Consider the following 133,392-nt stretch of genomic DNA (forward strand, 5'->3'; position numbering starts at 1 on the left):
TTCATCGTTCATAAAAATCCACAATTATAAAATCCATAACATCCACAATAAACATAAAAATCCACAATACATGATGACTCTCTTAAAGGAGAAGGGATTAAGGCACTGAGAACGGTGCTGGAACGTGCAGAAATCCCACTGTTAAAATGTTTGAAGTTTTATAAAGGCGTTACTTTACTTTGTTTTTTTTTTTTAATATTATAGTGGCACCATTGCGGCGATGATGGCTCATTCATGCTGTAGAAATGTCTTTACATAGGCTCTTGTTAAAATTGGTTAATTACGGTTGTCACTTATCACGCGACTTCGTATTTAAATGAAATCATTTTACCACGTTGTAACTATTACAAATAGTTCCAACGATAATATGTACGTATTTCGTATAAGCTTTGATCCTGGCAGCCATACACGTACACACTACACACACGTACCCGTGCATACACAGTATATCATACGCGTAAGGTCATCTGCCCTCGTTAAACACTGATACCAAACACTGAGAGACGTACGGAACCTACAAACACAATCACCCATATTCTAACATATAGTAAATAATTGTGTCAGACAGACAGTAATAGATATCGCGCATCATTTGCGCTCGAATTAGATAAATAAAGTCTCATACAGAAGGGGAAATGTTACAATCTTCATTCAAGCACCTTCCCAATCGGCCATTATACAAGTAGATAGCGCACCGTCCTACCGCCAGGCGTCAGGCGTGAGCCGTCAGACGTGAGAGGTGAACCGTGAGCCGCACGCCGCCCTGCGTCCAACTTCAGTGGAACTCAAGTTAACAACGGCGACGCCGGCACGGCGCGTAAGTTACCATACTTACCACCCGCCAAGAGAGCGGAAGATGCGCCGCCCGCGTCGCCGAAGCGAGATAGAGATAAGAAAACGGTCCCGGAATGCGGCGCACTTAATTTTTGTAACGGACTACAAGTCGAAAAGCGCGCGTCGTCGCAGAGGAGCATGTAGTACGGGCAGTACGGGGCCGCAGGAGGGGGCCGGGGAACGGGGCGGCGCGCCGCGGCAGGTGGGGGGATTGGCTGTAGTACGACGGTACGACGGCCCGCGTTTCTCGTAAAGGAAGCGACCCTGGCGCGGTCATTGCTCGCCGCGACCGCATTCCTCTCCCGCGCCCCTCGCGCCTCCGCGGCGCCTGCGCATCAATGAACGGCGCGCTCGCAACACCCGCGCCCACTCCTCCTGTCTCATTCCCGCGACACACGGCTCATACTCTTCCTACTCCTTGAAAAACATCACTACTTTTGTCAATTTCACCAATCCGTTAATTGCGTTAAAAACGCACATTGTTCCTGCTCTAACAGAACAGACGACTAGCAATTAGACACGACATTTTGTTTTTTTACGTTGGTTCACGTCGCGTCGCAGCGCGTCGTCGTCAGCCTAACAAAAAGGAGATCGTGATAATAAACCAAAACGTTATTTCACTTTCACGATACATATGTTTACTGCAGTAAAATAACACACTTCAGATTGTAGTGTGCCGCGTGGTGAAATGAGCCGAATAATGCAGACAAGGATGGCGCGCCGTAAAGTGACAATAACACACATGAAGCATAATAATGGTAAAAGCTCATTTCCTTATAATAATACGAACGTGGAGACAAAAGGCGAGTTATATTAAGTGCCATATTCAGCAGGTAACAAATGATACGCAGCAGCAGGTAACAAATGGTATGCTCATGGCATAGTGTTGCACAAGCGCCGTGTCATGTATGAAGTACGGTACAATTTGTACCCGACGCGTCCATCACCTCTTGTTCTGCTACGTCTGACAATGTTGCGCGTTGTTACGTCATGTTGCCAAACATATTTACCATCGGGGCATTCTAATAAATCGCATCGAATAAATACTTATCACGCGTACAAAACCTACTCTAAATTGTATTTTTGTACCAACATGCCATAAATATTTTTATTTTACAGATATTGATCATAAAACCTGCCAAATACGCGCCAACTGTCTGTGACGTAAATGTGATTGATTTGTTTCCTTAGTAAAGATTTCCTGAGGCCCAGTAGAGACTCTTTTGAATAAATCTATAGTTTGAAACTTGATATTCCGCATAATTGGATTTTGCGATCTGCTGCAGAAAACGATGCCAAGTCAGAGATCTCGCCAAAAAATCTCATGTTTCTATCTTGAACTTGCGCTAGTGATTAGTGATTACATAATGTATAGTATTTGGCGGTTACGTATTACATATTGTTTAATGTGCAAAATCAAAAACCGAGAAATATAAACATTTGGATGATAGCAGCAAGTAAATTATGTTTAATAATTGATGTAGGAAACAATAATATTTAAAAAACGCATGTGTGGTATGTAAACAGCGGTATACAATGTCTCTGACACATCTGTGACGGCAATCTCCCCACGTTTTCAGTCATTTCACTATTTACACTCATCTAATCTTTATTTTCATTTGATAATTATTATACCTTCTGTTACATTTCGAGGATTTTACTTTTTTCAATGATTCATACAAATCCGCAAAAAAATATATATTTCAATATATTATTCATAAAATGTTAGTTGGTATTGACATGTTGGAATATTAAATTTCTTCGCTACCATTTCTTGGTTTTAGTGAAGATTCATTTCTTTTCCAGTTTTTGTAGAAATAAATTGTAGGCACCGTTCGCCCGATTCAATATCCGTCGCTTGATAAATGCCAATAAAACAAACTTTTTAAAGAACTTAGAAAATTCGAGTGTACCGGAATTATCCGCATACATGAAACACGTTTAACATTTTATCCCGAATTTTGTAAATCGCGTGAACAAATTCAGGTGTAGATTTCAATAGCTTATCGAAAAAATGTTCAAAAACATAAATAAAATAAAACAAATAAATAAAAAAGCCTTATTATTCCTTGCATTATTACAGGATTATCTTATTACTAATAGGGGTGTTATTTTGTTAGTTAAACTTAAATTGATGCTTAGTTTTGTTAGGTTCCTTTTATGCAAGGACTCCCTTATTGATTAAAGGCCTCCTCCAAAGACGTCCATATTTCTCGGTCTTGTGCTATTTGCACCCAATTTGGGCCGACAATCTTTTTGATTTCGTCTTCCTATCGTGTCAAAGGTCTCCCTCAAAAACATATGAGCCATAAAATTTACAAGAAATATGATAGAAAAGTATCGTTAAGTAAATAAAGTACCTCGCAAAACCGCTGGCAAAAGTAAAAGATAAAATAGGTACGTCTACAACTCTATCTTTTCGTATTTCGTTAAAACTTTTAACAATCATCGTAACATAATATAAGTTTTAACGAAATATATAGAAAGCTAGGCATTCGTAAACAAAGCAATTAAAATATTTAATTATACATATACTTATTCAAGAACATTATTACAACAAATGTGACAGCGAATAATAAGGAAACTTACGTTACCATTTACATCGATATTGTGAAGGACATTTAAATGTTGCCGCGCAAAAACTGCACTTACTCCAATGGATTAACAGTAAATATATTATAAATAATAAAATAATATTCTATCCCGAAATCATAATTATCCCATACCTAGAAGCAGTGTAGGCACTGTTGTGACCCGATTTGGACATTGTAGTCAGTAATTACTGAGCATGATGAAACATCTAATGTTTCAGAATCACGTGTACACTTTAGTATCTTTGTAATACGATGTTATTAACGTTATCTCCAAATTTAAGATGACCAATCAATAATACATAAAAAAAAGCTGCACAAATTGACATATTTGAAATTATATGTTTCTTTTAATTTTTCTTATTACAAATTATTTTCTTCTCCAGCCACACGAAAAACTTACGCAGAACTAACCCGAACAGCGGGGCCCTAGACAATTACAATATTTTTATATATCGAAGGCATATATACACATACCTATTATTTTTTGTTATTGTATAAATAACAAACAGTAAATCATACAGAAACAAACGAATTACAGGAATCCGTATTATTCCAATTGAAACTAAATTGAATAGTAACCATTGGACCGGAAAGCATTTCTCTATTGATGGCTAGCTATGTCGACAATTTTTGATTAAAACATTGTCGATACTCGATACTAATTTCCACGGCATTACATTTTCAATACTAACTCAATATGACATAATTAAAATTAATTCACAATTCCGATTAAAATTTAACATTCAGCCACAGGATTGCGAGGTCAAATATTTGTTTTGATTGATACCGTCCATTGCAATGGATTACCGCAAATATTAATTAATAACATTGATCCTATAAGCATTCTAGATATCTCGCGAGTTCGCCTGGAGAGGTGCCTAGCGCGTTTTTATTTCTGCCACCGAACTGTGAGCCAGCACTGTTGACTTGATAGTACCTACAGCTGATCTGATAATATTAGATTTGTAATTCAACATTCTTATTTACGTCGAATATGTGTATGCCGCATATGGGCCGCTAGACAAGTGTGGCTTTCTATTTATTGAAAAAGTAAAATAAGCACGTTGCATGCCTTTTATTTTCCTAAATTACTAGATGAGCAAATCCCCCGCCTGATGTTAAGCGGTACCACAGCTCTTAAATACGTATTAATAAGTGAAACTCGCCTTTGAATCAGATCTCAAGCAGGCATCTAATGTATTGAACTATTGAATAAACAATTGAGTTGCCATTTAAGAGCTTGTTCTGAGCTGAGTAGCCGCTGGTAAATAAACAAATTTCAGCTGTAAAACCTACTATCCTACTAATATTATAAATGCGAAAGTTTGTAAAGATGATGTATGGATGTATGTTTGTTCCTCTTTCACGAAAAAACTACTAAACGGATTTGGATTAAACTTTACAGTAATATTGGTCATACATCAGAATAACACATAGGCTACAAATTATAATGATTTTGTGTAATTTGGTCATAATATAACTATACATATCAAGTAAGTCGGAACAACATTTACCCCAGAAAACTCCTTCACGCGAAGCCGTGAGCAAAAGCTAGTCCATTATATGTGTGACTTAAAGATATCGTTTGAGATGTTTTTGATATCTAGTTATTAAATTGTAACGATGCTGACTTTAATTTGACAGCGTCTCAGCTGATACCGCATTTTAGAGCAAAATTGAATAGCATCTATTTATACAGTTCATAAACAGTAGCAACATCTCGTTGAACTTATAAAGAGTATAATTGGCCTTTACCGGGCTCAAATGACCCATACTCATTATTCCTTTGTGACATACACAGCTGTTTCTTTATGTTTTGTGTGAATATAACCTTAACAGTGAAGGTTCAGCGACATATAGGGCCGCTCAAAAAGAACAAAAATAAAACAATTAAGCCTTGAACATGATTTCTCTTTATATTCACTGCCGCAATGTTGTTATTTATCCAGGTATTATTGGAAAATAAATTTTAGCTTGATTTTTTTTAATATAAAAGCATGTTTCAATAATATACATATAAAATACAGCAAATCGTGGGCAGTTTAAGATGACTAAGATAAGATGTTTTGTCTTCGTTATTCTACTACCCACGACGAAAAAGCACTTGATAGAATAGACGCATAGACGCAGAGAAGAAACTGCACAATATTCTTATAAAATGAACCGCAACGTAGAGAGCAAGACAGCGGTTGTGCGGCCACTACCTACTTGTCTCTTGTATTTAAGTATGTAGCGTAGTTATTCTCGTATGTATTTATAAGGCGACATGGCTTTATCCTCTCACACTTTTCCGTCCGTATTCACTTGATACCTGTATAGGGACATAGTGAATTTTTTATATCTGTCAAAACTTTACGAATAACTGATCCAGATTATAAACAGCAGATGTGATGGCCACCAAAAGACAAAAAGGCGCTCTTGTGTTTTACCGAACAGTTTTCAAACACCGTAAATTATGAATAACTTAATCCTAATTATCGATACTACTCTATAAAACCGTGCCTCGAATTAAATAAAATGTTTACAATAAAATTTCTATTGCAAAACACGCGGAACCAAAATAAATTCCATCGTGCAGCACGCGGGCCGCTTCTCAGCGTAAACTCAAGGACAAATGACCCAACACATACATTTTATCATTAAAGGTTTACGGGAGCCGTGGAAAGCGTCCACCATAGGTTGTCCAACGACTTTGTGCTTGATGGCAAGCCGCGCGGTCAACGCACGGCAAACTGCCGGACTTACAGGTTGGACATGGGGCAATGGAATCCGCGGGGGACAAAAAACAAACGGGCGGCGGCCGCGCTGCCCGCGCACTGCGGCGTGCGCCTCTCGACTACTAAACAACGCGCGGCCTCACCGGCTCACGCTCGCGCCGCCAGCTCTTACAAACGGAAGGGCGGATTCAAAAGTCAAACTAGCCCAACGTTGGACACTAATACTAGCCCATTTATAAACACTTAACTAATATAGCTTTTCTCGGTCGTCATCGTTTCGTATGATTTCAATTTGTTTTTATATTTTATATTATGATTATTTTATGATCGTATAAAAAATCTCGATACCGTATAATTTTCCCCAATCACGTGCATATTTATCCCGCCGCCTGGCAGAACGCAACACGGGCTTTGCAAATCGGTATCAACTAGTACGCCCAGCGCCTCACGTTCACGCCTTTGTGCTTACTACGCACCAACCGCTATGATAAACTACAATATGTTTACTATTCCAACTGTATTCGGTGCGGGCCAAATACGTAAAGTATTTTTTGTTATTGACAATTTCGATTCTTAAATCGCCTGATTAACGCGTGTCTAAAAAATTTGTTTTTAGTAAAAAAATTAAAATGAGATAGTGAATTTAAATGGAAAGTGATCAACACAGACTAAAAGTGATAGCGAAACGAGGCAACAAATTTGATTACACTACAATCAATGGCACTTAACTGTTTCAGTAAATTAGGAATAAGTTAATTTAATTGTAAACAACAATCTGCACATGCCAAAATCGCCGATGCATAGTTGACCTTTCATGGGAAATAGGAGTGGAGTGCACCCACCGCCCTGCACACAATGTTCGTGACTCAAGTTCCACTAACCGCAAGAAACGGAACCGCAAACCAAAACAGGCTATGGTGTGGTTGTGCCACACTTGAGTTTTAGTTTTAATCTTCAAAGTTTCACTTGACCAGGAAGCATTTCTCGACCAAATCTCGATTGCCTTGAAAATAAAGTCTTTTTCCATTGTAATAAGGAGTAAATATGCGAATATAAAGATTGCGTAAGTTCTGACGGGTTTGCATCATTTATACAGTGGTTTGAGGTTTTTGCATATATAACGGGATGAAACATGAGACAGATTCACCTTCCAACTTTAAGTTTCAGGAAATATAGATGTGTGATGTGTGTGTTGCACGGTTTAATCTCGAGTTAGTAAAAAAGTGACAAATACGTTTCTTTTTTCATTCCATTGTATTATCCCTAGTCTCCGAGACGCTGACGTGTATCGTTACTGTACTTATAACAACGTGAGACATCAGACCGGCCCGTCCCGTACGGCACAGAATAAATCACGTCACGTGTACAGCGAGCCCCGAACACGCGAGATCACGTCGCGGCGCCACTGGCGACAGTTTCTGAGAAGCCCTTTTCGGACCGCCGGTCTTCTCAGAAAACTGGCCAGCTTTTTACTCACAAAATTCTTATTAAAGTGAACCACCGATCCGACAGAGCGGTGTCTCACACTCGCCGGTCGCAAATCTGGAACACCTGCCGAGGGTGGCACTGGACGGACATTTGTTATTTGATTTATTCATTGCATCGCTCGCGGCGACCCCTTTTTGCCCGGTTTTCGATAAAATCCTTGTTGGACTGTAGAAATTAATATTTTTTTTAATTTAAAATAAGTGTTTCTAAATAGACAAGATAGTTTTTCAACGAACAAATTAAACGAAATACCGTACATACGTGTAAATTGAAGTCGGTGTTTCGAGACCAATATTTTTTGTCGCAATCAAAACATATTTCAATTTTAATTTTTTAAAGAACTTCGTATTGCCAAAAACCACTCGTGATAACACCAAAAATAAATATTAAGCGGTAACTTTTATAAATAACGGAACTAGAAACGTGTTTACACAACTTATATTTTGAAATCATATGCAAATGTATAAGATTTAGAGAAAAAAATAGTAAATGGAGACATTAGCGGACTCCATTATAAGTCAATAGGAAATATAATTCAAGAGTTTTGAAAAAAATAACGGCCAGCGGAAACGACTGCAACATTACAAGTATTTTTTATAATAAATATTATATGTAAGTAATTGTAAAATTATATCCTTATTTGTATATACAATTATTATAATATTTATTGGAGAGCATGGTGAAGGCAACGTTTAATAAGTAAAATATTTTTTTTGAGTTCGTTTTATTTGTTAATACTGTTGTACGCGGTAATGATCAAGGTTTTCACTAAGTTATATTAGTTTTATGTTCAGCTGACATTTTGTTAAGCTATATTATCTTGTCACTCGTTGATAAGTTTCATAGTGAACCTGTTTGTTATTATGTGCAATATTCCCAAAAAGACTATTCCTTTGTTCTTACCTCATACAGAATGCCACATTTTGTTGTAGAAGACGACTGTTTCATCAAGAACCTAAACCCAGTCTGTGTATTCTTGACGTGCTAATTGCAAACACTTGCACAGATGAACAAAGCAATGTAAACTGCAACCGATCCGGCTCCACGCCTATTTTAACAGTGCAGTGAAGTCTGTTGGTTGTATCGACAGTATGGTAGAAATGTATTAAGTAATCTACTCATTTTGCATGGTTTACGCCAGTAATTAAAGGAAATAAAACCAAATCGATGTTGCTCACATCGGGAATATAGTCGCGCAGTAGATTAACTAAAACTTCCACTGATATCAACAGTATAATTATAACCAATCATATCAACATAACCATAATGCCGTGACTGCCTCATTTTAACATTATGTGCAACAAAGCGAATACCGCAATTGATTACCTCCAAAACCGTAACGCGACGTGAACGCTCGCGTTCGGCGCTATCGTAAGCGACGCGTTTGCCCGAAGATGAGTGCCAATTGTCAAGGCACCCCACCTAATAGCTCGACTATGGTTCCGGTGTCATTGACCGACCGCCGTCGGAAATAGATACTCCCTAGTGCACTTCCGGTAGGGTTCTATATGCATACATTTAACTGATAAACGCTAGACATTGCGTAAGATTGTAGTTTAGACTTATACCTATGTGTGCTCCATTCATTAAAATCAAAGGCAGCTGACAGATGGACAGTCGCGGGCGCTCAAAGGTCGTACAATGTACGTCAGTCTACGTATTTTCACATATAATTAAGTGTAGGTATACTAACACAACAAGAAGTTATGAAAATATAAAACAAATCAGTTTATTTTGTTAAAACATGTGAACAAATTATGATAATTATAATACATATACCTATTACACGTGCATTGTGCGTTGGGCATCCTCTTTTACTGTTTCAACGGCGTGCTAAATTTCATATAGCTAGAATCTAGCTACAAACAGAGTAGGTAGCTTCACATTTTATTTATATCGATTTAATTTGTCAATTATTAATATTTTAACACAGCACAATACAAATTTACTTAATTATCAAGATAAAGTTACTAATTATAAGTGAAATGTGATATCATAAAGTTTACAAAAGTTTTTAATTTGCCTTATTTTTGAACGCGATTTTATTTTGATTTATAGTAATATTCCAGTCGTGACTTTTGTACTACACTCCTTAAAGTTTAAATGCTCTTTTCGTGAAGATTTCAGTATAGTACCTAGAAACGTAAACAATGATAGACAAACATGTAATTCTCCATTTCACTCGTCAATCACTGCTCCTTCGGCTGCGCGTCGACTGTGTAGTTAGCGAGCGGCCTTATTAATGGAATCGTTTGATTTACTACAGTGTAGTAAACGTAAATACAGTTGTAAAAAGCAATCTATATCACACGTAAATTGAGATAAGCTGATAACAGTTTGACGCAGCGATTCTGTCGTAAGTATTATAGTAATTACATAACTATTACTATGTAAACAAATTTATTGAGTTCATTTCTATCAATGAATTAGATATAGATTTTAATTTGCATAACTAAATGCTGTATTGACTGAAATTCAATGTGCATACGAACATGTATTTACATTGATTATAGTATTGTAAATGTTTTAAATTCCTTCATTTTGCCAAACACTTACCGATTTCTGATAATATTGTTCGACAAAAATGTAAAATCAAGGACGTAAGAAACATTATACCCTTAAAAATAGTCAATCTTCCTTAATCCCGTCAGCAATTAGCAGTTTCGAATTACGCATTTTCTTTTTCCTCCATAAACATACCTTCTTGCCTGAGGATGTAGGCGGAGGGAAGAGGGTGGAGAATTCAATCAATATTTTGTGTAGTTTTTACTTTATCGTAAACATCGCACAAGTTGCGCATATCTTAATGGCCGGTTTCAAGGTAGTCTCCAATTACAAGACGTTATTGTGGTTTTAAAATTTTTCTTAAAGTTAATTCAAAAAATCATGAAGTCTAAATAAAAATCCTTTGTTACCTTATATTCGTAAAACTTTTCATTTGAACACAGTAATTAAAAAGAAAGCTTATATATACATTTTGGTACAAAACCTTTTACTTTTACATTTCCACTAAGCATCGTAGGGACTCCGGGGTTCAAACATTTTTTCATTTCTTTAGACAAAATGCCGATCGCTATTTTGACTTTTTATTGGCATTTTTTTTGACCATTGAAGCTCGAATATTTTTCACGGAGTTTTCACTTCATGTACAGTCAGCCAGAAAAGCAGCAGAACAAATTAAAAATTAAAACCTTTTCTACACATAAACAATCACAAATTTATTTTTTCTTTATTTAAAATACATTAAACCCTTTACATTTTGTTTTAGTGAAAAAAAAACGATAATTGATAAGAGCAGAACCGTTTAAAGGCGATTTGAAATTAGTTAAGCCTACTTTGTACGAATATGCATTAAGTGCTTACTTATTTGTTATTGATGCTAAAACTCCTTTTAATGAACTACTTTGTTGCCATTTAATTTTCTTTATTGAGGCGTTTTGGATATTAGGCTGTACTGTTGTGCGGTGATATATAAAGTTATAATTAGAGTATTGGTATACCTAAATCAGTCAGTTATTAAATATATTGTCTTTATGACGTAATTCATCAAAGCAATCCAAAAACCTACGTGCCTAACACATAATATTACGTATCAGGTGTACACTATTATTAGTTAACTCCCACTTAGATAGATTTAGAGAGTTACAGGAAAAGCGAACAGAATCAAGGGTGGGCAACTAATCACCGGCGCGGCACAATTGCCCACGTGTTTAACCTAATATCGTGTTTCATTATTACAATTATCGTCTAAACGGACTGCGCAAAACCTCCAAGTTACAACTAAAGAGGAATCTGCTGAAGCACACGTAAAATACTACTTAACAATGACGACTAATGATTTCAATAGTGTTATTGTGTATGTTTTAGATATTTTATATAACAGAATGAATGTGAGCGGGATACTAGGTTTTAGAAAAAGACCTGCATGAAAAATTTTACTATTTTCATTTGGATTTACATTAAGATCAAAATTTACTTTTTAAGCTAGGATCTAAATAATATTATTACAAGCTATGGTCATCGACACCACCCTTATAATATTTTCATAGATTTCTAAAATTTTTGTACTCGTTAAAATTTGTTTAGCTGCATTATATGACGCGCGTTAGAATTATCATGCTCTAATGTTTTATTATATTATGCATAAATAGTCTCTGTGTAATGTCATTCATTGTTAAAAATTTACTGGCTGCTTATAAATAAATAAAAAACAAGTTGTTTATTTGTAACCAGATGACGTTAGATGTAATAAGAAGCTGGAACTATGAAAATCTTGCTGCCGTCATCAATAATCCCGCTTGTCAGCGCTGTACACATGGACAGAATGCAATCGGCAAACTTCATTCTCCCACGGGATTATGTCTTTTAAAACGTAAACACGGATAATTAGTTACCATGAGTGCGTTTTTAAAGTATCTACCTTCGACTGCAGCTTTGCAGGATAAGCTGCGTATAGATCGCGGCCTCGCTTTTTTGTGTAGATGTCGATACATCGCGGCTGCACTGCTCCGATCGCACTCCTTAAAGACGCCTAAATATATTAACACGGTACGTAACATACCATTGAACCAATTGTGAATGTACACCTTTAATAAATAAAAATGTAAAACTTTAATAGAGAATTAGTAAAGTGCAAGAGAATTTTTAACGCAAGAACAAAACTGACACTTAACCGTGGGACGGTACCACTACACGAGCCACGGCCACAGAAATCAGATTTCAAAACAAAAGATAACAGGCAACGTGAAATTTCATTTCAGAGAGTACTTCCTACCCGGCAACTTGTTTACACACTCGAGTTCTGTTGATAAATATATTACCGTCCAACGTTGTCTTTACTTATTGTACTGGTTTCAGTCTCAGTTCGTTTTACAATCGGCAAAAAAAAACATTCAAGTACTAAGACATTTTTCAATAGTACTTACAGATGTGTAAACAAGATGCCTGGAGGTCAGCAAATACTCCCCTGCCATCCCCACTCCGCTCTCCCTCCTTCCAAGGCCGGCGACGGCCCGCTGTACCTCTGGTATGAGTGTTGACGGGCGGGGATCACTAACCATCACGTGACGCACTTGCTCGTTCGCCTACATTCCAGCGGCGAAGGGTGATCATTTTTAAAAGGGAAGTCGACACTTTTACATTGTTATTAGGTGTTTTTACTATTTTCTTTCGTTCTTAGTGTGCTTAATATATTGAGCAGTTTCCCGGTTTGTTTCTAACATGCCATCACTAACAATCTTTCGGGTTTATAATTTTAAGTTGTTAATGCAAAGAGTAATAAACACCATAGTCCTTATTCAACAATTAGTTCATATTAACATATTATAAATTTCACAATTTGTGTAGGTTACAAATTAAAAAAAAAAACTTTATAATAACTACGACCGCGGAATATGAAGGTGTAAATACAAGACCCGACGAATCAAAAGAAACACGAGAACAAAAACGACACCGGTAAGTTTTCTCACGATATCATAAAAAATATTAAACATTTTGAACAACGCGTCAATTCTTCGACAGAAAGCTTTCATAAGCTCCTTAACTTGTATAGTTCTTTTTACAAAGACATCTTCAACACTATAAGAACAAAGAAGTCTGTAACATTCTTTGAAAAATTTCTTACGAGCTTTCAGATATTCCGGTAAAAAGAATTTTTCAATAACGAATGTGGTAGTTCTGAGTATAAATATTAAGTATCGTTTCGGTGCCCAGTTGTTCACAAGCTTATAAGGGAAATATATTTTTTTTAAAAAATATAATATGTTTTGCATGAAATGGGTAAGTGAAATGAACAGCCTCAGGCGGTAACATCGGTCGTGACTCGTGTGATATCGCGAGAGCATAAGCCTGGAGAAGGGAGCAAGTCGGAGAGCACGTATATATACATCGCTCAGTGTACACCGCACGAACGCGTCGGGCGACACCAACATCTCGAAAACGAGGTAAGGTAACTATGTTACGTTTCCATGCGGCAGGCGAGATACCCCAGTCTCCCTTCCCACAGGTCGACAACGCATTTCATTTCTGGGCGTTCATGGGCGACGGTTATCACTTTTAACCGAGTGACCCACATGCGCGGTCAATGCGTAGCGGCGTGTGTTGTAAGAACGTAACGTGCGGATACAGCGCACGGCTACCAGCCACAGTGGACACACTGGTGCATACAATCATCAGAGACCGTGTATGTGGTGGTTCCGAGTAGGTGGGCCGGCTGATCTCTCCGGCATTGCAATGCACATCCGGGGCGGTCGATACGGGCGTCGACTTGCGCGGTGCCGCGGCGTCCCTCGCCGCCCCGCGCCGCAATACGGCGGCCCCCCCATGTCTTCGAGCCCCTCCGCGACTATTCACATCGATTCGCACGCTTTATAATTATCAAGAGCTAGTTGCGAAAATTTATCATCTTGCCACGCTGAGGACAGATTTTGCAACAAAGGATTCGCTAGCGTGGGAATTTTGTATTATATGATTTATTATGGAATATAATGGATAATATTGTCTGTTATGCGTGTAGAATAATGTATGAGAGAGCTTTTAAAGCCAAGTGATATGATTATTATTCTAACAAAATTATGAAGAAAATGAATTCATGTTTCAGAATTGTACGACCTATTTCATCGTTTTCTGTGAATCATAAGCGACGACTTTGTTGGCGTTTCGCAGTATTGATCATAAACTAACCGCCCGTGCCGTGTTGCGAATGCTTGTCTACAAATCTACTACAGATCATGTATTACATGTTAATGCAGACCGGGCGGTAAAAAACACGCACTCACTGAAATAACATAAAATTATTAAGTGCAATTTAACAAATAGCAATAAGGGCATTTTAGATTCGATAATGAATGCAGAGCGTCAGAGCATATCCGGGCTAATCGACTACGGCGGGCATGAATCCGAAAAGCCGCGCATTTTTCTTCTTCTCACAGAAGACGGTTGTGATAAAACTTTAATTGAAACAGGGTGTTCAGGTAACGCGTGTCGCATGTTCTGCGACGGACATCTGCTGGGCTGACAATTGCAGAATTGGCAACTTTATTACATATTCAATCACCTTTAATATGATCATGGTAGCAAATAGGAATTAATCCAACGCCTGCATCGCTCCGCTAAGTGTGAGCCGACTCGAATCTAATTCACAGAACATCACGTATGAACACTACAACTTCAATTAAATACCGAATGCAGCGGGACGTTAGTGCCTCACTTACCTTTGACGTGGAAATAATCTCATGAGAGTCGACATATTACATTCTATGGTTTTAGATATTATTGAGCTAGTAAAATACCAAATTACAATCTATAAAAACATTTAAACGTTCGCAATGACGTTTAATTTTATTTTTATAATATCAAAAATATTATGTAAGTTTTTTCATATTATAAATATATCTTGTATAGTACACTAAAATCGTCTTTACTATATTCAGTAATTGTCGTCTGTCCAATCGTCTTATTTTTTATTCTAAATCACATATAAATCTCAAACAAAAGTTATGGCTACGGAAGATCTGCGAGTGGAAAGGGATTGCGAGCACTACCACCACCAATTGGAGAGGCGCTACAAGAAGAAGTTTGATACTCATAGGTTTCTAGAATCCACAAATCGTTTTTTATGTCCAACGTGCCAAACTTAAAACACGTAAAATATATTGTTCTAGAAGACCATTGCTTATCGAAAACATAAACCATAATGAACGTATGGACGATTAAGAACCACACACACCTGCATCATATTTTATTTTTGAATGTTTGGCCTTTTATAGGAGGAAACGAATGCTGTTTTATCGAAATCATGATCTTTAGACGAGACAGCAGTGGTAATAAGGTCGAAATTCAAGTAAGTCCGATTAAGCATCAACATTATCTAATTGAAATATACTCTCGATGTTCTTGGGGACAGCGAACATTCAAAATCAATTTCCCCACGGAATTATTTATCCAATCTACTTTAAAAATTTGCACATTTCAAATTTATTCCTTTGCAATATTTGTCAAAGGCATATACTTACAATTTAAAATAGGTAAACAAGAAACAAGACTGTAACAAAGAAAATCCTTGCGTTGCATATTACATTACGTCCATAAATGTCATGCATTTGATTGGCACAGAAAGTGGCACAAACAAGTGGGACACCATCTATTATGTATTCCTGTAACGGATCGATGTTATTGATTGTAATAAAATTAGCTTCCATTTTCGCTATTGGTTTAACGAAAATCGATTTTAATAAGTTATTCAGTTGTGGTGGAAGTCTGCTAGGACGGTTTACCGTTGTCGGTAATATGCATTATGTAAGAAGCGAGAGGCTGGTATCTACGCTACCTATTTCTTTTGCAGAGCAGAGTGTCACCCTCGTTTGATGGATATTTAAACTATTTGGAATCACTAGCTACGATGGAACGTATAATAAAAACCTCGTCGGAAAATTAGTATTCGTATATTTCTAATACCAGTCCAAAGCCGAGAATTCAGCACGCGTTATTTGAGCAGCCAATCTATTCACAAGCGTACGGGCTCCGGTGACACACGCTTTGCTCTGCAAATGCAATGTACCCAGTCGACTGCGTTCATCCTTTTTAAACTAGCAGTATATGGGCAGCTTACTACACGGCTGGCCCTCGAACGAATCCGAAACGACCGCGTGCACGTTTTTCGTTTGCAACAAACATAAAAAAGAACACAAACTAATTGCTAGTCGCCTCGTTTGTACTCTCGAATGAAACTTCAGACTAACTTAAGACTCGCGTCTGAAGTTTTAAGAAGTACCGAGTTGTAGCGACGTCTCTGTTAGCTGAAAGAATACGTAAATAGTTAAAGAGACTTTAACAAGCTTACAATATTGCATCTGCAAGATGGCGACGGAATAATATCCTTTTGTGTCTCCATCGGCCAGTTAAATATGTATTGGATTAAATAACAGCTCAACAGGAACATTGAGACGTTGCACGCTCCAAGTAGCTTAAACGCCGCTATTGTGGTGAGCAAAGTCTGCTCAGAGCCCGTTCGGTGCATATGCACTGGTGCTATACAAAAAGAATTATAATCATGTGCTCGCTAACTGCATTGAACGTGAGGTACAATAGAATTCAAATATAAAATCGACCAACGGGACCAACGAGTTTTACTTTACGTCGACCCTCGCCAGGATTATGCCTGTTTTATCGTATGCCTACCGGTTCTGCCCAAAACACGTCATACAGACGAACCTTCAGAATACTTCGAGTCCCTCAACCAGTAAACCACTATAGAAATACCAACGCCAAGTTTAATAATATATCACCAAAAATAAGTGAGCTTCAAACATTATAATGCGGCTTGTAGTTTCAAAACAGTACGTACTCCCTGAATGTTTCAACTTTCAAGATGCGTTCCGTTTTGCAATTCCACAATTTCATATCGCAGAGCGGTCCGCAAATACATACAAATATTGTTTGGTACAAATAAAATATGCTCTTTGCACGGTCAATAACGGAAGATGTGGTATGAATACTGTTTCGGTCCGAATAAGCATATTTCATGAAACGTATCAACTAGGAACAGGAGTAAGCGGTGAGTAAAGATAAATATTTAAATTGTTTTTTATATGGAGACTAGTTGACCCGACAGACGTTGTCTTGTCTTAACTATGTATCCACGCGCGCATTCTGTCGATCGCTGACAGTTATTTCAAACCACTGAGTTATGTAAAATTAATATTTTCGTTAAGTTTTCTTAAATTTTCAAATTTTCCACGAAATTTTTTGTTTTTTTTTTCTTTCATAAGAACCTTCTCATGACAATAACGAACACAAGAAAAAAAATTTGTGTAATCGGTCCAGCCGTTCACGCGTGATGGCGTGGCCAAGGGAAATAGGGATTCATTTTTATATATATAGATAAACCGGCTAAACTCTTGTCTGCTTCATTTTCTACCCACCCTAATATATCTACGGGGTGAAGGTCAGTCCTCTTAATCTAAACTTCAAAACAACGCTACACACGAGTAATATTAAAATATGGATTTAATTAATGTAAGGAAAGATATCGACTGATAAAAGGCTATTTGACTGAAGCGACATTTCTTTATGACACTAAGTTTCATACATATTTAAAATCAGCACTTTTTATGTTTTCTTAACCTAATTAAATTTAAAAAAATCGCTTAAGTCAATTAGCCTTTCAACTGACTATATATAAACAAGGAATAGTGACCGTCAAGAACACTATGCCCGCACCACCCAAACATGTTAGATGCGAAATGCCTTTTTCACAACTTCTGAGTATAAGCGACAAAAGACACACTCTAACCTATGCTCCCAAATATATGGTAATAAAATTATTACTATCTATATTACATGTTTAAATCTGACGACTATAAAATAAAATTTACTTGAAACTTGTCAAACGGGCCCTTAATAATCAATAATTATTACAAGATAAATATAAAGTGTGGAAATACCCTGTTTCAATTCATTAGCTATAATAAATACCTTTCAAATGATACGCAATAATTCAAACACATTTCTGAAACGTGCTTCTGTTCGGAATACTGAAATTGCCAAAGTCGACAATGTAGAACCAAAGTTCACACAGTGATCAATTAATTAACCTCAGAATTTAACATCAAATACAATTTCATATGTGCGCGATGCATGCGGTTGACGCCGGCGGTGAATTTGGTGAAACTTTTCAAGCCAGAGCGCACGTTGGGGAAGCCGAGGCGATATCAGACCCAACAAACCGACCATAATTGAATGTTTCTCTATTATTTTTCACTTACACGGCCATGCATCAATGTCGGACAAAGTTTCGACAGGGACTGTGGTCTAACAATGTTTTTTTGGTATTTGTACCCGATTATTGGATACATTTCGAAGTGTGGCTTTACGAATTTTGTAATATCTTGAAATTTGTGTGTGAAAGTGATTACCAATATTGTCGCGGTACCACTAATGGTGCACTAGTTATTGCAAAAAAAAAACCTATAATATGTAAGGTCCGTTTACTTAAACCTAGTATCTGTTTTTTGCAATCGAAAGACAGCTCTATGGCCGAAGAGTTTTTTGGCTCTTACCTATACGGCTATCCAAGCTGTTCTTCAAAGAGAACGCCCATAATTGCAAAAAAACAGATTCACCCCTAGACCCGGCATAGAGCCCCTGACCTTACTCAAAAAATCAATTAAAAGGTAAAATAACATTCCGGATTTTATTCCGCTTTATTAGCTTCTAAAATAGCGAAGACAGTTAACAGAAAGCGAAAGAATGCACAATGAATTTATAAACACTGCTTAGTGCTGTTAGAGGACTGCAAAAAACATGAAATTCATCTGCTCTCCACTTTAATGCGACGATCGAGCGAAACTTCGTTAAGGGGACGAGATTTCCTTTATTCAATTACATGACAATCCTTGTTTGCGATTCGAACGATAGTACTGTAGCGGCACTTATCGATAACAAGAATATAATAATCGATAAGTTATGTTTTACTGAAAATTAAACTGGTTAAAGTATCGAATTTATATTGACACAATATAGCCGATTACCAGTTTATGTTAAGGTCATTACGAAATTACTATTTTTATATATTCGTATTACAACGATAGTAGAATGCATTAATGAAATATTTGCGAGTTAAGCATAAAGTATAGACGGAAACAACTACGACTAGGGGTTTTGGAAAAAATATTCTTCAGGAAGGATTTCGTTAGACACTCGATGGTGTGGTTACATAAATATGTTATTTTAAAAAAAACATTTACTATTTCCACTATAACATGCTAATGTTTTAGTGGAAATAGTAAATGTAAAGCAGGCACATTTACAATATTCTATAGTGTCTAATAAGTTAAAGCAGTGTTTCATATTATTAAAATTGAAGCGTCAGATACATACATCCAAACAAACCATCACGCTTTATTTTTTACTAGCTTTTGCCCGCGGCTCCGCCCGCGTTATAAAGTTTTTCAGGCTAATGTTTTCCGTTATAAAAGTCACGCTATATATTTTCCCGGTAGCCTATGTTCTTCCCAGGGTCTCAAACTGTCTCCATACCAAATTTTATCCTAATATGTTGGTTAGTTTTTGAGTTTAACACGTTCGGGCAGACCGATGCAGCGGGGGACTTTGTTTTATGATATATTTTAGTAGAACTTTTTAAGAGGAACAATCCCGTCATACATTATTGTTGCATAACTTTAACCGTTTATGCAGCGCACGCAACAGAAGCTCTCAAAACTAATAAATTGTCCCCGTTTTTGCATCATGTTTCATTACTGCTCCGCTCCTATTGGTCATAGCGTGACGATATATAACCTATAGCACTCCAGGAACAAAGGGCTATTCAACACAAAAATATTTTTTCAGTTCGAACCGGTAGTTCCTGAGATTAGCGATTACTGCTCCGCTCCTATTGGGTATAGCGTGATGATATATATAGCCTATAGCATTCCAGGAACAAAGGGCTATCCAACACAAAAAGAATTATTCAGTTCAAACTCCTAGTTTCTGAGATTAGCCATTACTGCTCTGCTCCTATTGGTCATAGCGTGATGATATATAGCCTATAGCACTTCACGAACAAATAGCTATCCAATACAAAATGATTTTTTTAGTTCGAACCGGTAGTTCCTGAGATTAGCCATTACTGCTCTGCTCCTATTGGGTATAGCGTGATGATATATAGCCTATAGCACCCCACGAACAAAAGGCTATCCAACGCAAAAATAATTTTTCAGTTTGGACCGGTAGTTCCTGAGATTAGCCATTACTGCTCCGCTCCTATTGGGTATAGCGTGATGATATATAGCCTATAGCACTCCACGAACATAGGGCTATCCAACGCAAAAATAATTTTTCAGTTCGGACCGGTAGTTCCTGAGATTAGGCATTACTGCTCCGCTCCTATTGGGTATAGCGTGATGATATATAGCCTATAGCACTCCACGAACATAGGGCTATCCAACGCAAAAAGAATTTTTCAGTTCGGACCGGTAGTTCCTGAGATTAGGCATTACTGCTCCGCTCCTATTGGGTATAGCGTGATGATATATAGCCTATAGCACTCCACGAACATAGGGCTATCCAACGCAAAAAGAATTTTTCAGTTTGGACCGGTAGTTCCTGAGATTAGCGCGTTCAAACAAACAAACAAACAAACAAACAAACAAACAAACAAACAAACAAACTCTTCAGCTTTATATAATAGTATAGATTTAGTTTATACGTCAACAATGCGTTGTCTTGTGCGACTGACGGATCTTCATTCACAGAAAACAAACACACACAATTTTTTAAATGTGTTATACGCGCAAGCAGCAACATTGTAGCCAGTGTAACTATTGGACATAATAAGACTTAACATCTCATGTCTCAGGATGGCAAGCCCAGTGGAATACCAAACAACACTATGAAATTCAAGGCGTTGGATAGTATTTCTACTGTTTATAGGAGGTCGTATCGCTTACAATCAGGCGACAATTTCGGTAACCGACCTGTAACAACCACTTTCGTTAAAAAAGCGTTTAGGATCATTTATGGAAAACGGCGGTATGGGTGGATAAATCTTACACTATTGGCATATTCTCTATGTCAGTGTAAACTTATAACATGACTATGGTACGTTATCTTCGCGAAATTAGCGTGGAATAGTATTCTGTAAGCCAATTTCTGTTGTCTTAAACGCAACGCGGTGCGTTACGAGCTTGTTACGCACTATCAAATTATCGAGTGGCGTAAAGAATAACGATGGAGATCCTTGGGGGAGGCCTATGTTCAGCAGTGGACTTCCTGTGGCTGAGATGATTATGATGATGTAAAGAATAACGCTCCAAAATATAATCGTACAACGTATCGATATCGAGTATTCGGTACGTATACTACCATCCCTACTCCTGCATCTAGACTGTAAGCGCCAATAATCAGTCTGTTAATATAATTCGATTGAATATTGTTTGTGCATGCGTGAGGTTTAGTGGTTTATGTCTAAGCATTAGTTAATGCTAGACAGAGTTCTGAATCAAACATGATAATATTAATTAACGGGTAATTAGTCTGCAACAAATTGATCATTAGCGGTCTTGTAATATAGATAGCTCTATAATATTACAAATTAAGGCATTGTAGCCAATGTAATTTCTAGGGACGGAACTTATCATGTATCCGGTGGGAACGCCGCAGCAGTGCTTTTGTTATTGTAAACGACACTATTTAATAGCATTTACTCTCAAATGGAAGGTTTGCTAATTTCACCATACATTTCCCACAATTGTAAAGCAGAAAATAATAAAACGTATATAGAAAATCATGCAATTTGTAATCACATCTCGCGCATGCATAGCATGTTATGTATGGATGCAAATAACCAATTACCACATTAAGTGCATCACCAATCGCACACGAATGCCAATGAATGACCGGTCAAATGTCTTCTGGATGATTCTTGAACGGTTTATAAAAAAATTGTAAAGTGTGCGAGAAAGTACCACCTCTTACAAACCTCCGCTGCGGAGAAGGAATTTCAGGACGCCGTGGGTTTATCAACGCCTTGATAACATGCAACCCCAACTTTCCCGGAACCCACGTCACAACACCTTGTTACTACGTTAACGATATTATTCGACAGTAGCACTCCACAATTGTGGAAGTATCTTTGAGGAGTCCCCCACAACATCACGAAAACTCATGTATTTAGTACCTTACGTATTTCTCCTCGCATTGTCCATTGCAGTACACTATTTACCGCACGACAATCAATTAATGTAATCATGTCACTGGGACATACCACTACTGAATTTACATGAAAATAGGCCCAATTTTAACTGCATTTAAATTTTATTCCGCAATATATGAGGCGACTGGCGGATAGCCCGACAACGCCTGTCAATGTCAAATATCTGCGCGGAAAAACGAATTGTGTTTTTGCGGTGTACCTCGTCATGTGTTGACAAAAATGTCATCATTGTATGGGATGGTAAATTAAATAATATTATAAGAAAGGTATAGTGCAATACGTCCCGATAGTTTCTCACGCTCATATCTCAAAACACATAGTTTTACAGATTTCAAACATAAAATATGTTTTAGTATAATTAACAGGCTACATTCAAATACACTTGTTGGAAACTCGTGTACTTATTTTTAGTATTCTATTATAAATAACTATGTAGGAAATCGATTTCAGGTAATCATATTATATTTGAGATATCTTTACAAAAATATTCATAACTAGCTTTTGCTCGCGGTTCCGCCCGCGTTATAAAGTTTTTCAGGTTAAAGTTTTCCATTATAAAAGTAGTAGTTTCCCGGGAGCCTGTTCTTCCCAGGGTTTCAAACTGTCTCCATACGAAATTTTATCTTAATACGTTGGGTAGTTTTTGAGTTTAAGACGTTCAGGCAAACGGATGCAGCGGGGGACTTTGTTTTATAATATATTTTTTCACAACTTTTTAAGAGGAATAATCCCGATATACATCATTGTTGCATAACTTTAACCGTTTACGCAGCGCACGCAACGGAAGCTCTCAAAACTAATAAATTGTCCCCGTACTTGTAACATGTTTCATTACTGCTCCGCTCCTATTGGTCATAGCGTGATGATATACAGCCTATAGCACCCCACAAATAAAGGGCTATCCAACACAAAACGAATTTTTCAGTTCAAACTGGTAGTTCCAGAGATTAGCCATTGCTGCTCCGCTCCTATTGGGTATAGCGTGATGATATATAGCCTATAGCAATCCACAAATAAAGGGCTATCCAACGCAAAAAGAATTTTTCAGTTTGGACCGATAGTTCCTAAGATTAGTAAACAAATATAATGAGAAAGCTTCGAACTGCTAAGATATCGGGAGTTACACGTGTCATTGTGAGTCAACCATAAAAGATAGACATATGCTGTCGTGGGATATTTTTTACATAATTTTAAGGAGAACATTTCCGTCGTACATGATTTCTATGTAGCTTTAACCATTAAGGTTGCACACGCGACGGAAGCTTAAAAATGGAGTAACTTCTCCCGTTTTCCCAACATTTCCCTTCACTGCTCTGCTCCTATTAATTGTAGCGTGATGAAAAGTATACTATAACCAGCACAGGAGTATGAAAAATAATTGTACCAAGTTTCGTTAAAATCCGTCGAGTAGTTTTTGTTTCTATAACGGTTATACAGACAGACAGACACACAGACAGACAGACAGACAAAAATTTTACTAATTGCATTTTTGGCATCAGTATCGATCCCTAATCACCCCCTGATAGTTATTTTTGAAATATATTTCATGTACAGAATTGACCTCTCTACAGATTTATTATAAGTATAGATATAGATAGAAGATAGATATTTTAACAAAACATAAACTAATGAAATGAAACTATTTAAACAGTTTTTTATTATTGTTTTGATTGACGACATGAGCTTGCCGTTCGCCTGATGGTAAGCTATACGACCGCCCATAAATAGTAGAAACACCATCCAACACCTTGAATTACTAAGAATTGTTTGGTATTCTACTGCGCTCGCCATCCTGAGACATGAGATGTTAAGTCTCATTATATCCAGTAGTTACACTAGCTAAAATGTCCTTCAAACGGTACACAACAGTGACTACACACTGCTGCCAAAATAGACATTGCCGTGGTACCACCAGTGGGACCACCACCATGGATTCTATTACATTTTATAATATATAAAACCGCAATAAAACCCGAATATAGTTTTAATGACTAACATTTAAGTAAAAGTAAGAAATTAATATAAAAATATACACTAAACAAAATCGCTGAACAAATACTCAATTATACTTAAACGCTGCTTTAAAACAGGAAAATATATCCGTGTAAACAAAGTGACAACGTTAACGAAACATGCTTTTATTGTCTTAACTAATGCATTTTACCTTTTTAAATGAAAATTCATTTCGCTCAGGTGAAATGACAATTGCATTTCCACAATCCAGTTTCATCCGACTTGTACAGCGAGCGTAACTTTAGCAAAACATTTTCCGCAGTTGGACAATAATTTTTTGAATGTGTTATGTGGTGAAACAAGCTTACTTTAGTCTAGCCATTCGGGATACGGTGCGAGGAGGAATGCGCAACGCACCCCTCATTCATACTCCGTGTCACCGCCGTGTTGCTTTTATAAAGGAATATTTTTTTATTAATGAGCGACCGGCTCAGTGATAGGTATATTATTGTAATTTACCCTAAACGTAACAATCATAATAATTATACAACTACTGTCGATGATATGATTCACGGAAGAACTCACTGCAGTGGGTGTGTATGTTTTAACAAAGATGTACATAATAAATAAAATATATTGATAGTTATACTGGAGTACCTGGGTTCCTTACTAGCTATTTTACGGGGATACCTAAGAACCTAATTATAGTTCAGTGAACACAGTACTTCACACTTTAATCCGATTAGTTACTTACAGTCTAACTTTAAGGAGTATATTAGGCGAACAAACCGCAGCCATCTCGGCCCTGTGCCTGCACGTTGTTGTGGCCAAACCTTCATTCTCTACTACTCACAGCGCAATATTAATATATGTCGTCTACGTACCGTATCAAAGGACCAAAGAGCAACATAATTAAACTAAGCTTTTATTTCTCTGTTTGATATTTTCCAATTAAGTTCTGTCTGATGCAGCAAAGTGCACTGCTTGCATACCTTTAATAGGCCGTATATTGTGACGGTGTTAAAGACATCCAGTTAACACAACTTGTGTTGTTGAACTTTGCTGACTTCATTAATTTTACCATGTCTTTGTGTTGAAGGAAAGATCGTTGGGTTTGTTTGGAGATTAACTTGATAAAGAATCCCACAGCGTAATAGTGATGCATCTTTACAATAGGAAAATTATTTTTGTATATACATGCGTTATGTGTTTTATATGTTATCATTGCATTTTTAAGCTAGTATTGACATTGTATTTTTATAAGATGACTGTATACCACTTTTAAATAAACGACATTATTTAAAAAAAAAATAAAGTAGGTTAAAAAAACGTAGAAAAAAGTGCCGATTTTAAATATGTATAAAACTTAATGTCCCAAAAAAATATCGCTTAAATAAAATAGCCTTTCAACCGTCGTATTAAAGTATACATATTTTTTAAAACTTCCTCAATTTGAGTAAAAATAGAATAGTCAACTTTCAAACTATGATTCCAACTTCACAATAAACATTGGCAATATAAAATCCAAGTGCCATCGAAGTACTAAGATTTTATATTGCCAATCAACAAACTATAACTAATAAAAGTTCACACTCTTGTGCACAACTTTGTGATAACGACGGGGATCAGGTAGATCTTTGTACAAATGCAAACTTCGTTAGATTTTGTCCGATAGTTTACTATGCGTCTTGTGCTGCGTTAGTGACCACTTCTTGGGAAATAAAACGGGACAATTTTATTGATGAAATAAATTATGTATGAACAGAGGATTAGCTTCTATGTATTTGTTATTATTAGTGGTAAATTGTGATATTTTATAAGCGGTTACAAACAGACCTAGTTTTACAATCACGATCATCAATATGTGTTTTTAGTTATTACAAAAATTACTGTGATTTTATTTTAAGTAACGCTTTTAAGGAAATACAGGTTTTATAGCATTATTATTTATTACTTAAAAAAACAAGACAAAGTATTAACAGGACAGTCTCGTCGAATACGGAACCCATGGTCACCCAAATTACACCTCACTGCACAATAGCATAACTTTTAATAATGTTGAAAACTAGCGCACTAGAACTACTCGATAAATTCAGTGACTCGTTTAATTTACCGTGTTATTGACATCTTATTAAATAAATTAGGATTTAATAATAGATAATGACACTGATTAACTAAATGACCTAATTAACTACAAATTATATTGTTATTAACCAACATATTTTGATGACACCTCTATGGATTGTGTGACACTATTCTAAATATTCATAATATCAAAATAATAACCCAGATAACACCTGTTCCGGAAAGCCCCGTTAAACTCTGGAATCGTGGACAACGAGCTTACAGCTCACTGCACGGGGGACATAACTTTTAATAACTATGAAATCTAACGCTAGACTGCTCAGTACAATGCAATTAACTTGCAATGCCATCCCATCTTCCTTTGGAAAATAATATCATGACGTTATTAAATGCTAACTGGACACGAGGATTACGGGTTGCTTACAACTTCTGACATGTGAGGCTTTATTACTTAATAATATCAGCCCTGTATTATATACTTGCCCACTGCTGAACACGGGCCTCCTCTACTACTGAGAGGGATTAGGCCTTAGTCCACCACGCTGGCCTAGTGCGGATTGGTAGACTTCATACACCTTCGAAATTCCTATAGAGAACTTCTCAGATGTGCAGGTTTCCTCACGATGTTTTCCTTCACCGTTAAAGCGAACGATAAATTCACAAAGAATACACACGTGATTTTTTAGAAAAGTCAGAGGTGTGTGCCCTTGGGATTTGAACCTGCGGACATTCGTCTTGGCAGACCGTTCGACACCCAACTAGGCTATCGCCGCCGAATGTCAACTGACGAGTAATAATTACCCCTCGTGGTCGACACAGCTATACCGACCTTTTGGAACCGGATATACACAAACTGATCCCGGAACACGACACACTTACGTGAGCCACTATGGCGCGTTTTAACATCTTCTGCACGATGGTCGCCAGAGCGGTCGGTCGGTACCACCAGATTATTTCCAAGAATTCAGTCGCGGCATTGTTTTTGGAATGAGCTAAGTCTTACGAGTCTTAATGAGGGGTTTTGCGGATGGTAAGACAGCGTCCACCGTGCATAAGGTGTTAAGCAGCCATAGTGTCCCACGTGAGTGTGCCGCGTTCCTGGATCAGCCTGTATAATATCCGGTTTTAAACAGACCGGCATAGTTGTGTAGACTGGCGTGGGATAAACATACCTACAGGTAAGATATATTAATTATAGGGTCAATACGACTTTTGACTATGATATCATACTCTATATAGAGTTAAATCTATGTTGCATACAAAATGGGAATATGTGATTTTGATTAAATTTATCATATTTAATTCCAACTGAAATAACCAATATCAATTCCAATAATCTTAGCTATTTATATGCTAATTGATTTATCATGTTGCAACTTATAGATAATCTATTAAGTTGAGATCATGTATGCCTTTTATATAGTTCTTTTAAAAAACTAAAATATCCTTAGATAATGTAACTGAAAAGGAACGCTGACTTTTCCAGTTTATATTTTATAATTGCTTAACACCCAGATTACTTTATAATTGAGTGTGTGAGTACACATGAGTTTCAGTTTGTTTTATATTACCATTGACAACTCTTTATTAATCAAACAATATTTCGATTAAACAATACTATCATTTAAAAGAAGTTTGTTAAGCATATTTATCTATGGCAATATTATTTCATGTGTGTAATATATTATTTACCTTGTACATAAAATTATTATTTGTGATCTAGAGAAATGAACTATAATATGTTATTACTACTACTTACCTAAAAACACATTTTTACTGCCGGTACTGCATTCAGGAATTCTGAAATTATAAATTTATTATTAGTTTTTATTGTTGTTTATTAGATTCTACATATACTTATATGAAATTATTTAAATACCATATTCATGTCATATTTTTTTTCCCAATATTTTTCTTGACCTTCATTTCACTTAACACCAAGTATCCAGGGGCAATAATTACTACAGTAAAAGCCCAGAACCCTGATTGGTGGCTTTATTTTAGGTCACCATGTGTGAGAACTAACAAAGCATCTCTCATACCAAAAAGTGTAATTAGGGACCTTTTTCCAAAGCCACTGCCCTGTTAAAATAAAAAAGTATGCTTGTACCGAGATGGTGTCACATCTTTTGAGAAAACTAACATCAAGTGGCTATTTTACAGTTTTTTTTAACTATAAACACTAGGGTCTTAGAAGAAAAATGTCATGCCCAAGATTTGGACAGTTAATGCAAGACCAGGGTATTATATATTTGCATAAATAGTAAGTTTGTTTATCTCAATTAAGATGGTCATTCAAATGTTTTTTTTTGTGTTATTACTTTTTTATATTTATTACAATACTTCACTATACTGATTATCAAAACCTATTCATTAGTGTCTGTAGTACTGATATATTATATTATGCTGATTATACTATTTACAATCACTTTTTTTATTTATTAGCATCTTAGGCAAATTCCATCATATAATAGTTGAATATTGTTACTTAAATGCATTCTCACTGCTTTTTTTCATATCTGAAGGTTTTGAAGAAGAGTAAAGTAAACCTAAATGATGCTTTAGTGATCTACAGTGAAAATATCTATATGAAATTGTAGGGCCATCTTTTTCACCTTTCATTTATAATTTGTTTAAAATCTCCTAGGAATTATTATAAACAGAAAATATTTCATTAATAATGTAATCCATGGATTCTGCAAAAAAATGTAGATTCAATAACAAAGTATACAATACTGAGACACCCATACATAAATAGTTGAGAATAAAATACAACATTGGTGCTCCTAGAAGTTCTTCCATTGCCTAAAACTTTGACTTTGAAAATGGAAAATAGAGTTCTCTGAAAAGAGATTATACTTACATTGTAAATAAATATGGGGTTTTCTTTTTTAAATACAAACTTAAGTGTAAATATATAAAACTTTTAAATCTCATAAATATTTGTTTTAATGCAGCACTTATCTGATTTTGCATAAAGTAGCTACCTAATAAAATGTATAGTATAAAATTAGATATTTTTCTACAAATAAACTTCGTTTACAGTTTGTTTAGTGGTTTAAAATATACTAAACATATTGTCGCCACATTGAATAACGTATATAAAAGCTAAGCTAAGAACATAAAACCTGATTTATAACGTGGAAAATAAAATAATTATGTAAATATTTAAATAAAAAATGTTATTTACGCGTAATTGACGAACAGACAAAACAATAAAAATATTTAAGTCAGGCAAAAATAAAGAAATGTAACTGTAATTTAGTAACTCACCGTGTCACTATAATATAATATTCAGCAAATGTATTGATAAAATTTAAATTTAAAACGCAGACAGCGCCATTCTGCAGCTCTTCGCCTCACAGAAGAAACCATAGTACAAATTTGACAGTTGAAACACATAAGGAATAACCATTCACGATGAAATTGTATTGACAGCAAAACTGATACAAAACTAATTATCCATGTGGAATAATAGAGATTTTCTATAATATCTATTATATTGACAATAATAGATTAAATCTTCTTTGAAAAGAAAATAAATCGAAATTCCTAATCGGCGTGATAGCGAATATTCTTACAGTAAAATAAGAATAACGCGAGTAATTTGAAAAAGCTGTGTACTCTTTGATTAAGTAAATAATGACAACAGAATGTGATTCAAGTATGTTATAGTGAAAAAAATGGGTATATTGTTTGGGAACCTTATTTAAATAAATAAATGCATAGCAAGTAAAACCGTACCGAAACGCGTCACCGACCCGCGTTGGTGAAATCAGTTATGGTAAAATGCTTAAAGATGATTTGATAAACAGGGTAGTGGTTTAAAAAAACCCCTTCCGTTTAAGCGCGGGAGCAGCTCGTGTATCCTCTCAGCTGGAAGCCCAGAGATTTGCCCAATTCGTGTAACCTCCCTCCCTCACTAAGGCCGCCACTGCGTCATTGCAATAGTCCTTGCGGGCGCTGTCTTTGTTTGTATGTCCTTTATAAATACAGATTGAGAATACCTGCAAGGTCTACACATCCCAACTAAATTATTGCATCGGGCGTCTCTACATGTGCCCCTTTTACAATGCCCCTTTCACAGTGTGTGTATAAGTATACGTTGGGAAACATTTTATATTCTTAAAATCACCCGTATGCTGCCGGCTTCCCTTTCGTTATTTATATAGAATCTAAGTATCTTTGAACGAATTGCAGACCACATTTACGCATAAATAGTACCAATACGTTGTGTCGGGTTCCCTTTAGGAAAACTTTACCCTTCGCCACTGGTACATAAAGACTAACAAACCATACAAAAACTGTGTAGTCATTAAAAAAAGTTGTGTTTGCGAGAAAAGAAAATTTACTGAAAGCATGCAAAATCACGAATTGAACATAAATCAATTATTGGATAAGCGACATTTTATTAAATGCCACTCGACAGTAGTTAACGATTGTGTTGCTATTCAAAAAATGCAATTTCTACTTAGAATATACTATCCTTTGATTGACTGCGTCCCTGTCCTTAAAGTTGCTTCTTTCTCTCCCACATTGCACCATTCATTTTAAAATCTGCAATAGTATAATATAAAATAATATATAATTTTACCGCTCATTCGGACCATTTTTTTTCATCTATTTAATATATTTACTTTTTGTTTACGGGTTACCTACAACATTAGATTATAGTAGCTATTGTCTACAATATTTTAAAAAGGTAGTATTAGACTAGATCTCTGTGATCATATCGTCCTGTCAAACAATATTGAAATTAGATATTATCCTGTGAATAGCCCACTTTTCATGTCTTAATGTTTTTCATTTCTCAGAAAATCCATCTTCGGGTGAAACCAACTGACTACTGCTATTTTAAGTTAATTACAAATTGAGTACATTTTTCAAGACATATATATTTTTAAATGTACCCATGTATTGTACCTACGTCAACAACAATCAATCTGAGCAACCAATATATTGATTACTTTTATAATAATTTCCATATAAGTACATAGAATTAAATGGACATTACAAACCAAAATGGCGCTTTTGTATAGTAAAAATCAATACATATATTTTTGTCGATAAAATGTTATAAGGTATTTACACGTGTTTGATTGTATATAGGCACATCATTCTACATTTTATAATAACAAATCATTCCGTGTAAGGAATACTATCTATATTATCCCGTGTAAATACAACAGTTCATATGAAATTAAATATTGCTATGAATAATATTCTAAATATAAAGCATGCTAGCTTTTATCTCGCTAATCAGTATTTTTTTACGTCTAAGTTATAACAAGTAACAATTAAATAATAACACATATAGTTTATAGCCTTCCAAGATAAATGGACTAACCAACACTAAAATATTTTTCTTATTCGAACTAGAAGTGACTAGTAACGTGTTCAAAGAAACAAACAAACTTCTGTTTTATAATAGTATAGATTTAATATTGTATTTAGTGCTGCTCTAAAGCAAATTCTTATTTCAACGAAGAAGATGAAAAATTTAAAAACAGCGAGCATTGTATTAAAAATTAAAAAATGGTTTTGTTTTCATTCCCAGAATTCCGACAACGGTTAGTCCCGTCTCCGCACGTTCAAAACAATAGAATAAACTAATATTATTTATACCACATTATATACACAGAATAAAATGTCTATTATAATTTGTAGATGGAAAAATATCGATTAACTTGAGTATCTATGTTGAGATTATCACGCGTTGAATGTAATATTTGATGTACCGTGTGCGTCGTTTGTGACAGTATATTTTAGAGTCTGGCAACATCAGACGCGCGGCGGTCGCCCATTTCTATGAAGTTGTGTAATGTTTAGTATTTTGATAATATAAATATTAAATATTTTATGACTTTATTGCTTTACGAAAATAGTTTTATTTTGTTCGAAATTTGTTTGCTTTTGCATCTCTGAAAATGACTTGGGGTTTCGTTACTTGCGGACCTAACGAAGCACTTGTGGTGTCCGGTGAGTAATTTCGATCTGATTATTTTTCCTTGTTCGTTTGTAAAGACTAATAAGATTTACGTGTTTTTGTGTAAAACTATTTATAATGCGTTACTACACGTTTTTTAAATGTGTCGTGCTTTTGAATATAACTTTTAGGATAGTATTATGATTAGAACCAGCAAATTCATTTCTTTTTATTGCATGTAATGAGCGGAGGCACATCGTGTCGGCTATTTTATTTTGTCATTGTAGTTACATAGATTGAGTTATCATTTAAATATCTATTGTATTATGTTATATTCAAGTTGTTTATTCGAAAGCAACAAAAGATAAATTCAAAATTTATTTTAATTTATTAATAATAAATTGTTTATATGCTAATGCCCAATGCCGATACAAAAAAAAATTTTACTTTATGACTTACTAGCATGCTAGTTTTTTTACGACATACATTTTATTTAACTTTGTTATTATACTGCTGAGCAAGTGTTTAGTGGTAATATAGACATATTGGTTTATTAAATATTGATACTTAATTTAATACCAATCCCGTGCCATGGTAAAATTAAAAATTATAATTTGCAAAGTATAAAAATATCTATAATTTTTAACATGTTATTTGCATAATTTTTTTTTATACAATTCAACATTATATTATTACATTTAAGGTTATTTGGTTGTATGTTGGTGCCTATCTCTAATTAATATTATTGCTTATATCAGAATATCAAAATGTTGTCCAGACTGCAGGAGACCAAACATGAAGGGTTTTTTCATAAACTGTTATATTAGCAATGATTCTTAAATTATAAGTGTATCACTATTATGCTTGTAATAATAGCAACCATATAATGCAATAAAATAGCATCAAACAAATTCTGTGTATGAAATACGCATTGATAAGCAAAATAATATATAAATAACATTGAATGGGAAATCAATTTGTTTTAATCAATATTCATTATTTATGACCAATAATAAAAAGGATGTATTCATAAATTAACAACTACATACAACATTAATTGAGCGAAAACAGACTGGCACCATGCCAGGGTAATAGCAGCGAGGCTGCATTGACTTATCAATTTATACATTTTTTTATTTATCATAATATATGCTAACTTATTTTGTTGATACATAATAATAAATTAAAAGACAATTGGTATTACTAAGAATGTATGTTCTTTGAGATCTCAATTATAAATTATTAATTAAATTATTAGTATTAAACAAATTTCCCTAAAAAAGCTTAACAGCTTGTAAAAGAATAATAAATGAGTAGGTCTCATCCGTCAGTTATTTTGTTTTCTTTACTTAATAATTGAACATATTCTCAGCAATCTATTAACAGTCCAAGAAATTTTACTACAGGGTGCTTATGTATTATATCTGTCATAATATAATTACATTATTAAAATGGATAATTTAAAACACACACAAATAAGGAAGTGCATTGCTATGGAAACTGTAGCACAAAGTTAGGAACTTCGATGGTCATATCTGATAAATAAATCATACAATGGGTATTTTATTTAGCAGTAATGCAAATGATAATTAATATTATATTTTATAATTGGGAAAGTAATTTAACACATTAAAACATGCTTGGCATTTGATCCACAATGTTAGTTATAATAATCACTTCTTGTTTCCTTTGAAGCTATCAATATAAAACCAATTCCAAATACATTAGTTCTGTTTTATATCAGAATAGCGTGTGGTGGATGCGCGCACGAGTTTCGCCTCAATACCAAAACATTTCATAATCCATATTTATATTGTAAATGCGATAGTAATTTTGTCTGTTACGCGTTCACGTTGTGGAACTACCGAATTGACTTGATGAACTTTCGTATGGAGATAGTTTTGGCTCCTGGGAAGGACATAGCGTTTATACCCGCAAAATATATAGCGGGTCTTTTATCTCGGAAAACCTTATTCACCGACACTGCGAAATCTGTTGCTCTGATGTATTTGTATTTTTAACACATTCGTATAATGTAATGTTGGGTTTATCATTATCTAATAGGGTCATTTTCCGGCTTTCCAACCAGCAGTTTTCCGACTTTTATTGTCATATAGGGAAATGGAAAAAACAGTTACATGGCTACAAGCTTGCTATTGAATCTCGACGTACCGTTGTTGCATATTTTCCTACCATTTTTGAAATACAAGTGATCGTTTTCAATCGAGGAATAAATTTTAGGGCATCACTTTGTAATTGTCATGTATAATTATACTGTGGAAATCTTAACAATGGTTTTTCTGTACGGATGAATAATGGGACGAAGATGCCTTTCTACTGCTTTTATTGGGCTTTTGTAAATCTCACATCAGCCCAATAAAAGCAACACCAACCGAAACTGAATTACAGATCAATAGTTGATATCGTCATCTGGGGCGATTCCGTCTACGGAGGCGACTCCTTGTTTTTGCAATAACGGACATTCTAATAGTAGGACAGCTTTAAAAGCCGTATAGGTAAAGGATTCAAAAAGTCTTTTACCTATAGGATTTTCAACTGTTTTTGCATTTGAACGTCCGTAATTTCAAAAATACGATAATGCCCCCGTACACCGTTTAGTGCCCTCTGACTATACTATACTGCTGTTATAACCCTAAGTTGTTAAGGTATTCAATATTAAATCACAATACAAAGTAATTGTACGTGCTAAACTCATACGACCGATAATTATTTGGCGACTGAAAAGTCGGCCATTATAAAAATCACGCATAAAGACTTGGCTAGGGGAATTATCTCTTTATATTTAGGTCACGCTTTGCTATGCGTTTTAAAAGCAGGGTAAATGCATTCCATTTAATCGGTGCAACGAGTACTAGCGATACACGTTGCTATTAAAAACAAGACCTAATTATTTGGAGTGACTCTAACGTTATAATTGGCCTAATTGTCGGTTGACGTAATCTGCGTCGTATATAGTTACCACCACGGGAATATGGGCAGGGCTAGTGACTTTCTGCGTTATAGGATGACCTTTAGAAGGCGTGTAATTATTGTCATCATCGCTTAGTACATTAGATAAGATTGAAGTATTATTTTTAAAAATAGTGGACTATTACTATATATGTAAGAGTTAAATAACGTTTTGAATTCCGCAATTTTGATCAAAATATGGTCACAGTGAGGTTGTAAAGGATATTGGCATTGTTAATATCGTAAAGACTTTGCAATAGTAAGAATGCTTGTAATCAAGTTACGTAGTGTCCCACGTAAGTAAGTCGGGACGTATTCAATTGTCACTTTCATTCGTTTTTTCGCTTTGTTCTAACAGTCTATTGGCGCGCCCTATCTTTCTAGTTGACATTTAATTGTTCTACACAGCCTATAGTTAAGTTGGGAATGGCTCGGCAGCAATTATTTATAAAGACAGCTATTTATACGTCTCCATTCTTCATGTATTATTAACCACTATTTAGCGAGGTCAAAAGAAAATAAGCTATATTTTTTCTCTTTGGCCATGATTCATGGTATTTTTTTTTAATGTGGCCATCACTGTTTTGTATACTGCTTTGCGATTTGTTGAATGCGAGTCCTGTTTTGCGAATTTATTGTTTTGCTAAATAGCTAAGCGATATTAAATGTTAAGCTGCAGCAAACCGTACCGAGTCCCCTGTGCCAAGGTTCGTAAACATGTGTAATAAAAAATTTGGCAATAAAGACAATAAATAACCAGGCGGAACACTTACGTCACGTCTCTGTTTTGTATTAAAAGTCTATTTCTATTATAGGCTCATACGAGATGACTTTTATCCCATACATTATAATACTGATGTTGTCTACTAATGTGTGTGCTGTCAGGATGCTGTTACTCGAAGCCGCTTTTGGTGCCGGGCGGCCGCGCGTTCGTCTGGCCGGCTATCCAGAATGTCCAGCGGATATCCCTCAACACCATGACGCTGCAGGTGGAGTCGCCCACGGTCTACACCAGCCAGGGAGTGCCGATATCAGTGACCGGTATTGCGCAGGTTAGGAAACATTTTTTATTAATTTATTATAACAGAATACCTGTACTGGTTTTGATGGTAACCGCTCTTTGATCTCAAAATGCGACATTGGTTCGACCTACTATGATAGGATGTCTATGCCTATATTATACTTCTACCAGCTAATTTCAGCTTTATGAAGGTCAGCCATACGGTCTTTATTCCCCTGGTAATGTGGCTGTACTTCGATTGAAATTTATTCATAATTCACCAAGTTAAAGAATACGTACCAAAACCAGTACAATGAGTTCTTTCACATTGCATCAATTATTCTCGATATAAATCATGTACATTTTTGGATCGAAGCCAAACGTTGTCCAGACTTAAGGGCAGTTCAGACCGAGGCCAATCCCGCAACGAATCACTGTTTACTCTTACTACCAAGGGATATGTGAAAAAAATATAATTCTCTTTAACAGCCGTAAATTCACTTCAATATGTTTACAACGTGATTTTACAACGAATTATACAAATACTTTTTTGATATCAATTGACAATAAGCAAGTTCACTCCCGTTGAGTTCCGACATTGTTATTTTTCAGCGTAAACAAACCTTCATACATACGTTAATACGTTATATAAAATAAAGTCACAACGCAGTATAGCTCTATTTAATACGTATTAATCATAACGTTACGATAATTATATAATTTCATTATTATAAAATAAAGTCACAAGTAGCTCGTAATCATAGCTTATTATAATTATATAATTCAGTCTGTTAACGTGGCCGTACTGGTCTGATAAGTTACTAATAAGTAAATTGTACGTGTATGTCAATCCCGCAAATGTCCCCATCCCGCAACGTAACCGTACCGGGATTCGTTTCGTTATACACTGCTCCTTATCCGTCAAGTATATTCGAGAGGCCCGGCGTCTTGCCTTCAATGCCCTCTTAATAACCAGACGTCTGAGTAATCGATGTATATACGTATGCGTTGTATATGATAGCCTTGTATATACACCAGGCAGCGAAGTTGTTATTCATAACATGTTGAACAGCGCGCTGCAATGTGCCGAGGAACGTTCCCAAATATCGTTTATATTCAAGGACGTCTCTATTTTTCGTTTACATACATAAATAAGTATATATTATTGTTAGTTCAAATTCACGTTTGCCGATACCTTAGTCCTTATACGACATCGCTAATTTGTTTACTTCACCTTGTATCTTTAACCAACTTCAAAAAGGAGGGGTTCTTAATGCGACGTTTATTTTATTAATCCTCGGTGACTAATTATAAATAAACGGCATGCAGGTTTTTAGTGCTTTTTGAAAGCTGTTTAATTTGGTTGTTGGGAAGATTTAACTAAAAATATGCTCAAAAACAAGCCATTAGCTTTCAGTTGCGATCAATACGGCTACAGGTCAACGTCGACAAACTCAATGACGGTAAACCTTATTCCTCTTTTATTGAGTTATTCGCGAACCTGTCGACTCTTATCCGAGCCGGGACGGATCACCGGATTTAAAATATTTAGACCGTCGTATCGAGTAAATAGAGGTTACCGCAATACCAACAGGACGACAGCAATCCCTGGGGTACAGTGGAATTTAATAATGAACTGTATCTTCCGCGAATAGCAACGTCACCTCTATTTCCAAAATGGTATACGGTCTAGAATACTACAGTCTAAATTTAGTTATTTGGCGCTATGGCTAATGTTATATACCACCTAAATCCAATCCCCTGGATAATATGTTTCAGAATGTTAACCGGTTTATGTTATCAGTGTGGATTTCTCTCTGAAGGGATATCTGTCGATATTAAAGAGACGTGTGGGTTGTTTGTGTGCTTGACAGAGCAAGACAGTTAATAAACAGCGTTAAAACTGCTTCAAACATTGAAAATATTGCATGGTACTGGACTCTGTGACGTTACACGAGCTCTTTATGCTCAGTACACTGACTCCTGTCTATTATAATCATCGTCATCAGCCGTAGGATGTCCACTGTTGAACATGGGCCTCTCCCAAAGATTTCCAGAGCGCCCTATTGGAAGCGGCCCATATCCAGCGAACTCCTACGACTTTTATTGTGTATTATAATAGTTTTTTTTTATTTATGGTTCAAATTAAAAATAAAGATGTACTACCGTCCGGCCTTCTTCTCAAACGCGTCTTGATCGCGTCTGTTTGTGTAAAATGGATAAATATAATAATAATATCAGCTCTGTTCTATATTATTCTATCCCTCTGCTGGGCACGGGCCTCCTCTAGCACTGGTAGGGATTAGACCTTATTTCACTATGTTTGCCTAGTGCGGAATGGCAGTCTTCACGTACGCTCAAAATTATGATAGAGAACTTCTCAGGTATGCAGGCTTTCTCACAAAGAATTTGAATTTCCTTATAAAGCAAGCGATAATTCAACAACGGTATTTGAACACTATTTAACATTAAAGTCAGAGGTCTCTTGGTTTTTGAATATGCGGACAATCGTCTCAGCAGTCCGTTCTAATACAATTACTATTGTATATTATATAGTATTATATAGTTTATATAGTAGGCTATCGCCGGCTTATAAATTGTAAATGTGACTATAAAAGTTTGATACTCAAAAGCGTCTTCCTTTAGCGCCAGTACGTGCAAATTGCGAATATTATAATCCAGTGTCCTTTAGACCGCAACAATACACACTGCTGGACGATAGCAATAGACAAAGCGGCAGTACCTACTCACAAGCCCATAGACAAAATATATATTTATATTCTTCTTCTTTGTCGCTGTCACTCTTGACAGAGCGGTCGTGGTCATCATCTCAGGTGATGGTGGCAAGCTTCGTCGCCACTCCTCTCTGTAGGCCGCCTTCCTGGTGCATTCGTCATATATTTATATATTTACAGCAAAATACGTGTGTAGAATATTGAGTGCAGTACTTATCAGGCCTTGATTGTGACTCTCTTCAGTGCGACTTCAGGCCGTCATCTTGAGGTGCCGGGCTCATTGCCCGAGTGAGGGTTAACTGCCTTTCAATGAAGCTATGTTAATAACGATGATAATTACTATCAGCGTACTCAAAACGATTTTACTACAAAGAATGATTTTTTAAAACTACTTATTGCTCGTCTGCGTTATGTAAGGAACTTGCGTGTTTTAACATGCGTCTGTGGCGTAATTGTAATAGTACACTGTACCAGTACGACAACTGCGCTGAGTTCTCGGGTTCGACCCCGGGTCGGGCCAAAAGAATTGTGACTGGGTTTTTTTTATCTTTAAAATTACTCAATTGTAGCTCGGAGTAAGGAAGTTGGCGGTGTGATACTCCCGTACCAGCGGAAAGCGCATAAAGCTTTGGTCCTGCGTCTGATCTCTTTCTGGACATGTCAGATTGCCGTCTCACCGGACTATGAGAATGAAGGAACACGGAGTGCATCTGTGTGATGCACACACATGTGTACATTATGTATAATATCTCCGGCGTACTTGGCTGATCTCGAGTGAGATTGGCCGCTGTGGCCGAAATTCGTTTAGGAAGGAATCAATCATCGTTTTTACATGTTGCCATTGGTTTAGTCTGTTTTTGTTAGTTATTAGATTTTATTTCGAAATATATGGCGGGTGAAAATGAAACTAATTAACTCATTAAACAGTGGCCAGAAAAATGCGATACCGTTTCAGTAACAGTTTTTATTTCCCGGCCTAAATCCATCCTTATTCCTTTCCTTCAAATTTCAAAATGCGTCAATAATTCTTTGTAATTATGGGCGTCAATGGGCGTTGAAGATCACTTCACGTCAGGCGAGCCAGCCCGTTTGCTGGCTTAAGCTAAAAAACCGCCTTGAGTGCCTGAGAGTATTACCGCTCGAGTCTTAAGTCATGAACAAGTGAGAGGAAGACAAATCTATAACACGATCGCCCATTATATATACTGTCTCACTGCTCGGCTTTCCTTATTAATGAAAAGGTATAGGCGTTAGTCCACGTCCACAATTCCAATAAAAACAACGTGCGCTTACGTTATCAATAAAATCCCATCTCACTCATTTACGCTGTAAAAATAATGACGCAAACATCACGCATTATCTTATTTGTTCATTCGTATCAGATTACTTCTCTTGTTATGATAACGGCATATTTCATGCATATTCTAAGTGCCGCACTATGTTGGTATGCCGTTCGTTGTATATAAGTTAGGGACTCGGTCAAGCGGTCGTCCGAAGGTCAGCATCAAATCCGGGCGGCTCAACGCCGGGTCGTAAGGCATTGTGACCCCAACATAGTCGCCTGGTCGCCCCCAGGAAGGCTGGGCGGTAGTCATAAGGCATTCTCTCCGTGAAAACAAAAGATAATCTAGTTTATAGCCTGTGTGGATCGGCTTGGAGGGACTTCAAATAAGTGTAGGATGGTATCATTAGTTGGGATATCGTGAGAGACCAGGGTGGGGGCCAGCTGTATTGGTTTCCAGCGGTTAGTAGGATAGACGTAACAATCCTCTTTTAAATCTAGGCGTTGGTGGCATGAGTAACGGTAATCAAGAAGTTACCGTCAATGAGTTCAACGTCAGTAAGATCTCTACGAGTCTCAAACATCCACAATGTCAAAAATTTGTGGATTCTCAGCGGGCCTCAAAGAAAAGGAACATGGTTTTGGAAAAGAAGGGGTTTTTGAACCACTAGAAGTCATAGTCATCTTATGAAACGCAACAAACATGTCGATAAGTTTAGTTCGAACTAAGCCAGTATTTTACTACAATAGAAAGTAATTTAGTAACTTAACTTGTCAGTCTCTTCTCGACAAAATTTTCAAACCCTTAATTACTAGCTACTCGATTAAAAGACCAGCGTTGTGGTCGTGTAGACAATTTCTACGCCATACTATTTTAAAAATGGTATTATTATTATTATTATCCATTATCCATTTCTGTGACGTAGTTAATGTCCATTGAAGGACATCTGAATATAAAATAATACAACATAAACAATAGATAGACATGTATCAGCGCAGTATAAATTTAATACGAATGTTATTCATTGAAATTAAACTAATTTTCCGGATTCTATCGCGGTTAGTATTTTATTTTTCTCCCGACGTTTCGAAGACTTTGCAGCCTTCATGGTCTCGGGGGGGGGACTGAGGTGTTGTTCATCCGTAAAGTCAAAGTTACAATATCTACCTACATTTTACAAATATTAAACTTTTTAAAATTTTTAGCTGTTGGTGGTCCGATCTACGCAGAATGAGCTCACAATGTCTTGAAGTCTGGCAGCCGGTCTTTTGGGTTCCTATTTAATTAAATGTAGAACTGAATCCCAGGCTTGTGCAAGCTTCCAACCATCTTCCCTATTGAAATTAGGATGTTTTTTAATTTCAATAGCCTCGCGAATCATCCTAGGCAGGAATCGGTGTTCTTTGACGTAAACATAAGAAATCATTACGAATATTATTATTGTATTGGCTATAATGTCCCAATGTTGGGCAAAGGGCTATCTAAGGTCACTCAAAGAACAGCGATCCCGCGCTGACCTGACCTAGGCACATTTAAACAAATCCAGATCGTCTCGCTATTTCTTCTTTATTATTATGAGAAAAAAAATAATTAGATCCAAACAGCGCTGTCGTCCCGAAGCGACTTTATCGGTGTATCGGACACAAATTCCAATCTCTTGTGGTAATCTTTATTTATACTAGTACATAAAGCGCTATAGCTTACGGTCGGAATTCGATCAACTGGGTAGCTGCGTTAAGAATATAAAGACATCTTAGCTCATACCTACATGAAGGTTATCGCGATGTTTTCGTTTCGTTGGTTGAACTTTATTTGGTTTACTAGCTTTTGCCCGCGGCTCCGCCCGCGTGATCAAGGTTTTCCGGGATAAAGTTTTCTGTTGATAAAAGTTACGCTATATATTTTCCCGGGATAGAAAGTAGCCTATGTCTTTCCCAGGGTTTTAAACAATCTCCATACCAAATTTTATCGAATACCGTTGGGTAGTTTTTGACTTTATCGCGTTCAATCAGGCAGGCAGAGGCTGGGTATTTGTTTTATATTATATTTTTAGAGGAACAATTCCGTCATACATTATTGTTACATAACTTTAACCGTTTACGCAGCATACACGGAAGCCCTCAAAAGTTATGAATTTTCTCCTTTTTTGCAACATTTTTCGTTATTGCTCCGCTCCCATTGGTCATAGCGTGATGATATATAGCCATCCTCGATAAATGGGCTATACAAAACTAAAATGTTGTTTAAATTCGAAACGGCGCGGCAGTTCCTGAGATTAGCGTGTTCAAACAAATAAACAAACTCTTCAGATTTATATAATAGTATAGATTATCTCTATAATTGTACAACTGCAGTATCATGATCATGCGAATTAAGTTTTACTCTCCTGTGGTACAATTTTGCTGAACATAAGTTTTTTGTTTGTAACTTAAGTCGCTTGTTCGTCATTTTCCGAATTAAAGTCTCATTGTACAGTGTTCCGAGTTGTAAACATACTCTTTATATTTGTAATTTATTTTAAACATTTTTTAAAACTTACTATTATAGTTGTAGTATAAATTTTAATATCCTTATTAATTAAAACATTCCTTGCAGTAATACCCATTGATATAAATTCCAGGTGAAGATCCAAGGCCAGAACGCTGAGATGCTGCTCTCAGCGTGTGAACAGTTCCTCGGCAAATCCGAACAAGAGATCCAGCACATCGCGCTAGTCACCTTGGAAGGCCATCAGCGCGCTATCATGGGCTCCATGACCGTCGAGGAAATATATAAGGACAGGAAGATATTCTCAAAGAAGGTTCGTTATTCCGTAATTACATTTTTATACGGTGAAGTGACTTGTATACATGTATGTCAATGCGATCCCATTACACCTGATAGCAAGCGAAGTGGAGTCCAGATAGAGTGTCAACTGACGGGAGATCATTACCCTTCGGCAGTTGACATAATTTTGTTGGCTCGTTTGAAAGCGCTGACTGGCTGATTCCTGAACGCGACACTTACGTGGGCCACTATGGCGGGTTTTACACCATGTGTACGGTAGTTATCCGTGCAGATACGATAATCCTACCACTGCCCTGATGGTAAGTGGTAGGAGACCATAAGCATCGAGTGAGCAGAGGTTATTGCTCCGTAGAGTCCGCTTAATTACACGGGTCAGATCGAATACATGCAAAGTATTAGAGTTAGCGGCGATAGCCTAGTTGGGTGTGGAACGGACTGCCGAGACGAATGTCCGCAGGTTCAAATCCCAAGGGCACACACCTCTGAATTTTCTATAAAATCATGTGTGTATTCTTTGTGAATTTATCGTTCGCTTTAACGGTGAAGGAAAACATCGCGAGGAAACCTGCACATCTGAGAAGGTCCTCTATAGGAATTTCGAAGGTGTGTGAAGTCTACCAATCCGCACTAGGCCAGCGTCGTGGACTAAGGCCTAATCCCTCTCAGTAGTAGAGGAGGCCCGTGCTCAGCAGTGGGCAAGTATATAATACAGGGCTGATATTATTATATATTAGAGTTAACGTAATGAAGGTGGATACTTCTCAAATAGAGATATCTTTCATTACGTCATTCGCCGAACAATCTTAATATTTATTGCTGCTTCGCTCGCGTTAACTTATTAGTGACAAGGTGTTTTAAGATTCTGGACGCTATTTTCAAGAATAACCGAAGCTTTTTTAAAAAATATGTTAGAACTATATTATAGAACGCTATTAACATCCCCTATATATTTAGTTCACAATCCGTTCTGTGATTATCGATCGTAAAACGCGAACAGTCCGTTGTGTCGTCGTACGACGGTAATTACCCACAATAGGATAATTTGCGACAAAGTAAATCACGAATAATGCGGACGTTGCGAAGACTGCACTTAACTAGTATACATTAATGCTATTACAGCATTTTATTGTGACGCAGTATGACACATTAATAATATGTTTGAGGAATCATAAATAATATTGGCCTTGTATTATAAACTGCCTCACTGATGCCACGGGCCTCTTCTAATGAGAGGAAAAAGGCCTTAGTACACCATGACCTAGTGCGGATTGATAGACTTCACACACTGTCGAAATTCCTATGTAGAAGTTTTAAGGTCTGCACGTTTTCTCACGATGTTTTATTTTAATCGATAATTCATAATTTTAGAAAAGTTTGACAAACTTAAAATAATATTGATAAGTAAATAAATGAGTATGAAAAATTGCTGCTGATTGTAAATTGCACTGGTGATCTGAATCTAAGACAAATAATTTCCTTGAAGTATCTATACATATTATAAAACAAATTCTCCTTTCTGACTATCAGTATGTTATCGATTTTTTCAAAACCTACTGAACGGATTTTTATGAAATTTGGTATGGAAATAGTTTAAGACTCAGGGAAGGTTATAGGCTATTTTCCATCCCGGGAAAATATATAGCGGGATTTTTATCCCGAAAAAATACTTCACGCGGGCGAAGCCTCGAGCAAAACTAATTTAAATAAATAAATGTTTAAGTGTCGCGTCAAACCCCACATTAGAAGAGTGTAAAAATTGAAATAGCCATTGTTAGAAAATCGTTAAATAAGGAGTTATAGTATAGTTTATTGCCTTGTAGTTTATAGTTAATTGTATTTTAATTGCCTTAGTAAACGAGATTATAAACGATGTTATTGTACCAAATAAAAACAAACTTTACGCCTATTATAATACGATACTTCAAAAGAAATTGAAAATTTTTGAACTGAAATATTAAAGATATGGAATTGAAACCTTGACAAGTATAAATAAAACAATAAACTAATATTAAACAACATCTATGCGTTGTATTATTATAATCAATACAATGGATATAGCATTATTGCAATCTTTTCGTTTGCTATATATTTTTTATATCAGGATATAACTTGTATTACATTGGGCCTTAAACATTTGTGAATAAATTGGGCCTACGGCGGAGCAAAGCAAGGACACGTTAACTTTTTTTTCTGGGCTTCATTTCACAGTAAAGCTATATCGTGACCTCAAAATAAAACTATTTATGTATTTGGCCGAAATTAATGAGTTTTAAGGAAACTTAGAATATAAAATCTCTTAAAAAGTAGCTCGTTTGGAGTTTTCGCTCTTAGGGTCAATTGCATTGATAGTAAAAGTCAATGTTACTGTGACCGAAATTGTGATGTTTGTGTTGTGCCACTCCTATGGATATTACTTTAGCTGTTACTTCCAAATTTCAATAAAGAAGATGTTTGGAACCTTGCAATAGCCTATGATCATACTATTTCGATTTATATTTTTAAATTTTGATCCTATTTCTTTTTTATTTTGTATACTTCCAAAACGAATGTAGCTATTGGTCATTCACTTTTCGAACGACCAAAACTTCAGTCCGTCCCGTGACCAACAAGGCCTACAATTCTCTGGACCATCGGTAGCAAAATTAAACATAAAATCAAGGAAAAATGAATTCAATAGTTTTATTAAAATGTTGGAACATTTTCAATATCGTAAGAAATCATTACGTTCTCCTTATAGGTCGTGAAACGGACTATTATTTTGCATAGTCCTCTGGTGCCATCACAATGATACGTTGTCCTTAAATACTTACAATTAAATTGTCCAATGTCAATTGAATAATGATAATGTGAATTCATCGTGTGGACAATACGGGTTCAACCTTGAGCAACTGACCGGCATGTTTGTAGTTAACACATAATACGTTAGTAGTTATTTTTTTATATTCACCCGCCTTATAAGCGGAAGATTTGGATAAATAGTGCCTGTATTACTCAGGCATAATTAGGTTGCTACAGGTAAAATATTTTTAGATTTAGATCACCAGTTTCATAGTTCATCGTGTATAAACGAACTAAAAATAAGTTAATGTTGGTAGCTATAGATTAAAAAGAAATGACGCTTGACTAAGGCTAAAACTTATACTTACTGTACTATGACACCATTCGTTATGGTATTGAACTTCGTTCATCAAGTAAACATTATATTATTATATGTAAACTAGCGACCCGCTCTGGCTTCGCACGGGTGCAATGCTGATACTAAATACACTACAGAAAAACTGTGAACGTTGTATATAAAATATATAAAAATAATATTGATAGAGGTCTTTAGAGGCACGGTGACCCCAACATAACCCTCCCGAATGGTTAGGCGATGATTGTAATGCAATTTCATAGCGGAACCTAAAAAAAAGTTCCACCGAAACCAATCGTGGAAGGTGTCTATGAGAAAACAAAGTTCGGGAACCTGTGATCCAAATAATCGATTGGACGCCTACTCACCACATGTAAGCCACGCCTAAGTAATCTAGGCTAAACCATGGCCGTACAGACAGAAAATAATTAGGTTAATACCAGAACGAACCGGCCAGCCATTAGGGAATTGGGTCGTTACCAACATAATTTCAAAGGTCTATCCTGGAGGGGGTGAGCATGGTAACATAGAATTCGATAGGATTTTCTACGCTTTATTTGGGTGTATTTATTTCATGCACAGGACGATTTTTACTTTACATATGAATCCATATACCCTTCTTTACTTCTACTATAATTGTGCCAAAAATTATCAAAGTATTGCAAATATTTTCATAAAAAAATTGTATTGAATTAAATTTTTGTATAATTTTGTAGCTTAGTACGAATATAGCTTGTTCGTGAGTGCATTTCTGGCTAAAAGTGTGATATTGCCGCCGCGACAAGCCCTGTTATTAGAGGATGTAAAATTAAAATGACTTTTGTTTGATATTTATTTCGTTCTAAACTTAAACATTTTTCATTTACATCTACGGATCAATTAACTTACTATAAAGTATTATTTTCAAGAAGATATGTATTTGGTTTAATTTAGTAACCCAATGGTAAAATTATCATGTATACTTGTTGATATGTTGGACACTGTTATGTACTTACATTTTAGTATATTCAAATAGGTTCTTGCTGCAGGAAACTCATAATAATATTACATCAATTTTGTTACGCCTTAACATAATATGGCTACAATGGAGCTTAGAACTGATAGAAAGTATGTTTCTGATATATATTTGTTTTCATATTCTAGGTGTTCGAAGTGGCATCAAGCGATCTAATCAACATGGGCATCACAGTGGTCTCCTACACGCTCAAGGACATTAGAGATGAAGAGGTGAGTTCGAATCCTGTTTGAAGCATAGCATTGCTATAAACGATTCTTTTGTGGTGGTACACCTATATTACACAATATTTTTTTCTGAATGGAAAAGGTTAGAATCAATTTTATTGCCTCATTGGTAACATTGGACTTGGTGTATAAACGACGTATTTGCTTCGATTACTTGGTCGACCAAAATGACTATGGGATGTAATAAGTGACGAGGTGGGTGTGGCGACCCCTACGCCTGCCCCGGGAAGGGCATTTATACATATGTATGCTGCTTATTTAGTGTTCACTTTATTTTGGAACAGCAGAGTGCGATATTACAGCTAGTGTACTACATTAAGCAGTAAATGATGAAAGTTTTGTATGGGTGTGACGATTATTTATGTGAGAAAATTGCTCTCGTCTCTAATTGACGATCTCAATACTTTGTTATGACAAATAGATCAAATCAAATGTTTAAATACTCACTAGTTACCACCACGAAAACATCTCGTTTAGTTAATAACCATTTGCATAATTTGTGTTGAATTTATTTTATCTAACAAATTTATTAATAATTCTCTTATCTCCATATGTCACACAATTGGTACAACTGTTTAAAAAGTTAAGCTGCATTCACAATATACAAAGCATATCATTACAATCTTGCACATAATGTTATATGATATAGATATATGTAAAAATACACGATATTTTTTTTAACGTGACCACAGGGAGCTAAGGTACGTTCGTGTTACGAAAAATTTTTTTTTAATTTTTTATGATTGGCGCAAAATTGACAGATTTTTTTGCATGTCCATGTCGTTATTTCGCTTTGTCTTTGGCGAAACGATTGATATTAAAAATGATTACATTATCCCTTATATAGTAAAGCGGTGTAAAACAACGCAAAAGAGGGTCATCATACAGTTTTGATAACAAATCGCGGTCTTTAGAGATCAATTAAACGTGAACGAAGGCGGCGAGTGTGTAAAAATTTAGCTGAATATATTTTTAAATACAATTAACTAGGAAATTACAAATATGAGAGTTCATAAAACTTATGATGTAGTGTATTGTGTAGTTGTTAACTCGAGAGTTTTACGATTTTCAAAACGACAATACCATTTATATATGGACTTGTGTAGGTGTATTATAATGTTGTTTTTCTTAATTAATCGCCATTATTAAAAAACAAAAATAATGTCATTATTTTTACGGATTTATGCTATAGAACGTGTTGCAGCTTTGACAAATCTAACTGTTCATGCTTATTTAAAAAAAAAGTAAACATGAGTGTGCGCTTCGCTTTATTTAACGGCTAATTGCATATCATATACTATGCAATATGTGTGGAAATGCACAGAAACGCACATTTAGCGACGGTTTTGTTTTCCGTGGTAATGTTGGAGTGTTAACATTTCAAGCACTGAATTCGTTAGTTTCATCATGTGCAACGTCAAAATGGACAGCCTCTTCCCAAAATTTTAAAATATGTACAATAATATTATGAAAAGTGTGTAAATGTTATAATAATATATAATAATATCAGACCTGTATTATATACTTGCCCACTGCTGAGCACGGGCCTCCTCTACTACTGAGAGGGATTAGGCCTTAGTCCACCACGCTGGCCTAGTGCGGATTGGTAGACTTCACACACCCTCGAAATTCCTATAGAGAACTTCTCTGATGTGCAGGTTTCCTCACGATATTTTCCTTCATCGTTACAGCCAACGATAAATTCAGAAAATGTAAAGTAAATGTTAAATATCAGTTATTAAAACAATATGTTTGCTATTCGTTAATTAGAATAATCTTTACCCAATTTATCTGTATTTCAATTCTTCTTTCACTGACTGTGTTATAGAGTTATATGCGTATTGTTATTTTTTATTTTAAAAATATTTATGATACCTTAAAATTTTACAAAAAATAAGAGCTTTACTGACTCTGCATAAATTCGTAGAAACATATTCAGTCTTACTTTTAAAAATTTCGCTAAGCTATGCTTAGTTAAAACACAAATTTACTCGGTCAGCTGTAAGTCAAAACCCGCCATCTTGCCTCTTAATAAGGTTCAAACTAGGAAACCGGTGATGTTTTTGACAGCTATTTAAGCAATTCTTAACCACCTCTTAACGCTAAAACAAGTTAAGAAGTAAGACTGTGGGAAGAGGGGTAAATAAAAATTTGCAACTCGAGAAAAAAAATATTAACATTTAGCATAGTAATAAAGAGCGCTTGTGTTTATGCTTATACAATATTAGCTTTTGCTCGCGTCTTCGCCTGCGTGAAAGAGTTATTCGGAACAAAAGTCCCGCTATACATTTTCTCGGGATAGAAAGTAGCCTATGTCCTGCCCAGAATCTGAGATGTGAACCAAATTTCATCGAAATCCGATAGTTGAGTTTATAGCGTTCAGACAGGCAAAAAGATTCGGCTGATGCCTTTGTTATATTATAATATAGTTTTAGAGCTTTTTAAGAGGAACAATTCCGTCATATATGTTTGTTGCGTAACTTTGACCGTTTACGCAGCGCACGCAAGGTAAGTTCTCAAAAGGAATACATTTTCCCTGTTTTTGCAACATTTATCATTGATGCTCCGCTCCTATTGGTCACAGTGTGATGTTATATAGAATATAGTCTCCCTTGAGAAAGGGGATATCACTAAAATAATTTTTCAATTCGAACTAGTAGCTCCTGAGATTAGCTTGTTCAAACAATCTTTTCAACTCCATATAATAGCATAGGTTCCGTGTATTACATTATTTAAAATAGCCATTATGTACAGAATATTATTATTATGTCTATTCTACACTATATTTCTATTTCTGTTGGAAGCACTTTGTCCCAGAAGACCGATTAATTATACATATTTAAGTCAGCCACAAAGTAACTTATAAATTAAAAGTTCATAACGCCGCTGTTAGTCGAAATATTTATTTGTTTTATCTAAAACAAGGTAAATAATTAAAAATATATTACTAAGAAAAATTCATTGTTGTTACGGAGATATAGGTTGAAGGCTATTTGGTTTTTTTATCGTCACGTGCTGGCTAAGAGGAACAGAATATTTTTAGTTCATGTGTGCTATCAAAGTGTATACATAATTTTAATTAAAATATTTATATTTAGTGTTGGTAAGAAAGCGTATGATAGTATACAATCTTCTGACGCTATTTATATAAATCAAATGCTCATTTCTATGTAAGTGACGTCATTTCGACAAGGCTTCGTGTCTTCATGAAGAGCAATGAACACTTATCCGGTCATACATTTGCCGATCTATTACCAGCTTTTGTTGGCGGCTTCACCCACGTGAAAAAGTTTTTCCGGGTTAAAAGTTCCGCTTTATATGTTCCCAGAATAAAACGGTGCTTATATTTTAAGTAGGACTTCTAGCAATATATCCGTGAAAACCGCTTTTAATTCCATGAAGCAGTTTTTACGTGATATATTTACAAACATAAAAAACAAAAATTCTAAAAGCTATTGTTTTGGCTTCTGTTTCTCTAATAAAGTCATTATCGTCGGTTTTAAACAGCTCACATTAGTCTCGCATATCACTTGACCGCTGCGCCCGCATTAGCTATAAGTACATAGATATAGGTTTCTTAAAAAAGCCACTGTCTTTGTCTATTGTTGCCGTCAAGCAGTATATAAGCAGTTTCTGAAAGGTATAGACAACGTAAATACTGAATATAATGTCCTATCTGTCGTCTCAGGGTAACAAGCAATATATCAATAACTAGCTTTTGCCCGCGGCTCCGCCCGCGTTATAAAGTTTTTCAGGCTAAAGTTTTCCGTTATAAAAGTAGTAGTTTCCCGGGAGCCTCTCAAACTGTCTCCATACCAAATTTCATCTTAATACGTTGGGTAGTTTTTCAGTTTAACACGTTCAGGCAGACAGATGCAGCGGGGGACTTTGTTTTATAATATATTTTTTAGAACTTTTTAAGAGGAATAATCCCGTCATACATCATTGTTGCATAACTTTAACCGTTTACGCAGCGCACGCAACGGAAGCTCTCAAAACTAATAATTTTCCCCCTTTTTGCAACATGTTTCATTACTGCTCCGCTCCGATTGGTCATAGTGTGATGATATATAGCCAATAGCACTCCAGGAATAAAGGGCTATCCAACACAAAAGATTTTTTCAGTTCAAACACGGTAGTTCCTGAGATTAGCCATTACTGCTCCGCTCCTATTGGTCATAGCGTGATGATATATAGCCTATAGCACTCCAGGAACAAAGTGCTATCCAACACAAAAATATTTTTTCAGTTCGATCTGATAGTTCCTGAGATTAGCCATTACTGCTCCGCTCCTATTGGTCATAGCGTGATGATATCCCCATAGTACTCCACGAACAAAGAACTATCCAACACAAAAATATTTTTTCAGTTTGAACCGGTAGTTCCTGAGATTAGCTATTACTGCTCCGCTCCTATTGGTCATAGCGTGATGATATATAGCCTATAGCACTACACTAATAAAGAGCTATCCAACACAAAAATAATTTTTCAGTTCGAACCGGTAGTTCCTGAGATTAGTCATTACTGCTCCGCTCCTATTGGTCATAGCGTGATGATATATAGCCTATAGCACTCCACGAATAAAGGGCTATCCAACACAAAAAGAATTTTTCAGTTTGGACCGGTAGTTCCTGAGATTAGCCATTACTGCCCCGCTCCTATTGGGTATAGCGTGATGATATATAGCCTATAGCACTCCACGAATAAAGGGCTATCCAACACAAAAAGAATTTTTCAATTTGGACTGGTAGTTCCTGAGATTAGCGCGTTCAAACAAACAAACAAACAAACAAACTCTTCAGCTTTATATAATAGTATAGATTATACGAAGCTGTTGTGTGTAGTAGCCATAACGCTAGTGAAATGCTTTCGTCATTAAATTGCAAAAAAACACCGCTAAATTTCTATTACCTTCTATTTCCCCTTACTTGCCAGCCCGAGCTGGTTACTTCGGTTTGTACCTTGTTTTTATTATAAATTTTATCCCTAATTTAGAATGTCCATAGTTATATAAGTAATTTTAATAGTTGTTTAGAAATAATACATAATAATTATTCTTATGCTTGTTTTGACGTATCATAAGTGCAACTTTGTTCGCCTACGTGATAAATAAAGTGTTTTATTTTTTTTTATATCACGTGCAGGGGTACTTGAAAGCGCTGGGCATGGCTCGTACAGCGGAGGTGAAACGCGACGCGCGCATCGGCGAAGCGGAGGCGCAGGCGGACGCGAAGATCAAGGAGGCCATGGCGGAGGAACAACGCATGGCCGCCAGATTCCTCAACGACACCGAGATTGCCAAGTCGCAACGGGATTTCGAACTGAAAAAGGCTGCTTATGACGTCGAAGTACAAACTAAAAAGGTGAGTGTTTCATTCGTTGTGGCATAAATAAGAATCATACACCAGGTATATAAATGTAGTTTTATGTTACGATATTTTTTTATAAAATTAAATTTAAACTGTGTGGTGTGTCGATATCTAACAATCCGTGTGGAAAGTGTGCTGTTGATAGTGAAAAGGACAATTGTTTTCTGTTAATATTGTAGGTCACAAAGTCTGTGAACTTACATGGTTGTTTGCTGAAATATACATAAAACCACTGAGTGGATTTAGATAGAATTTGGTACACCAGAGACAAAATTCTGTTTTTACATACCGTCTACCATTTTGTCACGGTTCTACTACGCAGTTGCATATTGATTATCACATAGGGGGAACCACAAGCGAAAGATAGTGTACCAAAAATGCTTACCTATACTAGGTGTGCTCACGACTTCGTCCGCGTGAAAAGTCGGTCCCATTACAAGCGACGTGCAAACAATGTAGCGATCCATTGGGCAACTGACAATGCGATCAATCTATTTAAAGAAACCGATTAAAAATTATATTATTTGTCAATGGAGAAATTATCGGATGAAACTATAACATATATCTACATAAACGTAGTTTTCGGATCGCTGTTTTGTTGTTTTTATTATTAATTTCTTAAAGCCCACAGGATAATGACATGGTTTACCCGTAGATTTCATCCAAACCCATTCAAAGGTTTTTGCGTTTTACAAATATTCACATTTGTAATATTGCTAAGATGACATCTCCTCGTTCAGGCTGAAGCAGAAATGGCGTATGAGCTGCAAGCAGCGAAGACGAAACAACGCATCAAGGAGGAACAAATGCAGATAGCTGTAGTGGAGCGCTCGCAGGAGATCAACGTGCAGAAGTGGGAGGTGCAGAGGAGGGAGAAGGAACTAGAGGCCACAGTGCGAAGGTAATGACCACGTTGTAATGCTGCCGCCCGCTACCACAAAACTGAGTCGCAATTAAACGGGCTTAGTCATTGACGTATATTCTATAGATACGAACGTCCATATAAACTTTTTGTTTAAAATCTGAACTAAAATGGCGACTAAAACGTCACTGTTGTAATCTATTTAGTCACTTTTACAACAAATAATTTTGCTTATTTGACTGATATTTTTTATTCACATCCAGGTTTGCATTTAGATTCGCGTTTCTATATTATGAGCGCCACTCCGTACACAACCAAAAGCATCAATATTGACACCATGCTAAAATGAATTTGAATGGATTACAGTTCAATTCAGCTGAACACGATTAATGTTCGGAACGCCAAATCTAGTTTCTAGTACATATATGTCGATGGGCATAGTGTGGTGACCCGCAGTGCTTTGTAACTCACAGTTCTGGTGTTGCTACTATCTGAGTGCAGTTAGTTGCATACAATCACGCAATCATTGTTCGTCTATTCATTCAGATACTGTATTATTTAAAACATTATTACAGTAGTCTTACACTGTTGCACACGCATTATATTGTTATTTATTGTCATAAAGTAGCGTCCGTATATAAAAGTGTTTGTATCTCAGGCCTGCGGAAGCTGAAAAATTCAAATTGGAAAAATTGGCAGAGGCGCAGAAGCTGAAGACCGTGCTCGAGGCAGAGGCGGAGGCTGAGGCGGTCAAAGTGCGCGGTGAAGTGAGTAACACTCTATTATACGGACAAAGTGACCACACTCCTCCTGATGGTCAGTGCACTGGGGCCGGTCAGAGTAAACGGACGAGAAATTAATATTACTCGCACAGTACTTGCTCCACGAAGGATTATGGAATGTAAATAGTGCATCCAAATATAGCCGAGCTTATATTAAACCCATGTTGAGATGGAGCTGTCGTCATCATAGATATATTGTTATATTATTGTAGTATATATTTTAGGCTGGGGTAATCGTGGTGTTATAAAATAATTTTGTGTAAATCGTGAAATGGTTTTTGATTGGTATATTGATACCTAGATTATTCTATATCCATTAAAATGCACGGTTCCAATAAGTCTCATCACGTAAATCGCAAGCGTCGTTGTGTGCTAAAGCTATTATTAATAATGTTATGATTCATAGGCGGAGGCATACGCGATCAAGGCGAAGGCAGCTGCGGACGCGGAACAGATGGCGAAGAAGGCGGAAGCGTGGAAGGAGTACGGATCCGCCGCCATGGTCGACATGATGCTCGAGACACTGCCTAAGGTAAGGAGTCTCAAAAATTTTGAGCTTTTAATTTCATCTCTAATGTTGTATAAACACGATACATAATATAACGTAGAATAATAATATAATATACTGAAATACTGTACGCAAATAATATCTGGAGTTGTTTATTCGGACTTTTTGGAAATTAGAATTTACTGATAAACTGAATTTGACTGTGTTTATACTTGAAAACCTGTTTTGGTTTGTGTTATAGCAATTTTTTAGAGAGTCCGGGTCATGCTATTTGGTTTCTAGGTGGCAGCGGAAGTGGCGGCTCCACTGTCGCAAGCGCGCAAGGTGACCATGGTGTCTTGCGGCGGCGGCGAGGTGGGAGCAGCCAAGCTCACGGGCGAGGTGCTCAACATCGTGCAATGCATCCCGGAACTGGTCAAGGGCGTCACGGGCGTGGACATATCCAAGGTACATCAGAATCTGAATACGCCACGTATGCGGTAGATTGAACTTTGCCATATAGTCAGTTTCTTCGACTGTTAAAGTAAAATAAGAATTAACACAACACATACTTCATTTTGAAAGAGTAACAGAAAGTTTGACTGTTACTGTCTGAATAAACTGGCAGATAGAGTTTTATACCAAAAAGAGACAATAATATGGAATTATATTATCATAGTCACTTATTGAACAAGAGTTTGCAAGTCAGTATGATAAACTCCTGTCAATAGCAAATAGCAACAAATCATGAAAATATAAATAATGCATTACACTGCACTGCACAAGTCATTGGCTCAAGACATGCTTGTCTCATCATTCAATTGTATAGAAGAACTAAGCCGTCTATGTTTTTGGCGTTTTTTCTTTTATTTGATATATATACTTTATGTAAGCATAATCTTTTTTTACGGATTGTTATGTCTCTACAAAATTGGGATGTTGTCTGGTAAAGAATTTAATTTATCCATAAATTTGTTGAATATTAATGTATAAAACAAACATCGAAAGCATTAGATTTGGAGGTAAACTTTAAATATAAATGTTTTAAGTGTTTGGTAAGCAATAATTTCTTTGTAAAGTCATCACGATAGATCTAGAAGTTTCGATGTCATGCTGTCTCTATTTAATAACAAATTATATACGCAATATTTAAAAACATTAAATACCGTCAACATCCCAATCACTTCAGTTATATTCTATAATCACATTATGTCACAATTAACTAAATATTACACACGATAATGTAGATATTCTAAGAAATAGGTTATCAAAGGTTGTAAGGTCATCTGTACACCAGCATTATTGACTTTGCTAATTAACTACAACGCTTGTGCATTGTATGTTTATGTACTTTTTTGCATGTACTAATTATACAACAATCGAGCATATGCACGTTACTTATTTGTTATTTTTAAAAATTTTGGCTGATAATTGTTCCTTTAATTTCGCGGTTATTTCGAGGTTATTACATAAGGTTTATTTTAGATTAATAACGGAGTTTGTGGATAAAAATATTTGGGCATCTGCATGACCTCAAAGTACAACAAGAAATTGATAGCGTATTTCATCAATACTAAAAAGCTCCATTATTTGATGTTATGTAGTTTTTACCTAGGCGTCATACTCTACACCGCCGAAACCGTAGCAGTCTGATTAACGTCAGAGACAAAACAAACGCAAGTTGATAATTTATTCGACTTATTTCTAATTCGCGGTTATATACAACAATTTTATGACCTTACAATTATGTAACCGTTGTTATACTTATAAAAACCTTGAGATTTAATGTACGTAACAATGGCAATAATGAAGTTACGCAGATGCATGGAAATTTGATTATTGTTTCACATGAATCATGAAATCTAAATAAATTAAATAACGCATTCATGCACGATTTAAAATTATAATAGCCTTGAGTCGCAAGGCCTGAAATTGGCACGTTTCGTTTTAAATCTTGTTCATTGTAAAATAAAATGAAAAAGGTTTGAATAAAAAAAATAGACATATTTTATTTTTGCTAGTTTTGATTGCTATTTACCGTTTTTGTATTTATTATTATAATAAAATGTATGAGAATATATTAAAATTATATATTTTTAATTGGTATTTTATTCTGTTGTAGTTAAAATTATTTTTAAAGTTGTAGCATGTTTGATATTTGTAGTCATTATTTTCGGTTATGTTGGTTTATCGTGTTTATATGTTTGTGACGTAATTTGTGTCCTTTTTCAGTGCATGGTAACTTGCATTAGTGTGTTGTCCCAATACAACAAGTTAATTAACAATATTTTAAAATAATTCATCTAAAAATCAGTCCACATTCCTATCCTTTTATGTTCATGTTGCACAACATTTGTATGTGCTTCTATTTGTAAATAATAAAGGTATAAACTGATTTATATAATCCCGCTGTTTTGTATGAATGTTCCTGTTCTGTCTCTTTCTGACAGATCAAATGAAATAATAGCAATCTTACGTTTTATGCTTAGAGATGGCCGGTGTCCGTTTTGAACCATACTTTAAAGGCCCCTTAATAAACGCTGTATACGTCTGCCATAGTGATATATATTTTTATTCCTCTGACTTTTAATATCACACAAAATGGTAAGATAAAATATTGAATAACTATTACAGACGTATAACTTTCATTTATATAATAATATCAGTCGTGTATTATATAACTGTCCCACTGCTGGGCACGGGCTTCCTCTACTGAGAGGGACTAGGCCTTAGTCCACCGTGGCCAAGTGCGGATTGGTAGACTTCAGAAACAAACTTGTTATCACAGCAATGCTCCTTAGATAAATAACGTCTATGAATAATAAAACATTTTGGCCTACGTATTATAGTTATACTCTGATCCAATCATTGCAATTTAATATAGTTTAATCGAGGTATTACCATGTACTATGTTTTCTGAATATAAGTGTGTAATTGATTGCCTTCATTTTAAACAATAGGTTGTAAAAACTGGCATAAGTTAACTAGTTCAGACTTGAGAATTGATGGAGTAATTGTCTTTAATGTTTTATTGTTATCCTTTCAATATAACAATGTTATATATAATTGACTTATACGATCATACTAGCTTTTGCTTGCGACTTTTTTTGCGAAGAAGTTTTCCGGGATAAAAGTCCCGTTATATATTTTCCCGGGACAGAAAGTAACCTATAACCTTCCTAGGGTCTTAAGTTATCTCCATACCAAATTTTATAAAAATCCGTTCTGTAGATTTTGAGAAAATCGATAACATACACACAGACAGACATGGGGACTTTGTTTCATAATATGTATAGATTATTATACCTGGTTAACTCTTGTTTTTCGTACAGTGGTCTAGTACAAAATACAGAGAGTTTAGGTATATTGTCGAAATATCTATCATTGAAATTACTAGTTGCTATCGCGGCTCTGCTCGTTTAAGGGATCGCGTCTATATGTAAAATGTCGCGCAATGCCCTTCAGCTGTTTCTGCGCTAATTACGAACATTGAACACATATCATTAGTAAGATCTAGTGAATTCCCCGTCTCCGTCGACACTGGCGAATACACGTCATACAAAATCAGTTTATACCTATAGTTCATCCGCGTTAAGAAAATAGTGAATCAAACTTGTTCATTAGTTGACAGACGCCTTTCAGCCAAAAAGATGCTTACGTTTTTCCTTAACTTGTCATCAACCACTTGGCTTAGTTTAGACAAGATTGAAAGGCGTCGCTAAGCTGACAGACAACGATTACTATTTTCTCACCGCGAATGGACTATAATGGCACATCACTAACATCGCTTCACTAACATGGTGGCGGGCAGGCGGTGGTGGAACCGCCCGCGGCGCCGACTCCGACCGCCCGCGGCGACTCCGCGCGAAAGGCACGATAACTGTCCCACACTCCTAGACAACGACTCGCTGCACATTGAGGTAAATCAACCATATATTCATAAAGAAATTCTAATTGGCATTTGGAACGACAAAGTTTATGAACCAACTAACGACATAATATTTAATCTCATGTTTAATCGACGCCAATGCCGTGCCAATTAGAACGTCATAAGCGAGGTTTAGATTAGCAAGAAACTTGTTCAAGTCTACTTCAGCGAGCATACTTCTGCTTATTTTGATGCTTGTAGGAGTTGCTGCAAGTCGCATGTGTAAACACCATTGGCAATTTGTACCGATAACCTACTGTTTATTTTGCTTGCAAAAAAAGTTTTAACATGTTGACCAAGTAATTGGCATTAACTGTAAATGTAATTACTTTTTTAAGTTGTTCCGTAAGGAACCGTCAAAGATTAGTAAGTAGACTTTGCTGCCGAGTCATAACTTTGTAGTATAATCGCTACCTCTGTTTGTCGCTAAGCAGCAGTATGCATGCACTATTGTTTCTTATAGAAGGAAATTGGAGCTAGCATAATTATTAGGCATTATGAGACTTAACATTTCAAGTGTCATGATAACAACCGTAGTGGAAATTTTACGCAGGTCTCTTATTCAAAGTTCTGGGACTGACACTGTTTAAAGGCGATCGTGTCGTCTACAAGCAGGCCAAAGTGCTATATACTATATATTAGATAGGGAAATATCAGGCAAAAGGGTTGCTAGCCTTGTGATTAAGTTTGTAAAAAAAAATTGCAAGCAATAAATATTTTTCGCGCAGCGTAAACAGCTTTACAAAAAATTGCATAGTATAGTCACTTGTTAAAGGGTTTTATGACTAGTTTGAGTAATATATTAGTGCAAGAACATGCTGGTCTAAACTTGATCACGTCTATAGTTCAAAATACATCTATTATAATCTATCTTATTGTGGTAATAACGTTCTTCCTATTACGTGATCATTTTATTTTCGCATGGAAAATCGCGTCGTCGATATCACCAATGGGAGGTGCTATTACCGATGCATCAACTTAACATAATAATGTCGTGTCCAAACTGGTGGTAGACGGCATGGTTTTAAACAAAGGCGTGAACAAACTAGTCATGTGAATCGACTATTTGTGGTAACATTCGATTCCAAAAAACAAAACCAGCGCGCATACAATCAATATTTGCATATAACACGGAAATTTAATCAAATGGGATTAGTGATAAAATTAATGATATTGTGCTGTACTGTAAAGGTCTCACACCACTTCATTACGTGCGATATCTCGTTCAAAGCTAACGGTCATTTTATGTGGGTACAGAATTACGATAGCGGTTGTAGAGGTCGTGTTCCAGACCTTAATATTGAAGCGATGGTAATATTCTTGCTTTCCAACCCCGTACCTTGGCTTCACTACTTTAAACAGTACGTTAAACATAATGTCTAACATTTAAAAAATCCATTTTGGTAACGTTATGCTTCTGTTGTAATGTTGTGTGTGTCTTGGCCGGGTCTCGTGCGCAAATTTCCAACAATACTTCCAAATTTAAAGAAATATTTCTTTGTAACTAATATTTTACAATTTTTAAGGCACACAGCATATTTTTGCACGAGATTCGACTAAAATATATAAGAGTTATTTATTGTGATTTGTGTTCATCACATTTATTACTTAACTCTCGTATTTTAAACTAACACATGATATAACACCACTAATACAATGTTCTATAACTCTGATAAAGTACTGCATGGAGCTTTACTGCACTCATACACTCACGCTAAGACATTAGAAGTTAAGTCACATATTGCAGTAATTAACATATTTAATTTTTAATCAATAGTTTCATCATATTAGTTTATAATGCTGTTTTTAGTATAAAGAATATTTTTATCATGAGAGTACGCGTAGCCACAATTAAAAAAAAAAAATAACAGAGCTGATCAGAAAACAAATGCTAGTTCATTATAACGTCATATTGTTATTTATGTTATCATTTTAGTATAATAACAAAAATCACTTGAGGTCTCTGTATACAATAATTGCACATCATTGATCTTCTTATCTTTAAAAGTTATTAAAAATAATTTTACTGAATATTTCCGCGTCAAAAGTAGATAGAACACAGACAGCACTTTTATGGGTAACTCTAAATTCCATAGATGATGTATCGAGATTTTTTTGTAATAACATTAATTTATCGCTTGTAGAAAATCAAAAGCGCCTAATTGTTTGCAAAACCGTAGCTAATGTGAAATTATACTACGAGCCGGTATCGAGTGTTTCAACATCGCGTAATATCCTCGTTTATAGTAAGCTAGTTACCTCGTTAGCTTTGTCATTATCTAAAACGTTGCAGTAAATACGTCTTGCTGTGTTTCTTAACTGAATAAGTGCAGTGCTTTGAACGAAAAGAATTAGAAGAAACTGCTACATATCTATACAAATTTTTGTTTGCTATCTGACGATATATAAATGAGTCTGTTGTTGATGCGTTAGAGGAAATGTGATAATCCAAAGTAATTCAAAACAACTTAATACGTATCATTTTAAAGTCTTCTAGTATAATAACATCTTTATTTATTTCATACTTACTGAGTCATACAATGTGCCACTATAACCTTCTATATTTTTCGCAGGCTGTTCGCGCACTCTAAAAGCTGTTTTCTGCATAAAAACCACGATATTAACGTTTCTTCGTAACATGTAACAGAGTATTCTTTATAATTTTGTTTTATTTAAAGTTTTAAAAAACTATACTTAGATATACTTACATTATTTTTTTTCTTATTCATGTGCCACTTTTGGAACATTATCTTTTGTTTTGTTTGTTAGTTGGCTTGGGATGTGTTCACATGCGTCATCGGGTTAAAGGTTGGTTGTTGTGTGTGTGTCCAAGGCGTTAGATGTCAATGGGAGTAAACTGGTGCGACGCGCCTGACTAGCGCGTAGAACATTTGTAACAGGCGGTTCTTCCCTCTAGTTAAACATTGACAACAATCCACGAAACTAAGGAGACTCACCGCTCCTTTGCCCCTCCACCCCCCCCTGCGGACTCAAACATCTCACTACTATAATAGTTATTCTATAGTACGTAATTATATGTAAGGGAGAACACCAAAGTTTCAAACAGGACCAAAGTTAATTTGTACAACTCATTACTTACAACAATTTATTACCGTTTCTTTATCAATAGTGTGTAAGACTGTAAGAGGTTTGAGGACGCGCGCGGAGGTCGCTTGGAACAAATGTTTGGAGACCAGACCGTTGGTGATTTGCGTGTGAACGCAATCCAGCGACAGTTGTTAACTGTTTAATTTAACATCACAATATGGTGCCATTTATGATTTATTGCATGTTTTGTTTTTATTTCGGTCCTTGTGACGTTATTTTATGCATGTTTCGAATAGGGTATTTTATAAGTAACAGAAAGATCACGAAACGGAAAATTATTATTATCAAAATTGGTTGTAAATATTTGTAGAGATATTGGGATGAGGAATATTGGAGCGTAGTAAAAGTATATCGCTATCCCTTTCGCACGCGTTGATTTAAATAATAGTGAGGTTACACGTTTCGAATACATCCTTTTTCTGTCTTTCAGAAGATTATAACATTCCTCAATGAGCGAATTTATTAAATGATTTTACCGGAATATATGACAATGTAGGTATTTTTTTTATTTATTAAAATACCCTATTTTTCAATTATATTAATCCCTATAGAAGTAGTCGTAAGGAAATATATTTTCGTAACAAGTCGTGATCAGTAACGAAATGTACAATTACTATTTTTAAAGCAATACTCAATCGGCGGAACCAATCGATCTGTGCAAAGGCGATGAAAACTATTGTTTTTTATTGTTTTATGTTATATCACCGATACTGTGTGTACACGCGCAACTGTCAGTCACTTCTCACAGACGCAGGCAGCGTATCTACGTGACTCCAACAGCGTACTACCGCACAGAAAGCCCCGCCTTCCTTTCAATAACCATTCCAGATGTGACTAACAGTTATGCGTTTATATTGCATTTGATGTTCATTGCCCTTTATTTTTATATAATTGGAAATAAAACTAATCACAAAGTCTTAGGTAAACACGTTTTATCAGTTAGTGTTAACTGTTTTGAAAACGTTATCAAACTGTGTTCATTTGCTTTTCGTGGAGAAAAGCTGCAATGGAACTTGGAATCTTGCGAGCTCATGTTTTAGATCAGACACGCGACTGTTGTGCCTACGATGTATTCGATTGGCCGGTAAATTGAGCTTGCAGCCTTTTATATTGAGCAATAAATTACATTTAGCATAATATTTTCGGCGAGTGAGTTGTGTTTCGTAGTGCAAGTGCGACGAAAAATAATTGTTGTCTAGAGTACGTTACAAATGAACTATGTAAAACAATATATGACCAATTGCCTACATTTTTTTCCAAGGTAGAAAAATTACAAATGACTGTTATACAAAAAAAATATATACCTATATTTTTTTATTTAGCTAAACTGTCGTTAGGGTAAAGAAAATATTTGGTGTTCAAAAAGTGCAGTTTAGAAATTCTAAAATAAATTGTAAATTAATGCATTGGTACACGTTATTGGTGCACTTTTCTAAAAAGTTTTATTGACGTGCTATTTGAGTGATATTTTTTTACTTGTAGGTACATTTTAATTGTGTTTATTTTATCCATTTCGGTCTCGTCTAGTTAATTGAAAATTCTACCATCTATGTATATACGTAACACAGTTACCTGTTTTAGTTATAGTGTCGACCTTTTATACACAGTCGAAGTTAACAAAGAACCAGATGAATTATTTTATCATCGCGAAATGGTTTGAATATATTCGTCGCGCTGTACAATAACTTCTGCCGAGCGCGTCGCTTATATTGAACCATTTTCTCGTCTGAAATTATGTTTGAATCTCCTGTCGTGAGACATTTGTCGTTTTGTAGGTTTGTGGCAATATATAACGCGTTGTAGATGCTCTATATAAAGCTCTGGTCGGAGGTAAAGCGGTCCGCCTTGATGTAGTCTTATGATAAACAACTGCCAGACGCAAAGACGAACACCTCTATCTCCTGTGTTTATGGTCTTATAGAATAGTTCTATACGAAATATATATTTTTTATTTTATATTTATCCACCATATTTACCTCATTTATTGTAAATCGGCTTTCGGTGCCATTAGATCTTTTTCTGTATTCTTCTTTCAATTAGCTACTATTTCATAGACGTAGAAGTCTAATTTAACAGAGCTAGAATGCTTAATATTATTTTTGTATGTCTATTTTATTACTCCTAAGCGGCTCGTTAAGTGTGACTTTTCGTATGGTGTTCTAAACCGTGTCGTATGTAACTGCCATTGGCCACCCGATTGCGTGGAGTTGGCGCGTTGTCTATGGATTTGTTTTGGCAATAGACAAGCGCGCTCCGCAGATACCAGTATCGCGGGTCATCGCGTTGAACACCTATCTACTTGAGATATAAGTGGTTTTAATTTCTATGTGTGGCGCAATAACTTTCTCATTGTCTTTATATTGTTGCAATGAGAGTGGCACAATTATTTAACATTTTTTTTGTGTGGCTCGCAATTTTTCAACAATGTATGTGTATGATGTGATTTTTATTAATGTATATTCATTAAAAATGTCAAACGAATTGTGGTTTTCTTTATCTTATTCCTTTTGATCATGATCAGATAAGATTGTTTATCTGACGTCTCTGAGACCTGTATGTGTCGCTATAATCCCCCCTCTTCCTCCTCCCATTCCACCATAAAATCGATGGAAAAATAATGGTGAGAACCTGCAAATACTCATGATACTCGTGTCAATGAATCCCCGAGAGTCAGAAATTACTTGAATTCTAGTGCAAAGAGTTCTAAAATTATTTAGATCGGATATTGGGAAGATTGTCATACATGAGTTTTACGATTATGCGATTGTTACTTAATCTAACGTGAAATAGCAAAACACTAATGTAAAATACTTAAAAAAAACATGTGAGTTGCGCGCTTTCAGTGTGCCTGTTTGATTTATTTATTTATTTATTTATTTCTTTCAATTAGAACGGATAAACCAATTACACTAATTAGGTTAATAATAACAATATATAACTATAGTAAAAAATGAAACAGATCAATAATCGACTTAATAACTACATGAAGTATGCGGTATCATGAGTTACTTTCACAATAATGCAAACATTCATACTGGATCACGTTCCAATCAGCCGAAAAACGTCAAAATCGGGTGCGCTATTAAGAAGAGCATTAAGAGCGTTGAGAGTTCGCGGAATCGGTGATCTAGAACGTGCTACAGTACGGCACCGCGGGACAGCAAACAGATTGTGCGTCCTACTACGACAATACTTGTATGGTACAAAGAGCCTACAGAGCTCGTTATTCAGATCGGGAGCGTCTATTAACCCTCTCAGTATTTTGCACATGGTTGTTATTTGGTCATACCATCTCCTGACTTCAAGGGAGTTGTATCCTAGACATCCCAGTAGGAATTTCGTTGGGTACATGTAAGGATAGTAGGCATAAATACGTTTGTATAAATATCTTAAAAAGGCTTTTGGACCTTCTCAAGCATGAGTGCATAAGTGCTCTCATAGGGATGCCAGACACATGCACTTGCCTCAATTTTGCTGCGAACCAATGCAGAAAAGATGATTTTGATCACACTAATGTTGTGGAAATCACGCGAATTACGAAGCACGAAACCCAAGCGCCGATAACATTCTTGTGTCAATGTTATGATATGGTCGTGAAATGTCAGTTTTCGATCAAATGTGACTCCAAGATCTTTAATTGTTTGTGTTTTGCGATTATTTCCGTGCCAAGTGTATAGTCGTAGTTAATTGGTCGTCGCATTCGACTGAAAGTCATCCCAGAACATTTTGATAGGTTGAACTCCATTTTATTTTCAACGCTCCATTGAAATACAGCTTCAATGTCGTTCTGAAGTAATGCACAATCCTGCACCGTTTGAATTTCACGGAAAATTTTGATGTCATCCGCATAGAGAAGACATTTCGAGTATTTGATGACTGTGGGGAGATCGTTAATCATCATTATAAATAGAAGAGGGCCAAGAATTGATCCTTGACTTACTCCAGAGCGCGTATGATAAGGCTGGGATTCGTACAATCCAAGCCTCACATACTGCTGGCGATCACGGAGATAGTCCGCGATAAACTGCAGAAAACCTGGAGCCAGACCCAAAAGGGAAAGTTTTTCTAGCAGTATGTCGTTGTTAACCCTATCAAAAGCCTTCCGGAAATCGAAGTATAGGACATCCACTTGTCCCCCGTGATCGAGTCGGTCAGAAATAAAGTCAACCATAGTTAACAAGTTAGTGTTGACTGACCTTTTCCTTCTAAAACCGTGTTGCTCATTACATAGGAATGGTTCAATCTGTTTGTACATTTTTGTATGGAGAATATGTTCAAATATTTTAGCCAGAGTAGAAAGTATAGCTATTGGGCGATATTCTTCAACACATGACTTGTTGGGGCTTTTAGGTATGGGAGTGACTCTGGAGAGCTTCCATTGCGGAGGGTACTGGCCGGCTCTAAGAGCAAGGTTAAACAAGTGACACAGAGGATTAACAAAGAAATTACGGCCTTGCTTAAGAAGCCAAAGAGGAATGCCATCAGGACCAATGGAGCTGCTAGATTTTAAACTCCGAATCGCCATCTCTACGTCATTCGGAGTGACCTCGTGTACTATAACATATCTACTAGAGAGTAGTGGATTTTGATTTTTATTTGGGATAAGTCGAGTTTGGGTATTTCAGGTAGAAATACACTGGAAAAGAAATCAGCAAATGCTTCAGCAGCCTTAACACCGCTGACAGAGATGCCTTTATAGTCCACCTTTGACTCAAAACCGCCCATGGATCGTAGACTCGATACATGGCGCCAAAAGTCACGAGGATTGGACTTGATATTTTGCTCGATTCTAGCCAGATAAGTATCGTAAGCAATAGCAATTCGTTCCTTTAGCTTTGATCTTAGAGCAGAGAAGAAATAATAAGTATCTTGGGAGCCGGTGTGCTTCCATTGGCGGTGGAGCTTCAACTTAAGTTTCGTGTCCTCAATAATATCGCGCGTAAACCAAACCGGGTATCTTCTGCTTGGAGTAGTTTTACGTACTTTTTTAGGAATACAGGTGTCGAACATATTATACATGATATCATAAAAATAATATACGCTTTGATGAACGTCATTCATTTCATAGAGGTCATTCCATGAGAAATTAGAAACCAAGTCATGTAATGCCGTATAGTTACCTTTTATAAAATTCCAGTCCTTACGCACATCTAAAGTAGCAGGCTCTAAATGATCTGAACAACGAGAAGCTGAAATTTTGATATAAATTTCAAGAGGAGGGTGGTAAGCATCAGGAGGTACAATCCCTTGTGTAGCTCTAACAATTATTTCACGCAGGTTTGTGTTGTCCCGCGTCAGCATAATATCCAACTTTCCACCATAAATATTTCTTACATGATTATTTTCTGACAAGTTACAATATGACAAGAAGTAATTAAAGTAGTTGTTTATATTCAGTGATGCACTATTTAGATTAATGTCGCCACAAATTAGGACTGTGCCTTTTAAAGTATTAATGAAGCTTTCTACCTTGCAAAACCATCTCAAGTAATCGCTGTCGCTAGCGCTTGGTTTGATATAAACTATGCACACATAAATAGTACTTCCGTGTAAAACATAACTAGCCCATAAGTCTTCACCATGGTCTTTTTCAAAGTTCCCGAGCCTTTGGAGGATGATGGGAGCACGCGCAGCCAGGAGTACGCCTCCGCAAGCAGTATTTCTGTCCCGTCGCACTATGCTCCAATCAGCGCACGCAAGTTCAGAATCTTTCACAGATGTGTCGAGAAAAGTCTCAGTAGCAGCAATAAGATCGTGTTCCGAGGTTAAGAGGTTATTACGCCATAAACGAAGTTTGTCGGGCAAAGTGATATTTGGGTTTTTCTGCTCAGTATCAGCCCGGAGTCTGGAATTTGTGCCCGATATGGCGTTAGGCTCGCCCCCTATCACATCATGGGACGGAACATACTTGGCGAAAAGTGGGTGCCCTAGTTGCGCCTCTGCATACCCCTTCGGGGATAAAATGCGTGATGTTATGTTATTTTTCTATTAATATATAAGAACGCTGCGATATCATGTCACAGGTAATTTTCTAATATGATAACTACTTATTAACAATTGGAGCGCATATTTAATCCTATTGTCCCGATCTATTTAACTACCGAGTCTACCGCACTGTATGCCGCATCCAAACAAATGTAGTTTAGAACTGGTTTATTCTATTATGTTTCTATACGAGGAAAATCAATTTTGGCGCAAATTGAAGATAAAATAGTTGTACCTAAACAATATATGTACGTAGCAGGTTGAGTTAAAAAAATCAAAGCAAGAGTCAGAATAATAATTTATTCAGTATTTCATGACAATAATGAATTCAAAACATATGACGTCACATGTTTGCATTACAATGAGATCCTCAATATAACTACTTAATGATAGTTGTAAAATAAAGATGATGTGATGTAACATGACTGAATTATGTCTTAATATAACGGCTTAGTTACAATACAGTCCATACCGTCTAACTTTGTCGTGAGGTAGGAGTCGATCTTGCTGCGAGCGATAGAGTGCTTGGTACAGATTTCCAGATTCTTGTAATGACAAATTCAGACCTTTTGTTGAGCTTATTTTCATCACATGATAAATTTTAAATTCAAATCCTGACCAATTCAAGAATCTTTCAAAACGAAAAAATACTTTTAATTATCTAACCTGGCAATTGAATCCGAGACCTTACTGGTTTCATAGTACAAGTAACCAGTACTGAGTGTGTGAGGCCAACATTCACACTCCATTCACATTGTATGCGAGGCTATGCAAGCGAGAGAAATATGAAATTAATTGACTTTCACAGAAAGAAGTTTAATACGTACGAAGCACAAACAGAAAGTTTATTCTGTTCTATAACGTAAAGCTACTTGCTTGCTCATGTAAAGAATGGCGAGCGAAAAATGTATGAAGAATGCCTAACTTCAGAACTTTATCGCTCTCAGTGCGACCGATACCTGAAACTACTTGCTCGCAACATAGTAATTCAACAAAATTACACGACTAGTTCTGTAGTTTAGCCTTTATTGATTCTTGTTCTTGTTCTTAGTGTGTTTGCCACCTTATCCCATGTACCTGGAATAAAAGATTCATGAGAAGAGGAAAAAACGTATATAAAGGACAGTGTACTATTGCATTGATATATCAGTTAATGAACCCTTTTGAATTAGTTAAATATTTTATTAAATTTCAAATGTGAGCTACAAGTCGTTCCTTTGCGTTATCATTTTAACACTAAAATTATTTAAGCATATAAAATAAGAAAGTTAAAAAAGTGTGTGAATCAAATATGAATCATTTAGTTTCTGGGGAGTACCAGGACTATTCCGGGAATACTCATTTCTACGATTATGCACACATCGTTTACACACCATCACGAGTTTGACGTAAGCAACCACAAGCAACATAAACTTTAAGCATAATGAACGCGTTTTTGAACGAGATCTCACATCGACATTTGTTATTGATTTGGCAAGTTACTATTGGCTTTATTCAGACACGTGGTACTATTTGTTTAACGAGATATGATCGAATTTAGTTATCATATGAATAGCAAAGATGTTCCGTCATTGGAAGCCTTGTTAATAGGTGGCCTGTTAACCTAAGATTTGCAAACTGATGCTAAGAATTTAGTCAAGATTTAATTGAACCGTAATTGGACTCTTCGAAATATTTGTGTCTATGAGTACGCTCCTTGCTCTATTGTCTATTTGGGAGAAGCGAAACCATCATAATTATAACCATTTAAAACAATTTCATTTATGAATCTAAAAGGCCCAATTCGTTCCTCTGAAGTTAACATGCTGTAAAAAGTAACCACATCAAATCATATTAATATATTAAAAATCTGTGTCGATGTTAAACCACATTATGACGTCATATCTTTTAAAGCGAAGCAATCTATGTTTTAAGACAAAACACTTGTTTGATGTCAATGGCGATGGGGGAAATTTTCCGAAAAAGAACCCGTCACAAAATATATGAAGTAATATGCATAAGTTGTTTACAAATCGTTCTGATAATTAGATTTTATATAGAGTACGAAAAAGAAGCCTCAAGAATCAAGTTAAATGGACCCTTCACCACTGGTGAATGTACAGCTATCCCAATCATCTCGGCCCAGCGAGAAGCGTTACTATTGTCAACTAAACACGGCAGACATCTTTAAAAAACGGTTGATGTAACTGGCTTCAATCCAGCCAAAACGATTAGGGATAGCAAGTGCTTTAGTCAGTTGTGTGCGTCAACCACAACCCATTGCAATATGGGCGAGGAATTTTCCTTCACCAGAAGGACAGCAATAAATATATATTTTTCCTGTTATTGAATTTTCTCTAAGTGCAACAAAATAACCTGTAAACGTACTTCATGCTAGGTAAACACTGCACCCATTATAAGACATTACGGAGCATTCAATATTGCAAACATAAAGGCGTTAATTTTGGTTAGTAGCTTGGGTCCATGAATATTGCCACTCTATAACTTACAGGACTAATACTATTATGAAGTGTACAAGGTTTAGTGATCTAATGTTTCTTAAAAAATATTTACCGATTTCCCAGATTTGACCTCAATGGGGTCAAAAGTCGAATAAGTTGCTAAAATTACGATAAAATGTAATGTGAACCCACGAATAAACAATAATAATGATAATTGGGGAGCCTTTAAAAATTATCGTAAAAAAATATTTTTGCTTTGCGCATTATGATTATCGTAGCCTTAAATACTAGTGATTTTATATTTTGCAGCTTATAACGTCACAACATTATCATAAAAAAAACTCTCTTTTGTCCCAATGCAAAACTGTAACGAGATAATCTAGAAACCGTTTAACAAATATACGCATAGTAACCTACGCGAGCGAGACATCGAACGGATAGATTAGGTGTTATTATAGACAGCTAGTACACTGCGTATGCAATCGACTTAACCGAATGCTATGACCTACTTCTGTTAGTTATCTATTTTTAAGCATCGCTAGCAATGATTCTAACCTGAACATATTGCAGTTAGACTAGTCGTAGTGTAAATTCTCACGAAAGATTACTTTGTCGATGAACGAGATGTGGTCCCCGATAGTCAGTAGAACCCTATCGGCATAAAATTGAATTCCAATATTGGGATGGATGGATTATTTACATCAACTCTTTTTCGTTGCTGTAAGTGTCCTAACTTCTCGTACACAAAGGGATTTGGATCATGTTGGTTGGTGATTCGCCAAAGCATTATCTATTAAAGACTAGCAAGTGAAGTTGGTTTAGCTACCGAAGAATCAACGATTTTCTACGACATCGCCAATCTGTTTCATAATATCGATTTGCACGAGTTTTTCCTTTTCCAAGTCGCGGAATATGTATAGTTCGTATGAAATCAGCTCACATCTGTGTCAACAATCAAATAATATATTCACTAGTAAATGTAGACATCACACTTGTGATATATTTAAAAAAAATATATAATTGATTTTTTCATCTTAAAATAATATATCGGCATTCCGATTACCAATAAAAATAACATTTAGAAATACGAGTGCAGCGTTATTTCATAGCAGTTTTAAGGAGTCGCCTTTCAGTCATAACATAAGTATGTACACCTGTACACCTTAATGAGTCCTCGTCGTCTAACTAATGTGTTAGCTGTTAATCATGGGTGCTCAAGCTTATAGTAAAGATGTGAATTACACAGTATCAACCCTTGAAGTAACTCAGACGAGAAGGGGACAACAGTAATAATAATAATTAGGTTTTAGTAATAATAATAATAATTAGGTAATAGTATTAATTAGGCTTCAATTTCTTTATCCATAACATGATTAATGTCGAATTTCGTGACACGATTGATAATGCCATTACAAACAGAAAGCAGATCATGCATTGATAAGTCAAATATCCTATTATAATTAAGATTAGATTATGGATATTACAATTCTTTGTATGCGTATCTGATAGTACGAACACATGCTTGCAAGATGGTAATCGTGATGTATGCATTAAACAAAGCGGTAGTTGCAAGTTACCTAATGATTTGAAATCGATGTATTTATTAAGATAATATCACAAAACTTCTGCCGATGGTTGTCTAGCAATGCGCCTGCGCGTCACCGATGTATAAAGTTACCTACACCGGTATTGTCTTTGTTTACTAGTCTCTTATGAAGAGTCCTTAATGTCAACATTTCACTTTTGTATAAATGAGGCTTCAAAGGAGTTTCTCAGTAGAGGTGACCTGGTACACTATAATAAATATTTATATTTTACGTAAAAGATATTTTTACGTAAGGCCCTACGTCACATTATTATTTACGAATTCTTTTCCTCTATTCTTAGACCCTTAGCACTTATTAAAATATAATTAATACCCGCCACCAAGTATTCCACTAAACACCTACTAACCTTAGCCCGTTTACCACACGCGTTCCGCCCAGATCATTTGACATACACTGTTTAAAATATAAAAGAATATCATTACTCATATTTACAAGGACATATTGACATTTCATTAAAACACAAAGTATCAAAAATTATATACTCGATATATTTTATTTTATAAATATTTTTCTTATAAATATCATTTTACTAAATCAATAATTACACCTAAATCATTTATTAAATTACTTGTACTAAGGTACATACGTATTAACAATTTTTTGCACCAATAAAATAGATAAAGACTAGCGAAGGAGTAATATGAGAGTTAAACGAGTATCTTCAATGGAGCTTGCAGACATCCAAACATTTCAATATTCCGATACATCTTACAAAAACAATATAGATTAAAACATGTAAAATTAAAATACCTCCACTATGAACTGCACAAACTAATAATAATTATATAATACACAGAATTATAAAAAAATGTTAATATTTGTTACACTGCAAGTTCTATTGAAACATGAAAGTAAAGTGGAAATGGGTGCAAAACTTTATTGAATACGTTAATAAATTATATAATTATGTTATATTAATTTAGCGTAAAAAAAATGCCTTAGCCACAATAACATTTAGTTTGTGCGCCAGTAACTATTGTTATAAGGAACACGCCGGTGTAAAACCCGTTAAAACAATTGATATGTTTTCTGACAATGGCAGTGAATTAATTCGCGTCTGAATTATTAACCTAATGTTCCATAGGCGACATCTATCCGCAACAAGTGACGCGCAACTATTCACATCATTCGATGCGCTTGATATTATCATGTCTGGCAATGTTGCTGAACGAGTTGCGCATCGTATGTTGCTTGTATACGAAATTGTGACGTGTTAAAAGCGAACAATTTTGAGGCACATAGTAGTAACATCTAACGATACTATAATTGTCTATTGACTATAATTTATTGTTAGACACGTAAACGACATTGGAAACTGGTGTCTATTGCAGTGGCGAAGGGTTCATAACTATTCCTGCCGGCGACACTCACATAATTTATGTAAAATCTAAGTATCATTAAATTATTTGCTGACCGCATTTATTCATTAGTACCTATGTGTTGTGTAGAAAAATATCACCCTTCGCAACTGTGTGTATTATTAACCTAACACGAGTGTGACATTATCTAACGGAAGCAAATTAATGTGATATCGCGTGTATAATCCAACTCTAAATCGGCTCATTTGAATAATGGTTCCTTTGTGTGACAAAATGTAATTTACCCTATTATATTTGGTGATTGATTATAACATACTGTAATAATAAAAATTGAGTTTTGTTAGCCAAATTCATGACATGATTTTTGGCTAAGTACATTACACAGGGTGTCATGAAATATGGCAGGCAGCAAAAGATCATTACGGACCAATATGACTGTAGGAAAATAAATGCAGATCAACAACTTGAATATTTGGTAACATTTGGAAATAAGATTAACCAGTTATCTTTACACTTCAATTTATACCTAATATAAATAACTATAAGTTTTATCTTACCTAGTGTGTAAAAATTGGACGCAAATAAATAGCTCGCATTCATTTTATCGATCCACTTTCTATTATAATGCAATAACATTACTCTAGAGTGGCGAGCCTGGTGTAGGTGCAGGCGCCTAGTTCAATTACTAGTCACAATATTACAGATTATATTGCCACATTACTAAGGTAAATAATATTTACTTCATTAGAAACAGCTGCATTGTGTTGAGAACATAAATCGGTATATGATCTTTTTTTAATTACTTATATCATAAGCTAATATCATCTATAGAGTTCTATAAGCCGACATATATGACAGGAAAACATTTTGAGTACATTCATTCCACTTGGTGAAGATTGTCATGAGAAAAATTTCATGACATATTTCGCAATACTGTCTTCGAATACTTTTGGACAATTTAGTCTACAATAACGATTTTAATGTCTAATTCGAAATACAGGCAGAGGCACTGAACATTTATATGTAAATAGCTATGGCGGGCACAAAGCATATCGAAAATTCATCAACAACTCAACGCAGCGTTCATTGACTAACAATTGTGCTAATGTCATGATTATTCATTAGACAGTAATTGACATAATACAATAGTGCCTACACTTCTGTTTACAATTGAAAATACAAAGGGACGGAAGACTTATTTAAAACATCGACCAACTTCAGTCTCATCTGGCGATCTCGCACGCAAGCAGCGGTGTCAAATATGGCGAGCGTAATGTTGCGTATTACAATTGTTGACTGAAGGAGTCAACTTTCCCTCTAAAATTTTGTCATGAAACCATAAAATAAACCTTTTCACGCAGCTCTTAAAAAAACTAATAAATATTAAAGTTTCTAAAGTACGCTTTTCGAAAACGGTATATTTAACAATATTGTTTTTATTTTATTTTTATTTTTTTATAATCAGAAAATAAAGAACGCTTAGCTTATATTATGCAAATAGTCTCATTAACGTAGGCATGAGCTACAGTAGTCCTCAATAAACGATCCTAATCTCAATCCGATTCCGCGAATGAACCAATCACAATAACTCATTTGTGCGCATGTCAAAACAAACCTTGTTCTGATTGGTTCATTTTTAGTACAGATCGAAAATGCGATGGGGATTTTTTATTGAAACTGGCAGTTAGCAGTTTGCGGTAACATATCGAAAATAACATTATACCTTCCTATAATAAGTTTTTACCAGTATCACAAGCCATAAACCGAAACTTCATATAAACAAGTGACGAACGAAAGTGAAAGTATTTAAATTGGTTGAACTGGTATTTTCACATAAATTAGATATTAAACTGTGAGTAGGGCTGGATGGATGAACCGGCTGTTTGAATCTGTTTAGCATTGTAATGTTATTAGACTACCTACATACCCTCTCAAGCAAGTCAACCGAATACATCTTTCAAACTAAAAGCTACAGCGTAATACCTGGCGGCAGAATCAATAAAAAGGCTGACGTTAAAAGTCTATGCAAATGGAAGTTCGGATTAGACAGTCACCCCTATGAGTGTGTATACCCAAAGTTCCTCACTCGCAATCATGCCTAAAATATCTAACCGAATTTTCTACACATACCAAATAAACATTACAGCATTGTCATTTTATCTTCACGCATTTAAAAGAAATATGAACGAGATATTAAGTTCCATGACTATTTCAGTTATTGTTATTCATTATTTGAAGCAAACATGACGTACCATCATTATCTGGTAGCTAAACATGGCTACCGTCACATGATACGCCGATGTTGTCTAGTTAATACACGTTAAACTACATCGCATAAAAAAAAGGAATGTACAATATCATATTACATTATTAAGGCTATGTCGGTCCTAATTCCTAGCTCTATGGTAAAAGCTGCCATCTAATAATTATTAAAACGTTTCTCATCTAAAAAATACGAAAGCGATTATCTTATGTATATTATATAAAATAAACATATACCTATCGAACTAACAAAGTAAATAGCTCTTTTATAACTGTATACAAAGAACACAATAATTCTATTTTGTGTTCGCAATTGGGTTTTTATGATATGTGTTTGAAACATTGCTAGCATTGACGCACACTTATCGCTCCGGCACTAATTCTCCTCAGAGTGTACAAGAACTATAATTTGACAAGAACTGGCAGCATATTTAAATACAATGAACCGTCATAAACATGCTAATTCCGAAGTTGATATCAAAATTATTAATTCCTAATTCGGGCCATCGAGCAGGTTAACATAGGCGAAGATATATTCGTATTGCGTAGTTAAATTTTCATTCGAATCTTTCACGTTGTGCTCGACTAAAAACTATTCGTATCACACTGTCGAATAACGAGCAAGTTCCGATTTCAATTTCATCATCTAGATTGTCGCCTTTGTTAACTGTACAGTACAGTTTGCAAAAAAAATCTTCTCCATGCAACATTGTTATGTAACTTTCGATTGCAATTTGCACACTTACGATTTAAGAACTTCATCAGCGAGTCTATTCTTTTAATAAAACCCGTTAACGCGTTGATGAGTGCTCTGGTATCGGGAATTTGCAGCTTCCATCCTCATCACTCACCATCAGCTGACCCACTTGGTCATTACTAGTATCCTATAAAAAAAATTATAATATTTCCTACTATAATGCAATAAGGCAACTTTTATACGATAATTGTGCGTCAACCATTGTTTCCTTAAGGCAAGCGAAATGGGGAATGTCTTGTCATGATCAAAAATGAATTTGGCATGCTTAACATTTGTCAGAAATAAGTGCTTGTTAGTTATAACTTTCACAGCTTATCTATAACGGAAAACATGGATGTTATAGTAATAAAGTTCTGGATAACCACGGCCGTGTCGTGTCCGGGAAGAGGCAGGCTCGTAAGCTGAATAAACCGAAAAGTATACATACTTTTTTAAGGATGTTCTCACCGGAGCTGCTTTGCTGTCACAGTATAAGAAAAGTGCCAGTTTCCCGTCCTTCCTGGACCTGGCATGGCAGTGTCTCAAAGCCTTATGTATACAGTAAGTTAAATAAAATGATTAAATTATTTAAGGGAACACACAGAGATTCATTTGCTTATACAAAATCTTGCTATAAATTATTCTGTCGTCATTAACTATTAATGTTGAGGTAAATATGTTTCATTTGTGGGTGTTCACAAATTATCAGGTGATTTACTTGCTACCTAAAATAATATTTAATACCCATTTCGACATTTATTTGCTGTAATACTAAAAGAAAAAACTGGCAAATACTGTTGAAATAATACAAAGATTATTATGAATTTGTTCCCTTTGAATAAATCTCCTGTGAGATTCAATACAAGGAACCCTTGTATAAATTAGTAATGTAGGGAAGAAGATTCCATTACCATTTACAGGACCATTTACAAATCAAATTGAAAAAATTCTGATATTTGAGGGAACTTCATGACTTGTGACCATCCTAAACCATCATGGTTGTGTGGAAATATGATCTTAATAAATTAAACAAATAGTGTTTATCACAAAGTTAATTAATTATTTTAGATGGTCACCAGTAGAAGAACTGACACCAATTTTAAGAACTGATAGCATTGAGACATAATAAATATATATTAAAACAAACATCAAAAAGTTGGTGAAAAGTTAAAAATGTTAAATGATAACTAATGATTCAAAGACAAAAAAATCAAATATATATGATAATGTTTAAACTTTTATTAGATAAGTGATGTTTAATAATGTAGAGAGATATTATAATAATATGAAATAGAAAAGTGAAGGCAACATGATTAGCATTGTAGTTACTTTTATGATTAATTTCACGAAAACCCCTTTGTGAAAATCCTTCACACAAGAGTAAAAAATTTTAATTCAACAAGCATTGTGAGTGTGTAAGTAGAATCTAATAAAGTTCAGTGAATAAAACCCTTTAAAATACATTTAAGAAAACAGGACAGAATTATAGCAAGATTATGTATGTACCGCAGCCAATTTTTTTAAGTATTGGAAGTACCCACCAAGGCATCTGCATCTTATGCCATTGTGAGATAAATGTGTCTACATAACGGTAACAATAGAACATCTATCTACTATAGTAACAACAATATTTAACAATATAAACTACAACATGAAGTAGTGCGATTAGTCATCCAAGTTGCATGCACAACCTCCTCATGTAAATGTGGGTATCTAACATGTATCCAACATTGTAACAAATTTTAAGAAAATTAATACCAATTGATGATTGCAATATGGTAAACTACAGATAACAGTACATAGCTGTAGGGAAACTAAGACAACCAAATGTTACTTCTATATCTACTGGTTATACTTTACCTCTCCCATGCTTGTAATGTCTTTTTCTGTAAAAACGTTTAGTATAAAAATATTTTACAACTAATATGAGACTAACAAAAGAAAATATGTACAGGAGACTTAGCATTCCGATGTCCAGGTTGGAGAAGGGGCTCGGCGACACCGCGGCAGAGCGGGCCCACCGCTGATCGCGGATGTTGCCGGCACTGTACACTGACTGTAAATACTGGTACACCGCGGGCAGGTTCCACGCGCCGCGTGGCAGGCGACACTCAGGACATCTTGTGGCACTCGGGAACTGAATCTTGGGGTGTTCAGGATCTTCAGTGATGTCACCAGCTAGTCTTAGATTTACTTCGTTATGTGATATCCACAGCCATAACACTGCTTTGTCATTCTCTTTTACATCAAATATTCTGTTCCTTGCTGCCATTGCTTGAAAGTGTTCTGAACACTCAGTACATCCAAAAAAGTGTTTGACATATCCATGCATAGCTTTCAGAACTTTAGGGCCCTCCACCCCTGGTTTCTGAGCAGCATTTATTGTTAATGTGTGGAATAGAGTCCATAATCCACAAGTGTAGCCTCGGTACTTGGGCTGACTACCCTTACAGCTAACATATTCCAAGTTGCTTGTGTAAACTGGGGCATGGAATGTTTCTAAATTCTTTACTGCATCATACACTTCCGCTCCACTCCAACTGTTCTTGCGTCCCATGGTTGCACGTAAATCCACAATGAATTCTCTGAGATTTCCTCTAAAGGGAAATGCAAATATGAGGACATCCAAATATTCAAGTAAAGCTTGCAAAGGTTCACCAGTCAGAGTTTTGTATCTTGTAATCTCAGTATGTAGACTGTTCTTCAGGGTCTTCTCTAAGTCACTGTAGTAAACAACATCAGCATTTGGTAATGGTTTATCATTCCCATGTTCATTGTAATTAGTTTCAGGAGTAGGTTTGTACTCTACAGGGAACACATAATTTTTAGATCTCAAATATGCATTTACTTCTTTTAATAGATTTTCAGCAGCTTGGCCTTTGGGTGTGAAGGGTGTTGCATTTGCATTATTATCCACTAGCACCAGCCCAGGGAACTGGCGAATTCCTGCTATGTTAGCCAGCTCACTTGTATCATACACCCTTTTTATTCTCACATGGTCATAATCACTTACATCCAGTGCAAGTTCAGACCCTACTGTTGAGTTAGCATTCTCAAAAACTAGGAAAGTGTACTTCACATCTTTTGGCACGTCACTGATGGCTTGGGCATATGTAGAGTATGACGCTATGTTGAAAGAAGGGGCAAACTGCAACCGTCCTCGCGCCTGCTCGTTTTGTAACTTGCTAATTATATTGACTTTGAGTTTATCTGGTCCGTCGCCTATTTGTATTTTCTCGCCGACATTGGAGTTGCCTTTAACGTAGTTCTCGTGCAGGTATCGCAGCGAGGGGTACGCCATTACTTCGAACTGTCGACATATTTCACTGTTTTCCTCGACCGAACAATCCATTACAGCCGGCCTTATGACGTTTCTCCAGTGAACCATTTCCGAAGCGAGTGTTTTATATTTGGGCATGAACGCTCGGCAGTGGCCGCAGAAACTATTGTAAAATTGCACTAACAATGCATGTTTTTGTCCGTAGATTTTTCGCTCCAAATTACGGTTAGTCAAGATGTCAACTAGATCGGATTTTTTATACAATCCCTGTTCCTCAACCTCGTCATCCGGCAAAACTGCACTTTGCACAAATAAAACAGAAACGGCGAGGTCACACAACAAAAATGTATACAACAAGTTCATTTTGGATCAATCTCACCAGAAGCGGCAGCGTTGGTTTTCGTCTATGTATTTGAGTGACACGTAAATACGATATGCCGAACTCCGAAGTCACCAGCAACCGCTCAGACCGAAACCCGTACTAATAAAAATGATAACAGGCGAGCAGTGAATACTGCTTCAATACCGTCAATTTACATGCACCAATACCGCACTGAACTCAGCTGAAGCCTGAAGTTGCATACAGTTGCGAAACGTCATCACTTCGTCAGCAAAATATGACAATGCCATTGTGTTTGACAGTCTGCCGGCGAAAAACTACCACAGATTAGGTAAAAGATCTAACGTAACGTAGACAGTTCAGTAAATACGGAATTCCATCTGAATCCGGAATGGAAATCAAATTTGAAAAACCATGTCGACTCGACGTTAAAAAATTAGACCACAATGTAAAAGATTAATTTACGAAAAAGATTTAAATTGTTTAACAGTTATTTATTACTTTAAAAAAATAAAATTGAACTTATAACTGTACCTATACATTTTTTACGTCAAAATAAATACTTGTATAGTACAAAAACCAAGACAAAAACAAAACTCGCTCATGACTGAAATCTTCTTCTTCTTCTTTTATATTATGGCTGCTATAGTTTATTTGTCGGTGATTTTGCCAATATCGAGTAGTAATAGCAGATACAAAACAAAAAAAGAGAATATAAAATCAGATCGCTATTTGCATCTCTCCATGACTATAGTCTTCAGACTATAATATAATCCCCTTCTGGTGTTATTTAATTTTTTTTGCCAATGCATGCTGTGACATCTTAAAAAGTTGTGCATTTAAGCCTATTATTACTTTTATATTTTATTGGAGCTATTTATAATGTAACAACTACTGCTTGTCCTAATTATAAATAAATAAATTCTCTGAGATATTATATTATCAGTTTACATTTTAATCTGTGCAGTGAATTGTCAAATTGACATCCAGTAGGAAGTGTCAGTGACGAGTGACATCCCGCATTTCGTATTGATTTTTCACTTTTGCTGGCAAGTGGTGGCTTAATAAATTTCTGGGTGAATTGGGCTAAGCCTATTATATCAAAGATTTGCTGTGCGGTTGCGGACAACTTCCAGGTAAGTTATTATATATACTAATTGGTAACTTTACCTGTAAAAGCCTATATTTAGTTATTAAGTAATGAAAATCTTTTGCCATCAATAGCAAATCGCCAAGTAAGCAACGTAATTTTTGTAGTCGTGATCATATCCCATTCGAATAGAATGGAAGATGCCGTCTAGTTGTAATGTGAAGTCGGAAATAAATTATACCTCCAGCCTCTACACGGGCCAGTCGATAAGCGAATTTACAGAAAATTAAGAAAAACAATTAATGCCTCGTATTACTTATAGTTTTATTCGTTTCTGCTCGCGCCTCTACCAGCTTAAAAGTATAATAATCTTCCTGGATTGTCTTTTTAAGACAACAACACATAATAACTTAAACAAAATTCACAAATCAGGACAGAATACAGGCACAATAACAACAACTGACGGTAATTGAAATGTTCAGATAGTGTCAATTGACAAGAGATAATAATTATAATCCCTTGTCAGGGAACACAATTATTTTGGCCTGGAACACTGGCACACTATGGCAGGTTTACATCTTGTCTTTGGTGGTTGCTATCAAGGTTGAATTAAATATCCTTACTACCAGCACTATATAAAAAAATTTGCATCTTAAAGTAATTTAACCTACTACTAGCACTATATTAAAAATGTACTTCTTCATCTTGAAATAATTTAATTAATTTTTAGTTGGACAAAATAAATGTATTAATGATGACAATAGAATCTTATATGAATCTTCTTGGGATTGCATTATCACACAATTCATAGTTCACACATATAAACATGTTGAATGAATAAAATTAGTTCCCAAAAAATTACTTTATAGGAGAGTGATTAATGGGTTGTCAAAAAAAAACCTATAACATTTTTTTAGGGGCGTTGAAATTTTTTATCTTTTACCAAACTTATTAAGCTTGTACGTTGAGTTTCATGGACATAAAAATTAAACATATATACAAAGTCAACTAGAGGAACAAATGGAATATTATAATAATATTGTGGTACTTTTAAAGGGACATAAGTATAATTTCACACAAGTTAAACAATCAGGTAAACACAGGTACACACACACACCAACTTATATAATTTACTTACAAACAATGAAACCCTATTTTCCATATTAACCATTATATTCGTAATAATCAGAGAATACAATTTTAGATAAATTGACTATGCGAGAATAAGTAGGCCAATGTAAATACAATGTTGAGAGTGTCATCATTTCTCCTGCTCTTGCCAGGTTACCCATGCACCTGATTATTTCCGAAAACACCCAATGTCATCGGGTAGGGTAGTATGGCGCGTATCCATATTTTGTAGTACTTATTGTTATAAGAAAACATCTTACCTTGAAATGCATGTAACAAAAGCATCATAGGATACATACAAAGGCTATGCATGCATAACAAAAAGGAAATAGTTGGACAATTAGATTTTATATCATACAGAGTACATGCATGCATGTCGCTTCACATCTGTTTTCGTTTTAAAGGGATAAGCAGTGCCCTAAAGTTTAGAACAAGGTAGACAAAATATTTGTTTGTATTGGTTTGAATGATGAGACGAGCTTGCTATTGGCCTGATAGTAAGCGATACGAGGAACAACCGGCCATAAACAGTAGAAACACCATCCAACATGAATTACGAAGTGTTGTTTGGTATTCCACTGCATTCGCCATCATGACACATGACATGTTAAGACTTATTATGTCCAGTAGTTACAATCATAAATCCCAGTAGAGTCTAGAGTGTCATCTGTATATATTTGAAAATAAAAGTAGCTTCTAGGGAATGCTCAATCATGCACACAATGAAAGCACTGCCATCTGGTAGTGCAACATGATTTTTTTACTCTATTAACTTGTTATTGTATATAACTCATATTAAAAGTAGTAAAAAATTATCATTCCATTTGTTGATAATGTATTGTATATCTGGATGCTCCAACACATACATATAAATAAATCAAATGATGTAAGATTCTGGTGTTTTCAAATATAGTACCTATTTTTACCATGGTTAAATGAATAGCGATAAAAAAAAACACTATAAAAACATACATAAGTATGAGTTCTATAAACATTTATAAATATTTATCTCATAATATGAGTGGTAGAAATAAATAAGGTTTGTATTTCATACTCAATGTAAAATAACCTGTAATTAAGTGAACATACCATTATAATTATGCTTTGATATCATCCAAATGAAAAGCGGCGTTAGCGTAGTTGGTTGTGAAACGGACTACCGAGACGAATGTCCGCAGGTTCATATCCCAAAGGCACACACATCTAACATTTGTAAAAAAAAAATATGTGTGTATTCTTTGTGAATTATCGCTTGCTTTAATTTATCATACGAAACCCATGCCTATAAATAACAGACAGTAGGACTTGAGAGTTTCTTTTTTATCAATGCTGTGGTTCTTGTGTCGATGCTGCCTCCTATACTTGCACGTTCCCTGTGAACAGTAAAAACATGTTCAAATTTCATCCAAATCTGTTCAGCGATTTCGGTGTTTACTTCTTACAAAAATCTTAACATTTTAGATTTATAATAATAGATAACTAAGGAGCATCAGTTTAAGAGAAACTTTGAATAAATAAGCATTCAATCAATACAGCTTCGGGCTACGCTCGGGGCTTTATTTACGCATGCGCCTTATGCATCGCGCAATGACCATAGAGCACAATCGGACCCTCGCATGCGAGAATTGTGCTTGTATTAGTGAGTGAAGTGAAATATAAATTACTTCGGTAAATATCGAATGGACATTGCGTTCCTGTCACAATCAACACGGTTTTAATGCAGGTAGGTAATAAAAGGTCCATAATACGCACTTTCGCCAACAATAGTATTATGTAATTTAACGGCATTAACATACTTAATCGTTAAACTTATTAAATTTTATCATTTTATAATACAAATGATAAGAATAATAGTTTATGTTCACACTGTAGCGGTGTGCATCTCGTCAAAATCACTGGAACTTCGAGATGAAGTTGATAATTAGGAGCCCTACGCTCATCCGTCAGAAAGGTGGCATTGATATTCAGTCTTACTTATAAAAAAATCGCAGAGCTATGCTTAGGTAAAACACAAATTTACTCGATCAGCTGTAAGATAATCCCGCCATCTTGGTTTTTAAGAAGGTTTAAACTAGGAACCGGTGATGTTATCTACAGCTATTTAAGTAATTCTTAACCACCTCTTAAGGCTAAAACAGGTTTATAAGTAAGACTGATGATTGTGATAACGCATAACAATCATACTAGATGGCGATAGTTGCTTCTACGTTGCGATAGCAGAATTTGGGCGACGCTCAAGAATAGGAACCTATAGAGGGACCTATCTGCCCGACTGAAAATCATCTTCTTCCATAGAGGAGCGCAACCATTTGTTCTTCTACAGTGGCGATGACCTACACGACGCCACAACACCGCAGGCGCTTAACATGATTTTAGTGCTGATCTATTCATAGAGGAAATTATAAAGTTGAACATTCTTGGCTCAAGGATATAAGATTAGGATTTCGGATACAAAGTAGGCAATGAACTGGCTTTAATCACGTAAAATGATAATATTTGATGCCACTTAATATTGCTGTGTCCTCACTGCTGTTGTATCGCTTTCGATATTACTTCTTTGAGTCGTTCTTTCGGCAACTTTTAAGGTTGTGAAGGCTTCAACATTATTGTCGATGCAAAATTTACTATTACTTTGGTAATGATAAATTGATTTTACTGGCGGTAGGATATATTTTATATTCGCCCGGATAGCGACCACCGCACACACTACACAAGGTGTTAAAACCTGCCATAGTGGCCCAAGTAAGTTCGTCGCGTTCCGGGATCAGCCTATGGATATCCGGTTCCAACAAGTCGGCGTAAATCTATCGACTGCCGATGAGTAATCTTTTTTCATCAGTCGATCATACTTCTCTTACGATCGGGTGCAGTGGGGACACTACCGAGCATATATACAAAATAAACTAGATATGAACGAATTTCCGAACCCCACATTCGTTTTTCTGTTCGCTTCACATAAAATGCTCTAGTTAACACAGCATGAGGGCGCCACTAACACACGCATGCGCCATCTATGCACAGTGAAAAGTGAAAACGAATGCGCTAAATTCTAACCACTGTTGCAAGTCATGCCTCTATTGAAGTTAAATTAAACCCTGAAGTTATATTTATCAGTGCTTCGTATAGGGGGACATACGTTTACATACAGGTTAGTAAAATAATAGGAATCGTATGCAGTGTTGTTGTTAGCCAACCTGTGAAAAAAATAACTGATAATATGTATAGTATAATAATAGCTCTGGAAGACGCAAATAAAATGGATTCAATCAATATCGTTTCTAGATTCCTTTTAGGGCGCCACTTCGCGGGTGCCATACTGCATTTTACAATATTCATCAAACAATACAGCTATTGTAAGGGAAATTTATACTTTTTATTGAGTGGAGTTAAATATTATTTACGTAGTTATCAATGAAAATTGTTTATTTTATGGCAAACATCATTTTTCAAGCAGGTACGTGGAAATGTTCCCTTCTCGCTAATGAAGAGATTTAAATTACTCCAGGCCATTATTAGTAATATAGCTTGTGTGCCTTTGTAATTATAAAAACAAGGTATTTTACACATGTGCCTAATTTTAAGTTTAATATAATGCAACATACTCTGCTGCATTTTATTCCCGAAGAAGGCAGAGGTGCAATTGATGCACCCACTTTCCGCCGAGTGTATTCCGTCCCATGTCCCATGTCCCATTGATAGGGGGCGAGCCTGTCGCACAGAGCGTGGGCACAAATTCCACACTCCGAGATGACACTTGGTAGAAAAATCCTAATATCACTTTGCCCGATCAGGGGAACGAGCCTTTGACCTCAACACTGCAGCCTTACCAGAATACCACGCCGCCGAGGCAGTGTTACAGCAACGTATTGTAAAACTGTTTTGATCTTAATTAATTATAGTCGTAAGAGCTGTCATTCTTGGGAAGATGCTTAAGGCAAAACATTAATAATACTTTTTCTAGTTATATAGATATATAAAACAAGAGAAAGTTGTTACTAGGTGTAACTAGAAAAATCAGCTATGAAGAGCTGCAGGTTTAATGTGACTTTCAAATAAAACAATATCTTTTTTCGCATATAACGTTCTTGATGCAAATTTGTAATTTTGATATCTTAGAATTCAGAATTTAAAGAGTTGGAAAAGGAAAAAGCCAGACCATTTTACAGCGTCGCAAACTTTGGCTGATGAGTATAACAAAAAATAAAAAAAAACTAAAAGTGCATCTTTTTCTTTAGTTAGTCTCATGGATTTAATAAAAAACTGCATTGTCGGTTTTAAAAAAACAATATGGCAGGAACGTCCGTATAAATTACTAGCTTATTCCACAGACACGAACGTCCTTATAGACTACTAGCTTTTGCTCGCGGCTTCGCCCGCGTGAAGGAGTTTTCCGGGATAAAAGTCCTCTAAAAAAAAGTATCCGATTTATTATATTTATGGCTCATTATTTTGGTCGTAGTGGGTCCCACATAAAAGGTATCGCGGACTTTAATTTAGAACTATTTAAGACAAACAATCCTACGGAACATCATCTTTGTCTAACTCCAACGGTTTATCCCGGAAAACTCCTTCGCGCGGGCGAAGTCGCGAGCAAAAGTTAGTAGTCTATAAGGACGTTCGTGTCTATGGAATATACGTCAATGTTATTGGCCTTAAGATATGTCTATCAGATTGTATCACTCCTCATCATCACTCCTTCATCACTCCTTAATACTAGTATTAAAAACTGTGGATTTAAACAAATAAATAAAGTTATATACGGATTTACCTTGCTGTGTGAGGATGGCGCTGCGACGGCGCCAATAATTTGAAGACGCCCTTATGGCCGAATCCGATAGTTACCAGGGTCCGCATTCGCCTTTTTACAATCGTTTACGCTAAAGCTAAAAAAGGGCGTATCCTATAGATATAATAAAATAAAAATGCCCTCCCGCCTTTGTAACACATCATAACGTTTTACGACACCCCCCCGCTCCAAATTACGTTACGTAGTGCTTGGACGGTCTCTAAGGTTTTCGTCGAAATTTACTACTCTGGCCTAGTGCGGGTTGGCAGACGTCACATACTGTAGAAATTCCTTTATAGAAATTTTAGCTATGCAGGTTTTCCCACGTGACTATGTTTTTCTTTATCGATAACTGACAAAGAATAGTCACGATATTACGAAAAGTCAGTGCTGGTGTCTTAAGCTTTGAAGCTAGGGACCCTCCTAGGCGGACCGTAACATTTCCAACTAGGCTATAACCGCCAATACTTCCGCCTTGAACGGCAAAAAGGCGAAATCGGTACTTCGCCAAAAAATATATAAGAATTATGTGTAAAGATGCGACCATCTCTCAGAGTGACCAATTAATAAACTTTTTCTTTAATTTCATTAACTTTGATGGACTTCATATTTTCATGTGATAATATCCTTATAAGCCATTGATTGAATTTATGCAGTCCTGGCGCTGCTTTGAGTTGTGGGCGCCATTCGACGCATGCGTCATTAATCATTGCAACGTACGAAATATCTGTCATTCGCGCGCAGTCTGCCCGTCGCGTTGGAAGTTAGAGTTGCACTTCTATCGAGTAAACAAAAACACAGAAACATTAAAATTCTTACTAAAATGCTCCGAGTAAATGTGGCGGCTCTGAAGAAACTGTTTGGCGACTTTTACTATAGGTAGGTGAAAATGTATGATTAGGAATTTAAAATATTTTCTGTATAAAGTTTTCTTATTTCTCAAAGGATTGCGTAGCGTCGTGGTTAATTATTGAAAAAAAAAATACAAATATAAAAATAAAACTATCATAAACTTTCATAGGTTACTTGATCACCCAAGTGCTCAACCAAGTTTGTTTTAAAATCGAGGCACATTTTGCAAGATCTACAATGTTGTTTGGAATGTTATTTATTTATATCTAACATCTAGGGCGCTTCCATTTTTTTGCAATATTAGAGTGCATAAAATCACTGCGCAGTGCGCACGCGTCAAGTGGCGCTATCCCGATGAGTTCAGGTTGTGTATTGATTTAATTGTTGCACAAAGGTACACGTTCGTATATCCAGGTTCCGTACCAACTACAAGCGACCCTACTTGTGACACTCGATGCCGTTTGAAATTTAGGATTACAGTACAAAACCAAATAAATCGTACCCTTTAACGCGACACTAGCGCATGATTCGACTCGGTGGAATTTAAAGGAACTAAACCAAATCGAGTATTTATGTACTCGGCTACATTTTGGCACTCTTGTCGGGATTTTGATATTAGTGTTTCAGCTGGAGATCGTTTTTGGTAATCGAATGAGTTATCATAACATAAACAATTAAAATAATGTTGCGCTACTTTATAATATTTTAGAAAAATCCAACGATACAGATACAAATCCGAGGCCGAATTGAAGATGTAATGCACAATTAGCCGACAATATGCTATAATATAAACATAAAAAAATTAAAACTTCTTAAATTTTATATAGTGTATTATATATTTAATCCCCCTGATATTTTCCCCCTGCATGTACCCCTGTACATGCTACTTTTATAAATATTGGTATTAATTTAAGGTATAACTGGCTACCCTCATATGCCACTGGTAGACCAGGCATCAACGCTTGGTTTGTGTTGGTCTTGTGACGACAATGTCTGAGACATCCGTCGCACGACTTTTAAGAGAAGTTACAAATGCTCTTAAAAAAAATTAACAATAGGTCCAAGTCCCCACAACGCTGATATTTCACTGTGTTATTCGTCGAGGTCTACACCGCATCAGCATCACGCATTTAAACCTCAAATAAACTCCACGCTCAATAATATGTAATATGAGAGACGACACATTGTATGATAGACTGGCTCAGTGGCGTAGGTGTGTTATGGTTTTGAGGTCGCGATTGTTACAGATTGGGATCGAGTTTCCAGAGTAGGGCCACATGTCTATCTGTATAAGAGGAAAGGGGGATGAAGGCCTTGAACGGCAAAAAGGCGAAGTCAGTAGAATTACCTAGTAAAGTAGGTGTAACAAACAATAATCCATCTGACCTCTTTTTCAACTTAAGGTATTATTATGTATTCTTCTTTATTTTTAAAATTCTTTTGACATTATTATACTTGTCTTTAATAAAAAACAATGCATATAAAAATGTATCACCCTCCGATGGCGAATCTCAAGACCCAAGCCACCGGCGCGGCGGTTAGGAATTCAAAGTGAGGAATCTCCTCACAATGCGCGCCACAGCGCATACGCAGAGGATAAATGCAGAAGGCAGTATTGCTGGCGTCGGACCCAACGGCCAATTGAGAACTTCTGAAGATAAATTATTATTATTAAAACTAGTAATAGCTATTCTGAAAGTACAAATCATTGTAGTTTTGAATTTTTTTACTTGGTATTGGATGTATATCCTGGATCGAATGTTAGAATTAGTAAAAGTGACCGCCATCTTGATTTTGATTGTTTTTAGGCCAATTGACTTCAATGTCTAATCTGGGCATATCTATAATTGCAAAAAATAGATCCAATGTTAGCTTTGGAAAAAGTGTACGCCATTTTTTAATTCCTTGTTTATAGCCAATTAGGTTCAAAATCGATGTCTAAGCATTCCTTTTATCACAAAAAATAGATTTAATGTTGATAAACGTTGCCGCCATTTTGGAATCCCTTGGCTAATTTAAATCGCGGCAATATTTGTAATTCTGACATTGGATATATCCTTGGTGTGCATAGGTATGCCCAGATATCGATATGGAAGCCAGTTGGCCATAAAACAAGGAAATTCCAAATATCATCCATTTTTTTCCATTATAATTTTATATCTGTTATTTGTAACCAAAGTCACGTGTAGATATCCATTTTGAATCCCATCAGCCTTAAAACAATGATATTAAATATAGTGGCCCCGGTAATTTTACATTTTAAAAATGCCGCCAAGCAGTAGTGTGTAGTCACTGTTGTGTTCCAGTTTAAAGTAAATTGTAGCCAGTGTAACTACTGGACATAATTAGACTTAACATCACACGTCTCAGGATGGCGAGCGCAGTACAATACCAAACAATACTTTGTTATTTAAGGTGTTGGATGGTGTTTCTACTTTTCGTGGGAGGTCGTATCGCTTACCACCAGGCGAACGAAAAGTTTATCTGGTCATTAAAAACAATAAAAAAAAAACATCATCCAGAATTTTATTTCAAGAAATAGCGTAGTAATTACTTTTCTTTGCTATAAGACAAAATTTCGTCCTTATTTCAGTTTCCTGAATACTAAAATCATAATCCTGCATATCTTTCTCATTAGGCCTCTTACCGCTAATGCACCCACTGTTCGCCATGTGTGCACCCTCCCGTTATATGATAGGGGATGCGCCTATCGCCATATCGGATTTAAATTATAAACTCCAGGCTGATATTTAAGTAGGTTCTATGGGAGTAATGCTTGTCGGTGAAATCAATCCAAAATTACTTATTAAATTTTGTATTTTTTATTAATCCCGAAAATCTCGGGATTTTTGTGTTTAATCCCGAAAATTTCAAGACCAACATTCAATTCGAGATTTCGGGAGCTAATCTACTACCATTATTTGACTGCCTAAGACCCGGGCGGTCGGTTTGTCTATGCCCTGTCCCGCGCTGTCATCACTAGCGCGTCGGTTCCGGCGTCCGCGGATATCTTGCACGATCGTTTCCGTGACGCCACTTAACCACCGCGCCGGGAACACAAACGTCATTTTGTAACTTAGTATATACAAAAAAGTCTTCTTCATAATAACATACAGTCTACAAAGTTTTCATTTAAATTTATCTCCGCATCAACAGACTCAGTAGACAAAACATTTCGCTGTTTTGTTTTTATGGGTTTAGTGAGCTAGAATATGCTTCTAACTTTGGCGTATTAATGGGGCAGTGATGAAATAGTAACGAAGAATAAAGACAAAGGAAGCCTTTGAGAAAACTGATATTACCTCACAAGTGTTCTATGTTGTCAGATGTTTTTATTTCTTCACAATTTCTCAACACGCCTTTCTGTATAAATTTTGAATAATATTCTGAGAGTATAATAACAAGAATAACCGAAGCCGTTTTGCCAGTTTTGACATTCGTTGGGTCACCCACGTCTAAACCTTTTATTGGATTGTTTTTCAATAAAATCCGTGTAGTAATTTGCTTGCATGATTTGGTATGAAAATCTAGGCATTCTGCGTTTGAACAAATATATTCGATCCGGCCTTCAAATTGTACGACTATACAGCTTATTAGACACCGCAGAATCATAATGTAGGGCGTCGATATCCATAACAATTCTAGGATTTATATAAACCGCCATCAAATACCACTAAAAACCAAAAAATAATTTAATATAAAAGGGATATAATGGTTACCAATTTCGGAGTCGGTGATTAATATAATTTGAATGTAAGAAAATCCAACCAAACCGAAGTATTATATTAATTATTATTTAACCTCCTCCTTTTTTTAAGTCGATAAAAATCAATAGTTTCGATTGATGTTCTTACTAAGTATTTTCTTTTCAAAAAGCCCTCAAAGAAAGTTAGTAACGTTTGATTTATTTTTTCATATGAAATATGAATTTTCCGATGTTATGCATACATTTCTTTGTTTGAATCGTTATATGGTAATACAAAATCTAAAAATTCTAATAATACCTATATTGTAACTTCGGTGAAATAGTTGTAGCTTCTGAAATTAAAGATGGTCATTATTGGATACTCGGTGTATTAGGGTTTGTTTAAGAGCCGGATATTGTCCCAATACTCTTCGCTGTATGGATAGATAATGAGCGTGTCTGAGAAAGGTGAAGTATTTATGGACTTTCAAATCACAAGTATCTGAAAGTCCTAAAACTCCGAGCCTCTTTTTGGACTAAATGGAAAAGTGATTATAAATTTACCTTATAAGATCCTCAATAAAGCGTCACAGTTTCGTACGAGCATATGAATCAAAGGTAGAAGGAGTGACATATGGACTTCATAAGAATATCCGGAACTGCATTTTGTAACAATATTGTTACGCCCCGTTGTTACGTTTGCGTTATCAAATACTTATTCAATTATATTTATATTAAATATTATTTCTTGTAAAACACTTTACGACTAGTTGACATAATGGTACGGCACTAGAAGTTTCTAATGGAGTTAGGAGCAAAAAAATATTTCTAGTATGATACTATTTGATACACCGCGTCTAGGTATAAATGTTTGGTTATGCTCAGATCAGTGGATTTATAATAAATGAATACTTACTTGTCTTCAGATCTTCACGTTAATTATGGTGTGAGTCTTCGTTATTGAACAGTTCCGTCACAATATTGAAATCTGGATGGTTTGTATTAGTTTCGGTAGGTGTACCATAATAGTGAATGGTAGATAGTTCTGCAATAAATGAGCCTAATATAATTTCATCTAATAATATTAAATAGATTTATACTTAATAGCGCACAATGTGTGGACAGTACATAATTCGTCTATATTAGTCGCTTGCATTGGTTTTCTTCAAACTTGTTGAACGTCTACACGTCACCTGTCTTCTATTAACTTGCCAGCGGTCGCGTTGGTCCATGCTCGACCAACATATTGTCTGGCTTTAGAAGGAGCAACATTTCTGTCGTTTCCAGAATCAGATGTGCGCATTGCTTTGTTATCTCTTGGATTGTTGCTTATGATTATTGCGTTTGAATGTTGCATCCAAACGGGACGGATGCAAATAGGGCTTAATATTGCAATGATCCAATCAATACTGTTCTGGGGTGGTAGCGTGGGCTCTCGACGCATGCGTCAACCTGCAACGCACAAACCTCCCATTCGCGTTAAGTCTGGCTGACACGTGAGACGTTAAAGTGGTACTGCTTGTATTGAGCGCAGTGAAATATAATAATATTAAAATTCATTCCAAAATGCTTCGATTAGATGCTGTGCGGGGCATGAAAGTACTGTGTGAACATTTTTATTACAGGTATGTGATAATGTGTGATCAATTATTAAAAAGATGTAGTTCCAATCCGTAATCTTGTTTTTCCTAATAATTATAATTATAAAGTCTATGTTTAGCAATTACAGTAAATATTTGCCTCGAATTTAATAGGATTTTCCGTTTAATAATTACATTTACATAAGGTAATTAAATTTTAGAATGAGACGCGATGAGTAATATTTGGATTGTTTCCGGTTTTGACGTATCTTTGATATTATGATAATTTAATATGATTTTGAGACGTATATAATACGATTCTGGGTGTTGCTCAATCTTTCCAAAGGTGAAAATTTTATTCAATCACAGCGCATGCGCGGACGTCGTCCTCTCGTTGACCCTAGATACATTATTGATTTTATCATATAGGAACACTAACTAGGGTGCAGATGTGGAAGGGTTAGACCCCTCGATATTTCGCAATTACCCCTTCTAAATAATGTACCATTGAGGAAGGAGTTACTGACAGATTCCGTAACGACTAATTATTATTAATTCCCCGCATCATATTTGATTGTCAAATATTCGTTTCAACAGTGATCGATGTCCTTGGCTGAAGACAGAAAGTTTAGTTAGAGTGATTTTTCATATTTTCATCCGAACCAGCCGATGTGCTGCCATTGATGCAAGTAATAACATGTTTCGTATTTAAATTAAATAACATACGTTTATCGGTTACGTGTGCAATTTAAGTGCATCGGATGCCGCAGTCAACAGCGGGGAAAACCTGTGATTGGGAGATTGAATACCCTAACTTAGCGACTGCACGGTCTTGGGTGGATACGTGGGCAATTGAACAGTTCCTATTACAAGTCAATACAAAAGAAAAAGGGCATAAACTATAATATGATGGGAATAGGAAGGGAAGTGCATCTAGGAATTTAGTATTATAAGTACTGATAGCTGATCACTGTCATGAGACCTAACATCTAACTATGTGACATGCGTAGTGGAAGTCCCCAGTACTTCGTAATTTAAACTACTGAGTTTATATATACTGTTGAGGATCATCAGGCGCGCGGGTTACTCTTTTCGTCATTTTAGCTACACCAAGACAATATGTTGCCAATACTGTAAACATTTGTTGTCCCACAGGATGTCGAACCGCCACATGCGTCGCGCGTTGGAGCGGTTGCAGCTGCAGTATCCGATGCCGAATCCCGACCTGGAGCCGCTGGAGCTGGAGGAGGTCCCTGAGCTGGCCCTGCCCGACATCAACCCTTATCAGGAGGTAAGATTGTATACTCCAACTATTCTGCAGAAATGCCACAAAATTTTATCTGAAATGTATTCTGTTGTGTAACTATTACAATACATATTGGTTTGTGGTCTGTAAATATATTGAAAATATTAGAGAAGTATACCAACGCTATTAAGTATTATAACTGGGAACATTTCTGCACAGCATGATTCATTAAACAGTGTTTGATGAATCACGAATTGGATTTTCGAACATCTCGCAAAGCGATTTCGTACTTATATAGACATTTTGGAAGCGCAGCAGAAGATGCCGAGCGACTGTCACCCAGTGGAAACTTGCTGATCAGCGAACATATTTTTGAATCTATAGGTTTATGACGCTTTATGCATAACTACTAACAGTAATTTTGTAGCCTGTTAGTTAGAGCAAAGTTTGAAGTTTTATGTATAGAGAGCTGATGCAACATTTACTTAAAGGATTTTGTCCAGTCTTCATCTTTTTAAAATTATTGACACATTAATTAAAGGATTAAATTACATATATATTTGCCTGTAATTCATTGAAGTCTAGAAGATAGAACCTCGAGGGCAGAGAACATATGTTAGAAACGAACTGTCGATTTAGATCGCCATATAAAACGACTTGAATGCCTTTGACCTTCATCACGTTTCATTTTGCTCAATATGTAATATTAAACAAGAGAGAATAGAGTGTTATGTAGTCACAGCGACGGCCCATGACAAGCAGTTCGAAAGCATAACACGTGCCATTGCGATTTTATTCTGTTACCTGTGCTCAAGTGCTCGCGTAATGTAAATGCCCTTTAAGCTGTGCTATTATCGCTAATCGCTATCATATCCTGCTATAGCAATTCCTGGTGTAGTAAAGCATTATAATGGTAATGCTAAGTACGACGCCTTCGATGCAACCTAAAATAGGGAGTATTAAATGCAACTCGGTTTCGTTCTGGAGTGCTATATCAGCTGAGATGCTAACAGTCTTACTTATAAACTTGTTTAGCGTTACGAGATGGTTAAGAATTGCTTAAATAGCTGTCAAAAACATGTTCCTAATTTAAACCTTATTAAGAGCCAAGATGGCGGGTTCGACTCACAGGTGATCGAGTAAATTTGTATTTTAACTAATCATAGCTTTGCGAAATTTTTATTAGTAAGATTGAAAGTGTTTAGAAGTCATTAAGATGATTTAATGAACAGAAATGAACAACATATCGAATGGTATCTCTTGACAGCTCATGACGGATTTTGATGACTCAGTCTACAACGGGCGCTCAAATAACAACTTAAGATTTGTTTATTAAATAAATTCAAATCTTAAATGTCTATTTAAAATCCTTCTTAAAAGTGAGATTAATTAATACGGTTCCTGTTCGTTATAATGTACGCCGTATATACAGGTTTATATGTAAAGCGATAAATATAGCATATGTCGAATTTATATTTATATATGTTTAGCTTAGATCATACAGGTAAGGCTTATTGGCGGTAACCGAGATTCAAAATATATATGATAATCCGATTATATATAACTCTTTACTTTTCAATATCAATTTACAGGTTTTATGATTAACGTCGTTGCACTATTTTCCTACCTCTCCGGTTACAGTCTTTACCTTTTCGCTGTAATACAGAGATAAGTTTTAACGTGAGCGGAATGTGACGGAAATATAAATTACTTCCCCCCGTGACCACGAAGGCTGCAGTCTTCGAAACGTCGGGAGAAAAAGTAAAATATTAAAACCGCGATAAAATCCGAATAATTAGTTTAATTTTAACGTATAACATTTGCGTAAACATAAGAAATCATTAGCTTTGAAATATGTTGTTCTATAGCCGTTTAAATAGACATATAGGTGAAATTATACGTGTCAATATAATCAATAACCCTGCCGCCGTTCAATGCTGAACGCCTCTCCAAGTGAGCACTAACCATCCTGGTCTTGAGCAGTATGTACTGCAGAAAAAGTTCGCAATCTATACCCCAAGTGCACCACTATTTGATATGATCAATTCCTTCTACCAGAATTTCGGTCATAACGACCAATTTCAATGAAGATCGGCCAGGTAATCCGGAGATTTTATAGTGCACAAGTGTGTGTGTGCGCAATACACAGGTGCACTCTTTGTTTCTTCACTGTCGTAGTCTGGTGAGACGTGACCGGAGACAGATTAGGCGCAGAACTAACGGATTTACATGTTTTCCGAGGCACGGGATTATCATACCGCCAATTTCTTGACTCCCAGCTGCGATTGACTAATTTCTAAGATAGAAAATCTGATTTTGATCAGGCCGGCATAATGGTGCCGACTGGCGGGGGACGATTAGCTCTCGATATTTTGCTGGACGCCACTCCACTTACAGTCAGGTGCAGTCGAGTCACTTTCCCGTACACGATAATGCTCCCTGATTCGGTATAAAAGTAGTATCCATAGTTGTCATCTGTCTCGATGAAGCATCACATGAGAACTGTAAGAACAAGTACACATTAGGCGTTTAGAGTTGCGTTAAACACGAGCACACACACCGCGCTCAGCACGGCGTTCGACGAGCGTTCGTAAGGCAAATGAACCGGCTCTGTTCAAAATATTAAAAAATAATATAATATTTTGTGCAGGACAGTATAATATAGTACCTAGGTTTTTAAGTATTCTAGATAAAATACTTTTAAATTAGTAAAGACATTAAGAATAACCAAACCAACAGCTTTTTTTCTAAATATTTTTTTTTATATATTTTTACAATCACGTCTCTTCAGATACCTAGTTGCTTTTGTATTTCATTGATAAATAAATCTGTATCAAGATGCTCAATCTCCATTTTCAGCACAAAATACACGGAAACATGCGATTGTACAACAAAATGGCGGTGCCATATATATCGAAGCCTGCAGCTGAGGCATGCGCAATGTGCGCTCGAACCAAAACTCGAGAGCGCGCAACTGACGCACCACTTGGGCACCACTTGGGCACCAATGCGTCTTTGAGTGCGTATGGATATATGCGTATTGAACCCTATTTTCTATGAAACGCGCATTTCAAAACGCCTATGTGTACTTGCCGTAAACGTACATTTTAATTTAAGGAATGCGAATTCGCGGGTTAGCGAAAGTTTCGCCAGCTGCTTGCGAGCAAATTTGTTCGCACTACTGGCGAGCCATATTGTTATGACAAATCATTTGAAGGTGTCTTACAACGAAATGTTTAAAGAGCGGGTTGAATATGAGTAAGCGAGGCGCTCTCGTCTATAACGAGCGTCACGTAAAGATGCGCGCCTACAGCTACATATATAATTGCTCGTGAATAAAGAACGTGCGATATCAGGACGTACCCTTAATTGAGCACATCAAAATTGTGCTTCTCATGATGTGACAAGGGCAATAGACAGGGGCGAGTTTATCGCCATATTGAATGTAAATCAAGTTTCGCGAGTATGACGCATCTTTTGTGATTATAAGTAAATAGGTCGGTAGAAGCGTAAGTGTGAAGTAGGGTGGTAGTACGTCTTGGGAGTTAACTCCAGATTCAACTACTACTAAATATGTTTACCACTATAAGGTAAAAAAGGCGGATCAACACTATTACGTGACTTCGCAATTTGTAAATTTTTAGCACGTCATCGAACAAACTATCACTGCGCACGCCCAGGCGGCGCCCCGCAGTTTCGATGAAGCGAGACCCTGTATCGATTTAATCTCTGCGTCCAGGTTCTCAGATGTCTGATTTCCTATTAGCCGCGGTCTGCGGGCTGGCCATAGTGATAGCCGTCAGTATAAAAAATAATATCCGAATCTCTGATAGTTGATTCTTTGTTCTTAATCTGTGACTGTTTTGACCCACTTTCTTGCTCTAAGTTCAAACATACACACGATTTGTTTGTGATTGAGCACCACTTGAGGAATATGAGTTGCAAGTCTTCGCATATGTGCGATTAAATACTGCAACAGTGCGGGAGCTTCTTCACTTTTTGGACGGAGGGGTGCGCAAGCCTTTTGCAGTAACGAGCATTCGCCCGATTTTCAATCTTTTAATGTACATGTTCTTTACATAAGTATCCAGATAAAATAAAATAATGGTAATTTTCTATTATGTTTAATTACACCGTCTTCATCTATGAGTGTAAAGGGAGTGTAAAAAAATATCAAATATAATATATTATGTTTAGGCTTGCGAGTTTAGTCGTTAATTTGTAAATAGCATCTAATATGTCAGGGTAATGTGTGCGTCGCTGTGCATTATTTAGTATGTAATTCAAAAGTTTTGAAAGCTTTATGATAGTTTTTGTTTAGTCTTGGCGCCTATTGTAAGGCGGTAAATTTCGCATTTATCTCGGTGTAGTTAAAAGACATTAGTATTTATAATAATCTGTTGGTGATTAATCACTGCCGTAGCGAATATGGACATTGTTTTGCGACATAATATAAATAAAGCGTCTTAGAAAAGTAAACATTAATAATTCTTTGTTGTAATGTTAAAGTGCTGAGCTTATTTACGATTTATGAAATTACTTGATAAAAATACGCCCATTAACGTTATTTTTTTATGTTTAGCTCGCGGCGATCCTTGACTACGAGAACGAGGAGCGGTCGACCCCATCTGACCCGGAGTTTGATTTTGATCAGGAGCTCGTCACATCGCCTGAACCGGATCATGAGTCCGATTCGGAATCCCGAGCGGCGGATGATATCGGACCCAATCCGGATAGCGAGCCGGCTGGCGTGCCGCAGCCTGGACACAGTGGTGAACAGGTTGCCGAGCCCCAGCCTGGACCCAGTGGTGAACTAATTGCCGAGCCGAAGCCTGCACCCAGTGTTGAACCAGTTGCCGAGCCGCAGCCTGGACCCAGTGGTGAACTGGTTGCTGAACCGCAGCCTGGACCCAGTGGTGAACTGGTTGCTGAACCGCAGCCTGGACCCAGTGGTGAACTGGTTGCTGAACCGCAGCCTGGACCCAGTGGTGAACTGGTTATTGAACCGCAGCCTGGACCCAGTGGTGTACTGGCCGCCGAGCCGCAGCCGGGATCGAGTGGCGAACCGGATGCCAAATCGGAATCCGGCTTGGAAGCCGATCGGCCGATCGAACCCAAACCTGGACCTTCCAACTACAAACCATCGCGCAGGAGCAGGCGTCGAGCCAACAGGCGCCAACGCCTCCTTGATGAGCTAGAGGAGATTGAAAGAAATTGCGAGGAGCGGAGGGCTGCTGCGTCCAAGGAAGACGATGAGGTAATGTCTATATGGTTTATGTAACATTTGCAAAAGAAACTCACGTCACGCCTTTATCCCCGAAGGGGCAAGGGCAAGTTCAACCACATTTCACATCGTGTATTCTGTCCGATGATGTGATAGAGGGCGAGCCTGTCGCCATATCGGACATAAATTCCAGATTTCGGGCTAATACTCATAAGAAAAACTCAATATTACTGCATGTGCCCTACGAAATTGCTACAAACAAGCTATTAATAGATAAATACCTGCTTTTTATATGAAATTAACAGCCTTAAACCGTAAGATCTGAAAAAGTACCAACGAGCATTTGTTTAATATCTATTATCTATCTACGTACAGTTGTTATAAATCATGTCAACACCGTTTAAAACGAAATAAGGGATGTATCAACCATAACGTACGTTAAAAAAATACGATTAGGTATGTTAACCAGTGGTTTTACTCATAATGTAACTGTTAGTATTCGCTATTTTGAATAAACGATCCTTATTCTTTTTTCGATCTATCGCTAAAATGAACCGATGAGAACAAAGTTATTTTTGGAAATTTTTGAAAACAAATTAGTTATTTTGATTGCTTCATTCGCAGAATCGGATTGAAGATTGAGATTGGGATTGAGATCGTTTATTGAAAACGGCTGTTAGTCAAATATTGACGGTTAATATTGCCATCCCTTTTTAAATAATAAAAAATCCTGTTGAAGATTATATACGTAATCGTTATTTTTAACGAACGTGTTTGTTGCGTATGACAAATTTTGAAATAATCCACCCCTGCCGTGTATATCTTCATACCTGATGCGGATCCATACGCGAACGCTTTATTTAACAAATCTTAGCAAATATATGTACACCTTAACTTCAGTAAAATAAAATACAATATTAATTTTAGAGGTCGGACGATCTCACAGACAGATTATCCCCAAGTACTCGTTCAATTTTTTCCACGGATAACGGTTCACCGGGCCCTTACGACGAGGTACACGTCGCGAATAAGTTTCCCTCTGGAGAGTCCGAGAGCAGTTTCACTGTGGAAAGCAATGAAAGCAGCGGCGCAGAGTACGTATGCATTACCCCGGACCCGTACAGGAACGGACTCTTAGAGGTGGAAGACACAGACGAGTCGATGACGATTCCGTCGCTAGCTTCGAACCAACGCGACTCGTACTATTCGCCGACCCCGCCGTCCTCTGTCGAAAGTCTCACCAAGTCGTACGATGACGCGTTCGAGGTTTGGCAGGTCAACGAGGAGGTGGCCGACGCCCTGCTCACTATAAAGTCGCACATTATGCGCGTCACGCCCGAGATGCGACGACTCTTCGGCTCCGATGTTCCGGTCGATAAACGGTATGTCTGCTTATATTAAGGCTCATTTTGCAATCGCTTTTTGTTAAATACCTATTAGAAAACATTCCTGCAGCAGTGATTATTAGTTTGTTTCTATTTTATATTTTGTGAGAATATTTATCTGACGATCGTAAAATGAGCCCTTAATCAAATATTAATTTAGTATTTATTTTCTAGAAACTTTTTGCTTTAACAGCTAATAAATATTTAGATATTATCATGCGTTTACAAATCTTTTTAAATTAATACACTTTTGTATGAACGATTTCCCATGAACTACGCAAACGGTCGCAACAAAAAAAAAAACAAATTTAAATATACTATGTAATTAATAAGTAAATTACTAGTAGTTGTGTGGTCATACTACGAGCGATTTGCTCGCTAATGCATCAGCTATGTTTGTCAGCTATAGTTTCTATGCTAAAATTTTAATAGGTTACTGATCAAAGATCTAACGCAACCAGTAGTCAAGTATGTCAAACACGTACTTATAGTTAAACCCATTCAATCCCGCGAGCATAATCTAGCTAGAAAACAGCTTTATTACAATTTGACAGCTGCGACATCGGCTATCGAAGTTCGTGACAGGTGCTGGTGGGTATCGCTTGGCCGGTCCTGCGTTGCCGTCTGAACGGTTCATCGTAGTCCCATTTACTAATGACGTACATTCACTAAAATAGTGTTAGTTGATAGCATCTTGTGTGACAGCTCGCTTATGGCAAATGTTTTTGTAGCCGCAAGAAAACTCCCCGCGAACGGATTCTTCGCAAGTCTATCATCATCGAGTACCCGGAGGATCTTCTGCGTCCTTACAACCACAGTGAGTAAAATTAGTTAGGCTATAGCTGATAGTGGCGGTTCCGTTCGCAAGGAACAACTTGGTCAAGGGGCACAGTTGGAAAATACCAGAATTATAACTGTTGATCCCGGAATACGCGGTGGAATTTTATTCCAGGTAAAATAGTACACGCGGGTGACGCTATGCGCAAAAGCTTGTTTATAAAAAGTAGGATATCAATACGCAAACCGATTACCATACTTGTGCCCTGTCGTATACCAAACGAGTTAATTATGAGGCTTCTACTATTGGATTCAACAGAGCATGGCTAAACATTTTCAGACCTGTTGAAATCATTGGCATCCAGAAACTTCCAATATTTTATCAGATCGTCTGACCTTGTAGTTGGAAACCCGTACATAAATATGAGGAGCGCAGTGTCATCACGCATTGTTATTAAATTTTTTTGGACAGTCGCGTCTCTGACCACCAGCCAAAGCTGATTTCGCCATTAAAACCTCTTGTCACCAGGTCTGACTATGTCGTCGTGCAAGGGCCCCAATAACACCGTCATCTTTATGTTCGACCACACTCCTGAGCATCAGAAACTTCACCGCGAATTCTTGGACATGGTGCGCATGGGCGGGTCTAAGCTGCTCCTCAACTTGGATGCGGCTCAAGAGAACATTCACGTCGAGTCCATGATTGAGGTAAGTTTATCACAATGGTTAGACCAGAATGTATATTTACCATAGTATATAGTATCCCACAGTATAGAACATAGTATTATTCATTTTAGCAGTCTCCAGCAATAAAATGAAGTCGTTCACGGGAAATTGAGCGAGTAGGATGCAAGGGGGTAAAATTTTACTTATTATTAGGTAAAGCGAGATTAGAAGTTTTGTCAGTAGCTTTTGATCGCCGCTTTGCCCGCGTGAAGGAGTTTTCCGGAATATTTTTTTTTCTGACTTGATATGTATCGTTATATTGTGACCAAATTACACAAAATCATTCTAAATTATAGCCTATTTGTTATTCTGGTGTATACCCATATTTACTGTAAAGTTCCATCCAAATCCGTTAAGAAGTTTTTTCGTGTAAGAGGGACATACATACATCCATCCTCACAAACTTTCGCATTTATAATATTAGTAGGATTAGTAGTTGGACGCGCATTTTATTACTACAATGCACTAATCTATATTACTCTTATGTAAAGCTAAAGAGTGTGTTTGTTTTTATTTATATATTAATACGTGAATCAAAAACTTTGTATAACTTTTGTATAACGAATCTAAAATGGCGGCTTGGACTTGCGTTGACAGATGTACTATCTGTCAACGCAAGTAAAAGTCGCTATTTTAGATTCGTTACTTTAATGCATCGGCTTATACCTCCTTGTAAAAAAATTACGCGTACGGAGCAGTATGAAATTTAGCATAAATTTCATACCGAGAAGTCGTGCAGAACGCTAATATTTTTATATAATATGAATAAGAGATACTTTAAATTATTTTAAAAATCTTTCCACTACGATGCGTATAACTGTTTATGGTCATTCTGTGGTTGAACTGAGAACCCATAACTTGACTGTCAACCAGTGGCGAAGGGTGAAATTTTTGAAAAGGTAACCCGAGGCAAATAAGTGGCCTGAGTTAACATATCGTGGCAAATTTCTTGGCAACCAAAAAATAAATTTAATCTTAGTTCTAAATAAACAATCATTAACATACCTATTTAAGAAATTGAAACATTCATAGAATCGAAAAATAATCATATATAGTTCTTCCATTAACCACAAATAGGTATTTGTGATAAGAGCAACAAAAATATTAAAATTATAATCACAATACCTACCTACCACTAACATTTTATTCTCAGAATACAACTGTGTAAATGTATATTCCCAAAACACAGGCATCACGTTCGTCAAACAGACCAACTGTTTAAATTATTAACAAAGGTTATTTTGATACCAGAATTTCTGGGGAAACAAAATACATGGTGCGCCATCTCAAGTTATCTAAAATAACTAATCGATATCGATTAAATTAATAAACAACAGGCTACTGGCCGATAGATTATGCTTCAAAAAGCTAATATTATGTCGAAGATGTTTTTATTACATAGATACGTTGTCCGAGCTCAATACTGGCAAGACGAAAGTAAGGTAATTGCCCGACTTAACAGCCAATGAGCGTGCGGCACTAACGTTGTTACGTAACTCGATGTATATATATCCTTTTCTAACGAATGTGTGCTGCATCTTTTTATTCTTTCTTCGAGACAATTTGTAATTATATGTACAGGTACGTGAATATAGCAAATAGTGCGCCGTTTTTATGTGCCATTTTGTTAGTGTATGACGTGTCTATTTGTAAAATGTCATTGTATTATGTTATAAAAATATAATTTACTTGTGAAATATACAAATTACTACTTACTTAAAAAAATCACGCAAAGCTATGCTTAGGTACGTCTTGACTAATATCGTCTTAAACTTTTAGTCAGAGCTTAACTTTTTCTTACCCAAAAACTTGGACTACAAAAACAAAAACACGTAGCGAACTTTACATCAGAGCAAATTATAATTATGGAAATCTAGTTTTGATAAAAATTATAGTACCCCGTCTTTACAGTAATATTTAACCTCAAAACATAAATTTACTCGATCAGCTGTGAGTCAAACCCCGCCATCTTGCCTCTTAAGCAGATTTAAACTATGAATCAATGATGTTTTTGACAGTTATTTAAGCAATTCTTAACCATCTCTTAACGCTAAAACAAGTTTATAAGTAAGACGATTTATTATAAGTATAGTTTGATATTGTATAATATCACCCGAAACGTAAAAGGGAAACCTTTGGTAATCGGGTTCTATGAACGCTTTGCTACTGCTGTCAACTGGTAAGCGGCTGCAGTCAGTCCTTTGAGGGCGACGTTAATAGGCATGGAATAGAGTCCATTTTTGTCAAGCAATTTTAGTCAGCCGAGATAATCTATGGGTATTAGGATTGCACCATAGAGGTATATTCTATAGACACGAATATCCATAAAATGGCAACCAAAATGTAACTGTTTTAACATATTTATTCACTTGAACGACAAATAATTTTACTTATTTGACTAATATTTTTTATTCAAATTCAGATTTACACTTTGACTCGAGTTCTTATATCATGAGCGCCACTCCGTACCCAACCACAAGCTGTCAATATTGACCATACTAAAGTCAGTTTGAATGGATTTCAGTACAAAACAATTGAATACAGGAAGGCCAAATCTAGTGCGTAGTACATATATTTCGATGGATTTCACATAAAAGATAAATATGTCTGTAATGTCTAGTCATACTGAATGTCGAACATATATATAATATTAATTACGTGAAGAGAAAACGTTGTACCCTTTTTTAAGCACCTGGGGCACCGACACAGATTTGGCATTATTACAATTTAGAGCAGTGCTGACAAATAACATTTATTTGTAATATGCGTTACAAAAGGGTCATTTTGACATTACGTTACTAAATGAAACCACATACTCGTCTCCATCTTTGCTCACATTATGCCAAAAATCATCCATTAATAACTAATATTTTCATGAAAAATCCAATTATATAATTATTAATTATTAATGCGATGTCAAAATGATGCATATTAAATGCCACGATCGAATTTCGACCACTGACACTCACTATTAATTAGTGCAATTGATAAATATTTTTTTTATAAATAACACACGAATAACAATAATCAAATATGGCTTTTAATTCCATCGAGCGTTCGTTTCTACATAAAATCGGATTGCAGATATTCGACGCGATGTGCCGCGACGACAACTTTGGTGGCGCTCACCACCTGATCCAAGTGATCGTTGCCATGCTGCAGTACGCCACCAAGCCATCCTTCAACCTTGCTGACGTAAGTTGAACTTTATTAAAGCACTGCTGACAATCGATATTAACTAACCTATCTTCGGATTAATTGTAACAATTAACCAAGGAAATTAAATGGTAAATGGATTATGCTAGAATTTCCGTACCATAACATACTTTCTGTATAGGTACCTGAGTACTGTTTTCCTTCAACAGCGTCAGTGCCGCCTGCCCTATCGGTACATCGAGAACCGGCCGTTCCACATTGCGATGCTCAAATATATGTACTTATTATCCAACAAGGCGCGACATCGCACCGCATTGGAGATGTGCAAAATGATGTTCAATTTGGACCCGACCGATCCCCTGGCGCTGCTGTTCGTGATCGACACGTTCGCGCTACGTGCCAGGGAATTCCGCTGGCTCGTGGACGTACTAGAGTTCTGGTCGTATGACCGCAACGCGAACCTCATGTTCAACATGCTGTTCTCGCATTCCCTGGCCTTCTTCCACCTGGTCAAGAAATCGGAGGACGAAAGTAAGTGCGCGTGCGCATTGTTTAAAATAACAAGTTCGGAATCGATGAAAATGATTTTTGAAAGTGTATGATGTTGATTTTGTTAGTATCGTATCTTCGTTCATGTACCGTTTGTCTTTATAACAACTGAAGAGTTGACTTCTTCAGCTTTACCATCGCAATTCTAGCATTCCCATAAATTTCAGGCTATTTGTATTATGGATTAACATCAGGCGAGCGACTTGCACGTGTTGTCCTATATACTCGCCTGCCATAGACAATTTGTTACAGCCGACCAAAGATTCGCGGGCGAGCTGCTGCAGAACGCGATCATCCGTTTCCCATACGTGATCACTGCGATCATGAGCAACATTGACTCTCCCGCCTTCAGGGAGCTGAAGGAGAGCGAGTTCTATGGACAATTCGCCCGCAGCAGGTTAGGGTTTTATAATAAAATCTAGTAGTAGTAATCTAGTATCTATATAATATATTTGCTAAGTGCAAGGATACGTCTCGCTCACGACGAAATAGCTAAGACTTAGGAATTTAAACCGATTTTATTAAAAAAAAATACAAACTAATACAAGTGTAATCTTAATCTTTGATGAATTACAAATTATCATTAAATTATAATTACTAGCAGAAATTCAACACTATAATGCAACGACTGTCTCGTCCGAATGCCAACGACAAAGTGAGTCAGCACTGGCGCAGGCGCTCGCTCGAGCTCTCCCTCCTCCCTTCCACAACTACTGTGACGTCACGTAGGCCACGCCTCTTCACAAACTAGTTCGCTCCTTATTTAAGTTTATTTGAAAACGGAAAAGAAATCGCTTATATACTCACAGTTTCTTGCACTTGATCGAAATGTTGATAGAATGTACTTTATATTGAATTTTTTCCGGTTGGTGATCTCGCTAACTGAAAGTGATATTATCGTGTTATTGTACCGAATTAAAATCTAAAGTGGTCCAGGTGGACCCTTAGGGTTCCGCGGGAGACTTCACGAGGGTCTATGTTGGCGTGACCTAAAAATGAGAGTCCACAATTCGCAAACGGTAGTCCACGAAATTATCTGATTTGATTGAAAAGTGCTAAAATATTGGCTTGAATTCACCTATCAATATGCAGGTAATAATATTGATAGGGGTCGTAAGGGGCTCGGTGAACCCAACATAACTGTCCAAACTCCTCCCGCGATGGCTGGGCGGTAGTTATAACAAAAAAAAAAATTCTACTAGAATCAGTAAAATTTTGAAAGGGGTCTATGAGATCAAAAAGTTTGGGAACCTCTGGTGTAGCGTAAATAAGTATTAAGAAAAAAGTATATTAAAATCACGCACGTATATGGCAGAAATATAAAAAAAAATACAGTATCAACATATCAAGATTAAATTAATATTAAAAAACAAAAAAAATATATATATAAATAAAGATGCCAAAAAAATATATATATTTTCATCCCAGCACCAGCGCGTCCATGATCAAGCTGATGGATATCTACGCGCGGCTGACCTGGCCGCGCTGGTACGAGCCCGTGGTCGTCGGCTGGTTCCTGCACAACGCGCGCGTCATGGCCGAACAGTACATCGTGGACCCCGAGATTCAGGTCAGTAGACATTGAAAAAAAAAAATTTTTTTTGGCATCTCCTTTGGTACCGTACGTCTATGTGTCCTTTTTTTTAGCAGCTTCAACGGAAGTGAATAAATCACAGTAGCTCATGCTTTTCGGTCGATTGTTCAAGTAAAAAGGGGTCATGTTTTTTATTTTAGGAATATGTTTTTTTTATTATTTAACAAAAGCACAGAACACAATCATTATAAAGAATACTTAAGCACTAAATTACATTAAGACTAGATTGTATTCCTTAAACCTATGTCCTAATTGAAATTATACTACGGACACGACTCTACAAAAAACAATTAACAATTTTCATGGCCATTGCTGAATACAGTAAGAATACTGTACAAGAATTGTACACTTGTTTTTTTTGGGCATAAAAAAGTGACCTCACTGTAGCTTATTGTAAATAAAATAGGGTTCTGATATGAGTGTTGACTGGCGAGAGATTACCCTCGTCAGTTGACACAATTATGCCGGGCTGTTTTTTACCGTATATATACAGGCTGATCCCGGAACGCGACAGAATCACGTGGCCTACTATTGCAGATTTTACACCTTGTGTGCGGTAGTCGCTATCCGGGTAGGATACGAATATCCTTTTTTTTTTTTTTTTTTTTGGTTTCGCGGAGTAAGTCCCTTATTACTACCGCCCAGCCTTCGTGGGGGGCGACTGAGCGGTTATGCTGGGGTAACCGTGCCTTACGGCCCGGCGTTGAGCCGCCCGGATTTGATGACGACCTTCGGGCGACCGCCGGGCCGAGTCCCTAACCCTATATACAACTTAAACCTATGCACGGCCTACCAGCTAAAACTCCGCGGTGGCTCTCTTCGGCGCATTAGGGACGGCTGCGGGCTTCCTCTGACGTTGAAGTGTCTATTCTGCGACCGCAGCCGCCCCTGCGCGGTGCCGCCTTGCGGCCCGTCTCCTATTGGGGGGGGCCTCAGAAGCCCCCGCGCACCGAAGGACGCCCTCGGCGTCTACGGCAGCGTGAGGCCAACTATACACACTGCCGTCCAACCCGGGGGAGGATACGAATATCCTGCTAGCATAAACACATTCGCGGATCTATTACGTAAAAAAAATAAATATCAGTGTTGGTTTGCAATGATGTTGTTTGTCGGCAGTCGTCGGCCCACTTCTACGCCACGTACCGCGCGCGCATGTTCGTCGGGCTGCCCGAGGAAGTGTTGCGCCACTTTTGCATCGTCAGCCCGATTTCCAACTGGGTGCTCGATGGCGTAAGTATGCTCTTTCTTTGGTCTAATATTGAATTAAAAAATAACATACTAATTCATATCTCGCCTGCATCACATTTCAAACAATAACACCAATTCCACTTTGGATTTGAAGGGCAGACAGTTTCCAGAGTATTACAAAAAGGTTACATTGTTAAAAATTGACACCGATTTTTTTATCGTACTGCGACTAATTGTCGTGGTCCCTCAGCGACAAAATCGATTACTGAAACAAATCGAATCCGTTACAGATCGAAGTGCCCGTCGTGAGCTCGTTCGACGGATTCGACCCGCTCCCCCCACCGGATGAGATTGACCGCTACGGATACAAAACACGCCCGGCGTCGCCTGTCCCGATGCCCACCGACTGGTACGCATTCTTTACGTCAATGTTACCATTCCGGGACCCGGCCGCATAGCCCCCAGGTCAGTGGATGCGTTGCAGGTACACTCAGGCCGTCGGTTGACGGGCGACGGGTCGTCGTTGGTAGAGGGGTTGTTTCAACTCTGCGATTAATTGTCGCGTCAGTCGAACGCAGGCGACTTTTTGTCGGTAAATGTACTTAACAGTTGAAAGTCATAACTGGTGACTTAACGATGAGAATCGATCACAGACGTGATTGACTCAAATGCGATATAATGTTCTAGTATGTTCCATGAAGGACAATCGCAACTATCCGATGTTAGTCAGTCGAGTGGAATTAAAAATACTCATTGTGATTTATAATTTTATTTAACAACAATATAACCGACATTTTGTAGGCGTCTGCGTTTTGAGATATTTTATAAAAGACGTCAACTGGAAAACGTTGCAACGTAACAGTGCTAAACGACAAATGTTTTGAAACAACCCACAGTGTGATCAGAGGAGGTACGGCTTGGTCGCCGTATTTATCTATCGCGCAGTAAATATTTTCAATGATCTTACATGAAAGAGGAAGTGTGCGTGAGAGGATTTTATATAAAATTGACTACGACTCGCAAAAAATCAAATCTTAATTTATATAATATTATTTTTAAAACGTCGTATTCACTAAGCAACAGTTTATGCGCGACATGAAGATCAACATGTTGATAATGTAGTCAGATGACGCGCGTTATCCATGTATCTATAAGGTATAGTCGATATGATGCGCCGATGTAATGTTGTGCAACATACTGCGCCGCATGTTGCGTCAAATGTTGCATAGTGAGTAGATGTATTTTTTTTTATAACTGTAGAGAATTATTTTATGTTTTTTTATTATTTATATTATGTAATTTTAATTTATTTTATTGTAGTTATTTATTAGTCAAGCGTTGGCACCAATGTGATGTAGGTTTAGTTACATTGTCTTTTACGAATAATGTTAAAATGTCGCCTCATTAATTTATTGATAGCGTAACTCGTGAGGTTCTGGGTTCGACCCCTGGGGCGGGCAATCTATTGCCCGGGTGGGTTCAGTACAATATACAACTTTATAATGTGCCAATATTCCTGAAAGACATTTTTATGTTACCTTAAGCTCTACCTTGAATATGTGTTCTTTCCACGCTTAAAAACAGTCAAAATCGATTGACAGAAACTGCCTAGCTACATAATATGCACAAGTAGTCGGAAATGTCTGAGGATCGTTAGTCGACTCCCACGTGATAAATCAACAGTGTAACACTGACCGCACATTCCAATAGAATCTTTTAGATGTTTCTGACGGACTGTATCGTTTCAATCGATTACCCTATATGAATGACGTAACGTGAATCGATTTTAAATCGATTATCTCATAATATGGACAATAATCGATTTCGACTGTAGTAATCTTATGAGAAGTACAAATAGATTGACAGTTTTGTCCTGGCTTTGCCCAGCATGCTTAAATGTGAACTGTGCTGCGTTCAGACTAGGTGTCCCTGTCCTAAGCGGGGCGAGCAGGGGAGACGGGGGCAAGTAGGAAAATTATTAACAGTGGAGTTGTAAAGGAATGCATGTTTCCGTTTTAATGATATTTTTTGTGTGTTTTGGTGATGGGATTTGTATGACTTAGACCACCGTGAATGTGGTGGAAACCATAGGGTCTGTTTGGATGAATCGCGTCCCGGGGTCAGCCGCTCTGTATCCAGTTAAACCGGCGTAGTTAGGGCCGTTCAAGTATTACGTAACGCAATTTTTGAAGATTTTTTAACCCCCACCGCCCATATAACGCGCCGTGACGTTTTCGTGTACGCCCAAACCCCCTCACCAAAAGTTACGTAATTCTAAAGTGTCATTTTTTTTCTATTATTCACAATTATGACACGCAAAGTATCGGAAAGTTGGTAAAATATCTTTATTAGTGTTTTAAAATTAAATAACAATGTTACATAACGCGTTGTACGAAGCCCCTCTCCCGCGCTTGTGACGCATCGTAACGTTTTACGATACGTAATACTTGAACGGCCTCTAATATGATGACTTGAGACATGCCACTTCTCTTAGTAGACATGATGTACTAGTGGCAGGATGAAACACAGCTGATTGCACTGCCCAGGTGCATTTTATGCGATTCTATTGTTGGTTCTTTTGCCAGCTCGGCCCCGTTCACCCTTCCCGCTTTGGTTGACACACACTCCTGTAAATTAATATTATTGACGAATTGGATATATAATATGTTATCAAACGCAGTGTACATTAATATATTTCGGCGTGTACACTGTTTGTTCAAAATTTTATAAGTGTTGACGTATGTATATTATGTGAAATAAGTGTTATTTTACAAAATTATGTATTTTAATAAATATTTGATGCATGTTTATGTTTTGTTTTTATTTTCTCTTATATATGCCTATGGTACAACTCACGGAACATGTTGAGTTTAGCTCAGTGCATGTGAGGTATTTGTATTGTTTTTATTTTTATTTGAACTTATACAGGGTCATATTGCCATTGCGTTACGAAATGAAATATATTTATCTTGAAAATAACACAAGGATATAGTCGAACTGCAGTTGTAAAATAGAGTAAGTGTCGATCAATATAATTATTATTAAAATATTAATTTTAATTTTACACGCCCTAGCGATAATACTACTTTAAGAGAATTTGTTGCAGCGACAACATCACACTTTCAGTCAGAAATACATTCGCAGTAAATAAAACAAAAAAACAGAAAATTCAAACTTGCAGTTTTGGGTGAAAATATTCGTCATTAATGGACTTTTGGCACATTGTTAGCACAGTTTTTCCTTTATTAACGCAATGTCGAAATGACATTGTATTTATTTTGTCCAATAATTTGTTGTCTGTAGGATATGGTACTTAAAACAATATATCAGTTAGTATCTTGGTTAGTATAGTTGCATAATAACATATTGAATTATAATGGTGGTAGGTCTCTTATTTGTCAGAGTTCTCCAGAGGTAGGTACCACCGCAATGTCTATGTCTGCCGCCAAGCAACAGTATGTAGTCACTGTTGTATTCCAGTTTGATGGACATTCTAGCCAGTGTAACTATTGGACATAATGAGACTTAACATCTCATGTCTCAGGATGGCGAGCGCAGTGAAATACCAAACAATACTTTGTAATTCAAGACGTTGGATGGTGTTTCTACTGTTTATGGGCGGTCGTATCGCTTACCATCAGGCGAACGGCAAGCGCGTTTCGTCATTCTAAGCAATAAAAAAATGTGCCATTTTGCCTATTAGAATTTAGTATTTTGGGTATAGTTTGTATAATCGTGGGAATGATTAAATGTCCGTCACATTGTATGAATGTCCTATAAAACTATTTGTAAAAGTGATTTTATCAAATACGTACAGGCCTTTTATTGGACAAAATATATTAAAAATAAATAAGTTTATAATGGGATACCATCAAAAACTATTATGAAATTGTATTACAATTTATTATTTTGACGTTAAAAGTATCAATTCAGTCCTCTGTTATAATCTAATGTAGGGAATTAAATAAATATCATGTGTCGGTGCAAACATCGGCTGTGAGCTGAAATATGTGATATTTGAACAGTTTTTGCCGGATTTGATTTTCCTATCATCCGGGATGACAAGTATAATTCTGCGTACCTCATTAGGTATGCAAGCGTGATATTATAACGTCACAGGTCAGTACCTGTGACGTTACAATACCTCGCTTGCATACCTACTTGTGGCACTTGTGGCAAAGCAACATCAGTATATTACAGTGCCACATAAGTCGCTTAAGAAATTCATAACTTCAGATCGCGTATACACTTTTGTGTTTCAAAAATTTTTTCCACATAAAACCAAAATATAAGCACTTTACTTCACGCTAAGACAATAAATGTTTCAATTACACTGAACATGTGTGGGCGATGCGGTTTTGAATTTGTGTGGCTCACTGACAAACGCGAATTTAATTAGTTAACATAACTGTGTAGCAGAATTGCAGGTAACTGAATAACTATTAAAGAAAACGTATGCTACGGCAAACAAACGTGGTAAGTTGGTAACGACTTCTCTCAATCACGCGAATGTGACATGGAAATAAAACTATTTACGTATTTTATAGCGGTTAAATAATATTAATAACCACAGTAAAACCAGTAAATAGTTTCATTTCAGCGGTAAGTTTTTAAATTGAGATCACAATATTATTTATTGCCATTGTTAATCCACCAGCGGTAATGGTAAGCTTCCAAAATGGAAGAAATCCGCAATTAAAGTGAATACCCAAGACAAGACGTAAGTAACTAACGAAATATGTTTGCAATATATATTTTTATATCAATAATGTTATAAAATCATGTTTGTACCCAACGCCCAGAATGCTTCACATCCATCGAAAGATATAAAAAATTACATTTTTAACACATTTTTAATAATTTTATTATCAAAATAACACCGGACTGTATTGAACTTTTTGGTAAGGTCAGGGGGCCGTATTCCGTCTACGGGGTATATCCGTCTTTTTAGTCAATTTATCAAGGATATAGGCTATATAACGCCTCGGTATAACCAATACGCGCGGATCAACAATGAAAAATGTTGAAAAAACTGGGAGAATTGATTCCTTTTGACAGCTTCCCTTGCATGCGCAGCGTATACCGATTAGGTCTGCCTGTGTGAAAGCGATTACCTCAAAAACTGCCCAAATTTTGATTAAATTTGGTATGGAGGTAGTTTGAGACCCTGGGAAGGACATAAGCAACCTGAGAAATATATAGCGGGATTTTTATCCCAGAAAAACTTATTCACGCGAACAGAGCTGCGAGCAAACATTTGTATGTACAACGCGAACAAGAGTTTATTTTGATAATTTTTATCGCAATTGAGTGTTAAGTAATGCATGTCTTATAACACGTATCTTTGAAACAAACAGAGATTTCTATAAAATCCTACTGTATAACAGATTTCTGTGTTTAAAAGGGAAAATCCGTCTAGTGGTCAAGTATGCAAAAAAAAACTATAGCTAAATTAAAAATCGTAAGTGCATATAGAAGAAAAAAATATTAATTTAAAGCCTTCACATAGGTATAAAACAAAATGTTCATGAAATATAGACCAACGAATGTGAGGTGTGAGAACACTGTGTCGGAATTAGCCCCCCTGATCTTACAACAGATAACACCTGCATGTAAACACGGGTAACTTGACGTCTCGGCAATTATGAAATATTACCAAAAGCACATTTTCACTTAGCATTGTCTCTTTGTCTACCATACTGCGTTTATCATTACTTTCCTTACAACACTGCTCTTATAAGTAGGTATGACATAAAAGTGCAGTATATGACTGGTAGAGGATGGCTTCTTTAAGTCCGTTTTCACATATACATAAAGTATATAAATAAATAAATAAGTAATCTGCCCCAAGTTACCTGCATTCTACTTGTTCACCTCCGTGACTAATCAATATTATTGTAACACGGAAACATAATATCATTTCTATGATATTCTCATGGGAAAATTCAAAATTATATTTTTAACGGATTTGCTGTTTTTATTAAAGGCTCGTCGGAAAAATTGGATAATCTATTGGCATTTTCATCAACCGAATTAAAAATGATCTATTGGATTTGAAAATCAACAAAATTTATGGTATGAGGTATAATTGGCTGATTATATGGGTACATTTGAACAATTCTGTTCTGTTTCATACAGCGTGCCTGTTTGTCATAATACAAAGTTTTTGACGTACACACGTATTTAAACTTTTTACCGTTTTATTTATTGTATATTTGTAATCTCATGTTAGAACAGCGTTGTCTAAATATACCCTCTGCGTTTTCGTGTTACAACCAAAGAATAAGACAAGAGAAGTAATAAATATCATTTAAAATTTACGTCAACTACATTTACACATTGTGGTAACACATATAAGTTATTTTTTTTATTTCGTCAAGTAATTTCAGTGTCTTAGTTCTATATTAAAATCTTATCGAGTTTGCAATGCACATCATACGCAGAACTCACAGTGTTATGGCACTTCCACTTGATTTATATTCTTTGGTACCCCAGTTATAATTAAAACCCGAAGCAATATGGCATCTACACGTAAGTATCGCACAGTACTGTCACAATCCTTAAAAGAACTTCAGGAGAGATAAATATGAATGATATTAAAATGTTGCATTGATAGTGAGTGAATGAATGTATGATTGTTCGAAAAAATATATTTGAAATATGTGGAAGGGATATGGCAGATTGGATCAGGCATGTTAGTGTGGATGCGTCAGAGTATGTTGGTACTGAAAGTGTATGGTGGAAAAATGAGTTCGTGGATTGTTTAATATTTTTTTTAAATGTTTGGTGATAGTCGTATGATGAAGACACGTTTGGAGCGGCCACGCATAAGGTAGGGCTGGAGCGCGTCACTTTGTTTAATTTTTGATAGGGTTGCCAGATCGTAAAATTGAAAACCTAGATTATTACAATTGAGAATTTTTATTTATTGGTTTTTCTAAGATGTTAAGAATAAAAACCAGGCATTGCGGAATCAAATCAGATTTAGATAAGTAAAAAGATCTGATATCCGTCTAAATTTACACTGCTCAAGCGTTTTAAAAATATGACCATGTTCAGCTCCTTGGCAACCCTATTGGAATTTGGTATTGTGGGTATATAGCCCAAATTAGCTAAGCACGGCACAATGACAATGCTAGCACCGTCCGGAAGGAAGCCTACGACAATCTTACCCAGAAGATCAGCATTACTGGTGCGTTGTCATGTCGTGTGTGGTTAATGTGGGATAAGTGCCTACATCAGATGTGTACGTTGCATGAAATTGGATAAAGTAAGTACCGAAACATTAAAAAGAGACGAAAATTGGTGTTTATCGCGATTCGAAAAATCAATTCTTTCAGGGTCGACTGGCTCGAAGACGGTGAGGTGCTCAACATTGATTTCGACGATATCGATGTGGGGTCTTACGATTACACCTACACCCAGACCGTGGTCGTTCGGCACCGTCACAAGGGCCGTGGAATGGCTAACCGCGGCCCCTTCCCGTCCGGCTCCACTGCCGACGAGGGCCGCAAGGGCAACGGCAGGAACCTCACCAGGCGCCTCAATGAGATCCCTCGCGCACGCCACTTCCAGAACCATTTCCGCTGAAGGTAAGACAGTTTACAGCGCGTTGCCAGCACTACAATAAACGGTAGCAAAGCAAATTTACGACAGGAGTTTTTTTAAATACTGGTATAATTATTCTTGTCCAAAGTCAATTTAAAGTATAAGTATAGTTTATCGTATTCAACCCCAGAGGAATTTGTAGTGTCTTATTTTAGAGAATTTTGGACTAAAGCCTAATCTCCCTCGACAGTAGAGGCCCGTGCAATGGGAAAGTATGTAATACAGGGCTGATGCTTTCATTTTATTTTACGCAAATAAATCTGGTTGCTAATTAATTTTTTGCCTATTATACTAAAAAGGTTTAACGAAATACACCTAACTTGGCGATGATTTGGTGAGTCTAAATACTAGTTAACATGAGTCTTATTGTATTAGAGTGGTAAATGCGTTGTTGAGTTACTGTTTCCAAGCAGTCACACTTGACGGCGTCAGTGGGTATTAATTCTCATGCGCGATATTTTGTTTTCACACAGGTTAGCGAGTGCCCAAAAGCCCTCGGATGCTGCAGGGATAATAAAAAAGTCGGATGTGATAGTAAATGCCTATTTTAATAATCTTATATTTTTATCACATTTCGGCTGTATTTTACTAGAAACACGGAAAATTGTGAAAAAAAAGGAAAAAAATAAAAATGCTGAAAAAAGGGAAAATTACTAAAATCAAAATTGTCTGTTTGCAAAAAAATGTAATAACACTTTAATCAATAAATAATAATTGTCGTTGGTTATTCACGACATAATTAACTTTAACCTAAACAGATAGTTATGGGCAACTCTCTCTAAGTCGCGGGCTAGCGTACCTAAGGTGGGAGGTCTCTTCTATGCCAGAGACCGGCTGGGGAAGTACCACCGCGTTGTCTATTTCTGCCGCCAGGTCGCAGTGCAAGAACTGTTGTGTTGCGGTCGGAAGGACAGCGTAGCCAGTATCTATAACTTGCATAGTTAGACTAAACCTATGGTGCATACGACTATTAGGTCATACGACTTAATGAGTCATGTCATTGCTTCTGTGTAAGGGCGGGCGCGTCGCTTACCATCAGGCGAGCTACTAGCTCTTGTCGCCACTCGTGATAATAACATCGACTGTACTGCAGCCGTCACTACGCGGTAGACTCGAGTTATTATCGCGATATTATAGGTATTGCTGTTGTTCTGTGCACATACACGTTTATTGTAATACTTAAATAATTAAGTTTAAACGTCGTTCTAATTGGCTCCGAACTTGCAGTTTTCACTAACTATAATATATCGGTATTGTCATCGGGACGGATTAGAGCATGTATCAGCTGTCCGGCCCGTGTTAGCCCATATCTATCTGTTGACAAATAATGACGAGAAACAATTGATGTGTAGAAAAAAAATAGAATAAAATACAAAAAAATCAATAAAAATATTAAAATACAACAAAAAAGAAGATTAAAAATAATCAAATACAAAAAAAGATTAAAACAAACAAAAAAACAAAAATATGTAAAATTAAGTGATCTATCTTTAATTTTATTTTTCTTATTCAAATCTGTTTACGATTAGTTGCTGTTTTCCGAATTAATATTATTTACTGAAGAGTACAATTATTTTTGTAAAGTATTTTTGATTAATGTGTTTTGAATTTATTTTATTGGTTATCATGATCTTTTTATGTGATTACAGTAACCCTACATTCATGAGTTAGTATTACTTGATTTTACGATAATACGTTCCTCTTAAGTGTGATAATGAAGTACATTAATTTGTGATATTAAAATTATTTTTAATTTATACTGATATATTATTCTCAGTTGGCGATAAAACTTTAGGATATGCTTTTACTAAAAATAAATTAAATTGTTAAAAACAATTGCACTTGGTGTACTCAACGACTGCTTTTATAGAACTATGCATTATTTTGGATTTTATTTTATCTTATAATAAGACTAGATTTTGCACGCAAAAACTGAGTAATTAAGTATTAAGTAACATTGATTTTAGCTTCTAGTATAAGTTAATAAGGAAAACTGAATTAAACTATCGTTTTAGAATGAACTTTCCGCCCTCAATTTTGTTAGATCCTTTCTATACATTTTAACGATATTTATGAATTGTACTACTTAAGATAACATAAGTGATGTTAGTATTAGACACTATTAATTGTAAGACAAAATATACATATATTCCTATCTTGCTCTGGCGACTGAGACGCAGATTTAAGAAACATCGCATTAAAAATATACTAACTGATTTTAATATTCAGAACACTGCTTCAACACTTAGTTTTCTGTTTGATTTATCTATAACTAATTTAAATTGTAACTGGCAACTTGTTTTGAGTTGTATTTGTATTGTGTTTTGTTAGTCGTCTGCCAGAGTTTGTTGCATCAGTATTAATCGAACGGTATTCAAGTAGAAGGCCAGCGTGGTGGACTAAGGCCTAATCCCTTCAGTAATAGAGGAGGCCCGTGCTCAGCAGTGGGCAAGTATTATAATACAGGGCTGATATTATTATTATTCAAGTAGATGTTTGTTCTTAAATGTGAGTACGTTACCCGTTCCGAATACAATTGATTTTACGTCAATCGGTGTTTAGTAGGGAAAGCGACAATTTTAGAGTCAGTGACTTATAATTTGATACCGCAGGGTAGTGTCTAAGATCTATGAGGAGATGTGATGAGAATTTACGCGTTGGACATCTAAAGGTGTCAAATTTTAAGACTAGAAATTGCTGCCTTCCATAGTTAAGGTGTAGTGACTTCTGAAAGTTTCAAAATTTTCGAATTTACGTAATATAATCAATTATTTGATAATAAATGTATTCTTGGTGTAATTGTGTTTTTATTTTATTTGTGAAATCCTACACAATATATCTTAATCTGATAAAACATGTGACTAATAGAATTTATTTAAAAAATAACACATTTTCATGAACAATTCACAAACTCTTAATTACATACAAAAGACGTAACTCAGAAATATTCATAATTATTCATTTTGTCAGAAAATATGGGAGCATTACTTTACCCGCGGAGGGGATTAGGGATATGAGCCTGTGAATGTTTCATATCTTGGTCGACCCTTTATAAAAAGGTATTAATATGGAGGGCGTCCAACCTTTCGGCCAATTATCATTCTAGTATTTCATCAATTACCACATATTTGTCACATTATAGGTCTGCTGAAATTCATCACAAAATATAATCGGTTAATATTCACTCAGTTTCTTCAGGATATAGAATTGGATGTAGAGTTACTAGCGCAGAGAAATTTACAAACTTTCCAAGCATCCATAATAGGCTCCAGTGTCGAAGGAAGAAATACTTGAAAGGTAACCCGTGGTAAAAAATAGCCCTAGTTCACATATCGCGGCCAGTTTACAGAAAACTAAAACTAAAGACAAAAGTAAATAAACCTAAAAGGAAAGCCGGTAGGAATCTGATTGTTTGGACGCTTTGCCACTGATAGGTTCACACAATATCCCATTAAATATGGTCATTCCTATCGTCGCCTCTTTTATCATCGGACGTGGACGAAGGCGTGTTCTCAGATTAGCTCATCCGTTTAGAACACTCGAGCAAAATTATATGACGGCGAAACTTCGCTTTAGGTTTGAAAAAGGCAATCTAGGTGTTAATCCCGGTTTGAACCCCGGTCAGACGAGCCATCGATATTAGCTAGAAACAGTCCTGGATTTGTAAATAGGCTGTATAGGCCGCGGCCTATGGGCGGCAGCCTCCTTGGGGCGAAAGATTTCAGAGAACTCTCACTCGATTTAATTAATCATTCGTTTATTTAACTTTAGTGCCTTCCATAATACAAACAGTTGGAAAATTATTAATTATTTAGGAAACCTACATACATACATAAACCTACCTATATGGGACGGCGGAAATAAAGTGGCCTACACTCATAAAAAATATAGGTAAATCCCGTACTGGCTGGAAACAAAACCAATTTCTTATCCTCGGATAAGATGTATGGCGTTGACTATCAGCGGGGAAACCACCAGTCCAATTATTCCAGCTGACCAGCGAGGGAATGGAGCGACGAAATGTTTGATTAATGGTAGGTACGAGGTAACTTATCTTATAATAAATACGAACATTGTGAAAATGTTTGGATGTTCATTAGATGAAAAGTAAGTCTATTACGCGGGCAAAGCCATGAGCAACACCTAGTCTATATACATGTATGGAATTGATGAGAAGTCCCACTACCACGTGAGATGCAGCATGTATAGCTTAAAAGGGCGAGGGAGGGATATAATATTAAGTGTATAAGCGATTAACCAAGACAAGCAGGTCGATACGACCATTCGATTTCCATCGAACAAAAATCCATTTTTTATACTGTAAGTGACCCCTCTGTACCTGATGGTAAGTGGAGTGGCATCCAGTTAGAATGTCGACTGACGAGAGATGATTATCCTTCGCAAGTCGACAAAATTATACCGGGCTGTTTGAACCCGATATACACGGGCTGATTTCAGATAGTGGCACACTTACGAGCGCCACTATGGCTGGTTTTAATACCTTGTGTATGATGGTTGGTATTCGAGCGGATGCAAATATCCTACCACCAGCAGAAATATAATATCAACGATTATGGTTGCCTTAAAGAAAAGGTATTAGGGCGAGTAGTGTTTTAATTTGTTTAGGCCACTGTTATATGCATCGCTTATTCCCTGTGGGTGTTCATTCATATTGCGTGATTGACTTATCGGTAAAATTAAGTTTATAGGCGCTAAAAACAAGCATTTTTTTTACCTGCCTTGTTAGCCTGTCAGGGGCCGGCTTACACAAAAATATCGGACTATTGGTTGAGCGCTTTAGGCGCTTGCAATCTTCGAATATTAAGTGACCATGCTGATCGTGCTAGTAGTATATATTTAACAAATAAAAGACGAGTCTCTACTACAAAGTTTTATTATATTTATTGTATATCGATAATCCCATGCTTAAATATAACATTCAAGTTAAATATCGAGTATTAAAATGGTTTACATCAGCGTATAGTCATAGGTAAATGTATTATATAATGTTATTAATATAAGTCTAAGTACTTTGAGTATAGGTATCATTTTTAAATGTAAAACTACTCTTAAATGAAATATAATCAACTACAATGATTATTTAAGTATGTCTTATAATAACAACAAAGGTTTGTATTTCAATGACCATATTATAAAGTTCCTTAATTAACAATAAAGTAGGTAAAAATATAGGTAGGGGTATGATAGTAATCCGAGTATATTGTAATACTAACATAAAAAGAATGGTAAGTGCCAAAAACTTTTGAAGGACTTAGCTTATCATACATACATTCCCCTATTAAAATGGGTTGAATCACTTCAATATAAAATTCTTTAATGTTAGAAAAGAGACACTTAATATGGTGAATTTACACATATGCATAGAGATATTAAATAGACCATTGTAATATCTACATCGTTCATCAAATTCCAACAGATTTTAGAAGATAAATCTAACTCTGTGAGCCAAATATTAGCACAAGGCTCGCTGAGTAGATCAACTATCCTTGGAACAAGATATCTGTTGATCATTGTAACAGGATTTAGAGTTACCTCATAGTCGGCAACGAGTCTAAAGGCACCGTATTTATTTGCAATAAGCAGACACGCCTAGTCTGACCGGTGATCTGGATCGATGACGCGCGGTCACCATACAGCTTCGGGTCGACGCATCTGCGCAGTGCGTACGGCGGCAGAGAAGCCTGAGCCCCGGCTGAGCACCGGCCCCGCTGCAATGTTGCACCGCCCCTACACCCCCTGCCTCCCCCCAGGGAATGGATCTAGTGTGCTATCAAACAAAGAGTTTTGCCTGGTAATCATGTTATTTGCAAATCATTTTCGTTACCTTTGTTTGTCGATATTGAATTTACAAAAGAAATCCTATGACCATATTAAGTTTGACTAAACACTGACGGCGAAGTAAATTTGTGGTACCATTATAAATAAATAAACAGTGTATGTATAGGTAACCTATGGGACGCATAATGGCTTTGCATGCATACGGGCTTTGATTATGGCGGGTACCTATGTAAAAACTCAAGCACGTAAATAAATCTTGTTCTTAGATCCTGTTTCGGCTGTCATTTCGTCGGTACAAATGTGCTTGTTGGAATACTGCTCTATCGTTGATAAGCCAAGTGAGTGCCTCGGAATTACGAGCCTTGCGCACCTGGCCGGCGTGCCCACGCTCCAGCTGCAGCTCTGCTCGGTGCGCTGTCATCCACCGGCAAGTCCACGTAATAAAGGTTGCCTAAAACAAAATTTCTTTGTACTCCTTCCAATTGTCGCTCCGGAGACTCTTCTGACGTTGAGTGAAACTCGCAGTTTAGCTCGTCATGAATGTGGTCTATATTTCTTTCCTGCAGTGATGCTTCAATTTCGATGGCCAATGTAACCGCTTGTGAGTATGTTAGTTGGTCTTGGGACAGCAGACGCAGTCTTATATATTCGCACTTAACACCGCTGATGAGTTGATCAAGTAAATGTTGATCTAACTCTGATTGTTGAAAATCGCAATAACTTGTCAATTTTTTTAATTGCTTTGTGTAATCCTGTATTGATTCACTGGGAAGTTGATTTCTATTGCGGAATCTGTACCTGTATGCCCTTTTTGAGGGTTTCGACTGTAAGAGATCGTGTAAAAGGCGTACAGCATCTTCAAATACGAGGGAACTTGGTTTAATTGGACTTGCAATAGTGTACAATAAGTCATATATTTCTTCTCCTATAGCTGAGAAAAGGATCGATAGTTTTGATTCATCAGGAATATTGTTCTCCACAAAATATGTTTCTATACGCTCCACATATTCCAGCCAGTTCCCCGTGTTCAAATCAAACTTCTCGATGTGGTCGACAGACATAATTGAAGGCAATAATATTTTATTAAGTAGATTAACAGCACACACTTTCTTGATGTTTCTCGTCACCACTAACAGATGTGCGTCTAGTGCAGCGTGTAATGAGCGACTGGCATACCGATATCACCATACTCGTAATAGTATTGAAAAGGTGCACACAAGGATACTGCGAAAATGCATCACACAGAAATTAGGACATCCATTGGTTGACTAGTACTAGATCAATAATTTTGGACCTGCGCCTCAGGTTATATCAGGGAAGCTGGTCTGTTATTTAAATAATACCTAGATCTTGTACTTTACTAGATTTTACTGTCGACCACATTATAGACTGCTAGATATGAATATATTATATCATAGTACTCTGGAATTATTAAAGGATTTTGTCTGTTAAAACTTCTCTGAGAAACGCGTAGAGGTATCAAGTTAAAATGAATAAAAAATACTGTGAAATAATCAAACTCGGAATTCTATGCGATCAAAATATGTGATCGTTGATGTTGCATACTTGCATATATTTTGCGATTTCAAAAAAAAAAAATTCGAAATTCCGCTAAGGAGGAATAATTATGGTATGCGTTAAATCATTTAGGGTTTTATTGACCTTCTTTTTAAAATGGTGAGTTTTTCTACTTATATAGACAATTAATTATGATGATGTTTTTATGATACTTGAAGCAAAGGGTAAAATGGAAGCAGTAAAAGGAACTGATCTAGGGAATTAAATGAAGATGAATGTTAAAACGATAGTTTCTTCTTTATTATATAATTGAATAATTATATATAACTAGGCAGCCCGATAGACGTTGTCTTGTTACAGTCGGCATTTTATGTAAACTACTTATAAAAGCTTTTAGGCTTCAAAACAGCGCCATCTGTCGGATCTAAAATGATACTATGATTTAACAAACGGCCCAACGGCAGATCAGCGCTGGCTTCATTGTCAGCATATTGTTGAGTTGGACCCTTTTTTGTGACAAACATAGTTTTAAGTGTTTTTTTGTCTGTTTAGCTTGTATATGTTATGTGTATGTAAATTGTTTTTTGCAAAATAAATTTGTTTTCTTTCTTTCATTTAAACAGGAACTAACTAATGTCTCACAAAAATTCGCATTGAAATCGGTTAGGCGGTTACGGAATTAGCGTGTACGATAAATATTTTTATACAAAAATCATTCAACTTGCCAACTTTTCATGTCTTTTCCCATTGAATATTTAAAATAATTCTTTGATACAAACCTTGTGCTGATAATTGCACACGATAAACAAGGAATCAGTCAGTCAGTCGTGCCGTTCTCAGGTACTGCTCTGACATACAGTTGGCAATTCATTTTTAATTATATAGATAAGCTGACCCGGAGGACTTCGTACTGCCATATTTTTTCTTGTGTCTCATTCGCACACTCACTTTACTGGGAATTTTAAATATTTGCTACTTTTTTATTTATTTTTGTCATACAAACCTTCTCCTGACAACAACGAACACATAAAAGAAATTTATCCAATTTGGTGCAGGCGTTTGGAAGTTATGAGCGTACATACATTTCGGCGATTAATTTTTGTTCCTATAGATTACTACTGTATTATTCACTAATTACCTATTCTATTAGCTAGAAAGATTTTTCTCACCGATAAGTGTGAATACACAATTTTTGTTTTGTGTTTGCTGATGATGCCATGCCGTTCTTATCAGGGGTGTAGCTACCGCTGTATTAGCCATATCAGTGCTACGGGACGCCTGAGCTTTGGGGCCTCTTTTGGCCCATACCTACATTAAACTAAGCAGGAGTCCAAAAGTTCGCACTGTCCTGAAGGGCCCCCCACTAATATAGATATAGGGCCCCTCTGTAATAAGCTATGCTACTGGTTCTTATATTAGGCAGCGTTAAAATCGTTGCTAAAAAAGAAGATTATTCTTTAGTTACTTTAAATGCGTTTTAAAACGTACTGAAATATAATGAAAAAGGTTACTAAGACATAATTGTCATCGGCTAACGGATTTATTAAATACAAGTCCTTAAATTTTATTTTCACTTTATTCCTGAGACGTAGGGCCTCTAGCCAATTTCTAGATTGTTGTCTAATTTGCCTTAAGGAGAACCAGGCTCTGCACGCAAGGCTAAGTGCATTACCATCCCCTCCTAGGCAATTCTTGTGCGCTCGGTTTCCACACCAAATACACGCCCATGCGCGGGGGGACATTAGTCGCGGCACTCGGCACACAGTTAAGTGTATACCTCATTGCCGATTCACATTGAGGCCTATGAGGGCTTGCAAACAGTTCTAAGCTTCTCCCCTCCTCCTATCCTAGGAGGTTTCCTTATCCTTGCCACTTCCTTCCCAGCCATCCCCTCCCAACTTTCCTCCAGGACCTTCCAATCGCTAAGCCAGGGGATTTCAGTATCCCATTCACGGGTTTCTCCTGGTGTCGACTGCGGGGCCCGATACCCAAAAAATCTCAACGGAGTTCAGCCTGGTACGCAGGAGATATTATAGTGCACAAGTGTATGCGTAATACACAGTAGCACTCTCTGTTCCTTCACTCTCATAGTTCGGTGAGACGGCAATCCGACATTACCGGAGAGAGATCTGGCGCAGGACCAACGACTTTACGTGCTTTCCGAGGCACGGGGGTATCACACCACCAACTTCCGGACTCCGAGCTGCAACTGAGTAATTCTTAAGATGAAAAACTCAGTCACAATTAATTTGGCCCGACCCGGGATTCGAACTCAGGACATCAACGCCTTAGTCGTATGTGTACCGTGTACAATTACAACTACGCCATCGAGGCAGTCAAAGTCAAATGAGCCCTGTATTATATACTATCCCACTGCTGGGCACGGGCCTCCTCTACTGAGCGGGACTAGGCCTTAGTCTACCACGCTGGCCCAGTGCGGATCGGTAGACTTTACACACCCCCGAAATTCCTATAGAGAACTTCTCAGGTATGCAGGTTCCTCACGATATTTTCCTTCACCGTTAGAGCAAGCGATAATTCACAAAGAATACACACATAACTAGAAAAAATCAGAGGTGAGTGCCCTGGGTATTCGAACCTTAGGACCTTCGTCTCAGCAGTCCGTTCCACACCCAACTAGGCTATCGCTGCTCAATACTTACCGTAGACTAATACCAAGTTTTATAAATGTAAAATACGTCCAACAAGACCTGGAAATAAAATGTTTAAAACACATTCAGATAGATCAAGTACTGGAAAAAATATTTTTACATATAAAATATGCACCGATATATCAAGTCCTAGGGCCTTATTCTCTATGCCACGCGTTATTGACAGGGTTACAAAAACGTAACGCAACGCGCCACGTTTAGACAATATAAATTAGTATACGGAATGCCCTCAAGAAATACCATTCCACGCTAATATTAAGATAACGTAACAACCGCGTTCGAGTTTACACTATCATAGAGCATAAAGCCCCTAGTTATCAAATATTTTTACATATTAAACACGTACATATAGAAGTAGTTTGGTAGTACCAGTATTCAAATTAAAAAAGCATCATCAAAATTGATTCACCCAGTCATAAGTTCTGAGATAACAAACATAGAAAAAAATACAAAAATTTAAAACATCCCTCTTTTTTTTAAGTCGGTTTAAATTTTTTAAAACAAGTACTTTCAGATAGGTCAAATAGCGGTTATAATAAAAAATACGATAAAATTATATATTATCTGTATCGAACAGTTATCTAAACATTTATTTTACATTCAAATATTCAGTTTTACTTATAAAAAATTTGCAAAGCTATGTTTAGTTACGTATTGACTAGTTTGGTCTTGTGGCGGGACCGTTAGTGCATATACCGCCATTTTGTCAACATCACTGGAACTGCAAGAGGATCGATGCAGTGATACAACTGGAGTGATAATCACACAGCAATCACGATAGATGACGACATCGATCCTGAATCACGCTTGCACAATTTGCGCGACGTGCAGCATATATACCACATCCGAATAAGAACTGTCGGAGGGGCCGCGGCCGGTCAGGCGCAACATCTGCCTGACTGGAAATCTTCCCTTTCCATAGAGGAACGTAACCATCTGTTCCTCTACAGCGGTGTTTACCTTTACTCCGCTACAGTCTTAAACTTTTAATCACCGGTGATGTTTAATTTTGACAGCTCTTAACGCTAAAACAAGTTTATAAATAAAATTCGTAATTGATGGCAAAGCAATTGATCAAAACATAAGACGAATTTATAAGTAAGACTGATTATCTGTTGTCATATACAAAAGTCGCTTTATTAAACAAAACCACATGGTGAACATCTTAAGTCCATGGGCGCCGCCAAGAATGGTTTCAGGGCGGTGCATCTGCACCTATGCTCTAAATAACATATCATTAAGTTTTTAAAAATGCTTTATCATAAAAACCTCTGTGGTCAATAGTTCTCATTGTTGCAGATTTATTCAGTGACTTATATTTTATGTGTTTTTTTTTAATTTTTAGCGGGGGGGGGGGGGTACGTGCACCTCCCACCTCCTTACACCTCCTTCCCGGCGCCCATGGTCACATATTGATCAATATTGTTGAATAGCATAGAAATAAAATAGCTAAACATGTTCAAAGTGTTAATCGCTAAACAGCATAGACACGACATTTTTTAGGTCCCTCATAGCACAAAACTCGCTTTAGTCAATAAGTTACAATAATAAGTCTAAAGTACTTACACCTTATTTTATTAAAATACCCTATATAACACAATCAAATAAATACACTCAGCAAGAATCATAGCATACAAACCAACTTATGGCGTCAGATATGGCGATAGGAAGGAGTAGCGGCCGTGGTTGATATCGTCGCGAAGTATTGGGGTCGTAGCTGAAATGCCTTTCTACATTCGTTAACGCAATCTTTTTTGTTTTGTATTAGCGTTTACCATTGTAGAACGACATCTTGGCTACGCCCTTTGGAGCGGAGCGGAGGATTCGAAGACGCAGTGGATGTCTTGCTTCCACGCTGTTAGAGCTGCCGCGCACACCGACTGCCTGGAAAATGTTTAGACGCTAATATTAACACAGAACATTAACCTTTACATAATATTTTGTTATCCTACCATTAATTATTAATAACTATATTTATTATTTTTTTTAAGTTGACATTCGTTTGTTATCCTTGTTAATGATCGGCTTATACAAAAACATCGGACTTTTAGGCACTCGCAACCCTTTAAATACGTGTTGTGAACAAGTTATACATTGTATGCCGTTACTGTTTCTACAGCTGATATAAATAGGATCAGACGCGAAACAAAAACAACTATATTAAAACAATAATGAAAAGGTCTTTCACTCGTAACTACAGCTTTCAATATATCGTCGCTAGTTATTATTATAAGAATCACGTAGAAAAGATCATTACATATCCAACTTCCCTCTTCAGGATACAGTACCAGACAAATCATGTAAAAGTACACACAAAATATTATCTCATAAAATCCGAAGCCAGAGCCTCCCCCAACAGTTCCTACTTACTTCCTCATTACAAGACCAATAGAGATTCACCAAGAAAATATTATCACTAAATAATTCATTCACTGACTCACCAACTTCCAGCACAAATGGACTCCTGATGAAGCAGAGAGATTTCCCTGACGTTTTCTAGGAATAGGTAGGGTTATTTAGAAATTCTTCTTTTAAGAAATTAAATGTAAGTTGAAATTGAAGGGACCTTTACGCCGGCGGAGTTGTTAGCAATAACTTATATATTAGCGTACATCCCGGCATTTTTTGTATAACTAACTAAAACTTACTTTGTCTATCAACATATTTAGTAAAGACAAGCGCGATTAATAGCTAACTCCGCGATCCGCGTGATACTTGTTGGACCGGACGACGTAAAGGCGAACTTCAAAGAGAGTTTTAAAGCGCAATGCAAAACGAATTAATTCTCTTTGTGTTTAGCGAACTCCTAGGAAATCGATATTTTCCCGAAAAAGCGTCGCGAGCTACGTAGAATGAGAGCGCAAGCGCGGATAAATAAGGGCTGCAACAGACGAGCAGGTTTAGCACAGAGCGAGCCACGGACAAGGTACGGTGGACCGAATCCACTGTTTGCAACTGGTAACTACTTTGTCATAACGTGGTAAAATATGGAATTAATTTATTATACTGATAACTTTAACTTTAATGTCGTCTACCTGCCGAGGCAGAGTTGGGCAGGGCGGCACACATTTTTATCTTACGGCTTTGGATATCACTCCTTCAAGCCCTTTCACCAAGTTTTAAGGCAGAAAAATTGGTGACGGCCGATGGGGCGCCACTTTTGTTTTTTATTATTACAGTCAACTTTTATTTATTTATTTACTGTAATGGGAACATCAACAGTACATATATTCATTAGTATAATACACTTTACACAGGTTTAATAACTAATACATGCACCAATTAAAGATGTACACATGATGACTTAAGAAAACTGCATACTTAGCTTAACTCGAAGTAACAGACAAATACAATATAAATTTTATAATTTTCCATTAAAAAGAAATTCTACATTTGTTTATAAATCTATTAAAGGAATCGAAAATTGTATCGATATCTGGCATTTTTGTACAAACTTCATTAGATAGATCGTGAAGATTCTACGTATGGTCGAATGATATCCAGTGTTTGTTCGGCTGTACGTACGTTGTCAGTACAAATTACCTATTTTATCGCAGTATTATGAGGTTTTTGTTTACTTTTAGTAACCAGTATTTTAACTAGTGGCGTATTATTTATAAATAGCTTTTATAAATGATACGCCATCTAGTTAAAATACTGGTCACTATGCGGTCCTATTTGACTCTAAAGTTACTCAGTCAGGAAGGTTTTGTATTTGGATGGTGCTCAAAAATGATTTTAAAGTGGGGTTCATAATTATATACAAGCTCACCAGATGTCGTTATTATAAAAAAAACTGATATTCGTTATTAGTTTTTTTCATTTATTTTTAAAACGTATTACAGTTAATACCTTCTCTTTATATTATGTATGTCTATGGCTACTACGTATTATTTTTGGACTTTAGCTCAATATTTAGTTTCTTAAACCGTTGTTTTACAGCAGGAAGAGATAACATACCCGATATTCCGAAATTGCTTTTTTGCTCGTAGTAGGATATATTATTGTATATCCACCGTACTCAAGGTGATAAAACCCGCCATAGTGGCCCACGTAAGTGTGTTGCGTTCCGGGATTTGTCTGTGTATATCCAGTTCCAGCAGGCCGATATAATTATATCGACTGCTGAGGGGATATTTCTCTCGTCAGTCAACATTGTATTTGACTCCACACCACCTACCATCAGGTGCAGTAGTCATTTTGTCGTGTCCTTGTAAAAATGTCTAATGCGATAGATTTAGTTCACCTTTTATAAATATTTCGTAATCTTTTTTGAAGTGCTTCAGTCCTGATTAGATCGTAAAGTTCATCACGTAGTATTGTGGGAGACTGGCTCAGTTTGGTAGACCTACAGGTTCAGCTCGAGTGCCTAAGTCCTGAGTTCAAATTCCAGCTGTCCCATCATGTTCAAATTCACATCATAATTTTGCTAGCTCCGTTATTACTAGATGCTATATTCATTTTTTAATATGTGGCAAAAATGAAACAAAGAACATGTTGGTCAAAATTAGAAAAGACAATAATTCATGATTCCCCCTATATTTATATTTCGGGATTATTGGAAATGTTCACTGAAAAAGACTTAGAATTCAGCGAAATATATAATTCAATTTTACATCAAATATAGAACCTTGTAATAGTGAGCCGGCGATATATAATTCAAGAGTTTTGTCAACTTTTTACGTGGAATAACGTCTTATTAAATTTTTATGCCATCACTCAAATTTAACCGGAGAATGTTACTTCTGTATTTTTAATATAAAAAGGAAGGTAAAATAAAAACAGGCTTTATTAACTAGCTTACCTATTTTTTTTGGTTTCGCAGAGAAAATGTCTTAAGCATTTTGAATTATTCATCGACTCGAAAATTGGTAACCTGTAAAACCTCTATACTGTATATACCTCTTATGTAAAATTATTTTTTGTGGTTTTTGAAGGCGGTTTAATATTTTGTTAATTTTTTTATACGATTTACTATTCGGACTTTACATGATCGTGTTCATAGTTATTTTAGTTCCAAATACGCACACGGGATGCTATTCAAATTCCCGCACAAAAATTAACTCAAACGATTACAACTCAACGATTACTGAATATTCCTGTTAAATGTACTGGTCACATGGAATCACTTTCGGTATTAAATGTCCCACTATTTCTAATTCGACATCGACACAATTTTTAAGTGGGCAATTTTTACTAACTATTTTTTAATAACATTTATTTAAAAGCATGTCTTTCCGAAATGTTATTACAGCGTTACCTTACATTAAAAGGCTTAAAAACAACCTGTAATACAACAATATAACTTCATTTTACTCATTTATTTGTGTTTACTTTAGTGCAAAAAGTAGTTTGCGGCGGTTGGCAATAATATCCAAAAAAAAATTTGTTGGTCCAAGTAGGTCCTTGGATTGATCTGCATACTTCAGATTGGCAAACTGGGATCTAGATGATGATGGGATCTTTGGGGCAGGCTTATGATCAGGAGTGGACATCCTGCGGCTCATGATGATCTAGATGACCTTTAGCCGTCAACGGACTTTGACAAATCGATGCAAGTTGACAGCAAGTTTAAAAAGGTTCTTCATAAAAATAGAGCCACTCAAACCCTGCGTTTTACTTGAACGATGAGACCAGCAAGCGTCTCGCCTGTTGTTACTAACTGCACATATTATAATAGTAATCAGGTCTTTAAAACAAAGCTGTACTGAAATGCGTTCTTTAGGCTAATGTAACGGCTCGAATTGCTACGGGCTAAGTGCGGAAAAACGATCCCTTCAACATAGGACATAAAACATAGGCTAATGTATCAAATATTACATTTCATGCACACTTTGATCTCTTTCAAACTAGAACTAGGGGCTTGAGGTGATTATCTACAGCTATTATAGAAACTGTTGTCATATCTAGATTTCATATAAGTGAAAAATGTTAGTTTCAACTTTATTGAGAAGAAACCTGTAAAGCGCGCTGATGAAGATCTTCATTCAACATATAGGTACTTAGCTGAACGGAAGATGTTGGACGTATTCCATACTTTCACCATGAATTTAGCTGCAACGAAAAAATATTTTAAACTTGAGCAAATATTGTAAAACCATCGTGGAATGCTTCGAGGTATTCCTGTATATATCCACAGTCTAATGTAATACTGGATTCATGGAGGTTACTCAAGGTATAATATGGTTGTATTATCAAAAAATTTTAATGTCACCATCTCACTGCTTATTGATTTATAAAAATCGCTCATATTATTTGCTATTACTACTGGTCTTGGTGAAATTACTAATAAACGTCGGAGCCCATAATTATAAAGAAGTGGAACACGTAAAAGATGTTAATCAGACGATTGTCAAAGATCGCAACGTTTCTGTGTCAACTATGCAGCCAGTTCTTGGAGTCACTGATAAAAGTTAGGAATTATTATGTACTAGATTATGAAGACAAAGACGCTCCTGTACATACAGTAGAGTACCTACAGTCATTAAAGCTGTCCTTCGATTGTAATGATTTTAATTGCAAAAAGAGATATACGCCCCCGTAGACGTAGACCCTATGACCTTATATATCTCGATAAAGGGAATTATCTCTCTGAGAACCTTCTACCTCTACTTGTACTTCTTGCCAGCCGTCATGTCCTGTTTATTGCGACGTAAAAGTTCAATATAAAAACATCTTGGTATAAAAGTGTTGCGTTTACGTAGACCCATATCGTTTATTAAATATATTCGACTTATTTAGTATTTATGAAATAAATATTGTTAGAAAGTTCCCTAACATTCAATATACACATTCTTTTACCAAATGTTAGCTCACTTTCTCAGAGAAATACGGGTTGGTTTCTTTTGTGTGTGTTGTAA

The 133,392-nt window shown here is 36.4% G+C and overlaps 3 protein-coding genes across 10 annotated transcripts; 2 read left to right on the forward strand and 1 right to left on the reverse strand.

Moving 5' to 3' along the window:
* The first annotated feature begins 32,142 nt into the window (after positions 1–32,142).
* Positions 32,143–64,477, forward strand: LOC115455266 (flotillin-1). Of its 3 annotated transcripts, XM_030183938.1 has the most exons (11): positions 32,143–32,363; positions 36,166–36,332; positions 42,919–43,098; positions 47,362–47,445; positions 52,605–52,823; positions 53,570–53,730; positions 54,350–54,458; positions 54,880–55,005; positions 55,264–55,428; positions 58,772–58,880; positions 61,462–64,477. In XM_030183938.1, exons 1-10 carry the CDS (start codon positions 32,312–32,314, stop codon positions 58,838–58,840), a joined length of 1,332 nt encoding a protein of 443 aa, XP_030039798.1. In that variant the 5' UTR covers positions 32,143–32,311; the 3' UTR covers positions 58,841–58,880; positions 61,462–64,477. The 3 variants fall into 3 exon arrangements, with proteins under 3 accessions (XP_030039798.1, XP_030039805.1, XP_037299664.1); XM_030183945.1 differs by lacking the exon at positions 58,772–58,880; XM_037443767.1 differs by lacking the exons at positions 58,772–58,880; positions 61,462–64,477 and having other exon boundaries at positions 55,264–57,060.
* A 3,785-nt stretch (positions 64,478–68,262) lies between these two features.
* LOC115455347 (sulfhydryl oxidase 1) lies at positions 68,263–80,236 on the reverse strand. 5 transcript variants are annotated; one of them, XR_005113251.1, is made up of 4 exons: positions 78,283–80,236; positions 76,357–76,494; positions 72,376–72,422; positions 68,263–69,058 (listed from the first exon to the last, which is right to left on the reverse strand). XR_005113251.1 is itself a non-coding variant. In XM_030184001.2 (3 exons), exons 1-2 carry the CDS (start codon positions 79,987–79,989, stop codon positions 76,402–76,404), a joined length of 1,800 nt encoding a protein of 599 aa, XP_030039861.1. In that variant the 5' UTR covers positions 79,990–80,236; the 3' UTR covers positions 68,263–69,058; positions 76,357–76,401. The 5 variants fall into 5 exon arrangements, 4 of the variants coding, with proteins under 4 accessions (XP_030039861.1, XP_030039873.1, XP_030039866.1 ...); XM_030184001.2 differs by lacking the exon at positions 72,376–72,422; XM_030184013.2 differs by lacking the exon at positions 76,357–76,494 and having other exon boundaries at positions 78,299–80,235.
* Positions 80,237–80,970: 734 nt separating this feature from the next.
* Positions 80,971–119,342, forward strand: LOC115455474 (transcription factor 25). 2 transcript variants are annotated; one of them, XM_037444068.1, is made up of 14 exons: positions 80,971–81,102; positions 94,246–94,381; positions 98,919–99,593; positions 100,488–100,942; positions 101,677–101,762; positions 102,252–102,430; positions 105,533–105,643; positions 105,814–106,135; positions 106,406–106,550; positions 107,582–107,723; positions 108,864–108,977; positions 109,226–109,344; positions 116,276–116,527; positions 117,017–119,342. In XM_037444068.1, the coding sequence occupies exons 2-13, from the start codon at positions 94,247–94,249 to the stop codon at positions 116,523–116,525; spliced, it is 2,733 nt and encodes a 910-aa protein (XP_037299965.1). In that variant the 5' UTR covers positions 80,971–81,102; position 94,246; the 3' UTR covers positions 116,526–116,527; positions 117,017–119,342. The 2 variants fall into 2 exon arrangements, with proteins under 2 accessions (XP_037299965.1, XP_037299966.1); XM_037444069.1 differs by having other exon boundaries at positions 100,836–100,942.
* The last annotated feature ends 14,050 nt before the right edge of the window (positions 119,343–133,392 follow it).

Source organism: Manduca sexta, chromosome 27, assembly GCF_014839805.1.
Source record: "Manduca sexta isolate Smith_Timp_Sample1 chromosome 27, JHU_Msex_v1.0, whole genome shotgun sequence".
Taxonomy (NCBI): Eukaryota; Metazoa; Arthropoda; class Insecta; order Lepidoptera; family Sphingidae; genus Manduca; species Manduca sexta.

What these genes read in the sequence shown, in the direction of transcription:
- LOC115455266 (XM_030183938.1), top strand. Translation starts at nt 32,312, where the DNA reads ATGACTTGGGGTTTCGTTACTTGCGGACCTAACGAAGCACTTGTGGTG. An exon ending in CGGTCAAAGTGCGCGGTGAA is followed by an intron (nt 54,459 to 54,879) that starts GTGAGTAACACT and finishes TATGATTCATAG; the next exon opens with GCGGAGGCATACGCGATCAA. An exon ending in CGGGCGTGGACATATCCAAG is followed by an intron (nt 55,429 to 58,771) that starts GTACATCAGAAT and finishes GGTGGCGGGCAG; the next exon opens with GCGGTGGTGGAACCGCCCGC.
- LOC115455347 (XM_030184001.2), bottom strand. Translation starts at nt 79,989, where the DNA reads ATGAACTTGTTGTATACATTTTTGTTGTGTGACCTCGCCGTTTCTGTT. An exon ending in TCCTGTACATATTTTCTTTT is followed by an intron (nt 76,495 to 78,282) that starts GTTAGTCTCATA and finishes TTTTTTTTATAG; the next exon opens with GATACTAGTAATGACCAAGT.
- LOC115455474 (XM_037444068.1), top strand. Translation starts at nt 94,247, where the DNA reads ATGTCGAACCGCCACATGCGTCGCGCGTTGGAGCGGTTGCAGCTGCAG. An exon ending in CGTCCAAGGAAGACGATGAG is followed by an intron (nt 99,594 to 100,487) that starts GTAATGTCTATA and finishes TATTAATTTTAG; the next exon opens with AGGTCGGACGATCTCACAGA. An exon ending in TCTGCGTCCTTACAACCACA is followed by an intron (nt 101,763 to 102,251) that starts GTGAGTAAAATT and finishes TCTTGTCACCAG; the next exon opens with GTCTGACTATGTCGTCGTGC.